The sequence below is a fragment of the Gadus macrocephalus genome, chromosome 7, assembly GCF_031168955.1.
Source record: "Gadus macrocephalus chromosome 7, ASM3116895v1".
In the NCBI taxonomy this organism is placed as follows: Eukaryota; Metazoa; Chordata; class Actinopteri; order Gadiformes; family Gadidae; genus Gadus; species Gadus macrocephalus.
Genome location: NC_082388.1, coordinates 6859567 through 6984892, shown reverse-complemented (window position 1 = coordinate 6984892; position 125326 = coordinate 6859567). Strand labels below are relative to the sequence as shown.

General features: G+C 46.2%; 5 protein-coding genes and 1 long non-coding RNA gene across 17 annotated transcripts in view; 5 read left to right on the top strand and 1 right to left on the bottom strand.

Moving 5' to 3' along the window:
* Positions 1-3841: 3841 nt before the first annotated feature.
* LOC132460651 (guanylate cyclase soluble subunit beta-2-like) lies at positions 3842-38076 on the top strand. The gene is made up of 16 exons (XM_060055464.1): positions 3842-4685; positions 4923-5017; positions 6939-7099; positions 7510-7609; positions 9143-9327; positions 11441-11576; positions 12513-12616; positions 12872-12973; positions 19651-19759; positions 20638-20834; positions 21640-21763; positions 32518-32666; positions 33204-33350; positions 34325-34479; positions 35733-36121; positions 37144-38076. Exons 2-16 carry the CDS (start codon positions 4951-4953, stop codon positions 37353-37355), a joined length of 2337 nt encoding a protein of 778 aa, XP_059911447.1. The 5' UTR covers positions 3842-4685; positions 4923-4950; the 3' UTR covers positions 37356-38076.
* Positions 38077-50222: 12146 nt separating this feature from the next.
* On the top strand, positions 50223-52381 carry LOC132460790 (uncharacterized). The gene is made up of 2 exons (XR_009526446.1): positions 50223-51324; positions 51360-52381. It is a non-coding gene; the product is annotated as an uncharacterized LOC132460790 (long non-coding RNA).
* Positions 52382-62919: 10538 nt separating this feature from the next.
* Positions 62920-64972, top strand: LOC132460703 (trace amine-associated receptor 13c-like). The gene has a single exon (XM_060055557.1). It carries the CDS (start codon positions 63084-63086, stop codon positions 64089-64091), a length of 1008 nt encoding a protein of 335 aa, XP_059911540.1. The 5' UTR covers positions 62920-63083; the 3' UTR covers positions 64092-64972.
* A 1468-nt stretch (positions 64973-66440) lies between these two features.
* On the top strand, positions 66441-85992 carry LOC132460642 (uncharacterized). The gene is made up of 12 exons (XM_060055435.1): positions 66441-66615; positions 67603-67643; positions 68627-68711; positions 68944-69016; positions 70642-70743; positions 74666-74759; positions 75352-76352; positions 79701-79821; positions 80601-80677; positions 80783-80905; positions 81070-81163; positions 84614-85992. Exons 1-12 carry the CDS (start codon positions 66592-66594, stop codon positions 85623-85625), a joined length of 2847 nt encoding a protein of 948 aa, XP_059911418.1. The 5' UTR covers positions 66441-66591; the 3' UTR covers positions 85626-85992.
* Positions 85993-90379: 4387 nt separating this feature from the next.
* Positions 90380-121182, top strand: ddx3xb (DEAD-box helicase 3 X-linked b). 12 transcript variants are annotated; one of them, XM_060055456.1, is made up of 21 exons: positions 90380-90734; positions 94230-94281; positions 94824-94871; positions 97875-97931; positions 99413-99643; positions 100173-100287; positions 101255-101404; positions 103517-103616; positions 105393-105528; positions 106556-106653; positions 107421-107519; positions 108215-108375; positions 109562-109706; positions 111114-111258; positions 112537-112587; positions 116164-116345; positions 116536-116653; positions 117979-118132; positions 118392-118424; positions 119148-119275; positions 119907-121182. In XM_060055456.1, exons 1-21 carry the CDS (start codon positions 90690-90692, stop codon positions 119984-119986), a joined length of 2328 nt encoding a protein of 775 aa, XP_059911439.1. In that variant the 5' UTR covers positions 90380-90689; the 3' UTR covers positions 119987-121182. The 12 variants fall into 12 exon arrangements, with proteins under 12 accessions (XP_059911439.1, XP_059911435.1, XP_059911438.1 ...); XM_060055452.1 differs by having other exon boundaries at positions 100131-100287; XM_060055455.1 differs by having other exon boundaries at positions 97872-97931.
* Positions 121183-121883: 701 nt separating this feature from the next.
* Positions 121884-125326, bottom strand: part of LOC132460701 (dTDP-D-glucose 4,6-dehydratase-like) — a 19610-nt gene continuing 16167 nt past the window's right edge. The window contains 1 exon segment of the mRNA XM_060055555.1: positions 121884-125326. This exon segment is cut by the window's right edge and continues 2895 nt beyond it. The gene's annotated coding sequence lies outside the window, so the exon portion shown is untranslated.

Sequence of the window (125326 nt, the reverse complement as noted above, 5' to 3'; positions counted from 1 at the left end):
AATATGCAGTGCGGGTAATGGTGTTGATGTGAGAATGGAAGGAAAGTGTGCTATCGAGGATGACACCCAAGCTCTTAACCTGAGGGGAGGGGGAAACTGAGGAGCTGGGGCTAGGGGAGGCTGCACACCTGTAGCTCGTTGACCAATCAGTGGTCAGCAACACCGCTCTTCGTCCTCGTCTGGAGAAGACCGGTTAGTCACAGAGGTGGAGTGTAGCGTGTGCATTGCTACACACACACACACACACACACACACACACACACACACACACACACACACACACACACACTCGAAGAAATGCTCTGTCCCAGAACTGTCCCATCAGAGGAAGAGAGCCGTAACCGCGGTTACACTAACTGTTCCATCAGAAGAAGAAAAGCGTTGTCGCCGCTAATTATTCCACCAGAGGATGAGCGGGGTTACCGCGGTTAAGCTAACATTCAATCAGAGTAAGAGAAGCGTAGCCGCATTTAACTGTTCCATCAGAAGAAGAGAATTGTTTCATCAGAGGAAGTGTTTCTGCAGTTAAGATAACTTCCAGATAATAATTGCATGTTTGGGCCGTGTCTCTCTCTCTCTCTCGCTCTCTCTCGCTCTCTCTCTCTCTCTCTGTCTGTCTGTCTGTCTGTCTGTCTGTCTGTCTGTCTGTCTGTCTGTCTGTCTGTCTGTCTGTCTGTCTGTCTGTCTGTCTGTCTGTCTGTCTGTCTGTCTGTCTGTCTGTCTGGCTCTCTCTCTTTCTCCCCCCCCCCCAATTTCTGATTAATTTAATCTTATCTTCATTAGTACTTCAGTGCATTTTAAAGTAGTGCATATCCCACTTGTGATGTTGCAAGTTGGAGTATATTTGCACAACATTAGTAAAAGCTCTGAATAATCAATTAATACCACCGTCACTGATAGGAACAATGGGACCATTGTGTCCACGGTAACGCGGAAGTATGACAAATAAAAACACATATTTTTCTTTGTGAGTAACCTCTCACCAGGGTGGGGGTATCTAGGAGTGTGTGTGTGTGGGGGGGGGGAAATGGTCTCAGCAGCCTCACCTGGTCTGAGTCTGATTGGACTCTGGGGCTGGGGGAGGCTGAACACCTGTTGCTCGTTGACCAATCAGTGGTCAGCACCACCCCTCTTCGTCCTCGTCTGGAGGAGACCGGTTAGTCACAGAGGTGGAGTGTAGCGTGTGCATGGCCACACACACACACACACACACACACACACACACACACACACACACGCGCATACACCTCTCATAACATACACACACACACACACACACACGCGCATACACCTCTCATAACATACACACACACACACACACACACACACACACACACACACACACACACGCGCATACACCTCTCATAACACACACACAGATTGAAGACACACACACACACCCCCCCCCCTCATTTATTTTTATTTTTTGTTCCACAATCTCTTGTTTTTATAGACTATATGCTCTGTAAGGTGACCTTGGGTGTCTTGAAAGGCGCCTCTAAATTAAATGTATTATTATTATTATTATTATTATTATAACACATACACACACAGATTGAAGACACAAACACACACACACACACACACACACACACACAAACACAGATTGAAGACACACACACCCCTCATAACACACACACACACACACACAAATACACCTCTCATAACACACAGACTGAAGACACACACACACACCCCTCAAACACACACATCAAACCTCATTACACACACACACACACACACACACACACACAGACGAAACAGACAAAAACACACACACACACACACACACACACAGAAACACACACACAAATAAAAACACACAGAAAAACACACACAATTGAGATATTCTCGTACACACACACACACACACGCAGGCGCAGTCAACCGATAGGCACTCTGGCTAAATGAAACCAAACTAAATCCTTTTCTTCATTACGCTCCCAGCAGGACGTCTGGTCACATGTTGCTGACTCTCTGCATAATCAGGAACCAAATCAAGATCAGAGCATTTCAACATGGGAAAAAAAACAAGTGTGGAAGAGTTTGGGAAGCGATGGAAAAAAAGAAAACATACATTTAGCTCCTCCTAGCTGAATGCCAAGGTACCCATGAGCAAGGCACCTCACCCTGACTGCTCCTGATGAGCTGGCTGTCGCCCTCCGGGGATGAATTCGCCGTCGGTGTGTGTGAATGTGTGCCTGAACCGTTGGAAGTTTGCTAAATGCCCTGAATGTGAATGCAGGGCCGTTGCACCAAATCCTGGGCCCCTATACAAGTACTGATGGGCCCCCCTGCGCTGAATTGTTGACGGGGGGGGGGGGGGGGAGCGATTGTGTTTTTTTTTTTGTTTTTTTTGGCATGGGCCCCCCCTCTGCCTTGGGCCCCCCCACAACTGTCTCACTTTCCCCCGCAGTCCGTCGGCCCTGTGTGAATGTAATGATTTTGTTTGTGTTTCTTGTTTGATATTGGTCGTCATTTTCTTAGGGGCAGCAATAGTGGTCTCTTTCATGCTTGATACCTACCTCTAATAGCGCCATGTGAAAGACACCAGATATACGAGTATTAGTTCAATAATGACTGTGGGGGGACGTGCGACGTCTGGCCTGCAGGGGGAGTATGGGCAGGTTGGGAGAGCACCGGATTGGCTGGGGGGATTGGACCTGAGTGCGGGCAGGTGTCGGCACTCAGGCCAATCAGGGAGTGTTTGTATTTATGTGCCTGCTTTTGTCTTGTAGTGAGGTGGGGAATCCAGGAAGGATTAGGAGGAGAAAGGAGCGGATCGCCACCAGAGATCGCGCCAAACAGACTTTGATTTACGTTTTGTCTTATTGCCCTTGGTTTATACGTTTATGGAAAGCAATAAAAGAACTTCCTTGGGGAAACAGCAAAACCTGTGTCCAGCGCTCAATTGACCCGTTACAATGACCATTGGAGTTCTGCTGGAGAATAGAATGCGTTGGAAAAAAAGATAAAAAATAAGAAGGTACGGAAAGATAAATTCAATAGCAAGGGAAGCTGGGGTGGTTTGAACTTATTTTGAGGGATGATGTCATCCTTTAAAAGGGTTTGTATCTTGCTGGCTGGTGAAACGGAATGAATGGGAAACCGTCTGAAAGGTTCATTAACGGTATCATGGCGCCTTCTAGCGTTGGTTGAGGATAACGTTTTTTGTTTTTTATGTTTCAAAAACATTTTTACAGTCACATTTATTACGAAAGTATGGATGTAGATTTATGGCAACATGATTTGTGTCAATAGTTTGACAATGTGTGTTTATTTTTAATCTGTACGACTATAAGGCAAATCCTCGTTAACATTTGAACATAAATCCATACTCACAGAAAACTTTTTCCAGAATAAAACAGATCTGCAAATATCTTACAAATCCATTCAAATCCAATTTATAAGCCTTTAGATGTGGAGGAAGTTATTGACAGCATAGTTGAACAGTATTAATAAGTGCTGCATTAATAGTCCCCTATATTCCTAATAGTTGTGACGTTGATTAGCCTTACCAGGCAACGTCCAAATCGACCGTATAGGTGACATCCCTGTGTGTGTGTGTGTGTGTGTGTGTGTGTGTGTGTGTGTGTGTGTGTGTGCGCGTGCGCACGTCGGGGATCGAACCGCCGACCCTGAGGCCATGAATCTAACACCACAGCCACTAGGTGTTTGAGACCGGTGTCCTTCTGAGTGTGTTTCCGCACGTGTGTGTGTGTGTGTGTGTGTGTGTGTGTGTGTGTGTGTGTGTGTGTGTGTGTGTGTGTGTGTGTGTGTGTGTGTGTGTGTGTGTGTGTGTGTGTGTGTGTGTGTGTGTGTGTGTGTGTGTTCTGGTCCGGTGACCTGATAGCTGGGTACGGTCTCGGAGGGACGTCTTATAAAAGGTACATGAGTCTGTGGGAGTATCACACCCTGAGCAGAGAGACAACAGAAATGGTAAGCCGTGCTTATTACGTTATGTTTTAGTTGATTTGATGCGATTGATGTTAGTATTTATATTCTATTTTATGTATTTATATAACTTAACTTATATTGTCTGTGTGTTGTTTGCTGTGTTTTAGGGTTAGAATGCCAAATACATTTCCAGTATGTAAATTCAGTGGACGATAAAGTTTGATCTATCCATGTTTTCCTTTTTATTTCATATCGATATGACATCTAGTCTTTTCCCAAATTTGTATCTGGCATGACAGGGGTTCATCTTGCATATTAGATTCTGCAAAATCCAAATTCATTCTATTAAATTAAATTTCTCTTTATATTCGGTGCCAAGAGTAACTCAATTCAAATTATTATATATATATATCAACACACATTATTCCTCAACTGCTTTATTTTGATTATTTTACTGGATTGTATATCTGGGAACATTGATACCGGTTTGCTGCAGCCGGTTTTGCCAGATTCGGTAGGAAAATCTGGCCCCATCTGGCAACCCTGCTTGTGAACATACAGGACTTAAATTCTTCCTCTATTCGCTGAATTTGAATATAACCGGAAACAGCCTGTGAATAAAAACATAAAGTTATCTAATTGCACAGCAAATGGAAGGCAAATGGATGAGAAAGGTGTTTTACCGGAGAGATGTACCTGTTTATTCCACCCTAGTACGGCTTCATCAACACCTGCCTCAAGTCCCTGGTGACGGAGAAGTTTGGAGAGGAGACCTGGGAGAAGCTCAGGTCAGTCTGCATGCACCCGCCAGCACACCTTTATAATGTTGAATTTATATTTTATATTATCTATATTTATATATTATCTATAAATCTCTCGGCCACACTCTCTCTCTCTCTCTCTCTGTCTCTCTGTCTCTCTGTCTCTTGCCCTCTCTCTCCCTTGCTTTCTTTCCCCCCCCCCCCTCTCTCTCTCTCTCTCTCTCTCTCTCTCTCTCTCTCTCTCTCTCTCTCTCTCTCGCCCAGCTCCCTGGCTGAGGTTCAGGACACCTTCATGACCTACGAGGTCTACGACGACACTGTGACCCTGCGGCTCGTCAAGGAGGCCTGCAGCATGCTGGGTAGGGAACCGTTAGTTAAAACCATTAGTTAACCGATAGTTAAAGGTCCCATATTATACCACCAGGTGTGAGTATAATAGCCTTTACAACAGTAGCGTGCGGTGACCCTAACTTTCAGTGGGGCAGAAACTACTCCCTTAAGACAACACCCACAATGTTCATGTTTTTTTAATATGTCTATTTTGAGCTACATTAAAACCACTCGCAATATCCACATCTGATAAAGTAACGAAAGATACTGGTGGAATTATTCGGGTTAAAACAACAACAGCTATAGAATATGACCATTGGGGCAGACTACTTTACGACCATAGAGGCGTCTTTTAGCGCGGATTGCAATTCTTATTGGAGCCTGCAGGGTTATGCGATAAACATAGTCGCTGAGCTGCCCTGCCCCAACATTGCGTGACACGTTAAACTCATAGGAACTTTGATGTCAACAGACCAGTTCAAAAGCATACAGAAACTATATATGGTTAATGTGCCAATCACATTATTAAAAATAGACTTGGATTAATGATTTACTGAGGGTTAATTTTTTTGAGAGCATGCTTTTTTGCAAGTAGTTCGCTGCCCCGCCTGCCTAGACTGGGTAGCCCCACCCATTCTGCCGGCGATTTGAGTTCGCCCTGCAGAAGGGTCTTGAGAAGAGCAATACATTTCATATTAGTTTCGATATGTTTTTGCGAGAGCCAATCACCAAGCTGGCTTTTCCCCCTGGTGCGCTATTGGCTGGTTTAACACCATGACGACAGGGAAGCGACGGCAAGCAGCCAATTGCATACAGAGTCATTTGAACTAGGCCCATTGATCACGCCTCTTGTGCTGAAGAAAATGACAGCAGCTTCCCCAGACCAACGTGTAATCTACAATTGAGCTTGGTCTGGTAATAGCCAGGCTGCCACCTGCCCATTTGGACAGCACGCACCTGCTTTACAAGTGGGCGTGTCCATTTAGATGTGCGCTGGATAGATCAGTCTACCAAGCTACCCCATCACACATCTAGGTGGACACGCCCACTTGTGATGGGCGTGTCCGAGAGGCAGATGAAAAAAGAAAAAATGCAGACGGACAGAAAAAACTACAACAAAATGAATAACAAAATTAAGATATAAACATCCAAGAATCAGTTATCAATAGGTCACACTACAGTCACGATGGAAAAACGATTATAATTCTGATTCAGAGAAATCAGGATTGCGTTTCTGTTAAAAAGGTTCTCTACAAACTCTATGAAGGGGCTACACCCAATTGATGTCTGGATTCGGTCCGCTAATTTGATTTGCTTTTTCAGTTCTCTTGAGTGTCGGTCTCCCCGATCGCGATCCCGGGCGACCGGGGGACGCAGAAGGTGAGAAGTTAGCGTCTGGTTGATCTGGGAATAGCCTGTAATTGAATATAACACCTCAAACACCGCCCCCCCTCTTCCCAGCCTCACCCAAACAACCAAACCATACACCTGGGATTGGAAAAAAAAAATAGTTTCCTGAATCCAGTGAGTTGGGAGATTGGGTCAATTGAATGAAAGGTTTATCAATTGTGGGATGAATTTAATCAAATTCCTTTGTTTGTGTATTGAAAGGAAAAAACTCACTGCAGGTTTACTATTTTGGGCAAAAATAGCTAAATAGGTTTCTACAATAGAAACACATTTACATGTCCATTAAGGGCATTTGTCAGAAGAAAGAGAAACAAAAATATATCGCTGTCGGTACGGTAAGGATGTTCATAAAACCATTAACAATCACTAAGTTAACCTGTTCCCCTTACACAACAAAGATAGCTAAGAGAAGATGGAAAAACAAAAAGGCCAACCTGCTAACAACCCCGTCAGGTTAAGATGGTTGTCAGGAGCCAGTAGTCATCAGGCTCTGTGACACCTGTGTATGTGTGTATGTCCCCCCCGTCCCCCCCCCCCCAGACGTGTCCCCCGAGGTGGTCCTGAAGCTGTTCGGGGAACACTTCTTCAGCTTCTGTAAGCAGGCGGGCTACGACACCATGTTGAGAACCCTAGGGGGCAACCTCACCGAGTTCATAGAGAACCTGGACGCCCTGCACAGCTACCTGGCCCTCTCCTACCAGGTAACACACACAAACACACACACACACGCACACCTAACACACAACTAGCTAGCTCGCCCTGTCCTACAAGGTGGGCACACCGAACACTCACCGAACACACACACCTAACGCACACACACCTAACACATACATACACACCTAACACACACACCTCACTCGCACACATAACACACACAGCTACCTCGCCCTGTCCTACCAGGTGGCCGCCCGAAGGAACAATAAAACACACACAACTAAAACACATGACGTACACCTAACACACATATACCCAAGACACATAAACAGCTAAAATATGGGTCCCTGCTTAAAATCTAGCACAACGACATCCCACTGCTATATTAGCTCCATCATTGCTAACGTTTCCTCGGTGAATCTTTGTTTACGTCCAATACCATCGCTCTCCCGACCAGGAGATGAACGCGCCCTCGTTCCGCGTGGAGAAGATTGAGGGGGACGGCATGCTGCTGCATTACTACTCAGACCGCAAAGGACTCTACCACATAGTGCCAGGTAACCTCTGCCCCATGGAACTAGGTCAACTCTACCACATAGTGCCAGGTAACCTCTGCCCCATGGAACTAGGTCAACTCTACCACATAGTGCCAGGTAACCTCTGCCCCATGGAACTAGGTCAACTCTACCACATAGTGCCAGGTAACCTCTGCCCCATGGAACTAGGTCAACTCTACCACATAGTGCCAGGTAACCTCTGCCCCATGGAACGAGGTCAACTCTACCACATAGTGCCAGGTAACCTCTGCCCCATGGAACTAGGTCAACTCTACCACATAGTGCCAGGTAACCTCTGCCCCATGGAACTAGGTCAACTCTACCACATAGTGCCAGGTAACCCCTGCCCCATGGAACTAGGTCAACTCTACCACATAGTGCCAGGTAACCTCTGCCCCATGGAACTAGGTCAACTCTACCACATAGTGCCAGGTAACCTCTGCCCCATGGAACTAGGTCAACTCTACCACATAGTGCCAGGTAACCTCTGCCCCATGGAACGAGGTCAACTCTACCACATAGTGCCAGGTAACCTCTGCCCCATGGAACTAGGTCAACTCTACCACATAGTGCCAGGTAACCTCTGCCCCATGGAACTAGGTCAACTCTACCACATAGTGCCAGGTAACCTCTGCCCCATGGAACTAGGTCAACTCTACCACATAGTGCCAGGTAACCTCTGCCCCATGGAACTAGGTCAACTCTACCACATAGTGCCAGGTAACCTCTGCCCCATGGAACTAGGTCAACTCTACCACATAGTGCCAGGTAACCTCTGCCCCATGGAACTAGGTCAACTCTACCACATAGTGCCAGGTAACCTCTGCCCCATGGAACTAGGTCAACTCTACCACATAGTGCCAGGTAACCTCTGCCCCATGGAACTAGGTCAACTCTACCACATAGTGCCAGGTAACCTCTGCCCCATGGAACTAGGTCAACTCTACCACATAGTGCCAGGTAACCTCTGCCCCATGGAACTAGGTCAACTCTACCACATCGTAAGAGGTAGGAAACTATCAGACCACATTTTACCAGGTAACCTCGAGCATCACTAGCACATCGTACCAGGTCGTACTTTAGCAGACCAGTACCACATCGTACCAGGTACCGTATATATGTCCACAGGTGCTCAGGAGGTAGAGCGGGTCGACTCGTAACTGGAAGGTTGCTAGTTCGATCCCGACTCCTCCGAGGTGAGTGTTGCGGTGCCCCTGAGCGAGGCACCTCACCCTGACTGCTCCTGATGAGCTGCCTGTCGCCCTGCGTGGTCAACTCCGCTGTCGCTGTGCGTGAATGGATGAATGTGTGTGTGACTCAGTGAATGTGTGTGTGAATGGGTGAATGTGTGTATGAATGAGTTAATGTGTGTGTGGATGGGTTAATGTTTGGGTGAATGTGTATGAATGGGTGAATGGGTGTTAATGTGTGAATGCGTGCATGAACTGTCATAAGTCGCTTTAAGTCGCAGTAAGCATCTGCTTACTGCCCTTAATGTAAATATAAATGTATATACATGTGTTCCCCATCCAGGGATCATCGAGGCGGTGGCAAAGGACTTCTTTGACAGCGAGGTCACCATGACGATCCTCAACCAATCAGAGGAGGACGAGCGCACGGGCAAGAAGGAGCACGTGGTGTTCCTGGTGAAGCAGCAGAAGCGTAGCGCCGCCCTTGTGGTGGAGAAGGGGCAGCGGCGGGCCAAGGACCCCCAACAGGTGAGGAGGAGCTGTTCTATTTGGGGAGGCATGTGACATGAGGTAGAGCAGGTTGGCTGGTGACCGGAAGGTTGCTGGTTCGATCCCCGGCTCCTCCTAGCTCCTCCGAGTCTATCTTTAGACCTGAAGACCTCTCGAGTGGTCTAACTTCATATGATAGGGGACCATTAACACAGCACTTGTAAATAACAGTAAAATATGTGGTTGATAATTACTAGAGGGCGTTTACTTGTAACCCGAAGGTTGCAGATCCCCGGCTCCTCCGAGATCAGTGTCCGGGTGTCCCTGAGCAAGACCCCTCAGCGTGACCGCCACTGAGGGGAGGTCGCTAGTGCGATCCCCAGTTTCTCCGAGCCAAGTGTTGCACATGAAACGATCTGAAATATTGGGGGATACTTGGAAGAGTTCGGGAACAAATCTGTTTGCCGCGTTCAGCCGTGTTGGAAGCATTTGGAGCTGCGCGGACGGCGTCTGGTCCGATTCAACAGGCAGAGTCTCAGAGTGTGGGCCGTCTGAGGACTGGAGCCATTGGATACTCTGATTGGTTGTGTGCTGCTAGGGGGTGAATACTTTTTTTTTTGTTATATGTTATTATTAGTTTTCTTTCTTTTTTTTTAAATTTAATTCAAATTTTCTCAGTGCCCGCTGCAGTATCCCTAGAGGTACGCGGACCCCAATTTGAGAACCACTGGTCTATTTCTATGCCTGTTCTTTTGTTTCAAATGCTGGTGGTTCATATGGAAATGGTTTGTAAACGTCTCTCTCTCTTTCTTTCTTTCTTTCTTTCTCTCTCTCTCTCTCTCTCTCTCTCTCTCTCTCTCTCACTCTCACTCTCTCTCACGCTCTCTCACGCTCTCTCTCACTCTCACTCTCTCTCTCTCTCTCTCTCTCTCTCTCTCTCCCTCTCTCTCTCTCTCTCTCTCTCTCTCTCTCCCCCTTATGGAGGTAGATTTGTGTCTTTATTATGCAATCAAGGTTTGAGAGCAAAACTTTCCACACTGCAATCAAAAAATAGGTTTGAGAGCAAAACTTTCCACACTGCAATCAAAAAATTGATTTGAGAGCAAAACTATCGACACTGCAATCAAAAAAAAAATTATTGCAAGATAAATTAATGTGATAAGAAAAATATTAATGGGAATCCAAAAGTTTTGTTTGCAAACCCAAAAGTTTTGTTTGCAAATCCAAAAGTTTTGTTTGCGAATCCAAAAGTTTTGTTCACGAATCAAAAAGCTTTGTTTGCGAATCCTAAAGTTTTGCTTGCGAATCCAAAAGCTTTGCTTGCTGTTGAGCTGAATCTCGTGGGCGGGACCTACGCCGAAAGATGTAAGACACGTCTCTATTGGCCAGTCTCGATCGGAGTGACAGCTTGGCAACATCCGAAAAGCCGCTGCCCCCCGACCGCCTCCAGAAGCAGATTGTCGGCCTGACGGACAGGGTGTTCGTTTGTGCCTCTCAATCCGCGGCGGCGGTCAACAACATCGCCCTGCTCTCCTCTGCCATGGTCTCCTTGTCGGCTGACAGGGAGGCCTACGGAATTTTCAGGGCGCGCAAGCGCGCTCACGGGACAAGCCCATAAGGGGAAGCCTAGACGGCGTAGCCTACATGAAATAGAACTCCCTCTCTCGTTACTAACTGTGGATGTTGCCAAGCTGTCACTCCGATCGAGACTGGCCAATAGAGACGTGTCTTACATCTTTCGGCGTAGGTCCCGCCCACGAGATTCAGCTCAACAGCAAGCAAAGCTTTTGGATTCGCAAGCAAAACTTTAGGATTCGCAAACAAAGCTTTTTGATTCGCAAACAAAACTTTTGGATTCGCAAACAAAACTTTTGGATTTGCAAACAAAACTTTTGGGTTTGCAAACAAAACTTTTGGATTCCCATTAATATTTTTTTTATCACATTAATTTATCTTGCAATAAAACATTTTTTGATTGCAGTGTCGATAGTTTTGCTCTCAAATCTATTTTTGGATTGCAGTGGGGAAAGTTTTGCTCTCAAACCTATTTTTTTATTGCAGTGTGGAAAGTTTTGCTCTCAAACCTATTATTTTTGATTGCATAATAAAGACACAAATCTACCTCCATACCCCCTCCCTCCATCTGTTCTAGCAAGCGGATGCCTTTAAGGGGATGCAGGGACGGTGTCCCGGCCTCTCGGGGCCCCCACCCAGTGGACAGGGGCCCCTGCCCCGGGGGGTGAGGAGCCACTGGGGTCTGGTCCGCAGCGTGGTCCTCTGGGGGAAAGGTGCTCCACTACTCAGAACAATACATAATAATAATAATAATAATAATAATAATAATACATTTTATTTGTATTGCACATATTTCAGGAATCTCAAAGTGCTACAGAAGTAAAAAAAAAAAAAGAGAATATATGCAACAAAACAATCATTACAAATTAACAATAAATAGTTAAAAAGACAACCCATAAAAGAAAATATATATATGTATATTTAATAATAATATATGTGTAATATCTGTGTTTTTGTGATTATCAGTGTTTTTCCTGGGAAAAGGTCCACTACTAAGAAGAATATATATGTATATTTAATAATAATATTGTATAATGTTGTCTATGTTATTGGTGGTTGTCTGAGGAAAGGTGCAATAATCATAATAATATAATTTATAATTATTATTTATTTATGATTATTATATGTATGAATAATAATAATATATGTAAGATATATATATATATATATATATATATATATATATATATATATATATATATATATATACAAACATGTATAGATATTATTTAAAAATATGTATACAAATATACAAAAATATAAATTATTATTATCGTAATGATTATTATGTAAATTCATAATAATAATAATTCAAATAATTTATGTAACAATTTATATAAATAATTATATAGATATTGTATATTGTATAATAATAAATCACTGCATTATTTGCACTAATTAGCTACTAATCGAACATAATCATTTGTATAATATGTATATTCATAATTTATATAATATATCATTTCTATACTCATAATATAAAAAAATCTGTTATGTTATCTACAATATAATGATGCATAAAATATTCAATATAAAAATCTGCCAAATATATTTACCCTATTATGCCACATTACATCATAATACATAAAATATCAACGCTCACAATGTATACAATAATATCTATATACCTGTATTATGCCTAACCCTAGAGAACCTACGCTACACCTTTACCCCGTCCTACCCTGACAAGCTGTGGATGGAGGAGAAAGCTTTCTGCAACGCGTTCCCCTTCCACATCGTGTTTGACCAGGACGTAAGGCTGCCCTCTGTAGGCTGCGTGTAGTACTGCACTGGAACATCGCTGCACACTGTGTGGCGATTGATGCTGATTCTCTCTCTCTCTCTCTCTCTCTCTCTCTCTCTCTCTCTCTCTCTCTCTCTCTCTCTCTCTCTCTCTCTCTCTCTCTCTCTCTCTCTCTCTCTCTCTCTCTCTCTCTCTCTCTCTCTCTCTCTCTCTCTCTCTCTCTCTCTCTCTCTCTCTCTCTCTCTCTCTCTCTCTCTCTCTCAGCTCAAGGTGAAGCAGACAGGTGTGAACATCCAGAAGTTTGTCCCCGGTCTGCAGACCAAAGACATCCGCATCGATGAGTACTTCACCATCGTCCACCCCCAGGTCCGACCCTCCAGAGAGGAGGTCACTACACTAAAGGCTGAGTTATGATTCAAAGCCGACGCAACGCAAGGGGGTTTACGGACTCATTACGTCCTTGCCTAATGGTTAAAAAAATTTCAACATTGCATCAAGGCAACACAGCAGCAAGGGCTGTGATTGGTCCACTCACTAAAACCAGACGCAGAACCGAAACAGGTTCACGACTGCGTTGAAGCGTCTGCATGGTCAGCGTTGTGTCGACGTGAAACCATAACTGAGCCTTTACCCTTAGATTCAAAGGTGTCATCTCCAAACAATGGTCTATTCTGGATTTAAAGGTAAAGTAACACAGCGATGGCCTCAAGATACTCGCGAAGTCAGGGATATAAAATCCTCATAATAGTATATAATATATATAATGTATAGACTAAATAATATGTATAAAGCTATACTATAATAATATAGAATATGATATATAGAATGATATATACTCATAATATATAATAATATATGAACTGGGTATCATCGATCTATTAGAAAGAATCATATATACATTATCTATACTTACTATACTATAATATATATACTGAGTATCATATCCAATGCATAATAATAAGTAAAAACATAAAACATAATAACATATTTAATAATCTATATAATACTCATAATATGTAGACAAATACTGCTATTAGAGACAGGGGACAACTATCTCTTATAGAAGTATTATTTCATCTATTATAAGTACGTATCAGTGGAGGCTCCTCCACTGGAGGCACTTATTCTTTTCGCCGTCGGTGGACCTCTCCGAGGCCATCGCCTCCTGGAAGACGCCTTTGCGGACTCTGCGTCCGAGTTCTCCCTCTCCAGGGTTTCCACCGCCACGGTTGTCGGGAGAAGCCACGCCGGATGGCCGATCTATTCGGCAAAATCATGGGCGAGGCGGCGGCCATCAAGGGCATCCCTATGCCCGCCCCGCCTCTCGCCCCCATGTCAGATGAAATGCATTGCGAGTGCTTTCGCACCCTGTCTATCTCCTGGCGGGCTACCCAGTGTCCCCTGTTCCCACCGGTTCAGCATTTCTCTACCGCTGCGGGTGGAGGCCCTTCTAGCCTGAAGGCCCCGGTGAAGGCCTTCACTGACTTCACTAACGTGGAGGGGTGGGCTGATACGACGGTGAGGGATCCTCGCCTGGAACCAGCCCTGGCAGCGCTTCTCTGTCCGGGCGCCGGATGGTATCTTAACGAGAAGCCGCTGCCCCCCGACCGCCTCCAGAAGCAGATTGTCGGCCTGACGGACAGGGTGTTCGTCTGTGCCTCACAATCTGCGGCGGCGATCAACAACCTCGCCCTGCCCTCCTCTGCCCTGGTCTCCTTGTCGGCTGGCAGGGAGGCTTACGGCCCGGAGGAAGCCGCAAGATGGCTGGCGGTTGTTGCTTGTTCATCGGGCACGAGTGAAGCGGCTACACGGCTCGCTGCCTGTTCAGCGGACATGAGCGCGGCGTCTAGACAGCGCGCTGTTTGTACAGCGATTGACTCTGTAACTTCTACCACGCTCGCTGAGCCCCCTCTCTTTCATGGGATGCCCCACTTGGTTCACACACAGTGTGGAGGCGGAAGGGGGCCAAGGAATACGGGTTATTCCTGGACAGTGTTCCTCAGCTGTCAGCTCGCCCTCTCTCCTTGTTGGCAAGAGCAGTGCGTTCTACCATCCTTGTTGGACAACACACTGAGATGGGGCAATCCCATACAGTTCAAGCGCCGTCCCCCACCCTTTATGGGTTTGGTGGAGACCAGGCTACGCGACCGAGCGGCAAGCAGGGCTCTGGCAGCAGAGGTGGCCCGTCTCTTGGAGAAGGGGGCCATCACTACCGTTCCCCCCCACGAGTCACACCTAGGGTTTTACTCCCGCTACTTCCTGGTTTAGAAGAAGTCAGGGGAGATGAGACCTATTCTGGATCTTCGCGTGTTCAACAGATTTGTTGCTGCGAGGAAATTCAGAATGCTCACTATCAGAGCGCTGCTCCGATGTGTTAGAGAGGGCGACTGGTTCACATCCCTGGACCTCAAGGATGCTTACTTCCACGTCCCTGTTCGGCAGGCGCACAGGAAGCTTCTCCGCTTTGCCTTTTTGGGAGTGGCGTACGAGTACCCCTCCCTGGCCCCACGCACCTTCTCAAAGTGTGTAGAGACGGCGTTGGGACCGCTCAGGCGTCAGGGAAAGATGGTTCTCTTCTACCTCGACGACCTACTTATTCTGAGCAACTCAGAGGAAATTGCGAGAAGGGACACCATGACGGTGATAAACCATCTCTCTTTCCTGGGTTTTGCCATCAACTGGGAAAAGAGCTCCCCGCTCCCCAGCCGGCAGACAGTCTACTTGGGGCTTTGCCTAGACTCAGCCCCCATGACAGCGATGCTCTCGCCTCCGCGACGAGACGCCATCCTGTCGGCGCTCTCCCGTTTTCGCGTTCGCAGGAACGTGACCGCACTGTCCATCATGCGCCTGTTGGGGCTGATGGCGGCCGCCCATCCCGTGGTTCCCCTGGGTCTGCCTTTTATGCACCGACTCCAGCGGTGGTTTGCTCGCCAACGGTTTGACCCCATGCGACACAAGCTCAGGGTGCTCCTCGTACCCCGCTCAGTGTCACCAGACCTGGGATATTAGGAAAACCCCCCCGCCCTTCTCAGGGGTGTTCCCCTGGGCAGAGTAACGTCCTAGGTAGTGGTCTTCACGGACGCCACATTGACGGGTTTGGGAGGAACGTGCCTCTCCCACTCAGTCGGAGGCGAGTAGCTTACGTCCCCTACAGCACAAATAAATGTGTTGGAACTCGTCGCTGTGAGGAAGATGCTGTTGCATTTCTTTCACCTGGTGCGTGGCCGCCACGTTCTGATCAGGACAGACAGCGTGTCGGCGGCGGCATACAGAAACAGACAGGGGGGAGTGCGCTCCTCTGCTCTCCACCGAAAGGCGGTCGAGCTCTGGCTTTGGGCTCATCAGTATCAGTGTTGTTTTCGTCAGGCAAGACGAAAACGAAAATGACGTCGTCAGACCCCTTTTTTCCATGACGAAAATGAGACTAAGACGAACGTCACCAAAGCCATATAAAGACTAAAATGTGACGAAAAATGTAGAAATTTTCGTCAGACGAGAACTAGACGAGACTAAATTGTTAGTGAGTGGACGAACAAAGTTTCAAAACATGCTTTTTTCCCGCCAACTATAATATGCGTGCAATGTCAATCAAGAGCTCAGACATCAGAAATGGAGCCAGCTGCTTGTCCTAACAGTCACGCCCCCATCACACACTAAAAGCCTCGCTCGCGCGCAGCTGCGCCTGCACGCACACGGCACACACACACTCATACACTACAGAGAGAGGCTGGTGGAGTTTTGGAGTTTTCTTTGGACTAAAACTAGACTAAAACCTTTTGAGTTTTCGTCCGACTAAAACTAGACTAAAACTTTCAAAGATAGAAATGACTAAAATGGGACTAAAACTAAGAAGCATTTCGTCAAAAAGACTAAGGCTAAAACTAAATCTAAAATGCCTGCCAAAAACAACACTGATCAGTATATCCTCAGTCTAAGAGCCCTGCATATCGTGGGCGCCCAGAACTTCGGGGCGGACCTCACGTCTCGCGGCGGTCTCCGCTGAGGCGAGTGGCGGTAACATCCCGACATTGTCAGACTGATCTGGCAGAGGTTCGGGACGGCTCAGGTGGACCGATTCGTGTCCAGGTAGAACACATTCTGCAGGTGGTGGTTCTTTCTCAACCCTCGGGATCTTCCCCCGTTAGGGGTGGATGCGTTGGCACACACACCTTGGCCGCGGGCTCTCTTGTATGCGTTTCCCCCGCTCCAGCTGATCCTTCCTCTTCTGGAACGGGTCAGACAGGAGAGATTGTCCCTCATTATAGTGGCTCCGGAGAACCGCTCAGCTCTGTGGTTTCCAGAGCTGGCGGCGCTCTCACGGACGGCGCCGAGGCCGGTACCGTTCAGATCGGATGTGCTTTCACAGGCCCACGGGACGGTGCACCACCCGCCCGATGTATCGGGGCGGCTGTTGGTCTGACTCCTGAGAGGTTGATCCTGCAGGGCAAAGGTTTGCCTGAAGCGGTTATCAACACAATTCAGAGTGCTGGTGCCCCTTCTGCTTCTTCCCTCTCTGCGGCGAAGTGGGGCGCTTTCTCTGATTGGTGTGACAGGAACCACGCTGTCCCTCCCATCTCAATGCGAGGTGGGAAGTGTGCTTGCGTTTCTGCAGTACTTATTGGAAAAAGGTTTCTCCACTATCAAGGTCTATGCGGCAGCCGTTTCGGCTGGCCATGCAGGCTGTGATGGTAGACCGATCTTCAGCCATCCACTGGTCAAGAGATTCTTGCGTGGGGCTAGACGTGTTAGGCCTGTTCCGCCCGTGCTTAAACCACGCTGGGATCTCCCCACCGTGTTGCGCGGGTTGTCCAGGGACCCTTTTTGAGCCTCTGTCTCAGGCCCCTTTGGATGCCCTGTCCTTTAAGTTGGCGCTTTTATTGGCTTTGGTTTCTGCCAAGCGGGCCGGTGAGTTGACCGCTGTCAGCCCGAGCTGCTTGTTGCTTAACGAGGACAGCTCCTTTGCGCTGCTCAGACCTAGTCCTGCGTTCCTCCCAAAGAGTTCTTTCCGGTCGAGAGATATTGTGCTTAAGGCTTTTCACCCCCCGCCTCCGCGGAGGCGGAGTTGCATCTCCTCTGCCCTGTGCGGGCGCTGGCTATGTACGTGAAACGCTCGGCCGCATTCCGCTCCACACAACAGTGGTTTGTGTGTTATAGCGATGCTGGCAGGGGCCGCGCTCTCTCTAAACAATGGTTTACTCGCTGGATATGTGAAGGTGTTTGCTTAGCCTACTCTCGGCAGGGCTTAGCGCCACTGTTGGGTGTTAAAGCTCACTCGACACGGGGCATGGCCGCTTCAACGGCTCTACTCAGAGGCGTTTCGGTGGAAGACATCTGCGCGGCTGCGTCTTGGTCTTCCCCCGGCCCCTTTGTCCGTTTCTACATGTTAGACATGTCCAGGGGCTCACTCGGCCACTCTGTGGTGGAATCCGGGGCCCCTTCTAAGGCTTAAGAATATAGGCATGTTCTTTTAAGCGGCATCGTTAATATTCTCTCGCCGGCTGGAGAGTCGGATTTGACTGCCAGTATTTCTCTCCCTCTGTTTTTCAAATGGAAAACATACTAGAGGGGTTCCTAGTGGCTCACCAGTTGATGAGTTGGATTTGCCTGCCAGTATAGCCCGCCGGTTTTTTCAAATGAAAAACTCCTTATTGGAGAGTTGGACTCCATAGCTCCGCCCCCGGTGGTAGCGGACCTAATGGAAACCATATACTCTGGTTTTTCGTTTCCTTTTCATGGATTCCATGAAGCACGGATTGGAGGGCTGGAGTTTTTACAGACTCACTTTTTTCTCTTGATCATCGCCTTGCTTGATCTAGGAGGAATTCGTTCTTTATAAGGCTGTTGTGTTTTGCACATCCTCAGCTTTTTTGAGTCTGATGTGACTTATGTTTTTTGACTGGGGTTCAGCAGAGTACATTGATTGGGCTCCGCTCACAGCTTCGCCTTAGCCCATAAGGCGAAGCCTAGACGGCGTAGCCTACACGAAAAAGAATGCTAGTTATGATATTATAACTCTAGTTCTATGATTGTAGGCGTGGCTGTCTAGTTTCCCACCTGCTGCACCCTCCAAATGCTGAAAGAATAGCGTGGAGGATGAGCGGCGGAATGCGCCGCCTTATATGCACGGTACCGTGGGATGTGGGCGGTGTCCACGTTGATGGGTGCATAGTAGACATTTTCAGTGTGAGCGAGCACGCGCCCGGGACAAGCCCATAAGGCGAAGCCTAGACGGCTACGCCTACAATCAGGAGCCTACGTAGGAGGGGGCGCTGAAACGGACTTGCTAATTTGGTAACTGTAGGCGGGGTACTTTCAGAAATGCATATCTCACTCAAAAAATCATGCACAGACTCTTTTCACAGTTTGTATGTGTGTGGGAGAACCAGAGACCCTAAACAACACCCCAAATCCCAGGAAAGGTGTTGTTCTTATGATATGTCCCCTTTAACACCATTAACAACATTCTGAAACATCTATTAACATCCACAGTTGCCTCAAACAATGTTAGGATTACAACCATGTAAGTAGTAGTGAAATAATGTTCTTGTTGTTCTTTCAAATGTTTGTTACTCTGACCTTTCTGTTTGATATTGTGGAAAGGATGTTAGTTAATGCTTCAGAGAATGATGTATTTTAAATGGCATCACTTTTGGTCTTGTGTCTTCATTTTTCTTAAAACAACTGTAGCTGAATATAAACAGCCAAATTACAACCAACAGCTTCAGTCATTGAGGGAAAAAATAGGCCCTGATTTATTAATTTAGTTTTACAAATCAAGAGGAGGCCTGATTTGACTAATTGACTTTGCATCCTTTCCTTCTGCCCTTGTAGTCCATTTCAAATACATGCTGCCCACCAGCTTTCAAAGTACAATGCTGCCACTGGTGGCTTTGTATACATTTTATTCACTTAATTATCTCTCCCTGCTATTTCTTGCTCACCAAAACACCCTGAAACAACTTGAGTCCCATGTACTCCCTCCCTCCCTTTACAAAGCACCAGCCGCCACTGGTACATATATATATCCTTCATGTGGCCAACAGGTGACCTTCACCATCGACAGCATCAAGAAGTTCATCAACAGTCAGTTTGTCCTGAAGACCCAGACGGAGATGATTCCTCAGCACCAGCGCACGGCCCTCAAGCTAAGAGGTGGGGAGGACAGGCGGCCATCTTTGTTGTCCTGAGAAAAGTGGAGTCAAAAACACGTTTTGGAGCTAAATCGACAAAAATCTTTGTTTTTATACATTGTATTTTTTTGTGTGATTGGTCTACGAGAAACAGGTGTGCAGCCTCCCCCAGCCCCAGAGTCCAATCAGACTCGGGCCAGGTGAACAGTCTCTCTCTCTCTCTCTCTCTCTCTCTCTCTTTCTTTCTTTCTTTCTTTCTTTCTTTCTTTCTTTCTTTCTTTCTTTCTTTCTTTCTTTCTTTCTTTCTTTCTTTCTTTCTTTCTTTCTCACTGTCTTTCCTCCAACACTTTTCTCACTCATGAAATGTTGTTCACACATACGGCCCATCAGGAGAATAGCAGGACTTACGCGTAAGTGTGAAAGCACTATACACTCCTACACTACCGTCATAACTCTGGGGGCTTCCACTGGTGATGATGTCCCCACCCTTGCTGTCTTGCCCCCCCCACCCAAGTCAGATGGGGTGGACGCCCTCCCCTCCCTCCCTTCCTCCTCTCCTCTCCCTCACTCCTCCTTTTCTCTTCCCTACCTCCCCCTTTTCCTCTCCTCTCCCTCCTCTCCTCCCATTGCCTCTTTTGTCCTCTCCTTTTCTCTCTCTCCTCATCTCTTTCCTCCTGTCCTCTCCCTCCTTTCTTCTCCTCCATCCTTGTTCCTCTTCTGCCTCCACTCTCTCTCTCTCTCTCTCTCTCTCTCTCTCTCTCTCTCTCTCTCTCTCTCTCTCTCTCTCTCTCTCTCTCCTTCTATTCTCTCCTCCTCTCCTCCCATGTTCTCTCCTCCTCCCCTCTCCCTTCCGCTCCTCTCACCCCTGCTGTTGTTGCCTCCCCCCCTCCCCCCCTCCAGGCCAGATGGTGTGGATGCCCTCCCTGGCCTGCATGCTGTACCTCTGCTCCCCTAAGCTCCGTAGCCTCCAGGAGCTGGAGGAACGAGGGCTCCACCTGGCCGACATCGCCCCCCATGACACCACACGCGACCTGATCCTGCTCAACCAGCAGAGGCTGGCCGAGATGGAGCTCAGCAACCAGCTGGAGAGAAAGAAGGTGGGGTTTAGGTGGGGTTCTCGCTGTAAGTGTGTGTGGTGACGGCTGGCTTAACCTAATGACCATTGATTGGTCAACGAGAAACAGGTGTGCAGCCTCCCTCAGACCCAGAGTCCAATCCGACAGGCTCTGGGCCAGGTGAGGCTTCTCTCTCTCTCTCTCTCTCTCTCTCTCTCTCTCTCTCTCTCTCTCTCTCTCTCTCTCTCTCTCTCTCTCTCTCTCTCTCTCTCTCTCTCTCTCTCTCTCTCTCTCTCTCTCCCCTCCTCTCTCTCTACCTAAGTCTCTCGCTCTCTCTCTCTTTCTCTACCTGTACCTCTCTCTCTATGTCTCTCTGTCTCTGTCTCTCTTCCTCTCTCTCTCTATGTCTCTCTCTCTCTCTCTCTCTCTCTCTCTCTCTCTCTCTCTCTCTCTCTCTCTCTCTCTCTCCATGGCGTTAGTCAGCCTGCTGCTCACTGGTCATGGCGGTGTTCAACTACGTAGTCAAATGTCATTGATATGATAGGATTATTGTTACAGATTATTTGTGAGAACGGTAACACCTTGTTGTCACCACTGGGAGGCAGACATGCAACGCCATGCAGCACATTTATCAATTGGTGTTTCACCTTAGACGTGCATGCAAGTGTGTGTGTGTGTGTGTGTGTGTGTGTGTGTGTGTGTGTGTGTGTCCACATTTGCTGTGTGTGTGTGTGTGTGTGTGTGTGTGTGCGTGTGCGCGTGTGTGTGTATGTCCACATTTGGTGTCTGTGTGTGTGTGTGTGTGTGTGTGTGTGTGTGTGTGTGTGTGTGTGTGTGTGTGAGACAGGAGGAGCTGAGGATCCTGTCTCACCACCTGGCGGCGGAGAAGAAGAAGACGGAGACGCTGCTGTACGCCATGCTGCCGCAGCATGTGGCCAATCAGCTGAGAGAGGGCCGCAAGGTGGAGGCAGGTAGATAGTGGTCCGGCCGCCAGTCCGTCAACCGTTTTCCTCGTCAAACTATCGTCGATTTTTATTTAATCTAATTTTGGTCATTATTTTTTTGTTCAAAAAAATGCATAAAAAGATTTTATTTTTAGAAATAGATTTTATTGTTCATTATGTTTATCTTATTTGCTATATTTATATATATATATACAGAGGTTAAATTGGGCCGGGGCTGTCCGGGACGGAGCCCCGGCACATAAGCGGCCGGGTCTGGAGTTCTGCGCAGCAGATCAGCTCCAGCCGATTTTGGCAGTCTGCCTAGTCCATCACGAGCAATGTTGTCCTACTCATTTACAACTTTTCCATTGCAAATCTATGTTGTTTTAAAACACAATTCTAAATAATGGAGTAGGGATAGGCTGGCCTAGACATCTGGAGCAAGTTTGAGAAGTAGGCATATCACGCACAAAACTTGCGCAGCAGCTCCTCGTCCCCCCAGATCAGACAACACAACGTCAAATCATTCTAACGGTCATCATCACCAGACATAATTATTGTAGTAGACAGGTGAATGGCGAGGTAAGAGAAACTAAATTAAAGGTGCACGGTATTTTGGTACTAATATCATTAGATATGGGCTTGCACTTTCATTAAGCAGGAAAAATTAACCTTAGACATGCAGGGATAGCCTGCTACTGGTATGTCAAATGGCAAGCGCTAGTTAAAAAGAACAATGCTGCTAATTCTAAATGATTTAGCAAGTAGTCTATGCGATCTCCGAATCACATTTCTCATTCCTAGCTGGATGAATTTCAAACTTATTTGTATCTATGAATTGCAGTGCATTGCCTAGGCTATTTATTTGTGAGTACAGTAGGTCCTGTGATTTAAGGTTTGCATATAGGCTACACAGCAGGTTAGATTTAAAAGCCCGCGTTAACATGATGGTGACGTAGCCTATCGGCTAGCCTTTAAGAAAAAGATAGCTTCATTCATTCATTCATTCAAAAGTGTTTTATTTAAAGAACGTTTGATTACATCATTATATAATATGAACCATTTTAAAAGACATTCTATCTACTTCTTAACTTAGGGTGAAAGTCAACAAGTGAACATTTCAGAGATAAAAGGTAAACATGAGTGGAACAAAAAGGAGGAAGCTTACAGATTTCTTCAAAAGGTGGGCAGCTGCTATCCAAGACATAATTTTGAAATAATTAAGCTAGGCCTGTGTGCAGAAGTCACTGTAACCAAGCTGTGATTTGTTGCTAGATCTTTTCATCCTGATAGTGTGTCTGTCATGTCTTAAGTGCTGTCTCTTCCTCCACTAAACTAAAAATGCAGAGTTGAACAGAACAGGGATGAGGATGGAGCTGAGGGCAGAGGAGATGAGGCTGGACAGGGCAGAGGAGCTGAGGATGGACCGGGCAGAGGAGCTGAGGATGGACAGGGCAGAGATGAGGACACTGAGGGCAGAGGAGGTGAGGCGGGACAGGGCAGAGGAGCTGAGGATGGACAGGGCAGAGATGAGGACACTGAGGGCAGAGGAGCTGAGGATGGACCGGGAGGGACAGGTGCAGATGAGCATGTAGGTGCAACTGACAACTTCCCTGACTGCTGGAAGAGACAGCAATATGATTATTTAAAAAAAAACTACCCATTTCTTGTGGCAAAAAATAAAAAATTGGGATGTGAAACATGCAGTGCGGCATTATCACTTGGGGCAGAGAGAACAGGTAAACTCAGATAACGACTATCATGGATTTTTTTTTTTGCAACCTTAATTTTGGCTCTGCGTACTCTGCGTATGGGGAGCGGCGGCCCCTCCGGATCAGAGCCCCCCCACATAGAAAATCCCAATTTAACCACTGTATATATATATATATATATATGTATATGTATAATATATATATATATATATATAATATATATATATATATATATATTGTGGCATCCCGCCCCTTAAACCTCGGCCCGGGCGGGGCCGAGGTACAGTGGTAGACGGCGTGTACCGCCGTCACCCACCAGACGGCGACCGAGAGCAGCCCTTTCGCTTCCCTATTCAGTGTGATTGGGGGACACCTGGCCGGTGGCAGGGGAGCCATGTTAAAAGGAGGTCAAGGACAGACAGGAGGACAGCACGGCAGCGACGAGGAGGTAGAGGCTCACGGAGACCCTATAGAACTTGAACGATTGTACTCCATTTGAACATTGTCTGTCTGGAGCAATAAACGCCGTGAACGGCTTTAAACCCTGACCCAGTGTGATTCTTACCTGGAACCCGACCCTCCAAGGACCGGGTTACCACATATGGTGGAGAGTGCAGGCATTTGAAGGCCCCACTACAAAACCCCGGCAAAGAACCTCCCCAGTCCGACATGCAGAACCCGGAGGGGAGCGCAGCCGCCGCCGCCCAGCGACAGCAGCAGGCGCAAGCCGCCGAACAGCAGCGGGAGACGGCGGAGAGCCGAGCCCTGCTCCGCGAAGCAGTGCTCCGACTCACGCAGCATGCCGTCCGCGACGCCCCGATCGCCGCCCCGAAACCAGCCGGCTCACCAAGCTCGGGCCCGAGGACGACGTCGAGGCGTACTTGGAGGTCTTCGAGCGGATCGGCCAGAGGGAGAGCTGGCCAGAGGAGCAGTGGGCCCATATCGTGGCGCCGTTCCTCACCGGATCAGCCCAGCAGGCGAAGCCAAGACCTGCCGGCGGAGACCGCCCGGCAGTACCCAGCCCTGAAGCAGGCGATATTGGCCTATTACGGGCACAACCTCGCGGCCCGCACACAACGCTTCCATGACTGGCGATTCGACGTCCGGGGCCCGGTGCGGACGCAGATTGCCCAGCGCAGCCGCCTAGTAAAGCGGTGGCTGTCGACCGGGGAGGGTCCCAGCCCTAGAGACCGGGTCCGAATAGACAATACAATCCGACAACTCCCGCCGGGTGCCCGAAGGGTACTGGCCCACCACCATCCCGACTCGGTGGACGACCTAGTCAGACAGCTAGAGAACTGGCAGGTGGCCCAGCGGCTGAGCGACGGCACCGGAGACGCCCCACGACCCGCCGAGACCCGCCGAGACCCACCGAGACCGACGGGGAACCCCGGCCGGCGTCCCGGTCCCTCCGCCGATCGTGTCTCAGGAGAGACGCGAGCAGCGGCGGTGCTACGGGTGCGGTCAGCCCGGCCACCTCGCCTGATCCTGCCCTGGAGACCGGGATGTGCCGATGCCGTCGGCCTACGCGGACAGAGGGAGAGGCTCACCCTGTATGCTGGCGACCTGTTGGACGCAAGGACCGTCCGGGAGCCCGACCATTCCGGCACGGGTCATGAACCCGGGACACGCAGGCCGTACTGGACACCGGCAGCGTGGTCACCCTCCTCCGCCCCGACCTGGCGGGAGGACGGGAGGGGAGACCCATGGAGGTGGCCTGCGTGCACGGGGACACACAGACTTACGAGACCTGCCATGTGGTCATTCGGACACCACGCGGGGTGTTCACGGCTCGGGAAGGGGTTGTACCCCACCTCCCGGTGCCACTCCTAACCGGGACGGACTGCCCGATATTTCACCGGCTCTGGGACCCGGCCCGAGAATCCGGAGGCAGGAGAGAGCCTCCCCGCCGAGGGGCGAGGGGAGCGCGGCCGGCCTGTGGAGCTACACGAGTCCCGACGTCACACGGGGAGGACCAGGGGTCCGAGGGGAACGGTCCGTCCCCACCGGGGTCCCCGATCCGCACGGGGAGAGGAGGGAACGTCCGATCCGGGTCGCCGGGCCCCCACGCCGACACCCCGGACACCCTCACGGCCTCTGAGCAACCCGACCCCCCGGAGGAGCCGGAGAGTTCCCCCCTGACTGAGTTCTCGGACTTTCTACCGGGGAAGGCGGAGGGTTCGGCCCGACCAGGCCAGTTCGCCAGCGCCCAGCTACAAGACGAGGCCCTGAAGCATGCCTGGAGCCACGTTGTGTCCCACGACGGACAGCCCCGAAACTCGGTGAGTCCCCTGCCACACCCACACTTCAGCACTAGGGGGGGACTGTTGTACCGGGTCGCAGAAGGAGAGGGGGGAGTGAGGGAACAGTTGGTAGTGCCCCGAGCGTACGTAAGCAAGGTGCTTTATATGGCCCACACCCACCTCCTGGGAGCCCACCTGGGGATGGACAAAACCCGGGAACGGGTCCTGGCGAGGTTCTACTGGCCAAGCGGGACGTAGAGCGTCATTGTCAGGGGTGCCCCGAGTGCCAGAGGGTCGCGCCTAGGGCCACGGTCAGGAACCCCCTCGTCCCCATGCCGATCATCGAAACCCCCTTTGACCGTATAGCTCTAGACATTGTGGGGCCCCTGCCCAAGACCAGGCGGGGTCACCGGTACATCCTGGTACTAGTGGACTACGCCACCCGGTACCCCGAGGCTCTATCCCTGCGTGCAGCCACCGCGAAGGCGGTCACCCGGGAACTCATGCTATTGTTTAGTCATAGCCAAGGAAGTTCTAACGGATCAGGGGTCATGCTTCATGTCACGCGTAATGAAGGAATTACTCAAGCTCCTGCAGGTGAAGCAGCTCCGGACTTCAGTCTACCACCCCCAGACGGATGGCCTGGTGGAACGCTTTAACAAAACCCTGAAGCAGATGGTGAAAAAGGCCATGGACCTGGACGGCAAGAACTGGGACCAGCTGCTACCACACGTCCTGTTCGCCGTGCGGGAGGTGCCCCAGGCGTCTACCGGCTTCTCGCCGTTCAAGCTCCTATACGGACGACGACCACGCGGTATCCTGGACATAGCCAAGGAGGCCTGGGAAAGCCAGCCGTCCCCCCACCACACCACCCTGAACCACGTGGAGCAGGTGAGGGATGGCCCAGGTGTGGCCCATTGTCCGGGAACACCTGCGGCAAGCCCAGCAGGCCCAGGCGAGGGTCTACAACCGGGGAGCCCAGTTGCGAACCTTCCAGCCTGGAGACCGGGTACTGGTCCTGGTCCCCACAGCAGAGTGCAAATTCCTCGCCAAGTGGCAGGGACCGTATGAGGTAGTGGAACGGGTGGGTGACGTGAACTACCGGGTTAGACAACCAAGTGTACCACGTCAACATCTTGAAGCAGTGGAGAGGGGGAGGGGGACCCCCTGACCCGGCCCCCCTAGTGCTGGCGGCCCAACGCGAGATCCCGAAGGTTCCGGTGGGGGAGGACCTCAGCCCGGCCCAGAAGCAAGACCTCGGGGAGGTCATCATGCAGCACCGGGACGTATTCTCCGAGCTGCCAGGGAGGACCACGATCGGCCAGCATGACATCCGGATGGCGCCGGGGGTGAAGGTGAGAGTTCCCCCCTATAGGATCCCAGAGGCCCGGAGGGAGGCCATCCAGGCCGGGGTACGCCGGATGCTACAGCTCGGTGTCATCGAGGAGTCTCGCAGTGCCTGGTCCAGCCCGGTAGTCCTCGTTCCGAAGCCAGATGGGAGCTACCGGTTTTGCAACGACTTCCGGAGGCTGAACGACGCATCCGAGTTCGACGCCTACCCCATGCCCCGGGTGGACGAGCTGATTGAACGCCTTGGACCAGCCCGGTACCTCACGACCCTGGACCTGACCATGGGGTATTGGCAGGTACCGTTGACCCGGGCTGCCCGGGAGAAGACGGCGTTCTCAACGCCAGGGGGGCTGTATCAGTACACCGTCTTACCCTTTGGAGTACATGGCGCTCCGGCCACCTTCCAGCGCATGATGGACCAGCTCCTGAGGCCCCCCCAGGACTACGCCTCCGCCTACATCGACGACATAATCATCTACAGCCCCAGCTGGGATGTCCACATCCGCCAGCTGAGGGCGGTGCTGGGGGAGCTGCGGAAGGCGGGCCTCACGGCCAACCCAGCCAAGTGTCGTCTCGGGCTGGAGGAGACGGCATACCTGGGGTACCAGGTAGGGCGGGGGACCGTCCGACCACAGGAAAGCAAAGTGGCCGCCATTCGGGAATGGCCCCAACCCCGCACCAAAAAACAGGTGAAATCCTTCTTAGGACTCGTCAGGTACTACCAGCGGTTCATCCCCGGGTTTGCCACGCTGGCCAGCCCCCTGAACGGCCTGACCCGGAAGACCCTGCCAGATCGGATCACCTGGTCCGAGGAAGCCAACCAGGCCTTCGGGACGCTCCGCGAGGCCCTGTGCTCGGAGCCGGTTCTCATAACCCCTGACTTTGCTTCCCCCCTCATAGTGCACACGGACGCTTCGGAGGTCGGGCTGGGAGGAGTCCTGTCCCAGGTCTGGGCCGGAGAAGAACACCCCATCACTTATATCAGCCGGAAGCTGCTGCCAAATGAGAGGAACTACTCCACTGTAGAAAAGGAGAGTCCGTAAGCCTCGGCCCGGACCAGCCCGAGGCTTGGTCCTGGACGGCGTGTACCGCCGTCACCCACCAGACGGCGACCGAGAGCAGCCCTTTCGCCTCCCCAATCAGCATGATTGGGGGACACCTGGCTGAAAGCCGAGGAGGCAGTATAAAAGGACTGACATTTGGGCAGACCAGAGAGGAGACAGAGGAGAGCTATGAAGGAGGAAGCGCTCGGGTCCACGAGCAGCTAGAGGCCCACGAAGGCCCTAGAGACCGCGTTTACTTCGTGTTTGATTTAAGTTGGATGTAATAAATGCCTTGGATGGCTTTAACCCTCACTAAACGTGTCGTTTATCCGTGGAACCCGGCCCAATCTAGTACCGGGTTGCCACAATATATAGATATATATATTAGGGCTGTCACTTTTTATTCGAAGTTCGAATATTCGTTCGAAGATGGGGTGAAAAGTTCGAATTCGAAGTGTAATTCTCCATTCGAACTGTGTGTGCTGCCGTCTCATAAGAACTTAAGACCATTTTAAGTAGTCTGCTTTCGATCCAGCAGAGGGCGCGCTAACATTTTATCAGTTTGACCTGTTGCCGACCCTCTTGGCCTTTGAAACAAAAAGTAACTGAAGAGAACGCGAACCGAGATACGGCTATTAAAAATGGAGAATTGCAAGGAGCGGACCATAACGACACCATCACATTTGAAAAGCAGCGTATGGAAACATTTTGGATTTTACACCGTGGGTGGAAAATTAACAAACAAAGACAAGGCCGTTTGTCGTCTTTGTAAAAGGGAGCTGTCGTATTCATCGACAACATCTAATTTGCGCGCTCACCTGCTAGCTTACCACAAAAATGTAGCAGCAGAGGAACAACTGCCGAGCGGAGCAGCACAGCGTGTACAGCCGCGCGTGACAGAATTATTTTCGGCTCACTCAGCAGGCCCCTTACCTGACGCCCGTAACAAGGCCATCACCGATAAAATCACACGGTTTATATGTAAGGATATGCGCCCCATTGCTGTCATTTCGGGAGACGGGTTTCAGGAGCTATTGAGAGAGCTGGAGCCACGATACAGAATTCCAAGTCGAACCACAATCTCATCACAGATAGTGCAGCTCTATGATGCGACACGGGAAAACCTAAAGACAATGTTACAACACAAAACGCTCGCTCTGACCACAGACGGGTGGACATCGCTGGCCACACACGCTTATATAACCGTTACAGCTCACTGCATCTCAGACCTGTGGGAACTAGACAATTATGTGTTGTGCACTAAGGAGCTGAGAGGCAGTCACACAGCTGTACATGTTGCAGAAAGCATCACCAGCACGCTGAATGAATATAACATCTCCCTTGAAGCGGTTGTTGCCGTGGCCACAGATAATGCTCTAAACTACGTAAACGCCATAAGGAATGTAGGGCTTATAAATGTTCCCTGTTTAGCCCACACGCTAAACCTGGCCGTGCGTAAGGGGCTGGAGGTGAAAGCCGTTGACACAGCTCTTTCCCGGCTAAAGGGGTGTAACGATACATCGATGCAACGGCCAAACATCGATGCATATCGCAGTATTACACCCTTTTATTATTATATATCTCCTTTCGCGGGTGTTTGTGAAACTATTTCTGCGCAAAGCGCCAAGCCGCTCGTATCCATTCACCGGTTAAACAGGCAACAGCGAGCACATGTGTGAGCGCGAGGATGTCTAGTCCCGTTTTTCCAGCCTAACGTGATTAAAAGTAGCCAAATCGGGCTGAAAAATGTGCCCAATCTGGCAACACGGACGGCTTATTTTAACAGCCAAGATGATTCCGAGGGATGTTTTGTTTTTAGAAGAAAAATATCCACACAGATAGGTTGGGAATGGTCTACGTTCAAAATGAAAGATCATTACAGGCTCTTTAATTTAAGCCATAAAAAACCTTTGGCACTTAAATGCAATTATGTGGCACTTTATTATTTGTATTAAAAATGAATTTTTTTGTTTTAAATGTCCGGAAGAGCAAAGAAATAAAATGATGAAATTATAATTAAGTTGATGTGAGTTGATGTGATTGTAAGAGGTTGTGTTAAATGGGCATATGATATCGTCTTATATCGATCGCATGCCCCTGAATCGAAATCGTATCGCGGCAGACTTTTGATATCGGCAAATATCGTATCGTTGTCCAATGAATCGATATAATATCGTATCGTGATGAAACCAGAGATTTACACCCCTAGCAGACGGCGGCTCATTTTGGGAGGTCTCCATCTGACACCTGCCTGCTGCAAGAGAAGCAGGAGCTCCTCGGATTAAAAAAGGAGAAGCTGATCAATGATTGTGTAACCAGGTGGAATACAACCTATGATATGATCTGCCGCGCATCAGAGCAACAGGCAGCAGTGGCTGCAGTCATCTTTGAGAAAAAAATGTCACATCTCGAACTGAGCACTTCAGAGTGGACTACAGTTGAGCAGCTAAAAGACACACTAAAGCCATTCAAAGTTGCAACTCAGGCCCTCTCCACCGATGCCTACCCGACAGCATCAGCTGTCCTCCCCCTGCAGCACGTCATGGTGTCTCAGCTGAGCACGCATGAAGCCGCGCATAAACCCGCCATCAAAGAAGTCAGAGGTATTTGCTTTTATGTTTTAAATAAATATTAAGACCATGCCTTAAAGCCAAACATTACATTTGTGCCGAATTCACTACATATAATAATAATGCATTTTGTTATTCTCGTAGGCCGAATGGTGGCGAATCTAAAAATGCGCTATAAAGAAGAGAGCGGCGAGTGGCTTCTCCTCAATAAAGCGGCCCTCCTGGATCCCCGCTTCTCCCGGTTGGTCCACCTTTCCCCTGCACAGAAACATCTCGTGACTGAAAGCCTCTCACACGAGCTCACTGAAACGGAGACCGACACTGATCGCACACGACAGGGAGAAAAGTCCGCTGCTGCGCTGGGCGCGATGGGCAGCCTGTTTGGGGACTTATACAGCAAGGCTGACAGAAGCAGCTGCAGCTGCAGCGGTAACGGAGAGCTGCGAGACGACTTGAAGGAGACTCTCTCCGCAGATAAAAACCCGCTCAGTTGGTGGAGAGATACAGGGTGTCACAGGTACCCACAGCTTTCAAAGTTGGCCCGTAAGTACCTGTGTGTGCCAGGAACGTCTGTGCGCTCCGAGCGCGTGTTCTCCTCAGCAGGAAATATTGTAAATAAAAAGAGAGCTGCACTCGATCCAGACCAAGTAGACAGACTTGTTTTTCTGGCCAATAATCTAAGAAATTAAGTCGGGCCATGCTGCCTTGTTCTAGCTAAAATCGGCGCACTCCTTTCTTTATTTAAAAATGTTCTATTTGAGTTTGTTTTTTCAACTCCTATGTTAGCCTATATGAGTTCAGAGGCATGTGAAAGTCACTTGCTCTGCGTCTCTCAGACTGAGCACCGCGGCAACGCAGACCGGGTTTGTTATCGACAGCGTTGCCAGATTGGGCAGATTTCCCGCCCAATGATAATTCTTCCAGCCTAACATGGTTAAAAGTAGCCCAATTGGGTGGGAAATCGGACCAATCTGGCAACACTGCTCAACATCCAGGGATCCTACTTATTGGTTCATAGCGCAGACGGATAGATTTTTGCGCGAATCAGACCCCTTAAGGTCCCACCCACTCAGAGGAGGACTTTCCTCCTCTCTCCCATTGAAACCCATGTTATCCACCGGCCGCCAGTACTTTCGGGAAAATGAATGGGAGTCAACGGAGGCGGAGGGAGGACATTCCTCCCTGAAGTAATTGTCAAAAGGCGATAGGGGGTGCTAATGTCCCTTTACCCAGGGAAACGAACATTATATATTCAAAGGCAATAAAGTAGTCATATTTAAGGGCATTAATTCATTACAATAGTCTGGGCAATCTACATTTTTTATTCTCAACAATGTTAGGGAGGATCTTCCTCCCTCTCCTCAATGGAGAAGCCTCCACTGATGTATATATGTATCTATGTATGTATGTATATATATATATATATGTATATATATATTTTATTTTAATAATAGATTTTATCGTCAGTTATATTCATTCTCATTTGCTAATTGTTTTAAAAAAAAAGAGAGAGTAAAATATTTTAATTAAAAAAAGATTCAAAACTAAACATGTGTTGTTTCCCCCTGACTCTGGTTCTCTGTATACAAACAGCCGTTTAGTGTCTGTGTATTACTTTGCTCTGACTGGTTCTATGTATATAACCAGCCCTTTAGTGTGTGTGTATTACTGTGCTCTGGCTGGTTCTTTGAGTGTCTGTGTATTACTTTGCTCTGACTGGTTATCTTATCTCAAAGGGATTTCGAGGTGGGCACCACCACTGTGCTCTGACTGGTTCTCTGACTGGTTCTGTGTCTCGAGGAGAGTTTGAGGTGTGCACCACCACTGTGCTCTGACTGGTTCTCTGGATCTCTGTGTCCCCAGGGGAGTTTGAGGTGTGCACCATCCTGTTCAGCGACGTGGTCACCTTCACCAACATCTGCTCCGCCTGCGAGCCCATCCGCATCGTCCACATGCTGAACTCCATGTACTCCCGCTTCGACCGCCTGTCCAGTGTCCACGACGTCTACAAGGTGACCTTAGACCAGGGCTGCACAACTGCCGGTCCGCGGGCCAGAGCCGGCCCCTGGACCCCTTAGACCCGGGCCTTGAAATGTAAACAGAAAAACACAAAAAAAACACAAAAAAAAAGTATCATGACTAATCTAGCCTAAAAATGTAGGTATATCATACGTTTATTATTTCATTTTTTTATTTCTTCCCTCCTCTCCTCTTCTCTCCTCTCTCCTATCTTATCCTCTCCTCCCTCACCTCCTCTCTGTTCCTTTCCCCTCCTACTCTCCTCTCCTTTCCTCTCCTCTCCTCCCTTCTCCTACCTTTTCCTCTTCTCTCCTCTCCTCTCTCCTCTCCTCTCTCCTATCTTCTCCTCCCTCTCCTCTCCTTTCCTCCTCTCCTCTCCTTTCCTCTCCCCTCCTCTCTCCTCTCCTCCTCTCTCCTCTCCTACCTTCTCCTCTTCTCCTCTCTCCCCTCCTCTCCTCCCCTGAACTCTTTCTTCCCCTCCCATCCCCTCTCCTCCTCCCCTTAACCTCCTTTCCTCTCCTCTCTACCAGGTGGAGACCATCGGTGATGCATATATGGTCGTGGGAGGAGTCCCGGTGCCCACACCTAGCCACGCCCACAGAGTGGCCAACTTTGCCCTAGGAATGCGATTGGCTGCCCGAGAAGTGACCAATCCCGTGAGTGGGCAACCCATACAGGTGAGTACCATAGAATGACAACCGACACAAACACCACCACAGCTATCAGCAGCACCATCAGAACCAGTACCACCTCCTCCACCACCACCAACACCAATACCACCACAGCTATCAGCAGCACCATCAGAACCAGTACCACCTCCTCCACCAACACCAATACCACCACAGCTATCAGCAGCACCATCAGAACCAGTACCACCTCCTCCACCAACACCAATACCACCACAGCTATCAGCAGCACCATCAGAACCAGTACCACCTCCTCCACCACCACCAACACCAATACCACCACAGCTATCAGCAGCACCATCAGAACCAGTACCACCTCCTCCACCACCACCAACACCAATACCACCACAGCTATCAGCAGCACCATCAGAACCAGTACCACAACCACCATCAGCACCACCCTCAGAAATAACTCCAACACCACCACCTCCTCCAACACAAACAATCCACCACCACCACATGTGTGATAGTTTTTCTGTGTGTGCGGGCGTACATGGTCTACAGCCTGTCTGTGTGAAACTGTCTGTCTGTATATTTGTGCATGTGTTTGTGTATGTCCGTTTGTGTGGGTGTTTGTATATGCCGATTTGGTGACACAAACACGCGCGTGCAGAGAAAGACACATTACTTGTTGTCTCTCTCGCTCTCTCTCTCTCTCTCGCTCTCTCTCTCTACCTCTCTCTCTTTCTCTACCTCTCTACCTCTCTCTCTCTCTCTCTCTCTCTCTCTCTCTCTCTCTCTCTCTCTCTCTCTCTCTCTCTATGGCGTTAGTCAGCCTGCTGCTCACTGGTCATGGCGGTGTTCAACTACGTAGTCAAATGTCATTGATATGATACCTCTCTCTCTCTACCTCTCTCTCTCTACCTCTCTCGCTCTCTCTACCTCTCTCTCTCTCTCTCTCTCTCTCTCTCTCTCTGTTCCCCCACTCTCTCTCCCTCTCTCTCTCCCCCCCCCCCCCCATGTAGATCCGGGTGGGGCTCCACACGGGCCCGGTCTTGGCTGGGGTGGTGGGGGACAAGATGCCGCGCTACTGCCTGTTCGGGGACACGGTGAACACGGCCTCCAGGATGGAGAGCCACGGCCTGCCGGACCACATCCACCTCAGCCCCAGCACCTACAGGTAGGAACTGTAACTACAGGGAGACCTACAGGTAGATACTGTAACTACAGGGAGACCTACAGGTAGGTACTGTAACTACAGGGAGACCTACAGGTAGGTACTGTAACTACAGGGAGACCTACAGGTAGGTACTGTAACTACAGGGAGACCTACAGGTAGGAACTGTAACTACAGGGAGACCTACAGGTAGATACTGTAACTACAGGGAGACCTACAGGTAGGTACTGTAACTACAGGGAGACCTACAGGTAGGTACTGTAACTACAGGGAGACCTACAGGTAGATACTGTAACTACAGGGAGACCTACAGGTAGGTACTGTAACTACAGGGAGACCTACAGGTAGGTACTGTGACTACAGGTAGATACTATATCTACAGGGAGACCTACAGGTAGGTACTGTAACTACAGGGAGACCTACAGGTAGGTACTGGGGATACAGGGAGACCTACAGGTAGGTACTGTAACTACAGGGAGACCTACAGGTAGGTACTGGGGATACAGGGAGACCTACAGGTAGGTACTGTAACTACAGGGAGACCTACAGGTAGGTACTGTAACTACCGGGAGACCTACAGGTAGGTACTGTAACTACAGGGAGACCTACAGGTAGGTACTGGGGATACTGGGAGACCTACAGGTAGGTACTGTAACTACAGGGAGCCCTACAGGTAGGTACTGTAACTACAGGGAGACCTACAGGTAGGTACTGGGGATACAGGGAGACCTACAGGTAGGTACTGTAACTACAGGGAGACCTACAGGTAGGTACTGTAACTACAGGGAGACCAACAGGTAGGTACTGTAACTACAGGGAGACCTACAGGTAGGTACTGTAACTACAGGGAGACCTACAGGTAGGTACTGTAACTACAGGGAGACCTACAGGTAGGTACTGTAACTACCGGGAGACCTACAGGTAGGTACTGTAACTACAGGGAGACCTACAGATAGGTACTGGGGATACTGGGAGACCTACAGGTAGGCACTGTATCTACAGCTACACCCTATTACTACTACTGTGTGTCCGTGTGTACATGCCCATTTGGTGACAGACAAACTCATTCACGCGTTCACTCACACACAAACATGCACGCACACACACACACACACACACACACACACACACACACACACACACACACACACACACACACACACACACACACACACACACACACACACACACACAGAAAGACAAATGTTGCTCTCTCTCTCTCTCTCTCTCTCTCTCTCTCTCTCTCTCTCTCTCAGTGTGCTGAGGGGTGAGGGTTTTGACCTCCGGGCGCGGGGGGAGATCGAGGTGAAGGGCAAAGGTCAAATGATGACCTACTTCCTGTTTGAGAACCTGAGGGCGAGCGAGGCCGCCATCATGGGACGGGACGGGGCGGAGAGCGGCCTCTACGTAGAGAACCAGCCTGACAACCAGCCTGACAACCAGCGAGAGAACCAGCCTGACAACCAGCCAGAGAATCAGCTGGAGAACCAGCCTGACAACCAGCATGACAACCAGCGAGAGAACCAGCCAGAGAACCAGCGTGAGAACCAGCCAGAGAACCAGCCGGAGAACCAGCCGGAGAACCAGCCAGAGAACCAGCCGGAGAACCACCCAGAGAACCAGCCAGAGAACCAGCCGGAGCAACGTAATACACAGACACTTAATGGCTGTTTATGTACAGAGAACCAGTCAGCGCACAGTAATACACAGACACTCAGAAAACCAGCCAGAGCACATTAATACACAGACACTAAACGGCTGTTTATATTCAGAGAACCAGCCAGAACACATTAATACACAGACACTCAGAGAACAAGCCGGAGCACAGTTATCTAGACATTCAGAGAACCAGTCAGAGCACAGTTATACACAGACACTCAGAGAACCAGTCTGAGCACAGTAATACACAGACACTCAGAAAACCAGCCAGAGCACATTAATACACAGACACTAAACGGCTGTTTATATTCAGAGAACCAGCCAGAACACATTAATACACAGACGCTCAGAGAACCAGCCAGAGCACAGTTTAACAGGCACTCAGAGAACCAGCCAGAGCACAGTAGTACAGACACTCATGTAATTGTTCCACTCCTACGGCTCCGCCCACTCCCCCGATACGTTTAACGAGCATACCTGTAATCAGGGTCATTAGCGACACCTGTGTTTACTCTACGACCGGCTTGAGTAGGATCTCCAAATCAAAGGTTATTCTTTGTGAATTCCCCCATCTCTTTGAGAACAGTGAATTTAAATTATATAAAAAAATAAATAAATCATAAATAATTAATAATAATAAATAAAAAAAATATTATGTTTTGTTCATCGTGAGCGCTTGACGGAGCTAATCAGTCTCATCTGCTTCCATTGATTTTGGCAAATTGATTGCGGGGCTACTGCAGAATTGCTTTTATTACATCTTATTGTACAAGAACACAAGAGTAAAATATATAGGTTTGGTTCCTTAGCAGGCACATAGCAGCAACAATCCAAGGTATGGTATATAAGATAAATAAATAGATAAAAATAAGTGAAAGTGTAAAGTTATCAAGTGGTAGTGGTACGAGCCACTGTTGATTTGTCTATTGTTGTATTCTGTGTGAAGTTGGTGTGTGGGTACTGGTTTCGTACTCCTTTAACCCACGGCCATTCTTTTCTCACACCCAGCAAACACCACGGAGACACGAGAACGGTGTGCTACACCGGCTACCAGTAAGTCATCATCAGAAGAGGACGCTAAGCTAACCATGCTAATGGCTGCCTCTCAGCGAGCAGTTACTCCTTACGAATGGGACATCACACCAACATATCACAGGAACAACGGAGAAGGTGGCAGTGGTGATATCGTCCTCAGCGCACGGATCTGCCACCTGCTTTGAACGCCTCACCCTGTCTGACCCTCAAGCGCCCGGATCTGCCACCTACTTTGAACGCCTCACCCTGTCTGACCCTCAAGCGCCCGTATCTGCCACCTATTTTGAAAGCCTCACCCTGCTTTGAGTGCCTCACCCTGCTTTGAGCGCCTCACCCTGCTTTGAAAACCTCACCGTGCTTTGAACGCCTCACCCTGCTTTGAACGCCTCACCCTGCTTTGAACGCCTCACCCTGCTTTGAACGCCTCACCCTGCTTTGAACGCCTCACCCTGCTTTGAACGCCTCACCGTGCTTTGAATGCCTCACCCTGCCTTCAACGCCTCACCCCGCCCGACACTCAGGTGCTGTTCAGATGTTTTACGCTGCACTATGGAATTTTCTTAATATCACTGTTTCGGCAGGTTGTCGAAACATTGCACGATCACGATCAAGTTTGATCAAACTAAATCTAATTACAACGAAAATAGGACCACTTAGTCCTTCTAATTATCACAAAAATATATTATCCTAAGGTGTATGCGTGTTTCAATTCAAACAAAAATATTATATTCAATCGTGTATCTTTGTATAATAATTATTATAGGCTACTCGTGTTCAAGTTCGTGTTTGTTGTAAAAAAGAATTATCACTTTATTGTTCGTAATTTTCTTCTGACAAATGTACTTTTGATTTTAAATCACTGTGGATAAAAGCGTTGGCTTAATGCCCGAAATGTAATGTATATAAGTTGTATATCTTAATTCCCATGGAGTCCGCATGCAGCACATTCAGAATAGCTGTGTTCATTGTTTCTGCAAGAACTTAAGAGGTCAGAGGTGGAAACAAATGTATTTTAATGAGTTGCTGCTTTCTGTCTAAAAGCCATGGCCATTTAAGAAGATTTGTTCCTGTTTCTGGGACTTCAAGGCTACAACTAGAATGCTAGGGAGCGTGTCTATGTTCCCCGGGTCCTATGTTCCCCTCTTTGTATGAGGCTGGGGAACATAGGACCCTTTTTTTAAAAAAGGGTCCTATTGTTACCTTCACAGCTTCCATGCACCGAACCGTCGTTGGGAGCGAGCTGGTCGCATACTAATGACTTGGCTCGTTGCAGGTAACTTGCATCTAGTGGTCCGGGTTAACAGAGCCGAAGCAAAAACGGTGAGGCGTTGGTTGGTTGCAGCAATGAACTAGGCTTTATTCCTTCACAGTGGTACATTTAAAAGCATCAAAGGCACTTGCTTGCTAGCTTTCAGCTGGATATTGGATTATACTTCTATAACCTTGCACCGTAGACTGAGACTGATTCCCGCGCTGTCAATCGTTCGTCCCTACCCACAACACACCTGTTCTACTACGTCCCACACATGCGCTCTACACACATATTTTCTCAACAAGCCGCCAGGGGGAGGCAGAGATCGCAACACTACCCCCACTCTGGAGAATGTTTAAACCCTTAACATATCTCCAGTATCATTAGACTGTTCACAGGAAAATATTAATTAGACAGTCATTATACAAACATCCCCAACCATAACCCGTGTTTCCCACAGTCCTTGAAGGGGTCCTCTTCCAGTGGGAAGTTAAGGCGAAAAGGCAATGTCCATAAACATCAATTAGAGCATATTGCATACTCCTTCTTTCGTACATGTAAGCAAATGGCATAAACACTCATACATCCAATGGGAAATTAATGTGACTAGTACTTTAACCACTCTACTGCAGGATTTTAAGTGCAAAAATAGGGCAATATTTTCTATTAAACAATTAACTCTTTTTTTTAATATATATTGTCTTTCACACGCATGCTCATTAAGTGTCTTAGTAGTTAATATATCCAGGATGCTTTAACAAAACTATGCGGCCCATTAGTATTCAAAGTACCGACTGTTGATAGGAAACAATTAGATTAAACCCATATCGTATAAAACTTCACATTTTAACCTCAATATAGTAAAATCACACTTGTGATGACACAATTTTAGAAACCTTTGTAATTGTCAATTCTCTAACTCTTTTGCTTTGACAATACTGGAACTCTTTTGTTTTCTTTTTGCTTTGGCAACACAGGAACTCTTTTGTTTTCTTTTTTTTTTGACAACACAGGAACTCTTTTTTTATTTTTTTCTGAGGAGGGCAGCGATCCGCCTACACCCAACCTCAGGCAACTACGCTTAGTGACCATTGCCAATCCAGTGACCAAACATGTCAGGAGCTCTGCGGACCCTCCGGGGTCGACGCTGAGGGGTGGAGTTCAAAATAGGACGAGCGACTTCTCCCCTGGCCGTACGCGGGGTCCCAGCCTCCTCCAGTGAAGGCTCAGCAGGGTGGCAAGGGAGCTGGCTGCTGCTCGGTGATGGTGGTGGAGAGAAGAGGCCTGGGAGGGCTTCCATAACAGGGTCCTCCGTCTCTGGTGTTTTGTGCCCCAAAGGTCAAGCGGACTGACGTCGATTTCAGAAGAGCTGTGGTCTGACGGCGGGGTTGGCCCCTCCACTTAAGCCCACGTTTAAGCCTCTCGAAAGACCAAGCCGTTGTCTAGTGCCGTCCTGGAGTGGTAAGCTTTGAGTTTGTCGTGATGAACGACTTTCATCTTCATCCTCGGACCCCTTTTAATCCGGTAGACCAAGTCGTCCAGTGCGCCCACGATAAAGTACAGACCCTCGTAGGAAGGCAGGAACTTCCGCACTTTATTCTTCACTCTCTTGGTGCCTTTGATTAGGAACCATACTGCATCACCGACTTTGTGTTGGACTCTGCAAATTTTTCTGTCATACTGTCGTTTGGCACGCTCAACCGATTTTCCCAGCGCCTCCCGGGCCAACTGGTGAGATAGCTTGAGCCTTTCCCGGAGCGGTACGACAAAGGATGGAGGGGTAGTAGTGTTGTCCGGGTCAGGTGGCAACCCAGCAACAAGATCCACTGGCTCCGCAATTTCCCGTCCGAACAGCATCATGTTAGGTGTCAGGCCCCTGGAGCTGTGTTTGGATGCACGGTAGGCCATGACTAGCCTGGCTCCGCCCGCCTAAGTACTTCCGCTCAATTTGAATTTCCCTTCAGTATTAGGTCTGGACCTGCTGTATGTAATTTGGTTTTCTGGCGCCGCCTCAGCGGCGCCCAATCAGCGAACAGAGGGCGTGTCTGAGAACAATGACAATAAAGTCGTGCGCCAGTTTGAGTTCTTGTTGTAGGTCGGTAGTTGATTTACAATGTGCAATTTTTCCCTGATAAAAAAATTCAATGAACAAAACCTGCAGCTGTCGTTGACGGACATTTTCGTGCAGACGCGCAAGGAGTTTGGTTTCTGTACAACCTGCGCGTGATTCCCGGCGCATGACATACGTCACAACCAAACGTTAGCGATTGGTTATGGCAGATCCAGAGTGGCACTGGGCAGATCCAATCATTTTAAACTTCAACCGACACCCGCCTTCAAGTGAGTTAGCGTTTGTCAATTGATTAGGTCCAGACTCTCTGTACAAATGAAATGAAATGAAGTGAAGTATGAGAGTCTGGTAGAACCAGGCTAGGCCATGACTGCATATGGGGTCATAATGTCCCAGTCCCAGTGACATCGTTCTGCGGTGGTGGCTATGATTTTCTGCAGGGTGGCATTGAAACGTTCTACTTGGCCATCTGACTGCGGCCGAAACGGCGTGGTCCGTGTCTTCTAGATTCCCAGCAGTTCGCACATTCTCTGGAACACAGCTGACTCTAAATTGGTACCTTGGTCGCTGTGTAGGCACTGTGGAGCTCCGTACCTGCACACCCACTCGGAAACAATCTTTTCGGCTACCGTTGTTGCTTGTTCATTGGGAACCGGGTAGGCTTCCACCCATTTGCTGAAGTAGTCTTGTACTACTAATATGTACGGTTGCGCCTTTGGGTTTCATTTAGGGGTCCCATTAAATCGACTGCGATGCGTTCGAAGGGGGGCACCAACTCGCACTGTGCCCATGGCGGCTTAAGGTGTTTTCTTCGGGCAGGCTTTTGCAGCACAGCTGGTGCAGGTGCGGCACCACAGAGTGACGTCATCCCTCATATTGTACCAGTAGTACTGGGCCTTGAGACGTGCGAGTGTCCTTTCTCCTCCAAAGTGGCCACCGACTGGGCCATCGTGCAATTGTTCCGTGACTGAGGTGCGGTACTCTTGAGGCAACAGGATTTGTGGATAGAACACCTTTCCATATGTGCAGTAGAATTTCCTCAGCAAAACTCAGTCCTTCGGGTAGAGCCTTTTCCACTGCGACGAGTAGGCTTTGGTGGCAGGGCTGTAGGGTGCTATGTTGGCCCAGGGTGGCCTGTCCCTCCCCTCGTCCATCCACTCCCTCACTGGTGCTATATCTGGGTCAGCTTCTTGGGCACTGATTAACTGCTCTTGGGTCCAACCACCAAACAGGTTGGTTTGGGCAGGCTCACTCACCCTGCAGACACTTGGACGGAATGGAGAGCCAGCTAGATTGTCACTGAAAGCGTCTGCTTTCAGTGACAATCAGTGATTATCTTGACTGGAAGATAATCAAACTCGACTGCGGGGCTGCCTCTATAGCTGTCTTCGGGCACCACTACCCCCACTGGAGGCTGCCCTGCAGGAGTTTTTCCGGCATTTTGGTGGTGTCTCCCTGGAGGACGGATCACCTGGAAATCGTACTCCGCTAGTTTTCCAAGCCAGCGAGCGAGCTGGCCCTCAGGCTCCCTCATCCGGGTCAACCAGCGCAGGCTGCTGTGGTCAGTCCGAATTATGAATGATCTCCCAAGCAAGAACTGCCGGAAATGAGAGGTGAACTCGACAGCTGCCAGAAGTTCTCGTCTGGTTGTACAGTAGTTTTGCTCGGTGGCCGACATTCGCCTGCTCCCATAAGCTAGCACTCTCTCCACACCTTCCTGCACTTGGGAGAGGACTGCTCCGATTCCCCAGTCACTGGCGTCTGTGTCGAGGAGTAGTTGGCCACTGTCAAGGGGATAACCCAGCACCGGCGCTGACGTCAACCGGCTTTTCAGCTGCTTAAACGCCTCCTGGCATTCGTCCGTCCAGTGCATACTTTTTGGTGAGTTTGTGGAGGGGCTTGGCAACTGTGGCGAAATCTTTGACGAAACGTCGGTAGTATGAAGCCAGGCCGACAAACTGACGCACTTCAGAGACGCTTTGGGGTGCGGGCCACTCAGTCACCTTTTGGATCTTTTGGGGGTCAGGGGCGACACCTTTGGCGGAGACGATGTGCCCCAGGTAAGCCACTCGCTCACGGAACAGGAAACACTTAGAAGGTTTAAGTTTCAGGTTGGCTGCGCGTAGTCTGTTGAACACTTGGCTGAGCCGCTCCAACATGTCGGTGCCGTCCCGCCCCAAGACGATGATGTCGTCGAGGTACACCAAACAGGTCTCCCACTGCAGCCTGGCCAGGACACGGTCCATGAGCCTCTGGAATGTGGCCGGCGCATTTCATAGTCCGAAAGGCATCACATTCCATTCGAACAGGCCCTTACGGGTGCAGAAAGCAGCTGCTTTTCGGGCAGACTAGCACAGTTCTCATTATACAGGACCTGCAGGTGGCTGGGTAAAGAAGCAGAGACAGAGTTAATGAGCTCAGAGGCCGGTGGGGCATGGGGTGGCTGGGGCTCCAGCTCCTCCAACACCATTGCTGGTTGTAGGATCCCTGCCACAGCGCCTCTCTTCAATGTGACAGGTAAGGCTCCAGGGTTGAAGACTCTGATGGGAGCGTTGGTGGACCGCTGCGCCTGTACGATGAGGTGAGCCACTAGAACGTGGGGTTTTTCGATGAAACCTTTAGTTGGGCTCAGCATCAGGTCTCCGTCAGCAGCATGGCAGAGGTCGGCGGTGCCGGGGACTACATACTCACACCCCGATTCCAACACTGTTGTGCGGGCCACTCTGACAATGTGCACCCGGGACTGATGGCTTGGGTTAAAACGAGGTACCTTCTCTCCGCAGAGGGTTATCTCACGGCGACCATAGTCCAGCTGGGCACTTGTCTGATGTAGGAAAGGGTGCCCCAGGATAACCTCGGTGCTCTCTGCTGTGTCGGCCATAATAAAGTTGACATTGGTAGCTCGGCTCCCCACTTGTACTGGTAGGTTAGCTTCCCCCAGCACTGCGAGACCACCGGGGCCGATAACCTGCAGGACCTGCGCGCAGTGTTGTATAGTAGCGAAGTAGAAATACTTCGTTACTGTACTTAAGTAGTTTTTTTGGATATTTGTACTTTACTTTACTACTTATATTTCTCTGTACTTTTACTTTTACTTCGCTACATTTTGCGAAGAAAACGGATACTTTTACTCCACTACATTTCCCTTGAAACCTTCGTTACTCATTACAAAATCAACTCATCTTTTGAAAAAAAAAAAAGAATCATAAGAGATATGAGAATAACGTCGGGGACTGTGGTAGAACACAGCCTGCGAGCCTGTTTGGCGAATCAGCTGTCCCAGCGCACGTTCGCAAAGCCCCCTTGCTTAGTTACTGTTGCTACGTCGATCAAAACTCCTACGACTGTCAACACACAAATGCATGGCTAGGACGAGGGCAAGGGCTATCAAAATTCTACTATTTGTATCAGGCTGGTTTGTACACGCAGTATTACAACACTATCTTATACACTTCAATACGCTGTATATGTGCCATTTTTGCTACAAAGCTAATTTAAATACCCTTTTTGGGCAGGGACTTAAGTTTTCCGAAAATCCGCGATCCTGGATGACACCAAAATCAATATTAAGTAACGTGTACCAGCGCTTGCTTGCGGGATAATAGGTCGGGCTACGATATCTGTCAGTGTCAGTGATTTTTTTTTGGAGTAACTCCGCGACAGCATCCAGATCATGGCAAAATGGACTGCAATATGCAGTGGAAGGATGTTTTCAAAAAAGATCAACAACGAAGGGGAAACAACAATAATCGAAGCAAAATCATACAGGTCTCAATCAAAAAATTAGAAACTTCACGAATTAATTTAATTTGTATAGCACACTTTAACACTGCAAGGAGGTTTGAGTGTCCTTGATTTAAAATGAGCGGTGAGGAGGTCCTGGAGGTAGGTTGGACCGGAAGTGTTTATGGCCTTGTGGAGTTTTGCCTATTGTGTTTGTGTTAGTTGAAATAAACTCCATTATTCTAAAAATTCTGACCCTTTGCTTTTTTATTAACAGCAGTTACTTGTACTTTTACTTTCAGTACTTAAGTACATTTAATATCAGAAAAGTACTTTTGATACTTAAGTACAGTAAAGATCAGATACTTTAATACTTTTACTTAAGTACTATTCTAAAAGGTGACTTTTACTTTTACTTAAGTAATTTTCCAGTAAGGTATCTGTACTTTTACTTAAGTATTGCTTTTGAGTACTTTATACACCACTGCCTGCGCGACAGATGGCTCTGTTGGGGGTCTGGACTCTGTGGCAATGGAGTTGAAAAGATGGAGGGGCAACACATTCCTCCGAGCACCAGAGTCAAGCAGAGCACACATTTCCAGTCCATATATCAATATTTTAACCCACATGTCATCTCCCTGACTTGCAGTACAGGTGACCATTATACCTGTGTCGGGTGCGGTGTTCTTATTGACTGTCCAAGCTTGCTGTCTGGGTCGACGGGGTGAAGGGCAGTTTCTCTGCATATGCCCTGGTGAGTCGGTGAGTCGACAGACCAGACAGCTACCCCCACTGGCTCCACTGGCTCCAAGCTGGCATGCTGTTATTTTCCCATACCGTGGTGGCCTTGGCTCTCTGATTTACAAAGCTGCGTTGGCCAGGCTGTATGAATTGTGTGACTGTTCTGGCGGCCCTCCTGGTGGTCTCGTAGCTGTGTGCGATGTCATATGCTCTGGACAGGGCGGGCGGCTGCTTCTCCAGTAGTTTTTGCACCACCTCGGCGTCGGCCAGGGCGTTGGTGAAGACCTCCACACTGATGGCGTCCTGCTCCAGCTCTGTACGGTCAGCATACACGATGGACACCTTCTCGTAGATATCATCCCTTAAGAGGTGCAGCGCTTCGTTCTGCCCAGAGATCACAACACTATGTTCCCCACTTTTCCCAAAAAGGGTCCTATGTTCCCCGGTCTGTTACTTATTCCACAATTACTGCCAAATTCCGGCCGAGATAACCACCATTGCATGTCTTTACCTTTTGTGGAAGAGGGAGAGACGTCGGAGAACCCGACGCAGTCTATTCATAATATTGTAATGACCACGGAAGAGGCAGTGAGTGAAGCATTGATTAGACAGAGATTTAATAGATAGGCCTACCTAATAAACCGTTGGAACACACAAGACCGGAAACCATAGCAACGCCGGTAAACAAACGCCGAGAAGCCCAATCCCTATGAGAGCTCCCCGCGCTACGGCCATCCGGAGGCGCACAGAGCTTTTGGCCGTGATATTATCTATACAATTATATTATATTATATACTATTATTTATAGAGCTCCGGGAGTCGCAAACGGCAACAATCACTTTCTCCTCCATGCTGCAGTTCACTCCGGACTGCACTGCACTGAGTTGGCCGGTTGAACACTGAATGGCTGTTACGTTACACATGTCACTACGCCTCGTGCCCACTGCACCAAAGGACGTCAGAAGGCGTGGCTGACGGATGGGGGAGGTTTCCAGGGTTGTAAGAGCCCGAGTAGTGTCACAGTGCTTACATTTGCATACGTGATGTGATTGGATGACGGATCCGTCGCTGCCGAAAAAGTTGAACATGACGGAGCCTTCAGCGCACGGATCCACAATGCATTGCGCGTCCGTCCCCACGGACGGAGGCAGTGGGCATGAGGCGTCAGTGGCCACGCTGTTGAACGCTGATTGGCTGACTTCACACGAATGTCGCGTCAAAGTTTAAATATTTTTAAAGATTGATAGATGCAGGGAACATAGGACCCTTTTCCAGAAAAAGGGTCCTATGCTCCCCGGTATGTATTGCTACAGGGGAACATAGGACCCTTTTTGGGAAAAACGGGGAACATAGGGATGACCCCGAATGCTACAGCTAGCATAGCTATGTAACATCTAGGTGAAGGATCTCAAACTGGTTGTCCGGATAACACAATGCTCCTTAGTCCATCTGAACCGACCAATGAGCTGAGCTGGGACTCACTCAGATACAGTTCTTTAATCAGCCACTTAACAAAGATGTTTGTTCACTTTTGATTCAATGTTATTGTTCATACATCAGGCCATACTGCCAAACTGGGCCTCATTTGAGTTGAACATCAGGTCAGGTTTTGGCTTCATCAGGAAAGGCCCTCAGAATAACGCACACACACGAACGGACTCAGGAATACACTTGGGTCTCATGAAAACCTCCTCATAGGATTTCACTGGCTCCCTTTTGTAAGCGGTGTGGGCCACAGAGGAGTCTGTAGAGGTGTCACAAAAACACGCTAAACACGCCACATGATGTAAACTTTACCGTGTTATCTCCTCATTAAGAATGAAGTGATGAAAAGTTAGTAGAGCGAGTTTGCGTCAGAGTTAACCTCGAATCAACAATGACTATGAACTACTGAGAACTACTGAGAAGGCAATACATTATAATTCACTTTTTGCACAATCAAAGGACATAACATCGACTAAAATATGAAAATGAATGTAGAAAGTCAAGTGCAGGAGAGGGACAGAAACCCCAGATGCCTTATTAGACTCCCTCCCCTCAAAACCACAGGTTCTGTTTCAAAAGGGAAAGGACAAATCATTGTTCTGATATTATGAATATTTCTTTTCTGATTTGAATAAATCAAATCAAATGAATATTTCTTTAATTTTATTGACTCAAACAAACCTAGGTTTAGACATTTTATTGGACAACTCAAACGTCATTCAACACCCAGAAATAAAGAACCCACAGTCTCTGTGAGTTACTAAGCTATCTTGGAACCTACCCCATAATAAATGTCAAATACGATACAACTCTAGATATTCACTAATTAAATATGAACATGGCCTGATCACTCATGGTTTAACAAACTCCCTTAGCTTACCAACACACATCCTGACCATCTGTATCTCCATTTTGTTGAATGAAGTGGAAAGGGCCTACAACTTCATCACAATCGCATTGTTTCAGGCTATTTCATTGAGGGGTGTATATCTTTATTCCCATGAAGAACTATCGAAGAAACACTTGGAAAGACGAGGCCAACAGCAAATTTAGAATAACTATGTTTATTACCCAGGTCTTGCTGTAGAATGCTCCATTCACTTGAATGGGCCTTCCCCATGTTCAGCTATCAATTATTTTTGCTTATAACACAGGTCTTCTCAATGCCATGGAACGCTCTGTTCACTTGCATGGGCCCTACACAGCTTCCGGTGGTGAATTATATTAGATAATTCACCGTTGCTTAGTGTATTTGACCGCTGTCAAGGAAAGTACATTTTTTGCCCTCTTTTGTGTCACTCCGCAAGTGATATCTCTTGTATAGTACGTCAACGTTTTTGCTGGACTATTTCTCTGCTGATCAACACTACTAATGGTAACAAATAAATTGTAAAAAGCCACACTGTGTGAAGTAATTTTTTTCGTTTTGGAGATTTTGTGAATAAGATGTTACCGGCTTTCTATACATTATCCCTGACTTATTATTTTCTGCACCAACAAAGAAGTCAAACAGGTATTTTGCTTGCTGTCTACGTAAAGATAAAGGAATTCCCCTAGAGATTCTCCAGCAAAGGATTCCTTTGGCTCCTTGCTGTTGTTCTGTAAGCGGTGTGGGCCACAGAGGTGTCTGTACTACTTAAAGGTGTCACAAAAACACACTTCACACAAAACATGATGTAACCTTTACCATATTATTACCTCATTAAGGTTCAGTTAAGGTTGAATAAGTTAGTCAAGAGCGATCGCAAATAACAAACCCCAGAGAAGAAAATATACTCTTTGTTTATTTATTTGCCAAATGAAAAGATAAGTTAAAAGTTTAAAAAACTTTAAAAAAACAACAAGGTACCAGGAAGTCATCAAAACAACAATAAAAGAGCAATTTTAGAATTTCATCAATATCAGAGTTTCATCAGAATTTCCTCAAAATCAAAGTTACGTCCCCTCAATACTTATATATTTTTGTTTATAAATAAATATATTTGTTTATACAGACCCACCCCTACCAACCAACCTCCCCCCACCCAACCTACCCTTCCATTCCCCCCACATATCCCACCGCACACCCCTTGACCCCCCCACCCCGCACAGGATAGAGCTGAGAACACCTAGTACACGAGACTACTCTATCTCAATGCTGGTCCACATTCAAGACCGGACACATACACACACACACACACACTCACAAACACGCAATAAGAAAAAGGAAAAAATATTATAATATTAACTGTGTTAACACACAAGTTCACTCTGGGCTGGGCTGGAGGCAAAGCCAACAGCGACATAAACTTCACATTTCTCTTCACTTTCAGAGAGCTGAATTGACTGGAATGGAAAGAGTTTAGCTTGGTGGAACTTCATCACTTCTTTATTCAAAGAAGCAAGAATCTGCAGATTCGACCGGTTCCTAGTTGTCTTCATCTTGGATGGACTGGATGTGTGTTGACTTCCTCTGGACTTCCAGAACAACTAGACCTGGACTGATGTCACAAAGCCAACCTCAGTGGACGTGCTGTTGACAAACCTCATCAGGGGCGACCTGCTTTCCTCCGCTCACATCTGGATAACCACACGCCCTACTGCAGCCAATCAGATCCCTGCTGATTGTGTTGGCATGGTTTCAGAGGTTAGAAGGTTTACCAACCCACAGAACGGAGAGTACTTCAGGAAGAGATTCAGAGAGGAGACGCTGGCCTAACCCTTCAAAACATCCTAGACAGAAAAATTATGCCTAAGGCCGTGACTCAGATGTACAGCCACTTCCTGAGGGTTCAGTCCATACAGGGGGACAGGAAGTATCAACCTGTGGCAACCTGATCTTCTACGAGGCAGACATGGCAGGGTGTTACAATGTTGGGTGTTACAATATCAAAGCAGCCTCAGTGTACTCAGGAGTGTTCACCCAGATCTTGAAAGAGGAGTGTGGGCTGTACAGGACAGGCTGTTCTGCTTTGTCCATCTGAGCATGCCCTTTATGTCTTTTTGTCCTTCATTCATACTGGTGTCAATATGCTCTCAGAAGATCAACCCAACTCTGGGGAAGATAAACTTCTCCTACTCAGAGTGCTGTGGACAAGGCCTTACGGAGTGACAACGGACACCTAGACTTGTTCCTCCACTTCCTCCTGGGCCTCTCTCTGGAGACCAATCAGATTGCCCTACGAGGTCTCCTGGGAAAGAGAGGAAGTACATTACTGACCCATGAGAAAACAGTGGCTGAATCCGAATACTCATACTTGACTGCTATATAGTATGCATTTTGTAGTACGCCACAAATATAGCGCGTCCGAATGCTCAGTACGCATTGTGTAGTACGGAAAACGTTTCCGAATGCGTACTACCGCCACAGTAAACAACAGAGTTCACTACGCTATCCCACAATGCAACCGGAGTCTGGTAACGAACGAAGAAGAGATGGCTAACCCGACACCACCAGAAAGACGTTGTAGAAAGCGGCGAAAAAAAGAGACATTAAAAATAGTAAAAAAGTAAAGTAAGTAATTAAGTAAAAAGAGACATTTTTTATTTAATAGCAACGATGACAAGACGGAAAACAGGTAACTTATCAAGGTAATTTTGCCGGCATCTGTGGGGGTCATCTCCAAACATCCGGTGGAGTTTCGGCGGTGTTCGGAAGCGTTCTGAGGCGTTCTACGCATAGCTGTAGACCGTCAAGTCAAGTGTAGTACGGTCAAGTAATAGACACTGAACAGAAATAGTATGTACTAAGTATTCAGATTCAGCCGGAGTCTTGCATCAAAGAGAAGAAAAATTGAGATCTCTCTCCAGAGAGAAGCATCAATCTGTTCCACTGTCTAAATGAGCTGAACGACCATTCTCTAGTGAAGGAGATCCAACAGTACCTGACATCAGGAAGTCTCTCAGGAGTATCGCTCTCTCCTGCTCAGTGGTCAGCTCTGGTCTTCATCCTACTGACATCAGAAGAGGAGCTGGACATATTTTACCTGAAGAAATACTCTGCTTCAGAGGAGGGTCTTCAGAGGCTGATGCCAGTGATTAAAGCCTCCAAAACATCTCTGTAGGTTCACTAATAACATGTATACACACAACACAATAAACATAATACTAGGATATAAAAGTTGCAAACCAAAATATATCTTTAGGTGCACTAATAACATGTATAACTATACATACAACATAATATACATAATACTAGAATATAAAAAAATCGAATAAACGAAACATTGAGAGTATTAACACTACAAAACCGACATGTAGCCGTTTATTTCGTGTATTTACAACGAGTAAAGACTCATAGTGGGGCTTATCTTGGCTATGGTGGAGAAGGAATTGGGGGACAGGAACTTTGACTCTCTGAAGTCCAGATTTAACTGCGTCATGGAGGAGAAAGGCATTGTTGCCGTATGCGGAGTGCGGACTCCCAGAGGAGCTCCTCCCACCCATTGATACATTAACGTCACAAAAAGTCAGTCAGAAGTCAACAGCTGAAAAACGGATGATGAATTGTTGTTTCTTTAGGTCAGGGGTCTTCAACTAAAATTGAACAAGGTCCAGTTACTAAAAATTCCTTCCAAGAATGGTCTGAACCTCTAACCTACTACCTCCTAATAGCCTACTTTTGTCAAATACAATCAACACGGTGGCATATTTCCTTATCATTTCAGATGTATTTTTTTTCAATTTCCAAATAGCTTACTTTTATCAATGAAAAACAAGTGAGACAAAGTAACACATATTAACATTTTAAGCAAACAAAACAGGTACATTAGGCCTGCATTTCAAGTAAACATAAAAAGAGCAAAATGCCTACATGTCAAGTAGGCAGAACAGGTACACCAGGCCTACATTTAAAATAAACACAAAAAGAGCATTAGGCCTTCATTTCAAGTAAGCAAAACAGGTACACTCGGCCTACATTTCAAGTAAGCAAAACAGGTACCCCATCTGTAGTGACTGAGACAACCTTTTTTAGATCAATCCCCCTCTTTGACAGCATCTCCTTAATAGCCTCATAAATATCTTCTCGTCTTGTGTGTGTCTCAAGTGGTGTTAGACCCAACAGGTCCTCACAGATCTCTTTCTTGTCTTGATGAAAAAATCGCACATAAACCAAAAGCTGGGCATTAAACGTTACATCTGAAGAGTCATCAATGGCTAAGGATATGCATGGGGCACTCTGAACAGACGCATCAAGCTGAGACAGTGCGTCATCTGATAACATTTCAGATTTTTATTGATTTTTTATCACCTGTCGTTGCAGCTGACATTGAGATAAGCTTTATTTTTTCACATAATTCATCCCTGTGTTTACCTTCAAGTAACGTCTCGGCAGCGGCGTTGAAGCACTCCTTCTCAACAGTCGCGTCACTGAAAGTTTTTTTTATGTTGCCCCAAAATCCATGCAGTGAGCATTAATTTGCACGTTGCTAGCCTGTTAATGAGTGAGTGAAGACTCGCGTAGACCTCTCATACTGAGCTCTCAGCTCGGATATTTTCCGCGCTATTACTTCTGACTTCTGGGGACACTTTTCCTCGAAACAATCTGTGTTTGGATTCGTAATGCCGCTTAATATTCCCGCTTTTTATCAGCGCCACGTTTTCAACAAATAAAACACTCAACAAAGGTTTAGTACTGACTTGCGGGAGAATGAGCATGTATTGGTCAGTCCATTCATCTTTAAAATCTCTGTTTTCGTGGTCAACTTTCCTAATTTTCGAGAAAGCCATTTGTTCACTCCAAATCGCTCTTCCGTTAAACAAACGATTTGATTGGCTATTTTTTGAGTGACGCTTTTACGCACATGCCGTTACAAACAGAGGGAGGGGGGGAGTTCGGTGAGTGCATGATCTTCGCTCTGTGAAGATCATTACTTTTTGCTGTTTTTATGCTGTACTACGGACTATTCTGCCTTTCAATTTGTATTTCAGTGACAAATGTCTTTATTAACATAATCATGCTTTGTATAGTGAAATAAAAAATAAATAAAAAATAATAGTGGTTCCGGATAGGACCGTCACTTGATCCGGACCCGGACCGCAGTCCGCCGTTTGGAGATGCCTGGTTTACAACAGAGCTCTTTTGATCCAAGCGTTCTTGTCGTATTGATTTCATTCAGGTTGTCGCCAACAGTGAGAATCACTTATGTCGGACTTGGCCAACAAAAATATTTTAGGCCAGTTGAATAAATGATTTCATTTTGATTCAAATAACATGTTTCTGGAATTTGTATCCATCATTGTCAATTGTATTTTATTTTCTTCCATTCTTTTGCTTTACCTTGTCTCTCATGCGTCTTCGCGTAGAGTCGGTAAACTTCGTTGGTGGCATGTTGCTTTAAATATAGGAGGGTTAAAGGAAGCATCGAGGTTCCTTTCCTAAATGCTGCGTTTTATTATCCATCCGTCTCGGAGGTCCGAGGACGTTGCCTAGCTACACGCACAAAAACGCCCCTTTTCCTCAGACGGCGAACTCGCCATCTCGGTTGAACTCAGTGGTGACCGAGCAAAATTCCGAGACAGAATTCAAGATGGCTGCGCCCGGTGTGACTTGAAGCATGAACTGTTTTCATTGTGCTTGGGCCACTTTGGTGGTTTAAATGGCAATTTCAATCACTCGTATTACTGCAATACCTTACTGCGTCCGTATCTCTGCCTATGGCCTATAGCCTACCTATTTTGGAGCACCTGGTACTCTGCCAATGCTACCGCAACAACAGCTTTCCGGGTGGCGTCCATGTTTTCCTCCAACGACGAGGTAAATAATAAAACGCTTGAAGTGTGGGCGTGGCGTCAGATCCGAGTCGGTTCGCAGAGAATACTCAAACGCACCATAAGCACTTTTAGAATTCGAACCACCTTTCCTCCAAGCACTTCCGGGTCATCTCCTTAGGAAATTTCCTTTCCTAAGGAGATTATTTAAAGCAACATGCAATATTTAAAGCAACATGCCACCAACGGAGTTTACAGACTCTACGCGAAGACGCATGAGAGACACGGTAGGGCAGAATAAGAGAAGAGAAGAAAATAAAATTGATATAATGGATACCAATTCCAGAAACTTAATTATTTGAATATTAATGAATTCATTTATTGCTGGTTAGTAAGCACATAAAATACACCATAAGAAAAGAAAAGGCCGACTTCACATTTAAGAAAGACTACTGGGGGCAGTTAATTTCAACATCAACATAAGGTTAGCCTCTTTTTTTTCACATGTGAATTGGGATTCAAGTGACCTAAAATAATTTAGTTTGCCAAGTCCAACCTAAGTGATTCTCACTGTTGGCGGTAACCTGATTGAGATCAATACGACAAGAACGCATGGATCAAAGAGCGCTTGTTGTAGTCCATCTTCGGAAAATTGTAGTTTCACACTAGAGACGCTAGAGGTTGGCAATACCCGTCGTTGCCAAATGACGTCGGTTAGGAAGAGTGGAGATGAATTCATTTTAAACAGTGCTGTCTTTTCCTATGTTCGAAAGGAAGCACCTTTTCATCTCTCCTTGACCCGATGACGTTTGCCACAAAGGTTAAGGAAAGGAGGCATAAAGGTTAGGAGATTTGACTATTCTTAGAGGCCCCTGGTCTCACCTGGTCTGAGTCTGATTGGACTCTGGGGCTGGGGGAGGCTTCACACCTGTTGTTCGTTGACCAATCAGTGGTCAGCAGGTTAAACCAGCCGTCATGTACGCCGACTCTGATCCACAGTGTCGTTCAATAACAGTTGGTACTAAGCTCACACACACACACTCTGATGGCTTGTTTAGACTAGTCGATTCTGAGTTATTCCTCCAAGATTTAAAATTTCACACTATGCAATCACAGAGCCAGGAAATCAGGCTTTGTCTCGTCGGAAGACTGGCCACACTACAAGATTCGAGGGTGCAATGTTCTAGAATCTTTACTATGTATCGTTCACGATACACGCAGCAACAACGCAGCAACAAAATGTAAATAACAATGGATCCCGAGTTCCTATACTAGGCATTATGATGGCGGTCCTCTGCGTAGTGCAGTGAAGTCTAGTTAGTAGCGATGCGCGGATGAGCTTTATGTCATCCGCACCCGTCGCCTAATATCAATATCCACCCGAAGCAATGTTTTTTTCAACAATTGATACCCGCAATCGCCCGATCAGCATTAGGGTGATCAGACGTCCCGGTTTTGCGGGGACAGCCCCGATTTTTGAGTTGCGTGTTCCGCGTCCCGACAAAAGCCTGTCGGCACGCTTAAATGGCCAACCACTATGAAACTATGATTACAATACCTCGTCTCGCCGCCGACTTTTCAAAATCATGTAGGGCCTACGACTCGCAAGTTTGTCTGCGACGAACGAATCGGGGCAAAATCAGGCTGAAATCATGCAGTCTGAACCAGCCACAGCTGCCCTTAATTGGTTTAACCCAAACAAAGTAACACGATATGTTGAGTTTGTCTTTTTTTTGGTGGTGGGCCATAGTCTCGTCAATGTGTGGGAAACACTGAATGTATCCTTTAAATACGTCCATGGAACAGATGGCCAATGTGATTAATAGATACGTGTGGACCGATGAAGAGGCAAAGCTTTTCCTTACTCTCAAAAAAAACAACATTACAGTTATTTTAGATGGAAAACAACAACACAATTCCACTGTTGCTTCTCTAGAGCGAACAGCGGTTTAAATTAGCCTAAATTCAATTTGATCTAAATGTTCTTTTTAAAGTACTTTTATCTTATTCTTTCATTGGGCAAATAAATAAACAAAGGATGTATTTCCTTCTCTAGGGTTTGTTATTTGCGATCTCTCTTTTCCTTACTTTTTTTTTAACTTACCTGAACCTTAATGAGGAGGTAATAGGTGCATCATGTGTTATGTGAAGTGTGTTTTTGTAACACCTCTTAGTAGTACAGACTCCTCTGTGGCCAACAAAGAACAACAGCAAGGAGCCAAAGGAATCCTTTGAGGAGAATCTCATGTGACGCAAAGGGAATGCCTTTATCTTTACGTAGAAAGCAAGCAAAGTACCTGTTTGACCTCTTTGTTATTGCAAAAACTAATAAGTAAGGGATAATGTGTAGAACGCTGGTCATTATCGGTAACATTTTATTCCCGAAATCCCCAAAACAAAAAAAATATGACTTCACATATCGTGTCTTTTTACAATTTATTTGTTACCATTCATAGTGTTGATCAGCAGAGACATTGTTTGCCAAAGACGTTGACGTCGCTTAGCAACCGAATATGCTGGGGTTGATAAATTACTGGACCACTTGCAGAGTGATACTAAAGACGTGAATCAGAGGCTTAAAATCCACTCTCCTTGACATCGGTCAAATATGCTTAGCAATGGTTGATTATGCAAAAATAATTGACAGCTGAACGTTGGGAAGGCCAATTCAAGTGAATGGCGCATTCTACAGCATTAAGAAGAGCCGTGTAATAAACATAGCTTTTCTTAATGTACTTTTTACATCGTCGTACATGACGAAGCTAAACAAAGCTCTCTACCTTTGTCCGACGTCGCCTGTCTCCCGATCTCTCCCCCAGGGCCGGTTCTAGCCCTTTGGTAGCCCTAGGTAAGATTGAGTTTTCCATCCCCCATTCACATAGCGAGCGGAGCGTTGCCCTGTTAGGTGACATTACTATACTAAACATCACTGATGACACGTATTAACTGATATACCGTTACTTTGCTTGGCATGTTTTTTAACCCACTTATAGCTCTACTATACTACGTTGTAATTAAACAATGTGTGATGCAGGGACAACAAACAACAGAAAAGTTTAAGAACATTTTCTACATTTACAACATTAAGACAGTAAAATGTTGATGTTGTAAATGTAAAGTACAGTAAAGTTCACCTGGGGGCTGTGTACGGCCCCCGGGTGTACAGTGCCGGCCCTGACTACCGTCATGTCAACGACATCCAAGAGGTAAGGGTTAGATGAATTTTCCACTTCATTCATCAAAATGGAGATACGGATGATCAGAGTGTGTCTGTCGGTAAACTAAGGGAGTTTGTTGAACCATGAGTGATCAGGCCATGTTAATATTGCATTAGTAAGTATCTAGAGTTGTTTCGTATTTTACATTTATTACGGGGTGAGTTCCAAAAACAAGTTATTACCTTCCTTCCTTTTCAGAGAAAAATAATCCAAGGTCAGGAGTAACCTATGCTAAAGGTAGGATAAAGGTTGCATCGAGGCAACTTTCCTAAGCATTTTTAGAATTCAAACAAACTTTCCTCAAAGTATTACCGGGTTCTCTCGTTAGGAAAGGAAATTTCCTAAGCAAAATACAGAATCCTTAGAGGCCCCAAGATAGCTCAGTAACTCACAGAAACTTTGTGTTCTTTATTTCTGGGTGTTGAATGAAGTTTGAGTTGTCCAATAAAATGTCTAAACCTAGGTTAGTTTGAGCAAATTAATTTATAGAAGTTATATAACAGTGACTCGTTCTCTCGTTGTTTCTCGTTTGAAACAGAACCTGTGGTTTTGAGGGGAGAGAGTCTTATAAGACATCTGGGATTTCTGTCCCTCTCCTGCACTTGGAGCCAGTGGATTCCTATGAGGAGGTTCCTAACAAGGAGCCAATGGATTCCTATGAGGAGGTTCTCACGTGACCCAGGTGTATTCCTGAGTCCGTTCGTGTGTGTGCGTTATTCTGAGGGCCATTCCTGATGAAGCCAAATCCTGACCTGATGTTCAACTCAAATGAGGCCCAGTTTGGCAGTATGGCCTGATGTATAAACAACAATATTAATTCATAAGGGAGAAAACATATTAGTTAAGTGTGGCTGAATAAAGAATTGTATCTGAATGTGTCCCAACTCAGCTCATTGGTCGGTTCAAATGGACAAAGGAGGGTTGTTTTACCCGGACAACCAGTTTGAGATCTTTCACCTAGACCAGGGGTTCTCAAAGTGCGGCCCGCGGGCGGCCCGCGGAATCATTCCTGGCGGCCCGCAATGACATACAGATATCAGTAAATAAAATAAAAAATAAAATAAAAATTATTATCATAATTTTTTTTTTTTATTATATCAATATTAATTTAAACAAAAATAAATAAATATAAGGAGAAAAGTCGACTCTCTAGCTTTCAATTAAATCCTGTTACATTTGTTAGTTTTAATCCGTACATTACTTTGAAAGGATGAACCGCAGTTAGACCTCACTTCACCTCACTCCCAGAGGTCCACGACCACGGTGCAATGGTTTTTTTTGACCACTGTGATGCTTACGGCGTTTCCCGCCTCAGTCACACCTTGACTGCAGCTGTGATAATGGAGTCGGAGCGGGAGCCGGGCCCCTCGAGAAAGAAAGGTAATTTTGGCGATGAGAAAAGGAAGTTCCAAGATAAGTGGACATACTCTTACTTTGCCGTACCTCACGGGTCGGATAAAGTCATGTGCCTGATCTGCAAGCAGGTTAATGCAGTGCTGAAGGACTTCAATATAAAACGCCATTATGAAACAAATCATAAAACCTACGAAAAATTTACCGGCGAGGACCGCACCGCTAAACTTGAACAACTGAAAAGAGGCTACGCTGCACAGCAGTCAGTTTTCACAAATCTAACCAAATCCGGTGAAGCTGTAACACAGGCTAGTTACGTTGTAGCTCAAGAAATAGCCCGCCGGAGCAAGCCCTTCAGTGACGGAGAATTTGTGCGAGACTGCATGTTGAAAGTGGCCGACATTGTATGCCCTGAGCAAAAAGCAAAGCTCTGTGACATAAGTTTGTCGAATGACACAGTCGCACGACGAATCGAAGATCTGGCAAACAATCTCAAAGAGCAACTGGGACAACGTATGGAGGGACTAGGAAAGGGAGCTTTTTCCATCGCACTGGATGAAAGCACAGACATTTCCGATACAGCGCAATTGCTGATTTTCATCAGAACGGTCACGGAGAACTTTGAAATAGGCGAGGAGCTGCTTAGTTTGGAGAGTATCAAAGACAGAACAAGGGGAGTCGACATTTGTGATGCTGTGTGTCGTAGTCTCGAAGCATACAACGTGAAGCTGCCGTCTATGGTCGGTGTCACAACAGATGGAGCACCGGCAATGGTCGGAAGAAAGGCAGGTGCCGTGTCTCTGCTCTCTGAGAAAGTGGCCAACAGCGGAGGGGAGAAACTAATTAAATATCACTGCATAATACACCAAGAAGCCCTCGCTGCTCAAACGCTTGAAATGAAACATGTCATGGAGATTGTTGTGAAGACAGTTAATTTCCTGAAGTCCAGAGGTCTGAATCACCGCCAATTCAAGACTTTTTTGGAGCAATCGGAGGCAGATTTTGGTGACGTCATATACTTCTCTGCTGTCAGGTGGCTGAGCAGAGGTGCCACATTGAAGCGTTTTTTTAACTTGAGGAAGGAAATAAGAGAGTTCATGGAGACAAAAGGACAGGATTTGAAACAGCTAAGTGACACTAAATGGCTCTGTGACCTAGCGCTCCTTGTTGATGTGAACACTTGTCTCAGCGATCTCAATTTGAAGCTGCAGGGCCATGGGAAGCTTATTTACACACTATTTGACAACGTCAAAGCTTTCCAGAGAAAAATTGAACTGCTGCAGGGTCAGCTCAAACAGGGTGTTCTAACCCATTTTCCCGCCTGCAAGGCGCTCGTAGATGAAACAGCCACAGATGGGCGCCACATTCTGCGTCACCTGGGTTCAGACCACAACCAAAACCTCTTAAAAAAATTAAGAGAGGAATTCGAACACCGCTTCTCCGACTTCAGAAACCACGAGAAGTCAATCAACCTCTTCCAAAATCCTTTCTCGTGTGTCCCTGCGGAAGAGCCTGCAGAAATGCAGTTTGAGCTCATCGACCTACAGGAGAGCTCCGAGGCCAGAGCAGCATATCGTGACAGGAATCTCATTGAGTTCTACAAAGCACTTTCCCCAGCGACATACCCTGCACTGCGCCAGCATGCCATCAGAATGTTCTCTTTATTCGGGAGCACATATATTTGTGAGAAGACCTTCTCCACCATGGCCATCAACAAATCCAAGCTGAGATCCAGGCTTACAGATGGCCATCTACACGATGTCCTTCGTATTGCAACAACGGAGATGGAGCCGGACATCAGAGGAATCGTGGCCAACCGAAAACAGCACCACAAATCCCACGCCAATAAAAAAAGGTATGTTGACCTAGTAACAAATAATGTGTGATTTAATGACAAGCTTATTGATGACAGGCAATGAGATATTTACGACGGAGTATTAGGGCCACACGTGAAGAAAACAAATATTTTTGCGATGGCGAGATTACAATCGACACGTCGACTTTAAACTCGAAATGTCGAGAATAAAGTTGAAACCAAACATCATATCGACTTTAATCTCAACGTGTCCATTTTCCGTTCTTCTGTCAGCACGCAGACGCTCCGGGCATCCTCCCAAGCGTGCAGCGGATGACATGAAGTAGTCGGCAATAACCCTGGGGTCATTGTTTGTGGTGTAGGCCTCCATCCAAACAATATAGCGACTAAAACCGTCAATGCAACCACTGATGGCAATGCCGTTCTACAGCGGATGACTACTTTGTGTCATCCGCTGCACGCTTGGGAGGATGCCCGGAGCGTCTGCGTGCTGAAAGAGGAACGGAAAATGGACACGTCGAGATTAAAGTCGATATGATGTTTCAACTTTATTCTCGACATTTCGAGTTCAATGTCGACATGTTGACGTTAAAGTCGACGTGTCGATTTTAATCTCGTGTCGATTTTAATCTCGTCACGGCAAAAATATTTTTTTTCTTCACGTGTGGCCCTAATACTCCGTCGTAGATATTAGTGATGATGATGACTTGTTTGGTAAGCTTCTATTTTAAAAGTCTCTCTTTCTCCCCCTCCGTGTGTGTGTGTGTGTGTGTGTGTGTGTGTGTGTGTGTGTGTGTGTGTGTGTGTGTGTGTGTGTGTGTGTGTGTGTGTGTGTAGGTTTTCCGGTGGTGAATTGGTAGCTGGAATTGCTCCTGAATAAGGAGCTCCATTCTGACAAGAAAGGAAGGCACAATGAGACTGACAGTTCTAAATAAGTTTCTGAAATGCACACAGGACTGTTATATCCCAAATTCGAAGAGAACCCCAGGGATTGTGTTTTAGTTACAATGTTTCTTAAGGTTTTCTGAAGTTGTGCCATGTTTTGCCTAATTTGTTATTTAAAATGTGTTTAGACTGGATGCAGACCAATGCATAATTGTATAATTATTTGTAATTGTAGATTTGTAGAGAGAGCAACCTGGTCATTAAAATGATTACAAATTGAATTCTGTTTTATTTTTTCTTTGGCGGCCCTCAGTCAAATTTGGGTTCCTAAATTGGCCCTCAGCTGTCAAAACTTTGAGAACCCCTGACCTAGACGGTACATAGCTATGCTAGCTGTAGCATGCTATCTCTAGCCACCGAGTCCCAGAACCAGGAACACATTTTCTTAAATGGCCATGGCTTGTAGACAGCAAGCATCAACTCAGTAAAACAACCTTTTCCACCTCTGACCTCTTCAGTTCAGGCAGAAACGATGAACATAGCTATTCTGAATGTGCTGTTTACATTGTCTTTCCAAATGTGTCTTCAATAGGTCTTCATGGGAATAAAGATATACACCCCTCAATGAAAGTAGAAAATTGTCTGAAATAATATAATTTTGACAAAGTTTTAGTTTTTTTTCAGTGTGTCTGTTGATGTGTGATTTTGTGTGGTTAGGCCATGTATTATCCAACCACATACTAGATAAGTATTTGCCGGCCCCATAATTGCATTAGAAAGAACAAGGAAGTGTGCTTAGTAAAAAAAAAATATATATAATAATGATAGTATTACTGACATACCAAAATGGTATTTCAATGGTATAACTATTCATAGGGACAAATCCCTCATCCCTCACTGAAGGCACATATCACAAAAGAAAAATCTTTTTGTTTTTTCTGCAGTAGCCCCGCAATCAATTTGCCAAAATCAATGGAAGCAGATGAGACTGATTAGCTCCGTCAAGCGCTCACGATGAACAAAACATAATATTTTATTTATTTATTATTATTAATTAATTATTTATTAATTATTTATTTTTTATATAATTTAAATTCACTGTTCTCAAAGAGATGGGGAAATTCACAAAAAATAACCTTTGATTTGGAGATCCTACTCAAGCCGGAGTAAAGTAGAGTAAACACAGGTGTCGCTAATGACACTCATGAATTACATGAGTGTCTGTGTACTACTGTGCTCTGACTGGTTCTCTGAGTGTCTGTTAAACTGTGCTCTGGCTGGTTCTCTGAGCGTCTGTGTATTAATGTGTTCTGGGTGGTTCTCTGAATACAAACAGCCGTTTAGTGTCTGTGTATTAATGTGCTCTGGCTGGTTTTCTGAGTGTCTGTGTATTACTGTGCTCTGACTGGTTCTCTGAGTGTCTGTGTATAACTGTGCTCTGACTGGTTCTCTGAATGTCTATATAAATGTGCTCTGGCTTGTTCTCTGAGTGTCTGTGTATTTATTAGGAGTGGGAAAAATAATCGATTCTTCGATGCATCGCGATACTCGCTAGAACTATTCTGTCTCAATGCAGATAAATTAATAATGGGAATTAAATTTTATTTATTTTTTTTGCCTGCTGCAACATTCTGTTCGCCAGAGTGGGATACTTTTTGTAATTTTAAAATCATTGAATTTATCTTCAGTGTGTATTGGCCAATCTGATTAGTCTTGACACGATTGCGATTCAGCCTACGCATAGCATGCGTGCAAACTCACAGCCAGACACAAGAACTCCTTCTAATTCAAGAGCAGCTTTTCCTTTAATGACATAGAAAAGAAAGATTAGAAAGAAAATAAAACTGAAACCTATTTTTTGCATGCTTCCATATTGTGTTATAATGCAAGCTGCATTGATTATTGCATTGTTCATCGAAAGTCATATTTGTGACAAAAGCTTTCTCTCTTATGAAATATTAGATAAGTTAATTCATCTGTTGATGTCTTTAATGATCATCACAAAAGTAGGAAGTGATTAGCAAACTGTGTAGCAAACCCAGATGTATATATATATTTTTGAAAATCACGCATGGAAATGTTAAAAAAAAAAAAATTTGAATCGAGATGCATCGAGATGCATCGATAATCGCTTCAGAATCGAATCGTTGACCTCATAATCGGAATCGAATCGAATCGTGAGGTGCCAAGAGATTCCCACCCCTAGTATTAATGTGTTCTGGCTGGTTCTCTGAATATAAACAGCTGTTTAGTGTTTGTGAATTAATGTGCTCTGGCTGGTTTTCTGAGTGTCTGTGTATTACTGTGCGCTGACTGGTTTTCTGTACATAAACAGCCATTAAGTGTCTGTGTATAACATTGCTCCGGCTGGTTCTCCGGCTGGTACTCCGGCTTGTCCTCTGGCTGGTTCTCCGGAGGTCAAAACTCAGCGCACTGAGAGAGAGAGAGAGAGAGAGAGAGAGAGAGAGAGAGAGAGAGAGAGAGAGAGAGAGAGAGAGAGAGAGAGAGAGAGAGAGAGAGAGAGAGAGAGAGGGAGGGAGGGAGGGAGGGAGGGAGGGGTATAACCGTTGTACCGAGGAGGGATTGAGCCACAGACGCTGCCAGGTCTTCACTCCTGGTCCTCAGCCGGCCTCTGCTACCTCGCTCCACCTCCTGCACCTCGACACCCTGTCCTCCGCCATGTCTCCCCTACTGAGGAGCCCGCTGGCAGGGTCGGGGCCGGACCTCTGCTACCCCCTGCTGCTCAACACCTCCTGCCGGCTGAGCCTTGGGCCCCGCTTCAGCGCCAGCCTCCTCTACATCCTGACCTTCTCCCTGGCGCTCCTCACCGTGCTGCTCAACCTGCTGCTCATCGTCTCCATCTCCCACTTCCGCCAGCTGCACACGCCCACCAACATGGTGCTGCTGTCCCTGGCCGGCTCCGACCTGCTCATCGGCCTGGTGGTGATGCCCCTGGGGGCGCAGTACTACATCAGCTCCTGCTGGTTCCTGGGTCCCTGGCTCTGCTCCGCGTTCTACATGCTGAGCTACGTGCTGACCTCGGCGTCGGTGGCCAGCATCCTGCTCATATCGCTGGACCGCTACCTGGCCGTCTGCCAGCCGCTACGCTACGCCAGCGAGGTGACCATGGGCCGGGTGCAGCTCGCCGTGGGCCTCTGCTGGTCGTGCGCCGTCGTCTACAACGGCGGCCTCTTGGGTGTGAACATGCGAGGGCCGCCCAGACGGACGTCGTGCCAAGGGGAATGTGTGGTGGTGGTGGACGGGTCGTCCGATTGGTTGGATTTCCTGGTCACCTTCCTGGCGCCCATATCCACCGTGGTGGCGTTGTACCTGCAGGTCTTCGCCGCCGCTCTGTCCCAGGCGCGGAAGATGAGGTCGTCGTGGGCGGCGGCGGCGGTGGGGGCGGCGGCGGCGGCTCGGCGGTCGGAGTTGAAGGCGGCGCGGAGGCTTGGCGTGGTGGTGGTGGTGTTCCTCCTGTGTTACTTTCCCTCCCTCGGGTTCATGGGTGAGGACGTGTCGGTGAACTCTGCCGCCTCGTTCTGGAGCACCTTTTTGTTGCATCTGAACTCCTGCCTGAACCCGCTGTTGTACGCCTTGTTCTACCCGTGGTTCCGGTGGACGATCAGACTGATCGTCACCCTGCAGATACTAAAGCCAAACTCCAGCCGGGCCACCGTGCTGCACTGACAAACTAAGAATAAGGGGACATGTCTGTTATTTTTTATTTCTCATTATAACGGCATTCTGCGAGGCATTATAATTATTATAATCAGATGTGCATATGTTTTAAAGGATCATCAATTGTTAGATTTGTATTGGTTTTACTTTTGTGCATTGCATTAATTACCAATTAAAATGTAAGATTGAATGTTTATGTTTAATTTAGTTGAAAACATTTGACATTCGGCCGTTTTAATACACAATATCTTGTGTGGTGAGCATTGTATAAGTATCGGCCAGACTCCGATGCCACCCTATTCTAGGAATACGCTGACAGATGTTATTTCAGGAATGTATAGGCATGAAGGTCATAATCATCCTGCCTCTTCCTCTTCCTCCATATACCTGTCTCTCCCCTCTGCCTGTCTCACCACCACGGGGCACGGAGCGTTCGGCCGCTCTGGTCCCCGTCTCTGGAATTCATTTCCACACCAACTCAGAAACATCCACTCGTTCCCCCCATTTCAAATCACAACTTAAACACGTGTTTAAAACTGCCATTTTCCATCTGATGCCAATTGCTGTCGCTCTTACTTTTGTTATTATCTTTTCTTTATCTTTTTGTTATTTCTCTTCAATGACTTTTGTGTATCTTTGGGTGTCCTTGAGTGCCGATAAAAGGCGTCTTCAAATGAAATGTTTTATTAATAATTGTATTATAATAGATAGGCAGATGTGCATATTTATGACTGTCTACTCTTCTGCGCTGACAGATATTATTTCATGAATGTAATGAATGTTTTTACTCTTGTGTATTGCATTAATAACAAATTAAAATGTAAGATTGAGTCTTGTGTGGTTCTGTATGGTATAAGTATACCATATTCTAGGATGCACTGAGAGATATTATTTAAAACGTTGTATAGGCGATAGGGCATAAGGAATATGATAGGCAGATGTGTATATTTATTTCTGACTGCCTTCGGCAGTATAATGGGTTGTAATAATCAAGGAATCTTTCATCTTCAATTTTTTTTTTTCTGTAAACAGTGTGTGCAATGAAGTCTGCGTCATTAAAGCTTAATATTGAATGTATATGTTCAATAAACTTGAAATACGTTTACATTCTACAATTTGAAATCAGAATATTGTGTTTGGACGGCACGGAATTAGTAATAGAAAAATGAAATAGTAATAGAATAAATAAAAATATAACCGCAAGCGGGGATTAACGGGGTCTGAGCAAAATTAAAAGTCAAGAACAAACTAATGGAAGATATATAAATATAACATATAATTGTCATATTTAAGGAAAGATGTTCCACTTATAAACCTGAACTGCAGCCTCATTCACATGGTCAGAATGACTATTGATAAGCACGCAACATCCAGAAAACTCACATTTCTCAAGTGAATTAAGGGCTTTCTTCAAAGCATATACCTGAACAATCTTTGAAATTCTGGGGAAATTAAACATTTGTAGTCAAGAACACTAACGGAAGAAATATAAATATGACAGAGTTAATTATGAAGGAAAAATGTTATTGAAGAAGTTCCCCTTAATGTCATACTGTGTCTTTGCAGACCGATTCTCGGAAACTAATGAGCCGGAATGTTGATTGCCTGATGAATTTCAGGTGCTATTCAATGTTGTGTTTCTTAAATGACAATGAGTGGCATTGACAGAATGTCATGTTCAGCATGCTCTAATCAGGATTCGAACTCTCAACCTAAGGTTCACCAGAACACAGCATTATCCCGTTGAGGCACTGACATTCATGAACTGCATTAATCTCATTCACATTGTGAAATTGTCGATTGATAAGCACACACCATCAAGAAAACTCCAAGCACACATTTCACGAGAGAATTAAGGGCTTTCTTAAAAGAGTACAGATCTGAATATTTGCACTGTTAATGGTATCCACCTAATGATAGCCGTATATTATTATATTATATATTATTATTATTATACAATAACAAAATGGTCATATCTGCAAAATGGGTTGAGACTGTGGACGTTTGGCTTTTCTATGAAATTGTGGGAAAAGTAAACATTTTTAGAGCAGAAAACAAGGGGGAAAGATTTGGGATTATGGCTAGTGGGGGTATTGGTAACCATACCTGAACATTTCAAGAGTTTTCAAATTACGGTATAGGCTGCAGTATGACTTTTACAGAATTTGAGGGGGGGGGGAAACGTTAGGGGACCAAGCTCGGACCCCTAATAATAAAAAAGAAGCGTCAAACACAGTTCAGTAACCATAGAAACTGTTCCGTATTTCTGGGCGGTGAATGACGTGTGAACCAATGAAACGTCAGAATCCACGTCAGTGTGAGCCAATGAAACGACAGAAACATCACAACAAGGGCAGTCATTGGTTGCCTCATCTCTTCCCCTTTGAAACGACTGCAGGCCGTCCGTTTGACGACTCTGCTGCGAGGCGCTGCAATTAACTATTTGTTTCCCATCTTACAAACTAAAGAAGATAGTGGATAAAACACTATTCGCCAAGTGTTGTTAGCCATGATGAGTGCTTCCAAACTCAAGGTAAGAGTGACTATTGATCACGCTTGAAGCGGCTTGATGCTAGACGCAAGCGACTGCTAACAAGACAAACCTTAGCTCCTCAACGGTGAGCCCTACTTAGTTAAAGATGTATTGATTCAAAGATTTATTAAGTTAAATATAAGCCGTTTTACTGCCAATCGATGATCCCTATCAAGTCGGGCAACCTAGTGGTTCTGCGCATGCGCATGGCGACATTATCGCTCCGTGGACCCGTGCAGAACCGCTAGGCAGCACGGTTTGATGGGGAGCAGAGAGCATAATGGTTATAAACTCCCCAATAATGCACCTTTAGGGATAGTGTGGGTCCGCCTGGTCTTATCTTCGTGCCTTTTGGTCTCACTGAGATCGACGTGTTTGAGAGGGAGGCCCCCTTTCTGTGGAGAAGGCTGTGCGCAATTTTATTCATATATTATAATATTAATATTCAATATGGGTTAGGGTTAGTAGTTAGGGTAACTTTATGTAGCTCAAATAAACTTAAATCAACTACTCAATATGGGTTAGGGTTATTTTATGTAGCTCAAATAAACCCTAATAAACACATCAATATGGTTAGGGTTAGTAGTGAGGGTTAGTTAAGCTTGTAAGATTATGCAGCTCAAATAATCATTACTACTATCTCTACCCTCTCTCCCTTCCCTGCCCCCACAAACTCTGGACTCTCAAACCCCCTCCCATTTGCCCCAAAGAACAAGCAACACAAACATTATGGTAAAATATTCACACGAAAAATATGGACAATAAAAGATACTAAAGTAAAATATCCACAAGAATATAAAAGAGATGGATAAGCACGTCTGCAGTGACAGGGCAGGGACTGTCCCTATGGTATGCATGGACAGGTGCTCGAGGAGAATGTGCGCAAATAAGTGCAACAGGGCGAGGATGAAGATTGATTGATGGATAGATTTGATTGTCCAGCCATCAACGTTGATTTGAATCTAAATGGGCTGATTTGATTGACAGGCGGTGTCCTCTGGACGGCTGACGGGGACGACAAGAAGAGGGTAAATAAACTGTACCGTGTCACAACGTGGCTTCACAGCAGCAGGGCTGGGCAATTCATTGATCTTTGAATGATTGATCTTTTGTAATTTTTTTCTAATTTTGGGGTGAAATGATTACCAAACTAATATAATCGATTAGAAACGATTTATTATTATTATTTTTTTTTTTTCTGTCTCGTATTAAAAAAAAAAAAAAAGTTTTTTAAGAAATCGTAGAGCAGCTAGATACATATTTGTACATTATTTTCTATTTTAATATTTTGTATATTGTTTTTTAAGGGGACCCTTAACCCAAGTTCCCAGTTAAGTGAATAGAAACGCTGAAATCAATTAATCATGTTTTCAAACTCGAAATTAATTTTCTGTATAATCGGGATTTCAATATTGACCAAAATTCTCTCTCTTTACCAAAATATTTTCCATGAAAAACATAATACCGATAGACTGTTCTTTATTTCACATCCTTCCTCACCTGTGCAATACACTCACCAGTACAAATCACCTCGATTGCCTCAACTGTGCTATACACTTCAATATAATCGTCACCTTTCTTGTTGTTAGGTAGCCGGTGACACCTGTGCACACTGGCAACAACTATATATCCTTACAAACAATTAGCCTAGGAGCAGTCAAACCAATCACTCATAATGAAAGAAAAAAACCTATCCTAAGAACGTATAACATTACAAGCTGTTTTGAAAAATCCTCCTCTTCTGACATCACTAGTGTCCCCTAGATGTGTGCTGTATAGATCTACCAGGCTACCCAGTGGACCGTAGCAAACGTTGCTCATCTAACCGTCATACATCCAGGTGGACACTCCCACTTAGGATGTCAGTAGAGGCAGATTTGAAGGCTTGTTGTAACGGCTAATCACACTCACACCTGGTGCTATAATGATATCACCTATTAAACGTGGAGGCCAAACGATGGTGGACATCAACGCAGCACACTCTAGCACACTAACGTTTCCTGCTTTACAGGAAGAAAGACGTGATGGTTCAGAGGTTTACCAGACCAATCACAGTGCCGGCCTACTCCCTCTACTCCACAGACTCTGAGGACCAGGTCAGACCTCTCTTTACTATTACTATGACCACAGGGACCAGCTCTCTGTCTCTTTACTATTACTATGACCACAGGGACCAGCTCTCTCTCTTTACTATTACTATGACCACAGCGACCAGCTCTCTCTTTACTATTACTATGACCACAGGGACCAGCTCTCTCTCTCTTTACTATTACTGTGACCACAGCGACCAGCTCTCTCTCTCTTTACTATTTTTTCTCCCCCCCCCAGGTGAGCACCATCCACCGGGGTCTGGACCACTGTGCCTCCCTGCTGGACCGCCTCCTCCAGGCGGACTCGGCCGGTACGTCTGCCTCCCCCACGGTTTGTATCATGCTAACTTAGCGTCCGTTAACCAACCGATGTGTGTCTCCGGATTAACGTATTGTCAGTGTCTACAAGTATACGAGAGACCATGTGTGTGTGTGTGTGTGTTCGTGTGTGTGTGTGTGTGAGTGGGTGTGTGGGTGGGTGGATGTGTCTTCATCTGTTGCTGCTTTCACACCAAAAAGAACCAAGAGCCAGTTCCGGGCTGGTGCTAGGGCCAGTTCCAAACAGGTTCCAGCCTTATCCCACTTAAGAACCAGTTGGTTTCACACCGGCCAGAGCCAGCCATGGAGCCGGCGTGAGCAACGTCATGACGTCACTGCAAACGTCTCCGCTAGTGAGCTTGGACAGAAGCATACGGCCGACATCTTTCTTTATTCTGGGTGGAAATAGTAACATAGTTACGCCATTAAATGCGTTTATGGAATTTTTTTTAGCGAGAAATGTGCATTTTACTTTCATAATGTTCGCTCGGTGAATGTGAAAGATGTTTGGTTTGATAGTTATGACGAAGAGGGAACGCTCCGTTCACTTGCATGGACATGGGCCGTGTTCCAATACCCTTGAGTACGCAGTACGTTCCAATTCAGATCCGGCGAAAAGAAGTATACTTCAAGGACCCGGATGCCGTACTCAAAATGGGCTAATCGTGAAGTGTGGATCGAAGGACACTCTCCGTACTCAACGGCAGCCATCTTAGCTACGTAGCGGAAGAGGCGGAGCCAGGCTGAGCCAAAGTCGGCGCATTTTCCACATAGCCTGCATTAATAGAGTCATTTTGTAGTTTTTATAGTTTCTATAGCTTTTTATAGCTGCTAGGCGTAAAGAGTTCACCGTTCAAAGCGGGATGTTTATTGCGGGGGAGGAGCCGCGGCGGCAGTCGTGATCGTAATTTCCGGTAAGTGCACCACGGAGTACTCGATTTGGAACAGCACTCGCATCTGAAAAATTACCGTACTCAAGTGAGTACGGATAGTGCAGATAGTGTACTTCCTTTAAGTATACTCATGGAAGTACGGGTATTGGAACACGGCAATGGACTCATCTAGCTGCGTTGGCGCGATGACGCGTTGAAGGTCGATTCAATCCGTGTATTGTTCGTTCTTTGAATATTCCGATTTAAAACAAAATCAGAAAAAACAAAAAAGAACCATACACGGATTCACGTCCATTGTTTACTTCGGTGTTTTAAAAAATGCCGGTCTTCGTTGGTCTTCGTGTTTATGAAGGTACGGATAACTCCGCCCCCTGCCCCCGGCGTAAAAGCGGTTCTCGTTCTAGCCCAGCTCAAAAGTGGGCCAGAGTTGAACCGGTTTTTAGGGGCCGGAGCCGGTTCTTTGGCGGTGTGAAACCAAAGCCCTGGCCCTAGCTCCGAACTGGCCCGGAACCGGCCCCGATTTTGCGGTAGTGTGAAAGGGGCATGTGTGTGTTTGTGTCTTCATCTGTGTGTGTGTGTGTGTGGGTGTGTCTTCATCTCTGTGTGTGTGTGTGTGTGTGTGTGTGTGTGTGTGTGTGTGTGTGTGTGTGTGTGTGTGTGTGTGTGTGTGTGTGTGTGTGTGTGTGTGTGTGTGTGTGTGTGTCCACCACATTGTGTGGCAATAGAAAGTAAACCAAGTCAGAATGGCGTGGTGGACACCAGAGGTCAAAGGTCACTTGGAAGGCGACACAACCTGGAGAGGAGGAAAACCGGGAGAACCAAGACAGGTGGGAGGAGCCATGGGCTTGGGGCCCTACTCCGATGGGTCGAAATCATAGCGATGCCGCTGTTGCCACCAACACGCTACACTCCTCCCAGGAGACCTTAAAGGTGACATATTACACCACCAGGTGTGAGTGTGATTAGTCGTTAAAAGCCGTTTTGAATATCTGCCTTTTCCTGTGTTTTAGTGACATCATAGGTGGGCGTGTCCACCTAGATGTGTGCTGGATAGATCCGTCTACCAGCCTCCCCAGTGGACTGAAGGAAGCGTTGCTCCTCTATCTGTCACAATTCTAGCTGGACACGCCCACTTGTGATGTAAGAAGAGACATAGTTTCAAAACGGCAGCAGTTCAATAGCTTAAAGGCGAGATATTATACCACCAGGTGTGAGTGTGATTAGCCGCTACAAGCCGCTTTGAAAATCTCCCTCTAGTGACATCACAAGTCGGCGTGTCCACCTAGTATGTCGGATAGACAGGGTAGGTTGGTAGACTGATCTGTCCAGCACACATCGTGGACTTCTTATGATATCAGAAGATTTCAAAACGCCTTTAACGGCGAATCCCACTCACACCAGCTGGTATAATATGTCACCAGGACGCATGATGGTAGTGGTGGATAGGGCTGAACGATTTGGGGAAATAATCTAATTGTGATTATTCGACCAATATTGCGATTTTTTGGTCATTTTTATTTTTAAAGTTCCTTTATATTGTGTATTATTCACAAAACAAGCAATCGATCATTCTGTAGTCGGCCAACACAACATTGGAAGCAGTCAACGTATAAACTGCTCTTTAATTTAGGCCAGGCCTATGTGTTGAGATGAATTGATATTATAACACCTTTGTTGAATTGAATTGTAGAAGAAGAATACAAATCTTATTGATCTCAGTAACAGTAACAAATACCCCCCAAAAAATGTTGTTTTTTGTTGTTTTTTTGTCGCAGCCTTTGCGATTTGCAAATTGAGTTTTATTACATCGCAATAGACGCGTTTACATGGACAGGTCTGATCAGATTAGAAGTGAAAGAACAGCTCAATCATTTTTTTTTTCACCAAATATACAATCGGAATACAATTCTCTGATCGGAATACAATTCCATGCGAAATAGAAGAGGTGGTGTAGTCCTCTATTATCGACATGTATACACTTATTCCGATTGGTTTGGTGGGTGGGTGCTACTTCTTAACTTAGAGAGATGGCATCAGCAGCTGCAGTAGTTCGCAATAGGTCCCTCTGTACTTTTATGCACACCAAACATGACCGCTTTCAACGAGGAAAGTGGATTTTTTGCCAGATTCACGTCTTTCTTAGCACTCCGCAAGTAGTCCGATAACTTATCAACCCCAGCGTGTCAGGTTGCTAAGCGACGTCAACGTCTTTAGTGGACTATTTCTCTCTCTCTCTCTCTCTCTCTCTCTCTCTCTCTCTCTCTCTCTCTCTCTCTCTCTCTCTCTCTCTCTCTCTCTCTCTCTCTCTCTCTCTCTCTCTCTCTCTCTCTCTCACAGTAAAGTATTTTTTTTGGTCTGAGTCTGATTGGACTCTGGGGCTGGGGGAGGCTGTAAACCGGTTTCTCGTTGACCAATCAGTGGTAAGCAGGTTGAACCACGCACACTCAGAAGCTGTGTTTGAAATCGTTCCCTATCACGGATATAGTGCAGGTGCTCGCCATTTTGTAATGGTGTTTGAATTCTCAGTGGTTAATTTCATTCACTGTGGAAAATAAAATACCCAAAATTTGAATGTACATACGATGATCCCTACATGTTACTCCCGTGTACCATAGTGCAATGCGGTCTTGTTTTCTAAACGTCATTTCTGTCAGTAAATTACGTTAAGAAATGTTCAGCGTAGTGTCTGAATCTCGTTTGTTCGTTCCCTGTATCATAAACCCTATATAGGGAATAGTGAGCGAGTGAATAGGGAACAATTTCAAACCCAGCTAGAGAGAGATCTCCTCATGGCAGCATGGAGGTCATGGAGCATTGACCAAACCGTACAATAAACCTTAAGTCGACGATTTATCGAATTCAAACCGACATTAGCCGCGTTTACATGGACACTTCTGATCCGATATGATGTCTTATCGGAATAGATCTATTCCTATCATGCAATCTGAATGTACTGTATGTATGGGCATTTACAAAATTGGTAAGCGTACGTCTCTCGCGCACAAACGTTGTGTTGGTCTGGGCTTTGGTCCCAAAACCTTTTCTTGGTTTTGGGACTTCAGTGGTGGAACGAGCTCCCTGCCGTTCTCAGGACCGCAGAGTCGCTCACTGTCTTCCGAAAAAGGCTCAAGACTCACCCTGTTCAGAGTCCACCTCGACTCTGCATAGCCACCCTCCCCCTTCTGGCCACCATTGTACATTGTGTTGTATTGTATTATAGTACTTAACTGTGTCGCAATGTTGTGTAGCAACATTGTATTCTATTGTATTATAGCACAGTAATTGGTTAGCCTAGCGATTGTTGTACTTGCACTTGGTTCTATGAACATCCGATAATATTGTTATATTGTTATATAAGCGATATATTGTTGCACTTCTTATGACAAATGTACTTATTGTAAGTCACTTTGGATAAAAGCGTCTGCTATTTGCCCTAAATGTAAAATGTAAATATGATATATGTAAGGGTTAATGTTGTGCAGAACGCCGGTCATTATTGGGAAAATAAGCCCCGACTGGGCGAACCGGACCCCATCCTGAAGGGTATTATTATATTGACCGGCGACATTATTCTGCTTATTACACGGCTCCTTGCCAAAACGAAACAATATTTTCATACGTGTGTCATTTTACAATTACCATTCGTAGTGTTGTTCAGCAGAGAAATAGTCTGTCGAAGACGTTGACGTCGCTTAGCAACCTGACACACTGGGGTTGATAAGTTATCAGACTACTTGCGGAGTGCTAAGAAAGATGTGAATCAGGAAAAAAAATCACTTTCCTTGACAGTGGTCAAGTTCGGTGTGCATAAAAGTACAGACGGACCAATTGCGAACTCCTGCAGCTGCTGATGCCATCTCTCTAAGTTGAAAAGTAGCCGCACCCACCCCAAACCAATCAGAATAAGTGTATGCATGTCGATTATAGCGGACTCAACCACCTCTTCTATTCCGTACGGAATTATATTCCGATCAGAGAAATGTATTCCGATTGAAGCGTATATATGATCATTCTTTATTCAGATTGAGCTGTTCTTGCACTTCTAATCGGTTCAGAAGTCTTCATGCAATCGCGGCTACTGTGGATCAGAGTGTGAGTACTTGACGGTGGGTTCAACCTGCTGACCACTGATTGGTCAACGAGCAACAGGTGTGCAGCCGCCCCAAGCCCCAGAGTCCAATCAGACCGACTGAGGCTGATTGGACTCAGTCGGTCTGATCTCAGCCAGGTGAGGCTGTACATTTCTGAAACTACAGAAAAATGTATCTGTGCTGCTAGCAGAGTTAGAAAGTTTTGCATACCAGTTAACATGTCCCCTTCTTATAAAAAGTGTGTGTGTGTGTCTCTCTCTGTCTCTGTCTCTTTGTGTGTGTGTGTGTGTCTCTCTGTGTCTCTGTGTATGTCTCTCTGTGTGTGTGTGTGTCTCTGTATCTGTGTGTCTATCTGTGTGTGTGTGTGTCTCGCTGTCTCTGTCTGTGTGTGTGTGTGTCTCTGTCTCTTTGTGTCTGTTTGTGTGTGTGTGTGTGTGTGTCTCTCTGTTTGTCTCTGTCTCTTTGTGTCTGTGTGTGTCTTTGTGTGTGTCCCTCTGTCTCTGTCTGAGTGTGTGTATGTTTGTCTCTTTTTGTCTGTGTGTGTGTATGTTTGTCTCTTTGTGTCTCTGTGTGTGTCTCTGTCTGTGTGTTTGTGTGTGTGTGTGTGTGTCTGTGTGTGTGTGTGTGTGTCTCTCTGTCTGTCTGTCTGATCCACCAGCTCCACCGGCCGTCCCCTCCCCGGCCGTGACCCCCCCCAGCGATGCGCCGGGGGCCGCCCCGGACGCCCCGCGCTCAGTCGGTCCCGCAGAGGGGTAGGTGGGCGTCGCCTCCGAAGTCCATTATTAGTCCTTTTAGCCGTCTCCTTGTATTGTGCGCCCTTCCTCAGGGTCAGCTAAATGTTGACCTTGGGTAAACCAGGTCACAAGGGAGAGGGCGTCCCCTTACGCATTCCTTATGGAACACACACACACACACACACACACACACACACACACACACACACACACACACACACACACACACACACACACACACACACACACACACACACACACACACACACACACACACACACACAGAGAGACACCCAGGCAGCGCTGTGTCTTGGCTAAACATGACCTGATGTGATTATTGACATCTCCAAAGTGGGGAGGATGTGAAACAGTTCAAAAAGCTCTGTCTAACGGTGTTCTGTACTCACTCTGCTAGACAGGGGTCTAATGTATGCATGCATTAAAATAGTATGCAATAGAGAAATCGGGAGAACTTCTCTGGAGAAATGACCACGACGGTAGGGAGCGGATGAGGAACCTTCACCGGTGTTGAGGTTGTTTTGGTGATGATAATCTTCACGTAGGCGACCTCGACGGAAGTTAACCCCTTCAGTTGTCCCCTCCCTCTCAGAGCCAATCAGCTGTCCGGTCAGCCGACCAATAGGACGACCGCACGGTTCAACGCACGCCTGCCCACCTCCACGCCGTCCCGGAGCCCTACGGGGGTCCCCAATGGAGACCCCCAGTCCGTGGCCCCCTCTCTGGGCCGCCTGGCCCCCCCAGGCGGCCCCTCGGCCTGTCTTACAGCCGGGGCTAACGGCGGCACGCTAGCATCGTCTCCCCCTCTCCCAGGGGCCCTGGCCCCGTCTCACCCTCTCCCTCTCCCAGGGGCCCTGGCCCCGTCTCACCCTCTCCCTCTCCCACAGGCCCTGGCCCTGTCTCACCCTCTCCCAGGGGCCCTGGCCCCGTCTCACCCTCTCCCTCTCCCAGGGGCCCTGGCCCCGTCTCACCCTCTCCCTCTCCTAGGGGCCCTCACCCCGTCTCACCCTCTCCCAGGGGCCCTCACCCCGTCTCACCCTCTCCCTCTCCCAGGGGCCCTGGCCCCGTCTCACCCTCTCCCAGGGGCCCTCACCCTGTCTCACCCTCTCCCTCTCCCAGGGGCCCTGGCCCCATCTCACCCTCTCCCAGGGGCCCTGGCCCTGTCTCACCCTCTCCCACAGCCCGGGCCCCCGTCTCACCCTCTTACACGGGCCCCCTGCCCCCGCCCCCTCCCCTCTGTGGCAGCCTATCAGCAGCCCCCTCAGACCCCCCCTGGTCCCGCCCCCTCCGCCAGCCCCCTGGCCCTGCCTCTCTCCCTGGTTGCCCCGTCTCCACATCCCCGTCCCACCAGCCCGGTGGGACGGCCCGTCGCCCCCCCTCCCTCTGACCAGCCAGGGAGGCCCCTCCCCCTACAGAACCCGCCTCCTACCTCTGGACCAATAGGAGGAGGAGGAAGAGCGGTCACTGGCCGAGCGACGGAGGACGAGGGGGAACGGGAGGAGTGCACGGCAGGGGCGTGGACGGCGAAGGAGTGCACGGTGGAGAGATTGCAACATACGCTGGAGGAGCTCTGGACCGTGCTAGCGGGAAAAGGTAACGTGTGTGTGTGTGTGTGGGGGGGGGGAGGGAGGGGCAAGACATCGCTACGGCGATACGTCGTAGTCCTCAGTCGTGCGATACGAGAGACGAAACCAAATATCTATAGTTTTCTCTTTTATTTATTATTTTTTTTCTTCTGCATATTTTGTCCTTCATTCCTGAAGAGTTGGGCAATATCGTCCCAAATATCGACATTTTAATATCGATATTCTATATATTATTGTTTTTATTTTAATAAATAAAATTAGCCGCTCTTAACTGATTTCCCTGCTCCTTGAGGTGGCGCTCAACACAAGAATGAAGGAAACTTGAACGGAAGTTGGCTAACTAAAGAAGTGAACTAAGTTAACTGACCAAAGATGTTAACTATGTTAACTAGCCAAAGAATTTAACTAAGCTAACTAGTCAAAGAAGTTAACGAAGTTAACAAACCAAAGAAGTTAACTAAGTTAACTAGCCAAAGAAGTTAACCAACTAACTAACCTGAGAAGTTAACTAAAAGTTAACCAACCAAAGACGAGTCACTGAAAGACGCAGTTTGGACCGCGAATAAAGAATCCAGTAACCCTGGTAGCGTTAGTGGCTTGCTCTACCAGTGGGAATTTACCCGTAACCCTGGCACTGTTAATGCTTAGTTATGGTTCCACGTCGACGCAACGCAAGGGGGTTTACGGACGCGTTACGTCCTTGTGGACCCTCCGTGCTTCCACCGCAAGGCCCTGACCTGCGCTTCCAAAAACGGTTATCTCCGTCGAGCCGACGCAGCAGCAAGGGCTGTGATTGGTCCTTGCTCTGCCAGTCCGAATCTAACCCCTCACCCCTGCTCACGGCTGGAGTGTGACCCCTGACCTCTCTTGGGCCTTTCACACCGCCGCAAAATCGGAGCCCGTTCCGGGCTAGTTCGGAGCTAGGGCCAGGGTTTTGGTTTCTCACCGCCAGAGAACCGGCTCCGGCCTCTAAAAACCGGTTCAACTCCAGCCCCACTTTTGAGCTGGGCTAGAACTAGAACCGCTTTTACGCCGGGGGCTGGGGGCGGGGTTATCCGTACCTTCATAAACAGGAAGACCAACGAAGACCGGCATTTTTAAAACACCGAAGTAAACAATGGACGTGAATCCGTGTATGGTTCGTTCTTTGAATATTCCGATTTAAAACAGTCGTTTTTTGTTTTTTTCTGATTTGCTTTTGAATCGGAAAAAGGGCAAAAAGAATAAACAAATAATCGGCATTTTATTTGTGTTTGTGTGTTTTGTGTGTTGGTTTTTTAAACCCGAAACAGAAAAACAAAAATAGATACATTTATAGTTATAGGCTACACCAGAAGGCAGGACGCAGCGAAGAAAAAAGAGCCAACCACCTAAACCAGCAATAGACTGTCTATTTATATTTAGCCTTAGTTATGGCCGCACTTGAACCTTATGGTGATTTTATTCGTGAACTATTTGACACTGGAAAGACACATGACGCGTTCAGTACCGCTCTAAAGCAATCTGGTGCCCCGAAGTGCTCCGTTATGACCGTGAGGAGGTTCTGTGTGGAGCACAACCTTCGAAGAAAAAATCTAGTTTCCGATTTAGTTTCAGTTCGTCCACTCGCAGACTAAGTCGCCGGCTCCCACGGAAAACAATAAAGCTGGCCATTGTAGAATGCGAGAGACTCGATGGAACGTTTGAAACGTCTTTATATGTATTTTCTTTAAATCCGCGTGCCCTTTTCCCGGAATTCATTGCGGTTTTATCTAAATATCACGCAAACAACACAAGCAACTGGATTATTCAGTTTTCCCGTTTTGATTTAAAAAACAGAAAAATACAGTTTATTTGTATATTCCTTTTGCCCTTTTTCGGCTTCAAAACCAAATCAGAAAAACCAAAAAACTACTCTGTTAATAGTTTTTTCTGATTTTGTTTTAAATCAGAATATTCAAAGAACGAACCATACACGGATTGAATCGAAGACGAAATTGTTGTTGTTGTGTTTGAAACTTGCGCGAGGGTTCTTCTTATTGTACAGTTCCGGCACGGTGGGAGAGTTGCTGGGAAAGCGGAGACGTTTGCAGTGACGTCATGACGTTGCTCACACCGGCTCCATGGCTGACTCTGGCCGGTGTGAAACCTAGGGCTGCAACTAACGATTATTTTAATAATCGATTAATCTGTCGATTATTTTTCGATTAATCGATGAATTGGATATAAAAAAATAAAATAAAAAAAATTGTAATTGCCGCATCTTTATTCAAAAACTGAACATTACTTCAAATTCACAGTGCAGACTGAAGTGTAAAAACACCAGGTTATTGCTCCAACGTCCCGGAACTATTAAAAGTAATATTAAATAATAAAAATATTAAAAAAACATAACTGGGATAACACAAAAAAAAAACATACAATGTATGATATACTTTTATATGTATATAAGGGATGTCCATGGTTAACCGGTCAAACCTATTGAAACCATTTTCGAGACTCCTTGAAATAGAACTTGTAATATTGCTTTAATTGCTGATAAGATGACGATGGTTCAAGATAGGACATTAAACAGGTCATAATTCTATCTTTACTATCTATTTTATATTACTGGGAAAACAAGTTTTCACCAAAATCTTTTTTTCTTTTTTTTTTACTGCTGCATTTGAACGCATCAATCATATTACTGAGCCGATCTGAACACATCACATTTGATACTGTTTGTGACCATTGGTTAGTTGTTTTTTTTAAGCTAACTAGCTCTATATCCTGCCGATTTTAACATGGATTTAAAAACTGCATTACTATTTTTAACTGACGGGACTTTCTACACCGTCCGGTTGTGTGATTACTACCGCTGCTTTGAATGACTGTTGATGCGACTGCACAACGTCTGCAGCAGCAGCAGCTGACAGAGTTTTCGGTTGGACTAGAGACGGATACTGAGTTGAGGGAGTTTTTTTAACCCAAAGACAGTGAAGGTACAACACTTTTATGTAGGCCTACAGTGCAGTTTTAAGATATGACCAAAATACAAGCTGTGGTCGTTCACACAGCTCGCTGTGGGCGTGCATGAACCGTGAACCAACCTGTCGGCGGCTGGCTGTAAACAGTGCTGCGCCTATGAGTAACTTATTAATCGCACGACACAACGAATCGACGACCAAATTCGTTGCCAACGCATTTAGTCATCGATTTTTATCGATTTTATCGATTCGTTGTTGCAGCCCTACACTGGTTCTTAACTGGGATAAGGCTGGAACCTGTTTGGAACTGGCCCTAGCACCAGCCCGGAACTGGCTCTTGGTTCTTTTTGGTGTGAAAGACCCCTGACCTCTCTGTGACCTCTGACCTCTTCCCGGTCCGTCCTTCCAAGGTTACACGGCGGCAGAACGGCTGCTGACTGAGTTTGAGCGGGCGCTGGCAGATGGCCCTCTGGGGCCCCAGACCAGCCTGGCCCCGCAGGCGCTACGCAGCCAGAACGCCCAGCCGCACCGGTCAGACCTGTGTGTGTGTGTGTGTGTGTGTGTGTGTGTGTGTGTGTGTGTGTGTGTGTGTGTGTGTGTGTGTGTGTGTGTGTGTGTGTGTGTGTGTGTGTGTGTGTGTGTGTGTGTGTGTGTGTGTGTGTGTGTGTGTGTGTGTGTGTGTGTGTGTGTGTGTGTGTGTGTGTGTGTGTGTGTGTGTGTGCGTGCGTTGATACCGAGGAAGTGTGTGCGTTGATGCCGTGTGTGTGTGCGTACGTGGATGTGTGTGCGTTAATACCGTGTGTGTGCGTGTGCGTTGATACCGTGGATGTGTGTGCGTTGATACCGTGGATGTGTGTGCATTACCGTGTGTGTTAATACCGTGTGTGTGTGTCCGTTGATACCGTGGATGTGTGTGTGTTGATACCGTGGATGTGTGTGCGTTGATACCGTGGATGTGTGTGCGTTACCGTGTGTGTGTCCGTTGATACCGTGGGTGTGTGTGTTGATACCGTGTGTGTGTGCATGCGTTGATACCGTGGATGTGTGTGTGTTGATACCGTGGATGTGTGTGTGTTGATACCGTGTGTGTGTGCGTTGCTACCGTGGATGTGTGTGTGTTGATACCGTGTGTGTGCATGCGTTGATACCGTGGATGTGTGTGTGTTGATACCGTGGATGTGTGTGTGTTGATACCGTGTGTGTGCGTTGCTACCGTGGATGTGTGTGTGTTGATACCGTGTGTGTGTGTTGCTACCATGGATGTGTGTGTGTTGATACCGTGTGTGTGTTGATGCCTTGTGTGTTGTAAGGGGTATGAGGATCTTCAACCAGCAGTTGCAGGAGAGAGAGAGGGCCGAGAGACTTTGCAGAGAAAGCCACTGTGACGGTATGACTACTCCTGTGTGTTTGTGTGTGATAATCACGACGCAAAACAATTTGAAACTCCACCTCCCACCTTGAACCCAAACCACTTCCTCCTCCTCACCCTTAGCAATGTGCCTGGAGGCGGAGCTTAGCGCCGTCCAATCACAGCTGGGGAGGCTGCAGGCGGAGGTGTCGGAGCTGCGGATGGCCTTGCATGAGAAGGACGCCGAGAACGCCCGCATCAGAGCAGGTACACACACACACACACACACACACACACACACACACACACACACACACACACACACACACACACACACACACACACACACACACACACACACACACACACACACCCCTGTTAAAGGTGACATATTATACCACCGGTTGTGAATTTGATTAATGTGTGTGTAGGCTCTGTGGCCCGGTGTCCCGGGACGTCTGGCCAGGTGCTCCTGCTGGCCCAGACGAGGCTGAAGGAGATGGCGTCTCGGCCCGGTCTCTGCAGGTGGGTTACAAGTCTCTCTCTCTCTCTCGCACGCTCTGGCTAACGCTCTGGCTAACGCTCTGGCTAACGCTCTGGCTAACGCTCTGGCTCTCGCTCTGGCTCTCGCTCCGGCTCTCGCTCTGTCTCTCTCGCTGCGGTTTTGCATCGCGTCCACACGACAACGGATGTTTTGGGGCCTGAAAGCAGTGACTTCCAGAGTACAGTTTAGTTGGAAACACAGACCCTTACAGGCGCTGCGGTAGAAAGACGTTACACACCGGCTCGTTGATTCCTGCCGTGTGTAACGACGGAATCGTACGCCATCACATAAAAAAGGGAGTCAAAAAGAACTCAATTTTAAATCAAAAAGGTAATTTAGTTTAAATGGTACAAAACAAGGCGAAACAGATTTAGTAACTACTAATTAGTTTAAATGCAAGGATCTGTGGGGAACTAATTAGGTAAAGCAAAGTGCCAATGTGAGTAAAGGCCCATTCACACCCTACGGTAAATACGGATACGGACCGTTTCGTCTGGTCCCGGAGGTGTTTCGTCCGTCAATGGGTCCTTCGCCTCTGAGCTTACGAATCCGGAGTGCTCCGGGAGAACCGGAGCAATACCACCGGAAATCAAGGCGGCAATATGGAGTCAGAAGTCAGACAATTCGCGAAAATAGATAGAGTAGTATAATATCTGATTTGTATATATAGTGTATTTTAACGTTTTATACTTATATTTTACGATATACCTGATCTTTTTATTTTATTGTTCCCCTGCTTTGGCAATGAGTTGTAACTGGTCATTTAAAATGGCGCAACATTTTGAGGAGATAATCTGCGGGTTGGTGAGGGGTGTCACATTCCACCGCCGCCTAGGGCTACACTTTTTGCACTTTTTTTTTTTGCCTATTTCGGATGACACAAAGCAAAAGCTCCTCTACAGATGCTATGTTTGCGATTGTCGATGCTGTTAATTTGTGTCACGACAGTCACTGCCCTCTAGAGGATGTATTGCGTAACATCCATAACAACGCTGAAACCGGACAGAGGTATGAAGGGTAGTCCCGGAGACAACGTTTGGTACGGACGGACGAATTTCGTCCGGATCCGGAGGTATGAATCGGCCTTAAAACAGCCTGCATCAACCGAAAAGAGTGCTCACCTGAAGGAGGGTGAAAACCTGCTTAAATAACTCCCCAGTACTCAGGTGTGGTCAATTAGAACGACTCCGGGAGTACAATCCCTTTCTCCTCCATGTCGCGGTTCAATCTGGACTTCTTCTGATGTCTTAATGATTCATAATTTCATCCGAGGCACACATAGCTTTTGGCTGTGATATTAGATATTATATTATATTAATAATAATAATAATACATTTAATTTAGAGGCGCCTTTCAAGACACCCAAGGTCACCTTACAGAGCATATAGTCATCATAAATCGTTTAAAAAAAACAAGACATTGTGGAAAAAATAAATAAATAAACATAATTAATAAGAAATAAATACGTTTATATTTTATTATTATTATATAATGTAATATTATATAGATATACTGTAGTGCTCCAGGGGTGCGCAAACGGCAACAATCACTTCTCTGCTGCTACTCTCACTAGCTGGCTGCTACTATGCACATGCACCTAAGGCTAAACGGTCCGGGGTTGCTAGGATACTGAGGCCGAGCCCCGCCCTTGTAGTCTCAGCTATGACCCAACAGGGGGTGCATAGGGATGGTCACATGTTTGATTATTCTTTTTTGCATATTTGAGGTGAAGAGTTACACCACCCCCTAGTGGCCTCGCATACTCACTACACCATTTTAACTTGTTGCGTTCTGTGTGGACGAGGACACTTTTGAAAACATTGTCGTGTGGATGCAAAGCTTTAAAATGGAAAATCTTAAAAGAACTTAAAGGCTGCTCATAATCAACAGGCACCAGCTGATGGCTCAAGGATGTTGTTAAAAGGGGTGATATTAGGCCACCAGGGGTGAGTGTGATTAGCCATTTGCAGACGTCTGAAGATCTGCCTTTTCCTGTGTTTTAGTGACATCACAACGTTTGCTATAGTCCACTGGGTAGGCTGGTAGACTGATCTATCCAGCAAACACATAGGTGGACACGCCCAATTTGGATGTCACTAAGGCAAAGGGAAGGGACGATTTTTTGCTTGTAACGGCTAATCACACTCACACCTGGTGGTATAATAGGGACCCTTAAAGGAGACGTATTATGGCGTTTTCCGGCAAGTAAACATAGTTTTTGAGTTCCAGAAAACATGTTTTTGAAGCTGTTTGCTGGAAATAGCTTTTAGGAAGATAAATCTCGCCTACCGCTATTCCCCTCTGTTTCAGTCCCTTCAGAATGCGCAGTTTCTGGTGTCTGTAGCTTTAATGCAAATGAGCTGCTGCCCATTGACCAATGAGCTGTCAGACTAAACCACAGCATGGAGGAGAAGGGTTTGTTGTCTCCTGGAGCTCTATATCTATATCATATAATATAATAATAATAATAATATTATGTATGGGTATTTATATTATATTATATGGCCAAAAGCTGTGTGCGCCTCGGATGATATTATGAATCATAAAGACTGCGTCACGTCACTAGTACTTACACAACAAGCGAAGACTCGTAGTGGGGGATATCTCGGCCATGGTTGAGAAGAATTGGGGGACAGGAACTTTGGCCTTGACTCTCCAAGTCCATGAACCGCGACATGGAGGAGATTGGGATTTGCACCTCGCCGGAGCTGCCTGACTGCCGCCGAGACATACCCCCGCCGGTCCTGCCAGCTTCGACGGCAGTTCAGCTCCCGGAGTACACACGCCGAAGCGGCCGGACTGCCGCCGAAGCTTTTGCGGCGGCCGTAGCTCAGCTCCAGGAATACCGTCCCTTTCTCCTCCACGTCTCCTCCTCCGGACAGTCCGGCGGAGGAAGGGATTGCACTCCAGGAGCTGAGCTGCCGGGCTGCCGCCGCGTTCCCCCCCCGCCGGAGCTGCTCGTCCACTGGTCCACATAATCGTAGCTATGCTCTGATTGGAGGGGGGTGGGGAAGTGGGAGGTAATATTCAAATGTGCCCCCTTCCTACGTAGGAGGGGGCGCCGAAACTGACTTGCTCGTTTGGTAAGTGTAGTCGGGGTACTTTCAGAATTGCATATCTCGCTAAAAAAAATCATATACAGACTTTTTTCAACGTTTGTATGCGTGTGGGAGCACCAGGGACCCAAAACAACACCCCAAATCTCAAGAAAGGTGTAGTTTTCATAATATGCTCCCTTGAATACTTCTTGTAGGCTAACGGCTAAATTTAAGTCAACGCAACGCAAGGGGGTTTGCGGACCCTCCGTGCGTCCACCGCAAGGGCCGGAACCCAAACAGGTTCACGATTGCGTCGAAGCGTCTGCGGGGTCCTTGCGTTGCGTCGACGTGGAACCATAATCGGCCCTTAAATATGGCCCCTTTTCTCTCCAGTGTGCTCCAGGGGCCCCCTCTGACCCGCCGGGCCCTGGACCAACACCAGCGTGGGCATGACCACTCGGGGCCCTCGTCCAACCAGGTCCACCAGTACCTCAGCTCCCTGGGCGCCGGCCAATCGGGGGCTGGTATTTTGGAGCCCTGCCCGGATGTTTGGGAGGATGACCGCTGCATCAGCTTGTCTGTGATGCGAGGAGCCAGTGAGTCAGTGGTGGGTGGAGCCAGTGAGTATGTGGGGGGAGGAGCCAGTGAGTCAGTGATGGGAGGAGCCAGTGAGTCTGTGGGGGGAGGAGCCAGTGAGTCAGTGATGGGAGGAGCCAGTGAGTCAGTGATGAGAGGAGCCAGTGAGTCAGTGGTGGGAGGAGCCAGTGAGTCAGTGATGAGAGGAGCCAGTGAGTCAGTGGTGGGAGGAGCCAGTGAGTCAGTGGTGGGAGGAGCCAGTGAGTCAGTGGTGGTAGGAGCCAGTGAGTCAGTTGTGGGAGGACCCAGTCAGTCAGTTGTGGGAGGAGCCAGTCAGTCAGTTGTGGGAGGAGCCAGTGAGTCAGTGGGGGGAGGAGCCAGTGAGTCTGTGGTGGGACGAGCCAGTGTGTCAGTGGGGGGAGGGGCCAGTGTGTCAGTGGGGGGAGGGGCCAGTGAGTTTTTTGGGGGAGGGGCCAGTGAGTCGATAAGGGGAGGCGCCAGTGAGTCCATGAGGGGAGGGGCTTGGCTGGATCCAGAGAGGGTGACCTTTGCACCGCCAGAAGAAGTAGCGACCTCATCGCTGGGGGGCGGCGGCCAGAGCTACCAGAAAGTTCTCCGGCTCTTGCGGAGCTCCAACGCGCTCGCCCCCCTGCCGGGCCTGGGCCAGTCACACGGCTCCCCCCACTGGGAGGTGGCGTCCCATTGGTCGGTCGGGTCAGGCTCCACCTTCGACACGAGGGACGAGGTGGCGTTCTGCCACGGGATGGCGGTTCTGGACGCCAGCATTGCCAGCCTGCAGCGCAGCCTCAGGAAGGACCTGGTCACATGACCTGGTCACATGACCCGGTCACATGACCCGGTCACATGACCATCAGGAAGGACCTGGTCACATGACCCGGTTACATGACCCTCAGGAAGGACCTGGACACATGACCTGGGCACTTGACCCTCAAGAAGGAGCTGGTCACATGCCGTGGTCACATGACCTGGTCACGTGACCCTCAAGAAGGACCTGGTCGCTTGACCTGGTCACATGACCTGGTCAGTTGACTGGATCACATGACATGGTCACTTAACGTGGTCACTTGACGTGTGTGTGGTGATATTTATATTATATCTTAATTTAATTTTTACAAATGACTTGTTTATGAACTGTGGCTTAAATAAATTCACGAAATAAAAACTTTTTGAAAGAATCTACAAATAATATTTTTTTCAATTATCATTTACCCCTCTGAGATTGGTTGCTTTTCCTGCCAGAGATCGCGTTGATGGCCGCTACTGTCGTCGGTGGAGGATGATCAGTTATTCTCACCAGAGTATATTTAAAATGTATGGATTCCTGTTTACCAAACATTCATGCATGGTGAACCGAATTTTGAATATTCCATGTTTCTGAACATTAATAATATATATATATAACAAATAAATATATATAATGAAACATAAAACATAAAACAATGCTTTGACTCAGAAATCGTATATTTTACGGTGGATTTGGTTTAAAAGGAACCGTTACATATAAAATGCAAGAAACGTGACGTAACACGTGACACTTTCAAAATTAGACACTATAACATGCACATGCGTAGTCACGGTGGCCGAGAGGTTAAGGCGTTGGACTCGAAATCCAATGGGGTTTCCCCGCACAGGTTCGAATCCTGTTCGTGACGGATTTTTTTTCCAGGGTTTCAACTTTAATGACGTGGTACTCGGATGCAAACACACGCCACGTTTTCTACGCTACTATAGAAATATGAAGGAGGATGTGTGTGATTGATTGTGTTGTTCATTTTTGCATAAATAACTCAGCTATTCCAGCTAAAAAAGAAAACTCAGCTATTCCCGTATCCCGAAAGGCCGCCTGACGTCATTGTTGCCAGATTGGGCTAGGAGTAATTTTGTATATAGCACTTTTCTACCAAAGCTCTTTATAGTCTGTGTGTTCGTGTGTGTAGTGTGTAGTGTGTGCGTGTGTGTGTGTGTGTGTGCGTGCGTGTGTGCGTGCGTGCGTGTTTGTGTGTGTTTGGGCATTTGCATGCGTGCGTGATTTATTCACGGTTTTCCAAAATCTTCGAGGAGCCTACATCCAGACAAACCTTATGCGTGTTGTGCCGAAAAAAATTTGCGTGCTAAATTAAGCTATTTTGCATCGCTCCCTGTATTTCAGAATCAGAATCATAACTTTTATGATAACTTATTGTCCCAGTACACCAGAGTACAAATCGTAGTCTTGGTTTATCAACAGCCACATAGCAGCAACAATACAAGATAAAAGTAAATAGAGAGAAAAATATGTAAAAATAAGTAGCAGCATAGATCACAATAAAAAAAAAAGGATAAAATGTAAGAGTCGTTATATGAGAAACTAAAACAGTGGTAATAAGTTATAATAATTAATGAGGTAATAGAGTGTAAAGTGTATTGTAAACCGTTACCCTGCGTTCACACCAAAAGATGCATTTGCTGCCCGAACACGTTGCCGCCGAAGTTTTGCGGCGCAGCAAAAGTTTTGCAGCGCGGCAAAATTTTGCTGCGCCGCAGTTTTGCTGCGCGGCAAGTTTTGCCCGCGGTGCTTCTGAATTCATTCACAACCATGGCCGACATTACGAGCATTGCATGTCAGAGCTCGGTGAATTTCACCGTCTTCTGCAGGGGCTCCGTCTGGATGACGACCGCTTCCAGCGCTATTTGAGGTTGACTCCAGCCCAGTTTGATGACCTGCTAGCTAGGATCGGTGCTAGGATCTCTCGGTTGGACATTTATACTTATATAGCCTATATATATGTATTGGACACTTATAACTGGCCACGGTGGTGTTGAAGATCACCGGGTATGCGGAGACTGCAATTATTATCTTCTCCTCCATTTTAGCGCTTTGATCTGGATCAGGTAGTGAACTCTAGGTCACTCCAAGGGAGTAACCCTGATTAGCTGTTACGGCATGTCACTCAGTGGCAACGCCTCAGTGGCAACGCTGTTGAACGCTGATTGGCTGTCATCACGCGTTTGCTGCCGAAAAGTTGAAATATTTCAACTCGAGCAGCATTTGACTCGCCGCAAAATACGTGAACACGCCCGCCGCCCGTGCCCGGCAGCGGGCACGGGCATGCCGCGCAGCAAATCAGATTTTGACGATTTTGACGCGCCGCAAATCAAATTTTGCTGCCGGTTTTCTCGGCAGCAAATGCTGCGGCAGCAAAGCAGCAACGCGTCTCTACATTCACTTTGAATGGGATCGTGACGCGCGTCAACTTTTTGCATCTTTTGGTGTGAACGCAGGGTTACACCTCCTTACTTCCAGCCTACATATGTGTATTCAACAACTATTCAACAACCCCTCCCGTTTGGAGGGGTTGGTTATAGCGTTTTGCCCCCATTCACCTCCCATATTAAATAATATTATTATAGAAAGTATAAAAAAAAAAAAGCAATACAAATGAATAATTAAAACGTCTAAATGTTTGGCCATAATAGTTTACATTGATATGCCCAACTTCTTGGTATTGATTTGGTGTTAATTACCGGTACTGAAAATCTGATGGAGGAGATAATTACACCCAAGTATAATGAGGAAGGCCCAGAATAGTGTGGCCTGCTTTGCAACCCCACTAACCAGGGCCTTCGGCATGTCAGAGGTCATATGAACCACTGGGCTCCATGAAGCCTGTAATCAGATGTATTGTCTGTATAATTTTAAGTGAAATATGTGTTTTTTCAAGGAGTTTTAATTACTAAAAATGTTAGCCTATGTTTACTTTGAATATTTGATACATTCCTATTTCCTCAGTAAAAAATGGAACCAAAAATGCAATCCCCTCAGTCTAGTCAATCATTTGTAATTGCATTCTTAAGATAAATGAAATAATAATGAAGTCAGTCGCACCAGCAGGGTGTGGTTACACACAACCCAACCGGTAACACGACATCACAATGACAACTACAATGACAAAATAGCTCCTGCCGATTTTACCCGGGTGTTACGCCCTGCACTGCTGTTATTAATCATCTCAATCAGAATCAGAATGAGGACTACTTTTATTACATCCTATTGCACAAGTACACAAGAGTACAATTCTTAGGCTTGGTTCCTCAACAGCCACATAGCAGCAGCAATACATGATAATGTAAAGAAAGAGAAGTACAATTCTAAATATGTAAAAAAATAAGGAGCAGCCTAGATCATAATTATAAATAATAGTAATACAAATAAAGCAAGTAATAATAAGAGATACTAAGACGGGGGTTATAAGTAATAATAAAAAATTAGGTGTAGTAAAGTGTAGCGTAAAGAGTTCTAGTGGTAATGTTAGTGCTAGTAATGGTTACTAATATCACCACAAATGCTTATTCACTTAACTTCTTCACATGTCAATACTTACCGATGGCAAATTTCGTAATTGTCTTGATCAGTAAATCAGCCCTGATTTTAGAATCACGGCTGATTTCCTCGCAAATGGCATCAAATGCCATTTGATACCATCCTAAAAATTGGCCAGTTTGCCATCACATCACATCCATTATATTCCAAATCAGTGTTTAGCAGCTTCCGTAGATGTTCCTTTGTTTAGTCTGACCGGGGTTCGAACAAACAGGGTTTAACCCTAACCCCCTAAACCTAACCCTTCCCTGGCTATAACCTTAATATGGGGACAGGCCTAACCCTAACCCTATCACCTACGGGGTTAATCAACAGACTAAATCATCTTGCATATTTAATGCATCTTAGCGGTGGAGCCAAAAAAGAGGCCTCTTTCAAAGAGTACCAGTCCTTCTGCCAGTATAATATGAACATTCCCACTGCCAGTACTAAGATGAACATTCCCACTGCCAGTATGAACATTCCCTCTACCAGTACTAAAATGAACATTCCCACTACAGTACTAAGATGAACAGTCCCAGTACCAGTACTAAGATGAACATTCCCACTACTGGTACTCAAAGTGGGAGGAGAGGATTCACAGGTTTCCCAGGGGTCCCATCGTCATCACAAGTCATTTGGAGATGAAGACTATATGAAGTAATCTCATTATTCCTCGCAAAAAAGTAATTTTAGTGATACTCATCCAAAGTGTAAGGATTAATGAAATTTATGCAGATTAAATATAAAACTGGCAAACTGCTCTTTTACATGTTCTTATTAACCATACGTTTTATACGATTAGTTGAATCGTGTCAATGTTTTTAAATAGATCAATTACGTTGTATTAGGTTGGATCCTTATTAACCTTTATGAACTTTTTAAATGGTGTTTCTTGTCTTAGAGTTATTTCTAAAACTACAAACAATGATTAAAGAGTATGTCACATGGACGTGAAGTCACATGGAGATGTGGTCTATATGGACATGAAGTCACATGGAGATGAAGTCTATATGGACATGAGGTCAAATGGTACACATATGCTAACTACTACTCTAACTTTCACGTTGGAATAGGCTTCTGATGTGTCATTGTGTGGTGTTATTGTATATTTATTTAGTCTAAATGTGTACATTTCTGACTCCATATTCGACAGATGCTGTGTTATTTATTTTTTTATACACAATATCTCTATATATCGCGATACGTTGGAAGTCTCGGGTCAGGGGGAGCCAATCACAGAGCTTGCTATCTGACTCACAGCACGGAGCTGGAAGCACAGCAGCGTCAGCTGAGTCTGGATGTGTTGCGGCCGTCGTAGCAAGAAAAATAAAATAATCCACCCAAAAGTAAAGCACGACAGTAGAATTTGCAACCTGACTCGTTCCTAGTGACCCACAAGAGAGAGAGAAGAGAGAAGAGAAGCCGCACAGACGACGCGCAGCGGGGCTAACGCATTCAGCGTTCACATCAACCCGGCAAACAAAGAGACCCCTTTCCAACGTCAACATTTTTCCTCCATATTCAATAGTTATGAGTCATGTGGCCGTCGACAATGTCCACGGTCTAGAGCAGCAGGTAAGGCTTTCAACACAATCCGCAGTCTGTTCCCGGCGCTTTTCCCGATCGTCGTGTTAGCTTCAGCTAGCTCATTATGGCTAAACCAGAAGCCGAATGCTAACGGCCGCAACACACCGCGGCTGAAGCGCGGAGCGCAAGCGGAGGCGCTTCCTTTCCGCTCCAATCAGCGCTCGGAACATACTGCAGGCGGCGCCGAGGCACACTGCACAGCGCGTTCGGTGTGAATGTCCTGCAGCAGCCTGGCCTTGTGACGCGTTCACCAGCGGAATAACATATCTATATAGAAATGTCCTGATGCGGTCTACGCGGTATTCATTGATATTCTATAAATGATATATTATATTATACGCTTCCGATTGTTTCTAACGCTTGGGTTTAGTGTGTTAGTACCATTCCTTCGCTAAGCTGATGCTACCTCGCTAGTTGGCACGGGGTGCGCTTGTTCCCCTGGCCGCGGAGAGGGGCGGGGTTAACGATACGTTGACGTTAACCGAACGGTTTTGGTAGGGGGTTAGACGCACGTAAACACCTTAATTCAATTGAAACACGTTTTTTTACACATCGAATTATGTTGTGCACGTCAAATAACACGTATTGCACGACACTGCGAGATACGCACGTTTTATTTACGTCGATAAGCGCCCAGAAGGCAAGCCGCTTGTTTCGCCCCGCCCGCCTGACTCGAGACCCGGGAACCAGAGGCCCGCTCTGACCGCTTGATGAAGCGCCCCCCGCGGTCAGCATTAGTGCGTTTGTTGTGCAGATAAAATGGAGGTAGGATGGAGTCTGAGCTGGTGAAGCAGCCATCAGTCCTCCCCCTAAATACGTATACTTTGTATATATACTTATGTATTTTTTTATATTTGGCCGATTACATATACTTTGTATATGTATTCAGGGTGTAAGAAACACTTTTCTGTTTGTATTTTATATTTGGCTAAATACATGTACTTAATATATTCTTTGTATATGTATGTGTAAAATTCACTTTTAGATTAATATTTTATCTTTCGATAAATAAATATACTTTGTATATGTATGTGTAAAATAAACGCATACTTATATTTTTTATTTGGCTCGTGGTGGAGACACTCATGACCTCAACCTTTAGTTATTAATTTCTTTGGTTTATTTTTATTTGTTAATTTCCTTGACGTATGTCAATTTTATATGTAGTTTCTATTTAGCTCTATGTTTTAGCTTAGCTGTATTTAGATGCCGTTTCAGATCAGTCAATTTCCCTTTTATTACATCTTGCTGTACGCAAGAACACAAGTAAAATTCTTAGGGTTGGTTCCCCAACAGCCACATAGCAGCAACACGATAAAGTACATAAAGATAAGTAGCAGCATCGATAACAATACTAAATAATGATAATAATAAAGTAAATAAATATATGAGAAATTAAAATCAGCACCAGGCTGTCAATGTGCAAGGCCTGTTTCACCCATCATGACATCATTCTCTGTCTTCCCCACAACCCCATAATTTCCCTCTGCGTCATGGTGGACTAGATAAGGCTGACCAGGCAAGCGTTGGTATATTTGACTTAAAGGTGACATATTACACCACCAGGTGTGAGTGTGATTAGCCGTTACAAGCCGTAATGAAAATCAGCCTCAAGTGGGCGTGTCCGCCTAAATGTATGATGGATAGATCAGCAACGTTTTGCCACAGTCCACTGTGTAGGCTGGTAGATTGTTCTATCCAGCACATATCTAGGAGGACACGCCCACTTGTGATGTCAGAAAAGGCAGATTCTCAAAACGGCTTATGCCTGGTATAATCCCTCAAGAAAAATCAACAATGGCTATTCAGCTTCGTGCCTTGTTGACGGGCTTTCGTCATCACTGGAAGGGTCGCCACCCCCTCACTCACACAAATGGGATCCCTGTGGATTTGTGCAGATCACGATGGCATGATCTTGTTTCTTTATTGTTCCCGGACGGGAAATTAGGGAAAATCAGACGGATGGATGATCCTTTAGCTCAAACACACGCCTCCCATTGGCTGTCCTGACGTACAACAAGCTCTCCATGAAGCCCACGTTTGAGGGTTAATGATACTCGTAACAGACACACGTCTCAGACAGACACACGACAGACACACGTCTCAAAGCTAAATGATCTCCTACAACACAGTCCACTAGAAACAGATAGTCTTGCGTTTCAGACTAGGGCTGGACGATATGTCCAAAAACGACATCACGTTATTGCATATCAGTCTAAATTATAATTGTTATGAATGATGGAGTGCATCCCAAGTGATACTGTTCCATTTGGTTATATGTTGGATTAAATAGGTGTTGGCCTTGTGCGTTTTCCATACAGTGTTATCCGTTACAGCTACTTTCCTTGGTGCGCGGGTGAGTCAGTGTGTTGGACTGACTCATTCAAATGAATACTAATCCCACTCCTCCATATGTTAGTGAGGTTAATTATATTCAATGTCCCTTTTACATCTGAAAATATCTTCATTGATACAAACTCCGTCGTGCAGTGTTTACATGCCGTTGCGTCTTTTCTTAAAGGGACACAACGTATTTTCGCCGGCTCCGCTTACTCAAAATAACCTAACCCTAACATAATCGACGTAATGATTTTCACCTATAGAAGTATATTTTTCATAAATGCAGTTTTTAATGAATAGCATTTGCCGGTTGGTAGTTTACCCAGGATGCATTGTGAGCGGCTTGATGGAATGACTTGCTTCCTAGTTCAGTGGTTATCAAACTTTCCCTACTAGTGAACCCCCTCTAAGAATTGTTTTCAGCTGAGTACCCCCTTCAATGGAACAAGATATTATTGGGAGAAAAATGTATACACTTAACGTAAATAATGTGAGCGAGTTCTATTAGGCAGTGTAGACATGAACATTAAAAGGGTGCAAATACTCACAATTTAGTGAGTAACATGGGCCTGGGCTTCATGCAACTGGTGGCTAATTCCCCCACACAAAAGAAGCCAGGTGAGGGTCAGAGCATGTTGAGGTGAATCCCATTCTGATATATATCTGAAACTGGTGGCATTTTGGTGTTTCTGGATGCGCTTTCTTTTTCACGGATTCCCCTTTCTCCTTCTTTCAAAAACAGATTTACGTTACACAAAGGGGCTGAACAATATGGGGGTTAGACCAATATTGCGATAGCAATTTTTTCTTTTAAAGTTCCTTATGTTCTGTATTATAACATACATATAAACTGCTCTTTCCTTTAGGCCAGGCATGACGAGATGAATTGATGCATGAATTGATATAACATCTTTATTTAATTATTAGATTGTAAAAAGATGAATCTATTCGAATCTTGCAGATCTCCAGTCAGTAACAGTAACAAAACAAAACAAGCAACTATTATATATCACAGCCTCGCCATCCGTTCTATGACATCGCGCTATAGGTTTGAATTTGCAGAATCATTCAGCCCTTGTTTGTATGGATGTCTGCTGAGTGGGTACGTGTGCACTCACCTGTCTGTCCCCTGTGTTCCCCCAGCTCGCTGTCCTGGACTTGGCAGCGGCAGAAGGTCAGGGTGGCGGCACTGGCAGTAAGTAATCGTGTCCCTCCGGTCCTCATTCCCCAGATATCATGTCTGAAGTGTCCTACTGAATGCCTGGAGCTCAAGCCAAATGTTGGCCCAAACATCTTTTGCAGATGTCAACTTTTTTTGTGCGATTTAAAATCAATAAATAATAATGATTTGAAATGATTTGATCATGATAACCCTTTGAGATGTAACATCTAGTTTCCGAGGTCCTGTACAAATACCTCCAAAAACATTATTCGCATACAAAGAAGATAAACGGAACAAGATGGAAGCAAACGGCCAGACAACAAAAGCACAAAACAAAGCACAAAAGACACAAAGGGCATACAATTACAACATAATACATAACAGGGAATAATTATCGTTACTGTAATGTCAGTGTAATTTAGGTGCTTCAGTAAAGGGATAAGAATGAGTAATAAGATGCAGTTGAAAAGTTTTTAAAGTCTACATGTACAGAAAATGAGTTGACAATAATATGAACAAACTAAAATTTACAATTTAGCTTTAAAGGTGTTGAACCAGACTCTTTCACCCCCCAGGGCGGTACATTCCTCCACATTTAAGGAACAACGAAATTCCCCAAAATGGTGAGTCTTAAACAAGCTCGTATACAGGGCCCGGACCAAACCATCTATCTATATCACTTCTAAAGGCCGTGTGTTCACACCAAAAGCCAAGCGAAATTCAAGGGGTGTTACTCGCGGGAGTTTGTACTCACAAATGGCAAACATTTACTCTACATTTGGCGCCGCCAGCACAAGCCGAGCTGACCATGCTTGCGACTGTAGACACTACCGTTTGGGGTCATTTAGGCTGAATCCGAATACTTAGTACATACTATTTCTGTTCAGTGTCTACTACTTGACGGTACTACACTTGACAGTGTAGTACGGTCTACAGCTATGCGTAGAACGCCTCCGAACATCGCCGAAACTCCACCGGATGTTTGGAGATGACGTATCTCCCCTCAGATGCCGGCAAAATTACCTTGATAAGTTACCTGTTTTCCGTCTTGTCATCGTTGCTATTAAATAAAAAATGTCTCTTTTTACTTAATTACTTACTTTACTATTTTACTCTTTTTAATGTCTTTTTTTCGCCGCTTTCTACGACGTCTTTCTGGTGGTGTCGGGTCAGCCATCTCCTTCGTTTGTTACCAGACTCCGGTTGCATTGTGGGATAGCGTAGTGAACTCTGTGGTTTACTTTGGCCGTAGTACGCATTCGGAAACGTCTTCCGTACTACACAATGCGTACTGAGCATTCGGACGCGCTATATTTTTGGCGTACTACAAAATGCATACTATATAAGTATGAGTATTCGGATTCAGCCTTAGAAAGGTCCTTATTTTAGAAAGAAAAGCACAGTTTGTTTAATGAAGATAAGTGAATGAAGTAAAGTAAATTAAGTAAATGAATCAGAAATACAGTCTAAACATTGTTATGGGGTCAATGACTATTCTAGTTGTAAACGGCTTATTTTTAATGAAATATCTACATAGGTGTACAGAGGCCCATTTCCAGCCACCATCACACCTGTGTTCTAATGGTACATTGTTTAATCGTGTTAAATGGCTAATTGATTGATAGAAAACCCTTTTGCAATTATATGAGCACAGCTGAAAACGTATAAAAAGTTTAATCACGATTCTTATAGTCAATATTGAAATCACGATGATTTTTGCGATTGAAAACATGATGCGTTTTTAACAGATCTTTGAAATTTCCACTTAAAATAATAACCACAATGTTCAAATTGAAAATAATAAACAAATATGTCTCCAGCTGTTTCAACTCGATTCGATTAGTTTTGATATCGTTTGAGCCAAAAATCACTCTAGAATTTCGATAGATTGCACAGCCCTAGCGTTGCGCCAAAAACTCGCTTCGCTTTTGGTGTGAACCCCCCCCTTTCAGTGGAATCTACTCCCCATAGAGCCCCAATGGTAACTCGCCTGCCATAATTTTTCTTTTTTTTTTTTAAAAGATTTGTGCACAATGGCTTATGAGCTATCTGCAAACATACTCAAATCAACATAGTCTTCTCTACTGCCTCGTAATCCACCTCTGGTTCAGCTGTCGCATTAACTGCATCTCTGTGCATGACCAAGTGCATAATATGCTTCCTTAATCGTTTCCGGTGGGTCAAAATGACTTCCCCTTACACTACATTGCTTAGAAGTTGAAATCTCCGCTTTCAAACGCCTTTAGGGGTTTCTGTCTGCCATCGGGTGTGATGTTGATTACAAGCCTTTTTCAAACTGTCCCCATTAGTCTACCGATTTGGGACAGTCCACTAGGTAGAGCTATCCTACCAGTTGGTGCAGTCCAATTGGTAGACTGGACGGCTGGTCGATCTATCTGACCAGTTGGTACAGTCCACTGGGTAGGCTGGTCGGCCTGTCCTACCAGTTGGTACAGTCCACTGGGTAGGCTGGTCGGCCTGTCCTACCAGTTGGTACAGTCCACTGGGTAGGCTGGTCGGCCTGTCCTACCAGTTGGTACAGTCCACTGGGTAGGCTGGTCGGTCTGTCCGACCAGTTGGTACAGTCCACTGGGTAGGCTGGTCTAGCTACCCTTCAAGTTACTAAAGTCCTAAAGGTAGGTTCATCTAGCTATCCTACCAATCTGTACAGTCCACTGGGAAGGCTGGTCTTTCTGTCCAACCAGTTGGTACAGTCTACTGTAGGCTGGTCTGTCTATAAAACCAGTTGGGACACTCCACTGGCTAGGCTGGTCGGTTGTTTTATCCTACCAATTGGAACGATCCACAGCTTATACTGGTCTTCCCATCATGCATCTAGGTGGACACACTTACGTGTGGTGTCGCAATAATGATGGATGCAACCAGTGGTACATGGCCCCCTTTTTTAAAAGAAAAATATGATTTATTTCCTTTTAAACCAAATGCTGCAAGACTAACGATTTCTTTGGTATCCATAAGTTTAGAGCCTCGTAAATGTTCAATAAGTAGAAGTCATCCTTAAGTCGGGCTAGTTCAAAGTTTGGAAAACCTGGGGCTGTTTGTACCGTCGATCTTATAAGTCTAGTCAATCAAACCATATGATAATTAAATTAAAGGAACTAAGGAGCCTTCAATATTTTTTATGTGTATTTAATTTACACATACAATTAATTACACATGCGATATTAATCAATATCAGTAAAACATATATATTCTCTCTCCCTCTCTCTCTCTCTTCCCCCCCTCGCTTACACACTGCAGGCTTAAATCGTTAATGATTCCATATCAGGCGAATTAACTCGACCCCCCCCCCCCCCCCCCCCTCTCCCTCCTGCAGCTGGGAGCCTATGGAGTAGTGCTCTTTTACAACCTGCAATGGGATCACTTCTTTTAATTCCAATACTATCACACAAGTCGGGTTCAGCAAAAAAACGACAAATGCCTAAAATCAATGGAGTGACCAAGGTGCGCTTGATTTGTATTTCCTTGGTGGCGCCCCCCCCCCACTGCAGCTATCCTTGCTTCCTGTTTTGGCTGATGGCCTGTTTTGACGGACTAACCCACTTTTGTGTCGTCGTGTTGATTTCTGTTGTCTACGTCTACTCACCAATGTTTGTCTTCAGCAGGAAATGCGTTCTCTGCCGGACGACAGCCCGGCTTCGCCATGACTCCCGGGCCCAACTGTAAGTATTGGTCACTCCCCCCCAGGACCAGAACACTGATATTTTGAATTTAGGAACACGTGATGCTACTGTGTATTCCTGATTGCCAAACGATGAAACTAGCTCCTGTGTCATTTTGGGCACATTGGGCCAGATTTCCCCTCCCAATCTGGCAACCCGTGTGCAGCACACTGCAGCCAGGGTTGTCAGAATCTGGCAACCCTGATCCCAATCCCGGGGGCTGTGATCTGTTGGATGCGACGCCCATGTTCCTCCTGTTGGGGGTTTTATTGAATATTTTAGCCGGCTGATATCACAAAAACTAGAGATGGAATTATAGTCCATCTACTACGTCTGAACCTGCGATATAATATAATCTACTTTTTATTCTATAATTTAGACATTTAAACACTAAAGGCATAGTTATGGTTCCACATCGACGCAACGCAAGGGGTTTACACTTGACCCCTTGCCTCCTTGCGGACCCTCCCTGCGTCCACCGCAAGAGCGGGACGTGCACCTCCCAAAAATGGTAACCGTGCGTTAGGGCTGTAGGGAGGTATGGACTAAAATGAATATCGCGGTATGATTTGAGGCATAGACGGTAACGGTATTATATCACGGTATGTTAATTTTATCTTCTAATTTTGATTTCAATGCTTCTGAAGGGGTCAATTGCTGGTTAGGCAGCAAAACTGCAAGAAAAAAAAAAGCTAAATCTTTTCTCAAGTTACTTCCATCTCTGAAAACCACTGATGTTTAATAGCATGGATTTCTTTCTCCACATGCTTGCTTATAGTTTTGGTATCTCAATTTGGCTGAAGTGTGCGAGCAGGTAACGCGTACCTGGGATTGAGTGTTTTGACCATCTCTTTAAAGCCCATTCTATGAACATTTTGAAAGGGAACCATTTCCTTACACAGCTAAACAGTGACGACGTTTGTTATCTCGTTCCATGCTGGCTTTTTTTGGAAGGAAGGACTGGCTTTGGAAAATGCATGCGGAAGCGACGTCTCTGGACGAAATGCAGAGACGGCTTCACGCTGCCAGCGTCCGTCTCGTACGGTGTTGAATGAGAGCTCGTGAAGGGACAGCATACTGCCTGAGAAGGCAGTATGCTGTCAAATCTGTCCCTTGGAAAAGTAACGTTGTGCCGAATTGAAAAGGGAACTACGTTTCGTTACATTTTCAGTAGTTGTGTGTAACTTGACCTTTTACATGAAAAAGTAGTTACTGTAGCAACGCGTTACTTACTTTGTAACGTGTTTCACACAACAATTGTCTTACGGTTTCTGTACCGTTTACACCGTTTACCCCTACCTTGCGTCGAGGCGCAGCAAGGGCTGTGATTGGTCCGCTCACTAAACCCCAACGCAGTACCAAAACAGGTTCACCACTGTGTCGCAGCGTCTGCGTGGTCCTTCACGTCCAATCCCAACTAAGCCTTTACGGCAGCCTTCTCTGCGTCGCCGGTCACGACTGCGTGTGTGTTGGCCCCGCAGACGGCGTGGGCGGCTGGGACGGCGGCCGCAACACCTTTGTGAACGGCTACCACGACAACCGGCTGAACGGCGCCAACACCTTCAACCGCGGGCCGCCGCGAATGGAGCGGGGGCGGGGCCTCAGCGGAGGCGGAGGGGGATACCGCGGCAACAGGGGCGGCGGCACCTTCAACCCCATCAGCCCCATCAACCCCATGCAGCCCATGGCGTTTGGCGGCTACGAGAATAAAGGTGAGCCTCGACAGTAACTAACTATCTGAAACTAACTAGACTGTAACTGGACTAACTAAACTAATTAACTGGACTGTAACTTACTAGACTGTAACCAACTAGATTGTAACTGGAACTAACTAACTAACTAGACTGTAACTGTAACTAACTGGTACTAACTGGACTAACTAAGTTACTGGACTGTAACTAACTGGACTAACTCACTCTAATACGTTCAACAATTAGGAATGAAACCCTAGACATTAAATCATAATAATATGACTAATAAATAAGCAGCTTTTTGAAATGAACACCTTCAACAAGAATATATTTTTTAAGTTATCTTCTTATATATTCTTTGACGTCGTAGTTAAGATGGCAGGCGTGTGTTGCTTAGGCGACCGCCTTATATTTAGAGTGCTGTGGTTCACCCTGATTTGCCCCCTCAATGCCCTCTGTAATGTAAACCTCCGTGCTGACCTACCTACATGTGTCTTTCTGAACGGAGGCGTCGGCCAAGCGACTAAAGGCTTTGTCACCATGCCGACAGACGCCGGCTGGAACACTGTAAAGGAGGCGTACGGCGGCGGCGGCGGCGGAGGCTTCGGTAACAACCGCGGCAAGTCGGCCTTCTTCAACGACCGCGGAAACGCAAACAGAGGACGGTAAGCAAGAGCAGGCTGTAGGAGGGGTGGTGTAGTATTACCGTGTGACCTCCAGAGTTAACACCTGACCCCTGGAGTCACCGTGTGACCTCCAGAGTTAACACCTGACCCCTGGAGTTACCGTGTGACCCCTGGAGTTACCGTGTGACCTCTGGAGTAACAGTGTGACCTCTGGAGTTACCGTGTGACCTCTGGAGTTACCGTGTGACCTCCAGAGTTACCTGGTATGTTTTCCATCTCTGTGAAAGTAGTACTGGTCTGAAGTCAGCTGTGTATCTCGCAGAAAGCCTTGTCTCTTTATTCTTATGGATGTAAAGAATCAATAATCAAATGTTCCAATAGATTTAAAGATTCGTAAACGCCAACGGGGCCTTGAGTTAGCGCGGAATAATTTACGGCGCTAACTAAATAAAATAGTTGAATAAAATATCGGATAATGCTTATTTGACCTTGCCCTACCGTGCCCTTTTGGTAATGCAGGCTGTTTCACATTATTTTAATTTAGAGTGGAGTAACTCTACTGCTGGTGTTACACCATGTAAACCAAACCGTTGGATAAATCCATCCATTTTCACAGCTTTGTGGAAACGATCCCTGCATGAACGCAGTTCTCTGAAATGTAGAAATGCAGTAGCTCAGGAAGTAGAGCGGCTTGGTTTGTAACCGCAAGGTTGCTAGTTCGATCCCCGGCTCCTCCTAGCTGAGTGTTGAGGTGTCCCTGAGCGAGACGCCTCACACTAACGGGCTCTCAACGAGCTGGCTGTCGCCTTGCATGGCTGACACCGCCGTCGGTGTTTGAATGTGTGTGTGAATTGGTGAACGTGGGGCAATAATGTAAAGCGCTTTGGGTGGCCTCTGGTTACAAAAAAGCGCTATATAAATGCAGTCCATTTAGCATTTGTTTAATGAATCCTGGTCCGGTTTCATCAAGGAAACCCCTTTTCATTGTGTGTTTGTGTTTCGCCAGTTTCGACCGCGGTGGCTTCGGCGGAGGCGGCGGTGGTGGTGGTGGGGGCGGCGGTGGAGGTGGAGGCGGAGGCAACAGTCGCTGGGTTGAGGAGAGCAGAGACGACGAAGACTGGTCCAAACAAACCCCGCAAAACGAACGCCTCGAAAGGTATGTGATGTGTGTTGTGACGTGGTGTGTCTTTGTTGTGGTCTGTGTTGTAGTGTGTCTGTGATGGTGTGTCTGTGATGTGTCTTTCTGTTTATGACATGGTGCTTCTGGGTTGTGGTGCTTCGTGGTGACTCAGTCTTGGTGTGCGTAAGCGGTGTGTGTGTGTGTGTGTGTGTGTGTGTGTGTGTGTCTGGGATGTGGTGTGTCTGTGATGTGGTGCGTCTGTGATGTGGTGCGTCTGTGATGTGTTCTGTTTTTGTCAGTCCCTCCAGAAAAACGAGATTATGCGATCGCATAATTCAACGCATAATCAGCCTAAATCCACATATTCATGCGGGGGCCGCATTTTTTCAAATATGCCGCACTTTCACCGCATAAATTGCCAATTTCCGCGAAAAAAGCAGCCATTTCCCCCTGTTGCCATGGGAACGTTATGAAGTGACGTAATTACGCGACGTGAACGTCATCGCAAACCCCGTGACGAAGGCAAGATGAAGCGGTCTCATTTGCCAACAAAGATAAGTGCAAAAGACCGTGCGAAGCAGTTTCCCGGATTGTTAAACGACAGTGGGGGCAAATTATTTTGCACTCCGTGCAACTGCGTGTTGGACCACAGGCGGAAGTTGACGCTGGAAAACTACTTTGCCGCAGCCAAACATGCAAGGATGGTTAAAGAGATGGACGTTGAGGGAGAGGGGATGGGGGATGAGGATGAGGAATGATTGGCTAGTGTTGGAGGCTGCAGTTAGTTTTCATTTTCACAGTGGACTGTTGTAGTTTCATTCAATGAGTTGATTCAACTTTACAGTTGTAAGATTGCACTTTTTTGCTACTCTTTTGAAAAGCTTCCTCTGTAAAACCGGAACATTTATTTATTTACATTTTATTTATTCATTTTTACAGAAGTTTTGGCAGATTCTTTTTGTAAAGCTACAGAAGTTGTACTCAATGTTTTGTAAGTTTGAGCCATGTTTTAAGGTCAGAAATAAAACAAGACTAGAACTTAAATATTCCAATTTACAATTAGGGCATTTAGCAGATGCTTTTATCCAAAGCGACTTACATCGTTTAATACACACATTGACACACAGACGGCAGAGTCAACCATGCAAGGCGACAGCCAGCTCGTCAGGTCAAATTGTAAATTGTAAATATTCAGAGCACTTTCTGTGATGTATGCTTGTTTTTTTTGTTTTTCTGTGATGTATACTTGTTTTTATGCTTGTTTTTCATAGAAAGTAATAAGAAATTACTCTTTACATTAAGGTAATAGCCTAGTGAGAACAGGGTGTTGGGGGAATCACTTTTTCCCCCTCTTTTTCGCACGTTCCCGCATTTTTTGCAAGTTCCCGCATTTTTTCCGCGAGTTCCCACAATTTCATCGCATAAAATTGCATAAATATGCCGCATATTTCATCGCATTTTTTAAGAAAACGTGCCGCATAATCAAGGATTTTTGGCCGCATAAATCACAAAAAAATGCCACATTTTTCTGGAGGGGCTGTTTTGTGTTCTGTTTTTGTGTTAAATATGTTCTGTCTGTGATGTGTTCTGTTTTTGTGTCTGTTTAGTTTTTGTGTCTGAAATGTTCTGTTATTCTGTCTGTGATGTTGTCTTTGTGTCCATGTTGTGGTGTGTCTATGTTGTGGTGTTCTGTGTTGTGGTGTGTCTGTGATGTGGTGTCTTTGTTTCCGTGTTGTGGTGTGTCCGTGATGTTGTGTCTTTGTGTCCATGTTGTGGTGTGTCTGTGAAGTGGTGTCTTTGTGTCCGTGTTCTGGTGTGTCTGTGATGTTGTGTCTTTGTGTCCATGTTGTGGTGTGTCTGTGATGTGGTGTGTACGTGTTGTGGTGCGTCTGTAACATGGTGTCTGTGTCCATGTTGTGCTGTGTGTCTCTGTGTCCATGTTGTGCTGTGTGTCTGTAACATGGTGTCTGTGTCCATGTTGTGCTGTGTGTCTAACATGGTGTCTGTGTTGTTACGTCGGCAGGCAAGCATACTTGTGTTATAGAAGGTTCCAGAGACCCAGCGAAAAGTTGAGCATGCGCGATCCAACCGGCTGAAGTACAGGCACCGTGTGACCCGTCTCTCTCTTCCCCCCCCTCCCCATCCCAGTGAGCTGTTTTCCAGCAGCAACACCGGGATCAACTTTGAGAAGTATGACGACATTCCTGTGGAGGCCACCGGCCAGAACTGCCCGCATCACATCGAGAGTGTGAGTCCATGTCTGTCTGTCTGTCTGTACTAGCTTCCGCAAGAGACTCAAGACTCCCTGTACCCCCCCCACCGCCCTTTCTCCTCCCTTACACTCCTAAAAACAACCCCCTCATACGCGCTTAATGTATGTTTGTACATCCTGGCATTTAATGTACGCGTTTATTGTACGTTTGTGCGTCCTGGAACTTAATATACACACTTATTGTATGTTGTACGTCCTGGCACTTAAAAGTCTACTGAGCATCATGCTGCGTCTTCCCCTAGCTAGGGATGTCCCGATCCGATCCCCGGCATCGGTATCGTTTCCGATATTGGCCCATTACGCTGGATCGGCGATCGGAGGGGAGAAATAAATATGGTCCGATCCGCGCAGCGTTTCACATGATGACAACAATAGTCGCCAATTAGGAGCATGAGAGCTAGAGCAAGAGAGCTACCTGTAGTCATGTCAGCAGTTTGGCAGTAATTCAACCGTGAAGAAGAAACAGCCTGGCTGTTGCACGGCTCACCACAGCTGTTGTTGATAGAGTTGCTAACAGTGGTTGATCTCAGCTGTTGTGATCGCCAAGCACAAGCTTGGCGATCACAAAAGAGAATCATTTCGGACTTCGCGGACGACTAATCTATTAAAATGATTAATCGATTGAAAATATGATTTATATATCAGGCATTAGGGTGTGGGGAAGCCCGTTTATATGGCTAGAGGCTTAATGCTTCTTGCATATCCAATGTACTTACGGTAGAAGCTAAAGACTAACGTAAACAATCTTTTTCACAATCATGATATCTATTCAAACTATATGCCAGAAAGTATACTATACTCCAAAAAGTCCAACCGTACAAGCCGTATGATTTTGTGAGCTTATCTCGATTAACTAGATGTGAAAGATTAACGTCAATAAGACTTCCTGGTTGCTACAAGTGATGACACCCACGCATGCACAAGCGCACACTTGATTCAACCATTTCAAACGGCTGTAACAGCTCAGCTATTCTATGTATTAACTCAAATGTATTCAAACTTTAACCATTTAGCTATTTGTTTAACTCTTCTGTTTCCAACCTTTTTTTGGATGTTACTTTGTTTACTTTCTTTTGAACTCTGTTCAAATCTTCATTTGATTTAAGCCATTCAACTTTACTTTAGTGAGATGTTTTATGTTTTTTTTTTACTTATTGGCAATCATGAGCATAGTGCTTCCATATATTTTTGAATTATTATAATTTGTGCAAAAGCTAAACAAAGTATCGGACTATCGGTAGTATCGGTACCGTAGCTAGCCAAAGCTGTGGAATCAGCATCTGAAGGGAAAAGGTGGTATTGGGACATCCCTACTCAAAGCTATCTTTGTTGCATGCGGGGAATGGGTTAACCTAGCGATTGTTAGTGATTGGCACTTGGTTCTATGAACATCCTTACTGTACTGTTTCTCTTTCTTCTGACAAATGGACTTATTGTAGGTCGCTTTGGATAAAAGGGTCTGCTAAACACCCTGAATGTAAATGTTGTGAGTTCACTTGTCTGTCTGTCTGTTACCTTGGTTTGTCATCCGCCTGGATGGCTCTCTGCGTGTTTCAAGCATTAACATGAGTTGTTCGGCCACCGGAGAATAAGTCTGTCTGTCTGGGGATGGAACTAGCAACCTCCCTGTTACAAGTCAACCCCGCTCTACCTCCTGGGCTAAACCGTTCCTATACGGGGGGGCTATCCTAGCCATGGGGGTCCCTCAGTGACCCTTATGTAATCCGTGGGTGTGGGTGTGTTTGTGTGCAGTTCCAGGACATTGCGATGGGAGATATTGTGATGTCCAACATCGCTCTGACCCGCTACACCCGGCCGACCCCCGTGCAGAAGTACGCCATTCCCATCATTAAGAGCAAGAGAGACCTGATGGCCTGCGCACAGACAGGTACACGCCACCGTCACAGACAGACACTTTCTCTCACGCACACACACTGTCGGCACTAGACACACGCGCACTGTAGACGCGCACTCTGTCGTCCTGTAGTCAGTCACTAGACACACACACGCACATTGTATTCACTAGACACACACGCGCACAGTGTAGACACTAGACACACACGCGCACAGTGTAGACACTAGACACGCACACGTCAGAGTTCCCGTTGTCCGGTAATTACCGGTCCTTGACCGTAAAAAAATGAGGACCGAAAATTCTAAATGTCTCCGGTCAATATTTCAACCTTTTAAATTGAGCAGAAATACTTTTGAATGTGTTCATTTGAATTGTGTTTAAATATGCTACAGTGGTCATTTGTTTAGCCAATTCATGTAAAACAATGAGGGTTTTCATTGTAGCGTAGCCTATGTGATAAAATAAATAAGTTGTTACATTTCGTCCACTCGCTGAAATTGATCGCTATAGTCTACTGTAGGTTTATGAACTAAACGGCGGCAAGCTAGCGAAAGCCGGCGGCAAGCTTTGCGGAGTACCGGTATTTAACAACCATGGCGAATGAAAATATGATCACACACTTCTTCTCCTTTATATAGCCTGCCTCTCAATTTTTTTTAGCGCAATATACACGGACAGTATCCGACCGATTTTTTTCCTATTTGAGCGGTAAAATGAAACCTTCCCGGTCACATGACCGGCATAATAAATAAAATAAATAATTTTCTTCTAGCGGAAACACTGGCACACGTACAGTGTAGACACTACACGCACACTGTCATCCTGTAGACACACGCACACACTGGAGAGAGGGAGGGAGGGAGGGAGGGAGGGAGAGAGGGAGAGAGAGGGAGAGACTCTCACTCTCACAGACAGGTCTTGAATTATAGCGCCCCACCCTGTGGTCAAAGTGGTACTTCGGTTCCTCCTTTTGGTGCAGTTTGAAGTCAACCTCTATTATAAATACTGCTTACTTTGCTCATCTGAAATGTCCCCAACGTGATTTTTGTTTGGTGTGTAGGGTCCGGTAAGACGGCTGCGTTCCTGTTGCCTATCCTCAGCCAGATCTTCGCGGATGGGCCAGGAGATGCACTGGCTGCGGCTAAGGCGTCTGGACAGGTGAGATCCCCACGCACTCAAGGCCACCTAACAACGGGAGACGTACGCGCTGACATTTGACTGACGGACACGAGTTTAGTTTCATGCCGTGACTTGCGTTTGGAAGATGTTTCTATGCATTTAGCAAGTATGTACGCGCTCACTAAAGGGCTGAATAGGGTTCCGCGTCGACGCAACGCATGGGGATTTACAGACCCGTTGCCTCCTTGCGGACCTTCCTTGCAGACCCCGCAAGGCCCTGACGTGCGCCTCCCGAAAAGTGTAACCTTGCATCGAGGCGACGCAGCTGCCAGGGCTGTGATTGGTCCGCTCACTAAAACCCGACGCAGCTTTAACCATTAGCGTGGCGGAGGCAGGTTTCATTTTTAAGCTGCGTCTTGCGTTTGCATAACTGTACGTTCACTAAGTCATATTATATCAAACTATACTATGCTAATATATACACAAATATCTTTAAAAACGCACAAAGATCTTTAATGTTTTTTTTTTAAATATAATATAAAAATATTGAAAAACATATAAAAGAATAAAGATCACTAAAAACACATGGGTGTTTGAAATTGTTCATAAAGATGTTTAAAATAGCTTTCAAAACACAAAGATTTGGAAAATGTTTGGGGAAAATGTCCCTGTCTCATACTTTGAAAACTGGTCCAACAGTCACAATTCGATTATCTCCCCAAATCGTCCAGCCCTACCCGAGACCCATGAGACCCTTTGTTTGTTTGTTTTTCTACTGTTGATGACGAACCTGGCTTCTCTTCTAGGACAATGGGAAATATGGGCGTCGCAAGCAGTACCCCATCTCCCTGGTGCTAGCCCCCACCAGAGAGCTGGCCCTGCAGATATACGATGAGGCCAGGAAGGTAAGAGCGAGGGCAAGCAAACACTCTCGTTCATGAACACACGCACACACGCAGACATGTAGGCACGTAAGCACTCTCACACTCATAGCAAAGTAGGATGAAGGTACAAACACACACACTGCAGATGTAGGATGAAGGTACAAACACACGCACTGCAGATGTAGGATGAAGGTACGAACACACACACACACTGCAGATGTAGGATGAAGGTACGAACACAAACTACAGATGTAGGATGAAGGTAAGAAGTTCGTACCTTCATCCTACAGCTGTAGTTTGTGTTCGTACCTTCATCCTACATCTGCAGTGTGTGTTCGTACCTTCATCCTACATCTGCAGTGTGTGTGTGTTCGTACTACGAATACACACACTGCAGATGTAGGATGAAGGTACAAACACACACACACTGCAGATGTAGGATGAAGGTACGAACACACATTGCAGATGTAGGATGAAGGTATGAACACAGACACACTGCAGATGTAGGATGAAGAAACGAACACACATTGCAGATATATGATGAAGGTATGAACATGGGTATGAACACGCACTTCACCAGTGTCCACCTATGATATCAAATGAGTGCACAGAAAACACGTACGTACGCACACACGTCCACACACACGCACACACACACTGTCTGTGTGGCTCTCTCTGCCCCTGTGTGTGTTGAGCCGTTGTGCACCCCTCCACAGTTCTCGTACCGGTCGCGGGTGCGTCCCTGCGTGGTGTACGGTGGCGCCGACATCGGGCAGCAGATCAGGGACCTGGAGCGAGGCTGTCACCTGCTGGTGGCCACGCCCGGCCGGCTGGTGGACATGATGGAGAGGGGCAAGATCGGCCTGGACTTCTGCAAGTAAGACCAGAGGGACACGGGGAGACCAGAGGAACACGGGGAGACCGTTAGAGACACGGGGAGACCAGAGGAACCCTTATATCTTGGGTTCATCGTCTCGATTCAAGTACACAATACCCATTGACAATGCAGTATCCAGACCTGTTACGTATGGGGAATTTAGCAGACGCTTTTACCTAGAGCGACTTACAATAAGTACATTTGTCTTTGGAAAGAGAAACAACAATATATCGCTGTCGGTGCAGTAATGATATTCATAGAACCAAGTGCCAAGCACAAACAATCACTAAGTTAACCCATTCCCCGTATACAACAAAGATAGCTAGGGTAAGATGATACACAACTAAATTCTATAACTAAGTACGACATACAATAAGTGCGACCATTAAGTGCGAGGACGTGCAACAAGTAGGAGGGGAGGGACTGGGTGTCGCCGACATGCGAGTCCTTCAGCTAGACTCATGGATCACCTTTTGGACATCCCTGTTTCCATGTCGGGAGCACTGTTGTCACTGTCAAAGTCGATATCGTGAATGTTGTGTTGAGTCAAATCAAGTTATTTTTTAGAGCCCTTTAAAACAACAGTTGACGAAAGTGCTGAACAAATCAACTATCCAGATATAAACACACAAATAACATAACAACTATTTAAAGCACAAAAAAATGTGAGTTAAGTTTATATGGAGTTAAAAGGTAGAAAAAATAAATTAGTTTTTAGTAGGGATCTGAAAATGTGTGTGTACAAGCAGCCCAATCTTTTAACTGCAACCAAATCCACCCTATTCGGGTACGAATAATGTTACCTTACCTTTAGGGATCAACCAATATGGATTTTTTTAGGGCTGATACCGATTTATTTTCCATCAGCCTTAGCCGATGACCGATACTGGCAGACGATTTCCTTGAGCTGATATTTAGAGCCGATGCTGCTTTTGCTCCCTCAATTTACATCATAAGGTCCAATCCCATTTCTACCCCTTACCCCTCCCCCTTGTTTTGATGGGGGAGGGGGAAGGGGGAGGGGTAAGTGGTAGAAATGGGATTGGGCCTAAATATGACGCCATGATATCTCAATTAAAAAAAATAATGTCTGTCTGTAAATCATGCTGGACGGAAGGAAAAAAAAACTCAAATATCGGCCGGCTGATATATCGGTCGATCACTACTTACCTTCCCTTCCCTAAAGCTACCTGGTTCTGGACGAGGCGGACCGCATGCTCGACATGGGCTTCGAGCCCCAGATCCGGCGCATCGTGGAGCAGGACACCATGCCCTCCAAGGGCCTGCGTCAGACCATGATGTTCAGCGCCACCTTCCCCAAGGAGATCCAGGTACGTAGGGACTAGGGGCTGTTCCACTGTGGGGAAAAACAGCATCCCGATTATTTTGGTCAATGTTTTTTTTTGAGTTTGAAAACGTGATGCGTTTATTCAGCATTTCTCTCCACAAAGATACACATTGTATCTTAGAACTTTGAAATGTCCCCTTAAAAACAAATGCACAAAATTATCAAATCAAAAAGAATGTACATGTATGTGCACATACACGTTTTTTTTCTGAAAAAAACATTGAATGAATGCAACAAATATCCTCCAAAAAAATTGTGTGTGTGTGGTTTCAACCCGATTTTATTAGTTTGGTCATCATTTGACCTAAAAATCGAAAGGACGATCAAAATTTGATGAATTGCCCTAATATTCGGTATCATTAGGCGAGTGCTGCATGAAGTGCTCAACTATTGTTCTTAAGTTTTATTCTTTCTTCTTTCTTTATTATTCTCGAGAAACTTTTCGACCTATCTCCTTCCTAAATTTTTCACCTAGTGACTCAATTCCCATTTTAAATGTCCTTTACACTTTGTCAAAATCACAATTTAAATTCCATGTCTGTTTGTATTCAGTCAATCTCATTGATTTACACTGAGGTTAGAGCGTGAGGACGTGCCGGCAGTGTTGCCATATTGGGCAGTTTTGCTTGCTTAATTTGACTACTTTTACGATGTTCAGGCAGCGTGTCCAGATTGGGCGATTTTTCCCACCTAATTGGACTACTTTTAACAACGTTAGGCTGGAAAAATTAGCATTAGGCGAGTACATAAAATTTCAGCTGGTTTAAAAAATAAATAATGGCGGGATTATTATTCCAGCTTTTGTAACAATGTATTGCAGCACTTTGCTTCTTCAGGCAATGTAATTCAGCGTCAGTCAGTTTTCGATTTCAGCATCCAAGTGCACGTGCATTGCAATGCATTTGACCTTTCAGATTCTTCAGTTCAATTAATTTTGCATTTCTGCATTTTTAGCAATGCTTTGCGCTTTTCTTTCAGCTGTCACTTTATTTGTTTCCAATTTTTTTTTCTGTTATCCCTCCACTTTATTTAAGCCATGTAACGTTTCTTTACATCTTAATCTATTTGGCTTTATTAAAACATATTTTCAACCTCACTTTGTACTACAGCACTATGCATTTTCTGCAGGAGATGCATTTTCTAGTTTAATTAGGTGTTGGTATCGAGAGGGCAGAAAATGTATGGGAACATCGCTCATCCGTTTACCGTCTACCATTCAATAAGAACAAGTGTTACTAGTAGTTACAATGGTATATACTCGGTATCTGCCGATACTCAAGTTCAGGAATCATTATCGGGACGGGAAAAAATTGTATCCGGACATCTCTAGTCCGTTTGGCGTCTACCTGACGGCGGGGCCGTGTGCTAAAACGTCGCTTCTCTGATTCAGATCCTCGCCAGGGATTTCCTCGAGGACTACATCTTCCTGGCGGTGGGGCGGGTCGGCTCCACCTCTGAGAACATCACCCAGAAGGTGGTGTGGGTGGAGGAGAGCGACAAGCGGTCCTTCCTGCTCGACCTCCTCAACGCCACAGGTACGCAAGGGCCAACCTCCTCGTGCACAACCCCAACGTTTGCGACTGTATTGTTGTGGTATGTGTGGTCTTGCTGCAAATTAATTGCCCGCTTGGGGCAAAGAATAAAACTGAACTGAGCTGCAACGTTTGCAATGCCGACCCCTGCCGAAGTCATGGTGTGTTCGAGTTGCAAAGAGGGGAAAAACCCCCCAGCTTTCTTGCTGCGTTTCACCGAGGCACGCCCCCATTTGGCCGGTCCCACTCGGGATTCTGAGAGTATACAGAGTTCAGTCAAACTAACCCTCTAACCGATAGAAGTTAGTTAGTAAGCTTTTGCTCATAGGGTTAAACTAACCCTATCACTGATAGTTAGTCAGCTAGTCCTCCTAGGATTAGGGTAGCCAGCTAGTTTGTTCTCCTAGTTGTGCGTGTCTGGGGAAGAGCTTACTAGCTAACTAACCAAGAGCTATCACATACACTAAGCGATGGCTCTTAGTTAGTTGGCTAGTTAGTCGAGTCTTGTAAAGAACAATCTCTTAGTGATTGGATTAAGGCCTCAAGAAATATTTCCTCTATATATTCTAATCTTATTTACTAATTAAAAGGTCTTCAGATGGACTCTAACCACAATGCATACATCCTAAGGAATTGATCACCCAGCAGCCCTTGAGCAAGGCATTTTTCGGGGAATAACCCTTGCTGGGTTAGTTAATCTCTTCTAGGCATTTTGTAGCAAAGCATATTAGGTCAATGTTGCTAATTTAGTTTTGCTGTTGCGTTGACCATAATTATCAGGGAAGCAAAACTATTCATTACAATAGCCTGTAATGCTACAGGGAATGCTTATCAAATGATGTTCGTCATTTAAAACAACACGTAAATATCAAATGGAACATTCGGTAACGTCCCCTCAATTATTCAACTTGCTCACCAGCCCAGCTCGGACCATAGCACTGTGCTAGAAGTTCATCCAATCATTAACTCAGTAGCAGCCTTTTCAAACAGAGGCTTGCCTTTTGTTGTGTACATATCTCTGCAAAGGTTTTATTAAAGAAAAAAAGAAATCGGCTAAGACAAAATGCAGAAAAACAATAAAAAATAAAAGGCAGAAATAAATCGGAAAACGCGGTACCCCGAGATGCAGGTCACGTTCGTCCGCTCGCAAGCACAGTGGTCTCCTCGCCCTGCATGGTGTATTACTGTAGAGATTTCCCTGCTGCATCCCCCCTCCACCTAGTGTATTACAGTATTGGTGTGCTGGTGTGGTTTGACATGTGGATGGTTTTGTTCTCTAAGTGATCCCCAGCGAGATACAGGACAATACAGGAGAGACCATAGAAAAGCCCGGTAAGCGCCCCCTGCCCCACAGTTTTTCTTCTCTCCTCCTCCCTTCCATTCCATACTTAAATCGTTTTTAATTGTAAAGTTTATTTTTTTTTGAAGTTAGCTTGTTTTTAAGTTGTTTTTATTTCGTCTCAAGGGGTCGCACACCGGTTTTACCCGTGGGACGACACACTGCACTCTCTCCACATTTTGGAGACGGTGGCTTTTCCAACGGCGTGACCCCCCCCACCCCCCCGGGCGCCATTTACCCCTTAACGATTCCCTAAAGCGTCCTCCACTCACTTTGTCGCCGCGCCCCCGTGTGTGACCCCACTTTAGTCGCTTGCTCTGTCAAAGGTGTTGACTTTTTTTTTTGTGTCGTTCCTTTCAAATTCTTAAAGGTGACATATTACACCACCAGGTGTGAGTGTGATCGGCCGTTACAAGACGTTGTGAAAATCGGCCTCTTCTGATATCACAAGTGGGCGTGTCCACCTAGAAGGTGGACACGCCCACTTGTGATGTCAGAAGAGGCAGATTTTCAAAACGGCTTGTATAGCGGTTCATCACACTCACACCTGGTGGTGTAATATGTCACCTTTAAGTTTAATTTTGTTTGCTGTACACCCCCCCCCCCCCACCATTTGGGAAGCCCCTGCTCATAGGGGCGGTCGTTGTCATCCATTCCCGGAGTCACTCTATTATTTATATTTTTTGTCTTGAGCATCTCCTGCGTCCGAATCATCTTATTTTGGTTTAAACATTGTGGTTTTGAAGACAGTTTCAGTTGTGTGCTTTCGTTTCTGTTCCGCCTGCTCAGGCCATCGTTATCCATACCCCCTTCCCCACCACCACCTGTGATGTACCATGTCAAAATGCACTGCCTGGGGCCATGTTGTCCTCTGAATACTGCTGGGTGGTCTACCTTGTGAGTGTGGTCCACGTAGCCCCCGGGGCATGAGGAGGGGACCGTGCACCCCCCAAACTCTACACAACACCAACCCCACCCCCTTGCTCACTTTCCATCCCTGGCTGCACTTTTCCTTGTCCTGTTTTGTATGTCCATTTTGAAACTGTGAAGTAGTCACCCACGTTGGGCTACCATAGTGGCCGTCCACGCAGGCAGTGTTCCCTCTGACATGGCCATAGATATATAGACTGACTAGATATTGCCTGGGCTGCGCTGTTCAGTGGAACGTATGCGTCAATACCGCCTCCATCTTGCCGCGGGGTAACCACCCAAAAAAAACAAACCAGAAACCAACTCCTGCTTGAAGATTGCTTAAAATTAAAGCGTTTTAGAGTAACTTTGAGTGTGAAAGGACCTCAGTTCCATCAGCATTCATTCAGGTGGGTGGTTACCCCGCGACGAGATGGCCGGATTGTTGACACATGCTTAGAAGCTGAATGCGATATCTAGTCAGTATATATATCTATGTGACATGGCGATGTAATTGTGCTCGGTTCAACATCATGTTTTCAATAGATACACACCTCATGTGTTGAACCACATGTACACTACCGTTCAAAAGTTTGGGGTCACTTAGTACTGTCCTTATTTTTTTTCTTGTTTGTTTTAATGAAGATAACAGAGTAATCAGAAAGTCTAGACATTGTTAATGTGGTAAAGGAGGGATTATAGCTGTAAACGGCTGATTTTGAAAGGAATATCTACATAGGTAGATGGAGGCCCATTTCCAGCAACCATCACTCCTGTGTTCTAATGCTAAAAATAAAAATATTGTGTTAAAAGGCTAATTGATTGTGCAATTATGTTAGAAAACGATTGTATAAAAGTGTTTGTTTTCTTGGAAAACATGAGACCACAAACCTTTTGAACGGAAGTGTAAGTGTGCAGCAAACGTCCATGCCGCACGCCCTGGTGTGCAGCTTTCCAGAGTCCAATCAGACTCCGACAGGTGTAGCTGCTTAAACCAGCCATCGTCTACTCAAAGTCCAACATAGTAATGTGGCACTAAATAACAAAAGGCGGAATTAAAGTCTGAAACTCTTAAGACTTTAATTAATTCAGATATCAAGGAGTTTATATTTAATTTAGTGTTGTTAAGCCATTAAAATATTTAATCGCGTTTAATCACGTTAATGACATAGTTAACTCACGATTAATCGTGAGTAATCGCGATTAATCGCAAAAAAAATTCTATGCTAAATATCCCTTCATTTCTTTGTCCCATTATTTTTTCTCATTTTAATGCTCTTAACATGGAGAAGTGCATCGGCTTGCCTTGTGCAAATGTTTTTTTATTGATAACAACATTGGCATATACTGATCAAAACAGGACGATACAAAAAAAATTACAAATTGCAAAGGTAAACTAGGACTCCTATAGTGCAATTAAACGATGAACATAGGAACATACTGCCTTGAACATAGCAGTCAGGCTACTGCTTCTATGTTAGGTAAACTAGGACTCAGCCTATAGTGCAATTAAACGAACATACAAACATACTGCCTTGAACATAGCAGTCAGGCTACTGCTTCTTTGTTTTGAGCCAAAGAATAAAAATAAAAAATTGCGTTAATCGCGCGGAAAAAAATTTTACGCCGTTAAAATTGTTTTGCGTTAACGCCGTTAATAACGCGTTTAACTGACAGCACTAATTTAATTATAACTCAATTTCAATCAAAAATGCAGATAATGCACTCATCAGTTAGCTGTTTAATTTCTGAGAGATTGAAAGCGAGAGAGTTGACTGTTGGCATTAGTTGTAGTGAGGCCATCTTGTTTCAGTATTTGAGATGAGTAGCTCTTGCTGAACGTGTCAATTCAAGATGTTGTACATGATTTAAACTGAAGTGACGTTTGCATATTCAGCAAAATAATTAATTCCCTGTCCAGCTCATAGCTCAGCCATACGTAGCGCTGCTTGATCATGGAAAAAATCATAATCACGATTATTTTGGTCACTGTTGAAATCATGATTATTCAAACGATTTTTTTTTCAGTTTGAAAACATGATGCGTTTTTTCAGCATTTAACCCTCTTTAACCAAGAACTTTGACATTTTCCCTCAAAAAATATACCCAAAATGTTAAATAGAAAAAAATTTAACAAAAAAGAATGTACAAATTTGTATCCAGCTGTCCTGCAAATGAATGTTAAAAAAAATATTGATAATAATAAAAAATAAATAAACTTGATTATATTAGTTTGTAGATCGATCAACCGAAAAAACTAAATCACGATCAAAATCTGTTTAATCGCCCAGCCCTAGCCTTACGACCCCGGGATCATCGTCAGCCTCCACCCCCCCCCACCCCCCTACCCTCTGAGTGCCACTTCACACACATAGTACCCCCTTTCCACAGCCCCAAAACACCTCACTATAAAGGCGGCTTGAGCTCAGGAGGTTGGCAGGTAACCGAAAGGTTGCCAGTTCGATTCCTGGCTCCTCCTAGCTGATTGCTCCCCGACGAGCTGGCTGTCGCCTAGCATGGTTGACTACGCTGTCGTTGTGTGAGTGTTCGTATATGTATGTGTGCGTGAATGGGTGAATTTGTGCGTGAATGTTTATATTTATATATAATAAATAAATGCAGTGCAGTCATTATCCCCTCGCTCCCCCCCCCTCCCCCAGGGAAGGACTCTCTCACACTGGTGTTCGTTGAGACCAAGAAGGGCGCCGACGCCCTGGAGGACTTCCTGTACCGCGAGGGCTACGCCTGCACCAGTATCCACGGCGACCGGTCCCAGCGCGACCGCGAGGAGGCGCTGCACCAGTTCCGCTCCGGACGCTGCCCCATCCTGGTTGCCACCGCGGTAAGGCCGCCCCTGAAGCACCCCCGACTGGGGGGGCGTCAGCGCTGTTCAGGCCTAGGACCCCTTGGCTGACTGTGATGACACGGTGTAGAGAGGGGGCCCCAAGTTATACATTGTAAAAGAATGATCATATTGAACCAGTAACCACCCCCCTCCCCCCTTCTTGTGTCCGATCCGTCCCTGTGTGCAGGTGGCAGCTCGAGGCCTGGACATCTCCAACGTGAAGCATGTCATCAACTTCGACCTGCCCAGTGACATCGAGGAGTACGTCCACCGTATTGGGCGTACGGGCCGCGTGGGGAACCTGGGTAAACTACGAAACATCTATACTCGCGTGCTGAATGTTGTCGATGTGATGCGTGTGTTGCTAGATTGTGTATTGTGTGTGTGTGTGTGATGCATTTGTGTGTTGCTTGATTGTGTAGTGTGTCTGTGTTGCTTGATTGTGTAGTGTGTGTGTGTGTGTGTGTGTGTGTGATGCGTGTGTGTGTATGTGTTTGTTGATTATGCAGTGTGTGCTACTTGTGTGTGCTGCTTGATTGTGTAGTGTGTCGCATCGCCCACCGTCAGTGTCACGGGCGGATCGGGCAGGTCCTGAAAAAAATATTATCATAATCACGATTATTTCGGTCAATGTTGAAATCACGATTGTTTTTGAGTTTGAAAACGTGATGCGTTTATTCAGTATTTTGCCCCTTAAAGAAACACGCTTAGCTGCGAATTATGAAATTTCCCCCCAAAGCTCATAGAAAACGCTAATTGAAAAGTAATTTGCAAAAAAAATTATTGAGCTGTTCTGTAATTTCTGTAAAACATTTATGAAGATATTATGAAGAAAATAGGGCCGTCAAATGAACGTGGTAATTTCGATTAATTAATCACAGAAAAAGTAACGCGTTAAAAAATGAACGCAGATTAATCGCGCTTCTATAGTGCCCTTTGACCCGGTGCGTCATTTGCGTTGAAACAAAATGGAGGCAGATGAGAAGACGCTGCTCGGCCCCGTGAAGGGAAAATTCAAGTTTAAACAACTCCCAGACGGAACTGTAGATAGGAACACCGTTATCTGCAATCTCCATAGTAAGGAATTTTCCTGTCACCGGAGTTCATCAACCCTTAAATATCACCTCAACGCAAAACATTTGGCAGCAAGCTCGCAGGTACGAGTTGTCACAGCCCCTGAAGCTGGCGCTAGCAACCAGCCTCGTCAAGCTGCACTCGACTGAGATTCGTTGATTCTTGAATGAGATGGAAATGTTATTAATTTAATTCTAAAATGCACCGTATGTTAATGAAAGACATCTTTTTTTAAAGAGACATTGAACTTTAAAGTCTTATGTCTATTATTCATCGAATCACTCATCTGCCATAATTTACTTGAATTAAATTATTTTGAAATGCTTTCTCGCAAAATGTAAGCAAGTGATTAATTTAGATTAATTAATCACAGAGCCTGTAATTCATTAGATACATTTTTTTAATCGCTTGACAGCACTAGAAGAAAACTAATTAAAAAAATAAATAAAAAATGTTTGTCCAAAAAATCGTCAACCTTGGATCGCTCACTAGGATCTCCGAACTCGTGAAGCGTCTTTTAAACAAAAACCTCATCCTGTGCCTCCCCCTCCGCTAGGTCTGGCAACGTCGTTCTTCAACGACAAGAACGGCAACATCACGAAGGACCTCCTGGACATCCTGGTGGAGGCCAAGCAGGAGGTGCCGTCCTGGCTGGAGAGCCTCGCCTACGAGCACCAGCACAAGAGCACCGGCCGCGGGCGCTCCAAGAGGTACACGCCGAAAGGAGAAAGGTTCGGGATGTCTTCCCGATGTTTGGAACACTTTATAGACGTTTACCAAGGTTTTTTTTACAGTCATCGACATTTCGCGTTTTTACGATAAATTGTTACCTATAAACATCAACTTCAAGTTAAGGAGTTAAGTTATGGTGTCGCTGTGGTTCTGCTAAGACCACACTCAGGATCCCCCCACAGACGCCAGCCTTTGTTAGGATGCCTGGGTTAATCGAAGGCCTGTATTCTCCGATAGGTCAAGTTACCGTTCTGCTGGACAGGTTCCCAGGTGGGTCGGAGCAGTTGGTACTGTTCTCCGGTGTATGGGGTTAAGTATCGGTTCTGTGTTCCACGTTCTCTGGTGGATTGGGTTAAGTGTTGGTTCTGATGGCCACTTTCTCTGGTGGATTGGGTTAGGGGTTGGTTCTGATGGCCACGTTCTCTGGTGGATTGGGTTAGGTGTTGGTTCTGATGGCCACTTTCTCTGGTGGATTGGGTTAGGGGTTGGTTCTGATGGCCACTTTCTCTGGTGGATTGGGTTAGGGGTTGGTTCTGATGGCCACTTTCTCTGGTGGATTGGGTTAGGGGTTGGTTCTGATGGCCACTTTCTCTGGTGGATTGGGTTAGGGGTTGGTTCTGATGGCCACTTTCTCTGGTGGATTGGGTTAGGGGTTGGTTCTGATGGCCACTTTCTCTGGTGGATTGGGTTAGGTGTTGGTTCTGATGGCCACTTTCTCTGGTGGATTGGGTTAAGTGTTGGTTCTGATGGCCACTTTCTCTGGTGGATTGGGTTAGGGGTTGGTTCTGATGGCCACTTTCTCTGGTGGATTGGGTTAGGTGTTGGTTCTGATGGCCACTTTCTCTGGTGGATTGGGTTAGGGGTTGGTTCTGATGGCCACTTTCTCTGGTGGATTGGGTTAGGGGTTGGTTCTGATGGCCACTTTCTCTGGTGGATTGGGTTAAGTGTTCTGTCCCCCTGGTTCTCCGGCTAAGTGTCGGTTCTCTCCCCCAGGTTCTCCGGTGGGTTCGCCGCCAGGGACTACCGCCAGACCAGCGCCGCTAGTAACCCCGGGGGCTTTGGTGGTCGCGGCGGCGGCCGCAACCAATCGGTGCACGGAGGGAACCGCGGATTCGGAGGAGGTAAGTACAAGGATTCACATCTTCATTTAAAGGTGACAAATTACATTAACCGTCATCAATCTAGGACTGATAGATGAGCAGAGTTTGCTACAGTCCACTGGGTAGGCTGGTAGACTGATCTATCCAGTGCACATCTAGGTGGACACGCCCACTTGTGGTGTCAGAAGAGGCAGGTTTCCAAAGCGGCTTGTAACGGCCGATTACACTCACACCTGGTGGTATAATATGTCACCTTTAAGGTGTTTAGCTGATGCCTACATCCAAAGAGACTTACAATAAGTACATTTGTCAGGAGAAAGAGAAACATATCTGTCGGTACATTAAGGATGTTCATAGTGCCAAGTGCCAAGCACTAACAATCACTAGGTTAACCCATACACCGTACACAACATAGATAAGGTAACTTGCAACGCAACTAAGTACAATAATAACTAAGTGACATACAATAAGTGTGTACATTAAGTGCCAGGACGTACAAACACACAATAAGTGCGTAAGATGGGTCTTTTTGGGAGGAGAAGGGGCGATGGGGGTACGGGAGGAGGCATGGATCAGGTCAGTCTGTGCAGAGGTGTTTTCCACCTTACTGGTTGTGGTCCTAACGTGTGTGTGTGTTCTCTTTCTTCCCTAGGGGGCTTCGGGAACTTCTACAGCAGCGACGGCTACGGGGGCAACTACTCCCACTCCCAGGTGGACTGGTGGGGCAACTAAACCCCTCCCCCAAATGACCCTTCACCCCTCCCCCTTTGTCCATCGTCGTCCTTCTCTTACTCTCACCGTACCCTCCCCTAGTGGTTTATTTGTTTTCGTTCCACAGCATGCCCCCCTGTGCGGAAATGTTGTGCCCCCCCCTTTTTAGATCCTCTTCCTCGTCCAGCATCCCCTCCACCTCCTCCCATTACAGAGTCCACAGCCCTAAACGGATCCCACACAATAGTCAGTTGTTTTTCATGGGACTTTGTGTCTTTGATCGCTTGCTAGCCCCGCCCCCTAAACCCCCACCCCCTCAGCTTCTAGTGCACTTTGGTTCATCATCACCGTGACGAACGCAAAGCTCCCCCTTAACGCTGGGGATTCGAAACGGAGAGTCTTGAGTCGTCGAGTTAAAAAAAATAAAACGATAATTAAAACTTAGTTTCCCCTTAAAAATCGCTCAGGGGGAATCACACTGCGGGAGGGAGGTATGACCTCAAGTTCATCGACCTTTGGGTTGCGGTGACCGCCGTAGTGTTCACTCCCCCCCCCCCTATGTAGCTGTCACTCACCGCCTCCCCCCTCCCCTGACTTCAGCGTATGACCAGCCTGTGTTTCCCAGATCCACACTAACTTAACTCCCTTAATCCACGGCTCGGCATTCAAAGGCATGACGCCAGATCCCCCCCCCCCCCCCCTCCCTCCCCCCTGGACTTAAGTTCTTTTTAAGTGTCGATGTGTGACCGTGTGTGCACTGGCATGGCTGTTTTCATAGGTCACCCAGCCCAGCCACCAGTAGTCGTCACGCAGCGTTTAAAAGAGAGCTTTCAGTGTTTTCGTCGTTCAAGCGATCCCATGAAACTGGCCGTCTTCTCATGGCCATGCGACAGATAGACAGACAGTCAGAGTATCCTAGCAGAGTTTTCATTTTTTTTGGATAGAAAGGCAGAAATTTGATTGGCAGGTGTGCCGGCGAGACACGATGGTTGTTTCTCGACGACAAACTGTGGTAAAGTCGTGAACTTGTGCACTTTTAAATTCCACCCGCTCAGAAATGCATTTTTCTCTTTGCTGCAAAAAACAATGGAGCATTTGTTTGTGTACTGTGCCTCCGAGAATCAGAACGGTATCTCCTGCAATTGTGTTTCTTTGTTTTAATTGCCTGAATATACATATATATATCAATATAAATAAATATATATATGTGTATAAAACCGGCAACCAACTTTTTAGCCCGCTGTGACTCAAATATGTCTTTAATATCATGTTTTGGTGAACATGTTTTGTGGATTTCTATTTGGAAGGAAAAACCCAACTAGAACTAAATCAAACCTTGGCAAACAACCTAAAAAATCGTTCGTCTATAGAAGTCAATCGCAGGGTCTTATTGACACGCCGAATCCCAAAAGCATCTTATCTGCGTCGCTGTGTTCAACCCGCGTCGCCGAAGGCCCAGTACCAGTCTGTCGAACCCGCTTACACAGTGTGTGTGTGTGTGTGTGTGTGTGTGTGTGTGTGTGTGTGTTTGAAATTGAAATATCAAATGCCACGCACTGCATCCTGCTTTCGGGATGCCAAGATTGCATCTGAAGTTTGTGTGAAGCAAAACAACCAATTGATGAAAAGGCGTCAATGTGTTCATGTTAAACACAGGACATGTCACGGCATCGCAGCAGCCCGTGGACCGTGCTGTGTATCTTTTAATTTTACGACATTTTCCACGAAAGGTACTGGTTGCGGGACAGTTGAGGCGACGGCAGAGGGGTAACATGCTTTTGGGAAGGCACGCCCTGTTTCGAGGTGACCTAAGTGTCACACCGTGAGCTCTGGGGGTTCAGGGGGGCAACATCTGGGTTTCCCAAAGCCATTCCGACCACTAAATCGGAATAAAAAAAATATATATATATGGATTACATTTTTCGGATTTATTTTCTCTGAAAAAACGAATTGGATGTGCAGACAAAATGTGAAGCTGTGCACTGGGTTTACCGACCTTTTGACCCCCAGAAATGGAAGCGGTGGAACCCGCATTGCTACCAGCCGAAAATTGAAAACGAGTGTCCGAATGTTCGGTCCGCGGGAGAGCTCAGTGGCGCCCGATTGGCTTTGGGAAACTGATCCTTTGTCGCAACGACTGCAGACGGGAAAACCTATTTCCGCTGTCGATGTTTTAAAGAAGCCCCTCGTCCGCCAAAAGTCACCTATTTCAAAGGGGGACACACAAAGCAAATCATTTCAAAAGAGTTCAATTTATTTCTCGCTCACTCTATCCTGGAGAGTCTAGTATGAAGAAGTCTTCTCTAAAAAAACAAGCCGTTCGAAGTTTATCCATTTGGTTCCCTGGAGGTGATAAAAAGTCGAGTGGGGGATGGGCGTGTTTTGGGGGGGTGGGCGTCGTACAACGGGGCATCACTAGCCAGTGGCGCTGGACACCACTAGCATCGGCTTTGTATAGAAGTCGAGTTAAAGCATCGGCTTTGTATAGAAGTCGAGTTAAACGTCTGAGCGTCACGCCCGGGAAGCCAAGCTAGTTCTGTACGGGCGATATATCGGAGGCTAGGTTTTAGTCTCCTTAACCCCGACACGAAGTCCATTCCCGCTTCTAAAATGTTATTTTTTCCGAGCAGCAGAAGTCAAAATGTACAGTCTGTACGATTTGAGTTTAAAAATTAAAACAACGTACATTTTGTATTTATTTATATTTTTTTTAAACAGGGCCTCGTTTTTCGGGTATTCGGGGGTTGAGAAGCTCCTATTCTCGTACGTGATTTAGGATTTACGACATCTGTGGTAAATATGTGCAAATGTCTGCAAATGAGATGCGTACCGTTTTTGGTGAATCTTGTTTTGCGACACATTTGTTCCTTGTTTTCCTCAGGTCAAAGAAGGATTTAGTTTTACAAAATCAAATGTTAAAAAAGGGGGTATTTTCCCTTATTAAAATAGTGCCAGTGAGGAAGATTCTTTGCTGGTAACACACGCGAGGTCCTGTCGTTCTACTTCCCTTAATTTTTTGCACATCGGCTTTGAGAGACAAACAAGGCAAGTTAACGTATGCAAGTGTTATTGTTTTTTGGTCAAGAAGTAAACATAAAATTCTGCAGTTTAGCAGAAATGAAATATTCCTCTACAGGCTTTTATTTAGCTAATTCAGGTCTCTTTCTCAATTGTTGTGTACTCCATATTTTTTTTTTAAACAGCGATTTTCACTCCCCCCGACAGACATAAGCTGTAAAACGTGGCAGCCTAACAAAATATTTAATTTATTAGAGTTTCAACGAGAGGTCATGTACACGCCAGAATAATCAACAGCAATAGTGATTTCAATCGTTTTTCTCAAGTTATTATTAGATTCCTAGGATGGCTGGTTTGCATTGTTAAGAAACTGAAGAACCACACACCCACGTGTAATTAGAACTGTCAAACGGGACAAAGTCTTGCTGGTATTGTTTTAATTTAATTGGATTTTTTTTTTGTTCAGAGCCCCTCTATAGTCTTTAGGCCATGGTTAGAGCATTGAATACCTGAGAAGACCTCAAAACCCCTCACAACTCGAGGGAGGGCATCCCTGTGGAATCTCTTTAATCAAGTCAGTGGCGAGGGCATTAATATGATCTCATCGGGGAACTCAACTCTAGGCAGTGGACTCTTCTGGACCTTGAGCAACTAGGGAGGTGTTTTTTTACGTGGTAACGCTTGTGCTCAGTGATGTGTTCGGGGTCTTGCCTGCGAGTTCAGGGCGTCTCTGGCTGTGTTCTGTGGCAACGTTGGCCACTGGCTTTTAGGTTGCTTCGGGAAATCGTTTGTCAGAAATATATCAGTTTCCCTTACAATGGGACAACTGGATCCGTTTCCCCTCAAGACGATTAGAAAGCAGAGTACTGTGGCAGCATCTGTTACGTGACACCAAATGTTGTTTTGTCTCCCCACCGTTTAGACGATTGGATTTTATGTTGGAAAGTCTTAAAATTGGTTGAGTGCCAAAAATCCAGACAGTTCTCAGTTGGACCCAAACGAAGGAAAATAAATCGGTTTTTATACCTGCTGGCAGTTCGTGACCATTTTGTTGCTGATGTTCATTTTTTTCTACATTTAAAATAAGGTATTTGAGGATAGCATATGAGCTGAGGGTGTTCCAGCCCACATGCTTTTTAGGCATCAGTGTGCGTTGTTTTTGTATTTGTTACAAGGGGATGTTGTGAGCGGTTCTCTTTGCACCTCAACGTGCCGGCAAGGAGCATTCAGTTAAAAGAAGCATTCCGTAAAGAACGTAGTTGTTTCCTCAACAGATTCCGTAAAGTCGTGGAGTTTTACGCGTGGACGGATTCCGAAAAGACGTAGACTTTTACGCCTCGACAGATTCCTTAAAGTCGTAGGTCCTAACAGAACGGAGTGAACCCTGCTCCCTGCGGTGACATGACGGGGCCCATAATGGAACGAGCCATTTAAAAGTTGACCTCCCCCCAGCCCCCCACCCTCCGCCTTGAGTAGCAACACAACACAATGACCTTTCGGAGCAGACCACTGATTCTTCGGACACTCCCCCTTTTTATTAGCAAGATTTCTGTTTTCAACACGGGGGGCCTTCTCCTGGTTTTACACGGCTAGGATTGTGTCTGAACGAACCCCATACTTACTGTGAGACCTGCGCAGTGCCTTGATCTTATCGAATTCCAACATCTTCCACCTGAGCCCCCGGCGAGGCATGCTGCCCCCCCCCCCCCCCCCCTCCGAGTCAGTAACAAGGACCCTGTGAAGTTAAAGAACAGACGGTATACCCCATGAACTCGGACCATGAAGACGACGTCGTAGCACACACAAGCAGATTTGTAAATAGATAATTTTGTACATGCGCCACGACCAATGCTCTCCCCTCTCCCCACTCTCCCCTCCACTCCGAGAGGGGAAGTCCCCACACCTTTATCTCCGGAGGAGGTCGTTCACGGGATCTATCAACCCCGAACGTTTTTCCCCAATGTTTGACGCATTCAATTTGGTGACGCCCCTTTCCCAGCAGGGGGCCCTGATTAGACGTCCCCCAGTTAAACAGCGGTGTTCCCCCACACCAGCGGTGGTCTCCGTTGGCCCCCTCCCCACCCCCCTGGTTTTATATCCCTGCACACGGTCGATCTATAGTCCTGCTCCCTGCACTGTCCGCACAGTCCTACACACAGCGGTTTCCAGTCACATAGTCAAACACGGCAGTGTTGGCCTTTCACAGTCATAATCCTGTACACAGCGGGGTTCTCCATAGCCGTACACATTCGAGGTGCTACGCTTCTGGTAGCCCAGCGGTTAGCGGTCGTCCCCCAACACCCCCCCCCCCACACCCGCCGCCTCAATTTACATGTGGTTGAT

What these genes read in the sequence shown, in the direction of transcription:
- ddx3xb (XM_060055451.1), top strand. Translation starts at nt 90,690, where the DNA reads ATGAGTCATGTGGCCGTCGACAATGTCCACGGTCTAGAGCAGCAG. An exon ending in CATGACTCCCGGGCCCAACT is followed by an intron (nt 97,932 to 99,412) that starts GTAAGTATTGGT and finishes TTGGCCCCGCAG; the next exon opens with ACGGCGTGGGCGGCTGGGAC. An exon ending in GAACCGCGGATTCGGAGGAG is followed by an intron (nt 119,276 to 119,906) that starts GTAAGTACAAGG and finishes TTTCTTCCCTAG; the next exon opens with GGGGCTTCGGGAACTTCTAC.
- LOC132460651 (XM_060055464.1), top strand. Translation starts at nt 4,951, where the DNA reads ATGACCTACGAGGTCTACGACGACACTGTGACCCTGCGGCTCGTCAAG. An exon ending in TCACCATCGTCCACCCCCAG is followed by an intron (nt 12,974 to 19,650) that starts GTCCGACCCTCC and finishes TGTGGCCAACAG; the next exon opens with GTGACCTTCACCATCGACAG. An exon ending in AGAGAACCAGCCGGAGCAAC is followed by an intron (nt 36,122 to 37,143) that starts GTAATACACAGA and finishes TCTCACACCCAG; the next exon opens with CAAACACCACGGAGACACGA.
- LOC132460642 (XM_060055435.1), top strand. Translation starts at nt 66,592, where the DNA reads ATGATGAGTGCTTCCAAACTCAAG. An exon ending in ACGGGGACGACAAGAAGAGG is followed by an intron (nt 67,644 to 68,626) that starts GTAAATAAACTG and finishes CCTGCTTTACAG; the next exon opens with GAAGAAAGACGTGATGGTTC. An exon ending in AACCGGGAGAACCAAGACAG is followed by an intron (nt 70,744 to 74,665) that starts GTGGGAGGAGCC and finishes CTGATCCACCAG; the next exon opens with CTCCACCGGCCGTCCCCTCC.
- LOC132460703 (XM_060055557.1), top strand. Translation starts at nt 63,084, where the DNA reads ATGTCTCCCCTACTGAGGAGCCCGCTGGCAGGGTCGGGGCCGGACCTC.